The following is a 144,179-nucleotide window of genomic DNA, read 5'->3' on the forward strand; positions in this document are numbered from 1 at the left end:
ATCCTGTTTGTGACGCCAAGTTGAATCGCCCCCAGACACAGGGCCACGAGTTCTCGGTACCGGGCCTCTCTGGTTCGGTGCTGAGGCTGTCACGGTGGCTAGACCCGGCCCGCGACCCTGCTAAGGGGCGTCCAATAAAGGTGGTACAGTCTGTCAGGGGTTCGTGACGCCACCTGTGGTGTTCGGTCAGGGTAACCGACGCTGCTGTGGGGTCCGCTGGGGTGATGGAATGGCAGCTGGATGGTATAACTTCCCACAGGTGAAGTATGTCCCCAGGGCTTCCCAGTAGTGTAGGTGGCAATGGTGTGAGGTGCAGGCAATAATGAGGACACAAGGTTGCAGTCTCTTTACCTCTTTACTGAAGGCTTCAGGATCCTCAATCCAGAGTACGTTTAACAGGGCTATCAGAGACCGGCCGGTCCGATGGGCACATCCAGAGATTCCTTCGCAGATGGAAATCGTTGCCTACCACTAGCGCTTGTGTGTTGTAGTCTTACCCTGCTGAGCATTCAGAATAGTCCTCACAACTGCTGTTCTCGTTCGTTCGTTCTCTACAGCGCTCTCTTTCTCTTTAGTTCCAGATGTTACTAGTTTCTCGTCCCCCAGGTATATTTTGGCTAGGACGCACCCGTATGACGGGAAGGCTTGGAGGTCTTCCGGGACCCTAGAGACGCCCCTCTCCCAATGTTGCCCCCTATGTCTTCTTAGGAAATTTAAGGTAGACAGCCAACCTATAATTAACTGTCCGGCGGAGTTTGAAGTAAGGCCTGAAGTCAGTTACTCCTACAGTGTTCCGGCCACCGACTACGCGCCTCAGTAAGATGTTGCCTCTGTCTCTTGGCACGACTCCTACTGGCTCTCCTTTGTGCTTGATCTCGTTTACACTGTTCCACAATATCCTTCCCTTCGTGTCTCTTTCGTAGGATACCGCCGCAGGGTGTGCAGGTGCGGTTCCGTTACGTTCTGTTCGCTAGGCACCTGCCAGGTTCCCACGCCTGACAGGGACCCCCCTGTGCCTTCTCCCTGCAACACCCCCTGCCACGGGATGTTGCCTGAATCCAACCCAGTCAGCTTCTGACTAACTTCCTCCCCAGCCCCTAGTTTTACCAGTGTGAGGAGTGGCCCAATAAATAAAGCCTTTTTCTCCCCCTAGTGGCCGGAGTGTGAAGTGTAATGTGTGCTGGTGATACCTGGTCAGGAGAACTCCTTAGTGCCATCAGACGTACCGCCACTCATCTTAGCGGCAGAGTGCCATACTGCAACGACCAGGTCTCTGGGGTGCTGCAGGGGGGGGGGGCGCGCCATTTTTCCGTTCGCCGCAGGCAGCACAGAGGCTAGGTTCACCCCTGATCCCACTCCTGGCTTTGGATTACAAATACTGAGGTAAAATACTGACCGAATACTGAACGTGTGAACGAGGTCTGAGGGCAGGTTCACATGACCATATAAAAATAATTCAGAGTTTCATGTAGAAAATGTTGACAATTTTTTCTCACTTGTCATCTGTGTATCCATTTTTGTACGCCAGCTATCAATCATTTACAGGACCTTACTGTCTAATACTATGATACTGTATCTGCTTTACTGTGGCTCCTCCATGTTATTCGGTTTTTTCTGCACCCATAGAATAGGTGAGTCTCATCTGAGTTATGGAGGAAGCTGGAGCATAGTGCGACTTTTCTTTTTCCACACACAGATTCGGTTATGTGAACGAGCCCTTAGACCCATCCCTAAATCTGCACATAGTTCATGTCTGATGCCCAGAATGATGTTCAGTCTTTTTATTATGTCGCAACGTAAATACCTGCATGGAAAGCTGAATTAGGAACAATCATTCATGTATATAGTAGATAATGTCCCCTCTCCTCCAGAGCGCGCGGCTTCTGTCACACTGGTCACGGTGTGTACTGTGACAGCGCCTCACAGCCGGCAACACGAAGAGATCCTGGTGACCGCGGCACACGTCCACCAGAGGGCGCTGTGTCTCGGTGAGGGGGAGAGTCAGCTGATATAAGAGGTCATGTGACACGGCGCAGCCGAGCAGACAGCGCTGAGGACATGGCGTGCACACAGACAGTGCTGCTCCTCACCTGCCTGTGCTCGGCAGCCAGCAATGCTTTCACACATAGGAGGTTTCAGAGCGGAGCTGAAGTGCTGGTGACGGTGCAGGATCGCTGGTTCACACAAAGGCTGGATCACTTCAATGGGGCTGACACCAGAGTCTGGGAGCAGGCAAGTTACAGAGACTCGTGGGCTTATCTGCTGTAGAGACCATGTTATAGACCGAACCCCGTGCCACAGAGTGCGGCGAGCCCCCGTGCCACAGAGTGCGGCGAGCCCCCGTGCCACAGAGTGCGGCGAGCCCCCGTGCCACAGAGTGCGGCGAGCCCCCGTGCCACAGAGTGCGGCGAGCCCCCGTGCCACAGAGTGCGGCGAGCCCCCGTGCCACAGAGTGCGGCGAGCCCCCGTGCCACAGAGTGCGGCGAGCCCCCGTGCCACAGAGTGCGGCGAGCCCCCGTGCCACAGAGTGCGGCGAGCCCCCGTGCCACAGAGTGCGGCGAGCCCCCGTGCCACAGAGTGCGGCGAGCCCCCGTGCCACAGAGTGCGGCGAGCCCCCGTGCCACAGAGTGCGGCGAGCCCCCGTGCCACAGAGTGCGGCGAGCCCCCGTGCCACAGAGTGCGGCGAGCCCCCGTGCCACAGAGTGCGGCGAGCCCCCGTGCCACAGAGTGCGGCGAGCCCCCGTGCCACAGAGTGCGGCGAGCCCCCGTGCCACAGAGTGCGGCGAGCCCCCGTGCCACAGAGTGCGGCGAGCCCCCGTGCCACAGAGTGCGGCGAGCCCCCGTGCCACAGAGTGCGGCGAGCCCCCGTGCCACAGAGTGCGGCGAGCCCCCGTGCCACAGAGTGCGGCGAGCCCCCGTGCCACAGAGTGCGGCGAGCCCCCGTGCCACAGAGTGCGGCGAGCCCCCGTGCCACAGAGTGCGGCGAGCCCCCGTGCCACAGAGTGCGGCGAGCCCCCGTGCCACAGAGTGCGGCGAGCCCCCGTGCCACAGAGTGCGGCGAGCCCCCGTGCCACAGAGTGCGGCGAGCCCCCGTGCCACAGAGTGCGGCGAGCCCCCGTGCCACAGAGTGCGGCGAGCCCCCGTGCCACAGAGTGCGGCGAGCCCCCGTGCCACAGAGTGCGGCGAGCCCCCGTGCCACAGAGTGCGGCGAGCCCCCGTGCCACAGAGTGCGGCGAGCCCCCGTGCCACAGAGTGCGGCGAGCCCCCGTGCCACAGAGTGCGGCGAGCCCCCGTGCCACAGAGTGCGGCGAGCCCCCGTGCCACAGAGTGCGGCGAGCCCCCGTGCCACAGAGTGCGGCGAGCCCCCGTGCCACAGAGTGCGGCGAGCCCCCGTGCCACAGAGTGCGGCGAGCCCCCGTGCCACAGAGTGCGGCGAGCCCCCCTGTCATAGAATGCGCCGAGCCCCGCCATAGAATGCACTGAGCCATAGAAGCCGAGCCCCTTGCCTTACGATTCTCTCAGCCCCGCGCCGTAGGATGCGCCGAACCCCTCGCCTTAGTATTTTCCGAGCCCCGCGCCTTCGTATCCGCCGAGCCCCGCGCCTTCGTATCCGCCGAGCCCCGCGCCTTCGTATCCGCCGAGCCCCGCGCCTTCGTATCCGCCGAGCCCCGCGCCTTCGTATCCGCCGAGCCCCGCGCCTTCGTATCCGCCGAGCCCCGCGCCTTCGGATCTGCTGTGTAATAATGTTTGGCTAGAAAGTCACTAGAATGATGGTGCTCTGCACTGATTCGTAACACACAGCTCATGGGATCGTGCAGACAACTCTGTTTTTTGGTCCAGGTGCGATCTGACAACACGTCGTTTCGCGTTCACACCAATGTTGTTTTATGCGGCCCGCCATATGTCAAGGTTTTTATCCTTTGTCCGTGGGAGAAATCACAACATATACTATTTTCATCTGTAAATTGGATTGCGCTCAGCCATTCAAGTTAGTGAGTTCATGTAAAAATTGGCGCTGCACTTGAATGACATCCAAGTACGGTGTGCTTTTCTCGGACTGACAGAATGGAGAAGATGGGGAATATTTTTTATTTTCTCAACTGAGAAAATCAGATCACTTTCTGAAGAGAGTGTGAAACCGTATACTGTAACTGGACCGATTCTCTCGGATGAGTGGAAATGCATTTGTGTGACCTAGCCAAAAAAGAGGGGCTGATGTCTGTGCTAGTCATAGACTGGTCTCCGCTCTCACCACTTCAGGGAGGACGGCGCCATGTATTTCCTTGAGGCTGTCTGGTCGGGAGAGCCATGGCTAGTCCGTGCCCAGACCGATTTGCCTGGACGTCTGCGTTCTCCCTAAATGGCCGCGTTCGAATCTCGGCTTCAGGAAAATGGCCGCCGCGATGTCCATCTGCGCACGCGCGGGATCCCGCGGCCATTTTCCTGAAGCCCCGGGAAGCAGGAGACTCCATCTGCGCACGCGTGGCCTCAGGAAGATGGCCACGCCCACCGAGAAACCGCTGAATAGCGGCGAGCGCGCTCTTTTTCTACAGCTGTGCAGTGCATTCGGCACTTGCGCATGCGAGAAGCACTACGCCACCAACGGGAACATAAGCAAGATGTGGGGGAGAAACAGCTCTGTGAGCACGCCCATCCGACCTGACCAGCCTGATTGACAGGCGAAAAAGGCCACTTTTGTAAGGTATTTCGGCAGCATAGGTAGGGAATCAGGGGACAAAAAATACCCTATTGTAAAGCACAGCTCAGGCCCTATTTAACGGTATTTTTATCTCCTACTGAAAAAACAGGGTGACAGGTTCCCTTTAAAATGGTATAATTTCTGGGGGTTTCCCAATTCATGAGACCCCTAAAGTCACTTCAAACGTGGATAGGTCCCTAAAAAAAAAAAAATAAATAAATAAAAATAAATAAATTTTGTAAATTTCCATGAAAAATTACTGCTACCTTTTTAAACCTCCTAAAACGCTAACAAAATAAAAGAACATTTTACCAATGGTACTGATGTAAAGCCGACATGTGGGAAATGTTGTTTGTTAATGTTTTGCTGTGGTATGACTATCTGGATTAAGCCGGGGACACACACAACGTATAAAAAAACGGTCCTTTTTTGACGGACAAGAATCGCACAAATGTTACCAAAACAGTGATCCGTGTGCAGTGCGAGGATGCGATTTTCTCGCATCAAATGATCCGTGTGACATCCGTATGGCGAGATTTTCTCACACACTTGTAAAATGAGCAAATAATGGCTGAGCCTTTCCTGTCACATGCCCAATGCCTGAGAATTTCTCGCAGGTCACACTGATGGTCCGTGTGCTGTGCTATTTTTTTCTCGCCCCCATAGACTTTCATTGGCGATTCTCGGCCGAGATACGCTGACAATCGCAGCATGCTGCGATTTCACTCGGATGCTGAATACGGCCGAGAAAATATTGGATGATAGGAGCTGCCCCATAGATTAACATTGGGACGAGCGCTATGCGATTTTCTATCGCATTGCACTCGTCCATATTACGGTCTAGTGTGACCCCGGCCTTAAAGGGATAATCATTCAAAGTTTGAAAATTGCTTTACCCCCATGACAGCACCACGGAGAGAGGGATCCGCCCTCAGGGACAGGAAACCTACAGGTGAAACAGGAGGTACCTCTCTCCCACATCAGTTCGGTTTCCTTCCCTGATGGGGAACCTGCAGCATCGGCTGGCAGAATTAGTGATATGCAGGCTCTATCAGCATACCCGCCTCTGACCCAGATATTAGATGATACAGTAGTCCTTAGGACGATCCATCCTACCTTCCTAAAGTGGCGTCACGGTTTCGTAATCTCAGGAAGATCTCTTTACCCTCTTTCTGTCCAAACCCCAGAAATAGGAAGGAAGAACTCCTACACACACTAGATGTTAAAAGATGCTTAACCCAATATCTAGCAGCCACGAGGGAGTGTAGGAGGGATAGGTCTCTGTGTGCTTTCAGGGTCCAAACAAAGTACATAAAGCATCGAAGGCCACGTTGGCGAAATGTGGGTAAGGGATGCCATCATCCTGTCATACTCTTCGTGTAATGAAGCCATTCCAGAGGGAGTCAGAGCTCATTCGACCAGATCGGTGGCCACCTCCTGGGCAGAGCGAGCGGAAGCTTCAATTGAGCAGATATGTAGAGCAGCCACTTGGTCTTCTCCCTCTACATTTTTCAAACGCTGCCAACTAGACCTGACTTCTTCAGACCTCACTTTTGGCAGAAGGGTCCTGGAGGCAGTGGTCCCCACCTAATATACATTCTATGAAATTCTCTACGTGGTGCCGTCATGGGGGTAAGAGAATATCATAGTTACTTACCGATACCGGTATTTCTCTGATCCCATGACGGCACCCGTATATTCCCTCCCTTCACGTGTGGTTGTGCACACTAAGTTTAGTCATTAATATTTAGTCACGCGGTGCCTCTGATAAGCCTAAAATTAAAATATTTTTTTTTGAATAACCATTTAAAGTTACAGCTCAAGTTCTGATAAGGCTCTGTAAACCAACTGATGTGGGAGAGAGGTACCGCCTTTTTCACCTGTAGGTTTCCTGTCCCTGAAGGTGGATCCCGCTCTTCGTGGTGGCATCATGGGATCAGAGAAATACCGTTATCGGTAAGTAACTACAATATTTTTTGCATTTTTCTCAAATTTCTGATATTTTTTATAAATAAACACAAAACATATTGACCTAAATTTACCATTATCATAAAGTATAATGCGTCACAAAAAAAAAAACGTTCCAGAAGTTATTACCACATAAAGTGACACTGGTCAGATTTAAAAATTTATCTCCGTCACTAATTGGTTAAATCCTTTTGTTCAGAATAGATCCTATAAATAATACAGACTGAGGTTATGGCCGCTTCATGGATATGCGATGGAGGGCAGGATACGCATGATGCGGCCTTTTATTTCTAACAAGGATATTAAACCCTGTGAGTGAGGCTGGCCTCACACTCAGCGTTGAAAAATACGGTCCGTATATTACGGCCGTAATACGCTGAAAAGTCCCCAAAATAGTGGTCCGTAGCTCCTCCATAGGCAGGGTGTTTCAGCGTTTTTTGCGCATGGCATCCTCCGTATGGCATCCGTACTGCGTGTTTTTCTCGCAGGCTTGCAAAACCAACATACGGCTATACAAGGGATCCATGTGTAAAAAAAACCCAAAACAAAACATATATACTGTGTATGTATATATGTGTATGCATATATGTGTGTGTGTGTGTGTGTGTGTGTGTGTGTGTATATATATATATATATATATATATATATATATATATATATATATATATATATATATATATATACACACTTTAAAGCCGGTAATTCAATTGCCGGCTTTTGCTGTCTCCTTCCTAAAACCCGACATGATATGAGACATGGTTTACATACAGTAAATCATCTCATATCACCTTTTTTTTTTTTTTTTGCATATTCCACACTACTAATGTTAGTAGTGTGTGTATGCAAAATTTGGCCGTTCTAGCTATTAAATTAAAGGGTTAAATGGCGGAAAAAATTGGCGTGGACTCCCGCGCAATTTTCTCCACCAGAGTAGTAAAGCCAGTGACTGAGGGCAGATATTAATAGCCTGGAGAGGGTCCACGGTTATTGGCCCCCCCCCGGCTAAAAACATCTGCCCCCAGCCACCCCAGAAAAGGCACATCTGGAAGATGCGCCTATTCTGGCACTTGGCCACTCTCTTCCCATTCCCGTGTAGCGGTGGGATATGGGGTAATGAAGGGTTAATGCCACCTTGCTATTGTAAGGTGACATTAAGCCAAATTAATAATGGAGAGGCGTCAATTATGACACCTATCCATTATTAATCCAATACTAGTAAAGGGTTAAAAAATACACAAACACATTATTAAAAATTATTTTAATGAAATAAAAACACAGGTTGTTGTAATAATTTATTCTACGCTCAATCCAATCACTGAAGACCCTCGATCTGTAACAAAAAAAAAACCCAACAATATCCATACCTTCCGAAGATCTGTAACGTCCAACGATGTAAATACATCTGAAGGGGTTAAAATATTTTGCAGCAAGGAGCTCTGCTAATGCAGCGCTGCTCCTTGCTGCAAAATCCCGGGGAATGAAGGTAAAGTAGGTCAATGACCTATATTTACCTTCATTTGCGGTGGGGCGCCCTCTGCTGGTTGTTCCTAGATCGTGGGAACTTTCCTAGAAAGCTCCCAGGCTCGCGTTCATAAGAGGCGCCCTCTGCTGGTTGTCCTCATATCAATATATATCTATTCTATGTGTACACATTTATTCTACCTATTCTAATGTAAGCGGTCAGTGTGATTTTACTGTACACCGCACTGAATTGCCGGCTTTTCTCTCTAACAGCGCTGCGTATTTCTCGCAAGTCACACTGCTGGTCCGTGTGTAATCCGTATTTTTCTGGCTTCCATAGACTTTCATTGGCTTTTTTTTGCGCAATACGGTGACAAACGCAGCATGCTGCGATTTTCTACGGCCGTAGAAAGCCGTATAATACTGATCAGTAAAATACGGCAGATAGGAGCAGGGGCATAGAGAATAATTGTGCTGTTTGTTTTGCGAGTTTTACGGACGTATTTTCTGCGCTCATACGTCCGTAAAACTCGCAAGTGTGAGGCCGGCCTGACTGCTGCACATTTCCATGGTTAATATGGCAGGTACCTCGCAACAAAGTATTTACAGCACAACACCGGCATAAAGCACTTTGCATAGTTGCAATTTTTGGGTAATGTGGACTTGAGCCCATGGCCAAACTGCCCCATTATAATGTTTTAGGTGCCACGATCGGGGGCCCTAATTCCCGAGCTGGGAGCTTTCCCGGAGCTCCGATGCCTGCAATACAGAGCGTCAGGGCAGCTCCAGGCGCCTCGCCTGTGACGTTACCTCAGCATGTGCGCGAGGGAGGATGTGTGAGATATATAATGGGATAATATGCCTGTAGATTGGCTTCTAGGGGGCTCATCCTGCTCTAGGGGGGTGTTGGCATTCTTGACTGTGATCAATATTAATTGATACAATTAGTAATTATTAATATGGAGCAGCTTTAATTTCAGCCAATCGGTACAGTCTTTCTCATGGCCCCTCAGGAGAATTAATTTCCCACCTCTGCTGTATTATGTGTAGTACTATGTTGTGTATAGTGCTATGCAGAGGGGAGTCTTCTGTAAATCTGCACCAGAGTACCTGTGTGAATCACGTGAACATCAGGGTCCGAGGGGCCCCACGCCTTCTAAAGTCCCCGGGGCCCTGGCTTCTCTGTATCCGCCCCTGAGTATTGCACTCCTTCTCCATGTTTTTATCATTTGTTTGTTTGTTTGTTTGTTTATACAGCTTGTACCGTGTTTGCTGTGTTCTTACGCAAACTTGACTAAAATGAAAAGCTGACAGAAGCACCAGACATCTCCTTGTGAGACATCCGCCTTGTGATTTACTTCCTCTTTAACAACAAAACTTAAATGATTAACCATTTCTAACCTTAGGCTGCTTTTACACTTGCCTTGATTTTGCGGCCCCAATGGGTTTCGATGGGGCCGCAATAATTTCATAGTGCACCGTATGGCCATATTTACGGCTGTGAAAAAATATCGAGCTTTTTTTTTTTTTTTTTACATTTGAAGCCCTATTCTTAGGATAGTGCATCAATGTCTGATTCTGTTGGGGTCCAGCGCTCAGCAACCCGCCAATCAGTTGCTATCAGTGGCATCACCGGCCAGCTGGAAGTTCTTACTTGCGGAGCTTCCCCATCTACCAGGGTACTGCACATCCACTTCCTACCAGTAGACAACCAAGCTCCGCAAGTAAGTACTTTTGGTCGGCAGCCACTTCCACCGATAGCAGCTGAGGGCCGGAACCCAGCTGATCAGACATTGATGCTCCGTCCTGAAAATAGGGCATCGGTGTAAAAGTGGTGAACAACCTCTTTCATGGGAGGGCTTCTTTAAATAACCACTATTCGTCACTAGCTTTATCTGCCCAGCTTTTCATGGTCTCCTGAACAAGTGATGGTCTTTTGCTCCATAGGCGCATGACACAAACAGTCTGCATTGTTTGAAAATGAACTGTTAATTGAAGCATGGACAAGTCCACTAAACATACAGTTGTGGCCAAAAGTATTGACACCCCTACAATTCTGTCAGATAATACTCAGTTTCTTCCTGAAAATGATTGCAATCACAAATTCTTTGGTATTATCTTCATTTAATTTGTCTTAAATGAAAAAACACAAAAGAGAATGAAGCAAAAAGCAAAACATTGATCATTTCACACAATTTTTTTGGGTCATTGTCCTGCTGGAAGACCCATGACCTCTGAGGGAGACCCAGCTTTCTCACACTGGGCCCTACATTATGCTGCAAATTTTGTTTGTAGTCTTTAGACTTCATAATGCCTTGCACACGTTCAAGCAGTCCAATGCCAAAGGCAGCAAAGCAACCCCAAAACATCAGGGAACCTCCGCCATGTTTGACTATAGGGACCGTGTTCTTTTCTTTGAATGCCTCTTTTTTTTTTTTTTTTTTTTTTCTCCTGTAAACGCTATGTTGATGCCTTTGCCCAAAAACCTCTACTTTTGTCTCATCTGACCAGAGAACATTCTTCCAAAACATTTTAGGCTTTTTCAGATAAGTTTTGGCAAACTCCAGCCTGGCTTTATGTCTCGGGGTAAGAAGTGGGGTCTTCCTGGGTCTCCTACCATACAGTTCCTTTTCATTCAGACGCCGACAGATAGTACGGGTTGACACTGTTGTACCCTCGGACTGCAGAGCAGCTTGAACTTGTTTGGATGTTAGTCTAGGTTCTTTATCCAACATCCGCACAATCTTGCGTTGAAACGTCTTGTCAATTTTTCTTTTCCGTCCACATCTAGGGAGGTTAGCCACAGTGCCATGGGCTTTAAACTTCTTGATGACACTGCGCACGGTAGACACAGGAACATTCAGGTCTTTGGAGATGGACTTGTAACCTTGAGATTGCTCATACTTCCTCAGAATTTGGGATGTGCACCCAGCAGCCACTGCTGGTTTTGGTCCTCCCCCGGCTGCTTCCCATGAGCTTTTTAGGAATGCGTCCGCTTTCTTGTCCATGGGATCCTTCAGGACCCCCAGGTCCTCGAATGGAAGGGCATTTTTTATTTTTTATTTTTATTTTTTTAACGTTTTGGCGATAGCGACGTCTAGCTTGCGAGCTTTTTCCCCAAAAAGAGCAGGGCTGGTCATCAAAGGGGTATTTCCTCTTTGGTGCGAGTAGGGCTTTCCTTATAGGTTTTTTTCTACTCTCTTAATCAAAGCTAGGATTTTCTCATTAAAGGGAACCTGTCACCTGAATTTGGCGGGACCGGTTTTCGGTCATATGCCTTGCCAAGATTGCCTTGCGCAGGCGTGTACTACGGAGGACAGAGAATGAACTTCAATCCAATATTGCGGCCAGCATGCAGCCAGCGGGTAAGGAAAGGGTGAATCAAACACCCGAAAACTCCGCCCATATGTCTGAAAACCGGTCCTGCCAAATTCAGGTGACAGGTTCCCTTTAAGCGGAAAGGCCCTCCTTTTTTTTTTTTTTTGCTCAAGACCCCCGAACATAATGTCTGTACCGATTTCTTGGGATGAGGGTCCGTTAGCCCCATAGTGTTCCTAACTGCTTTAACAAGGCTATCCGTCTCTTCTATGGGAAAGCAGCTACGACCCCCGGTGAAGAGGAAGAATTAGAAGTATTTGAGTCCCCGACTTCGCTATCCGTGTCACTGGACTCAGGTGTTGGGGATCTGTGCCTGGTTTTCCTTTGCTTTTCCCCTCCTTGTAGGGATCTAAATGTGTCCTCCACCTGGTTTTTTTTTTTTAATCAGGGTTTTGGAGGTCTGTGGCGAACCCGGAAAGCCCCTCACCGTCTGCTGAACGCATGAACTGCAGTGTCTCTTTTCCCAGGTGGAGGGGAGATCCTCCCTACAGAGGGCACATAGTTTTGCCTAAGCCCTTCTTCCCCTAAGAAAAAAAAAGATATAGGCCCTTATTAACCTCTAACACTCACGAAGATTACTCACCACCTGTCGGACCCATAAGTACCGGCTGGGGATGTTCTTTATCTGGCATTGGCTTATCCCTTGTACCGGACTCTTTGCTGTGTAGTGATCCTAAGCGTCCTTTACCGGTAGCTTCCTGGTGTCCTTTTTGAAGCCTCAGTTTTTGCTGCTGCTGTGACGGCGGCTGCCGGGAAGACCTGGATAGGGGTGATTCCTCCAGATCGCTCATGATAGCAGGGGGACGCTGGTCGAGCTCCATAGGAATCGTTCCACTTGGGGCTGGCTCTCCAAGTAGTGGTCACTTGTCCCCCTCGCCGTTTAAGTTCCTGCGCATGCACGGTGCCTAGTTTCCCAGGCATGCATTGCGCCAAATCGCGCTCGTGTTCTCGCGCATGCGCAGTGCCGCCGAAAACATAATTATGGCGGGACTGCCCACACAATGGCACCAGGCGTGAAATGCTTGTTCCCGGAGCCCCCGGTAGCTCCAGCCAAAGCAGACTGATGCCAGGGACCAGGGAGGCAGCACCGGCACTACCTCCTCCTCCAAGGGACCCCCCCGGGATGCTGCTGCTGTATTTTTATTTTCCTTCTTACCGGGAGAGGTGGCCGCGATTCTCCTTGCCACCTCTCCTCGCACACCCTAGAGGCTCGCTTAACCCAGCGGTGGCGCCTCGGGTATCCACACCAGACGAGGCAGGGGGACCCCCGCTGCCTGAATCGGACTGATCGCCCCGGAATTCACACGACGAGGTAAGTTTCAAAATCAATCTTCCAGATAGCAGAAAAGAACCTAAAGTCTTTGACAGGCCTTCACATAAAGGGGGTGGACAATCGCAAAGCAGACTTTTGAGTCAATCTCGCCTAAAACAAGGGGAATGGGAACTAAACCCGTCCGTATTCAACCAAATCTCAGAGAGGTGGGAAGTGCCACACATAGACCTCTTTGCGAATGATCTGAACAAAAAAGTAGACACATTTTGCTCCATAACACCACTGGGGAACCCAGTAGCATTAGACTCATTCCTGATTCCTTGGAACCACCAGCTGGCTTATGCTTTTCCCCCAATAGCTCTAGTGCCAGCCGTTCTGAAGAAAATTCGGGAGGACAGAGCTCGCGTAGTCTTAATAGCTCCATTCTGGCCAAAAAGGGCATGGTTTTCCTTGATGAGGAGAATGTCCATCTCAGACCCTTGGGTACTTCTGAATATTCCGGATCTCCTCTTCCAGGGACCAGTACAACATCCGCAGGTTGCAAGTTTACACTTGACAGCCTGGAATTTGAAAGGCAGCTATTAGAACATAGGTTTTCTACTTTGTAGTAGAGTAGATATCAGCCCTGGTGAAAATCCCCTATTACAACTAAACAATACGGTAAAATCTGGAAAAAGTTCCTTTTGTCCTCAGGCACCATAATACGTGAAGAGGTTCCCCTGAATGCAATACTAGAATTCCTGCAAAAGGGGTTGGAGATAGGTCTGGCCACGAGTACCCTAAAAGTCTATATAGCAGCTTTAGGGGCGCTATTTAATTGCGACTTGGCAGGGAATCGTTGGATTTCCAGGTTTGTTAGAGCAGCAGGGAGGTCAAGATCTCTGGCCTTGCGCAGCACCCCTCAGTGGGATCTAAATCTAGTCCTGACAGCTCTGACTGACTAAATCTCCCTTCGAACCCTTGATGTCCCATTAAAGATGCGATCTCTTAAAACTTCACTATTGGTCACCCTCACCTCAGCACGCAGGGTTAGTGACATTGAAGCCTTGTCTGTCAACCCCCTTTCACTCAAATCCTGGATTATAGAGTAATTCTTAAAACTGATCGAGCCTACCTCCCAAAAGTAGCTTCTCGATTCCATAGAGCACAGGAGATATCCCTTCCATCCTTTTGCCCTAACCCCAAAACCAAGCAGGAAGAATCATTACACACATTGGATGTTAGATGCTTGATCCATTCTATGGGTTGAACTAGATGGACTTAACCCCTCTGTGACCTTAGACTTACTATCCCGTCGAGGTGCCCTGGGCTTATCTGACCCTGGACGGGATAGTACGTCATAGCCGATCGGCCGCGCTCACGGGGGGAGCGCGGCCGATCGCGGCCGGGTGTCAGCTGCTTATCGCAGCTGACATCCGGCACTATGTGCCAGGAGCGGTCACGGACCGCCCCCGGCACATTAACCCCTGGCACACCGCGATCAAAGATGATCGTGATGTGCCGGCGGTGCAGGGAAGCACCGCGCAGGGAGGGGGCTCCCTGCGGGCTTCCCTGAGACCCCCGGAGCAACGCGATGTGATCGCGTTGCTGCGAGGGTCTCACCTCCCTCCCTGCTCCCTCCAGCCCCGGATCCAAGATGGCCGCGGATCCGGGTCCTGCAGGGAGGGAGGTGGCTTCACAGAGCCTGCTCAGAGCAGGCACTGTGAAGGCTGCAGCGCTGCATGTCAGATCAGTGATCTGACAGAGTACTGTGCAAACTGTCAGATCACTGATCTGTGATGTCCCCCCCTGGGACAAAGTAAAAAAGTAAAAAAAAATTTTTCCAAATGTGTAAAAAAATAAAAAAAAATATTCCAAAATAATGAAAAAAAAAAAAAAAATATTATTCCCATAAATACATTTCTTCATCTAAATAAAAAAAAAAACCCAATAAAAGTACACATATTTAGTATCGCCGCGTCCGTAACGACCCGACCTATAAAACTGTCCCACTAGTTAACCCCTTCAGTAAACACCGTAAGAAAAAAGAGGCAAAAAACAACGCTTTATTATCATACCGCCGAACAAAAAGTGGAATAACACGCGATCAAAAGGACAGATATAAATAACCATGGTACCGCTGAAAGCGTCATATTGTCCCGCAAAAAACGAGCCGCCATACAGCATCATCAGCAAAAAAATAAAAAAGTTATAGTCCTGAGAATAAAGCGATGCAAAAATAATTATTTTTTCTGTAAAATAGTTATTATCGTATAAAAGCGCCAAACCATAAAAAAATGATATGAATGAGGTGTCGCTGTAATCGTACTGACCCGAAGAATAAAACTGATTTATCAATTTTACCAAACGCGGGACGGTATAAACGCCTCCCCCAATAGAAATTCATGAATAGCTGGCTTTTGGTCATTCTTCCTCACAAAAATCGGAATAAAAAGCGATCAAAAAATGTCACGTGCCCAAAAATGTTTTCAATAAAAACGTCAACTCGTCCCGCAAAAAACAAGACCTCACATGACTCTGTGGACCAAAATATGGAAAAATTATAGCTCTCAAAATGTGGTATTGCAAAAAATATTTTTTGCAATAAAAAGGGTCTTTCAGTGTGTGACGGCTGCCAATCATAAAAATCCGCTAAAAAACTCGCTATAAAAGTAAATCAAACCCCCCTTCATCACCCCCTTAGTTAGGGAAAAATAAAAAAAAATGTATTTATTTCCATTTTCCCGCTAGGGCTAGGGTTAGGGTTAGGGTTAGGGTTGGGGCTACAGTTAGGGTTGGGGCTAAAGTTAGGGTTAGGGTTTAGATTACATTTACAGTTGGGAATAGGGTTGGGATTAGGGTTAGGGGTGTGTCAGGGTTAGAGGTGTGGTTAGGGTTACCGTTGGAATTAGGGTTAGGGGTGTGTTTAGATTAGGGTTTCAGTTATAATTGGGGGGTTTCCACTGTTTCGGCACATCAGGGGCTCTCCAAACACGACATGGCGTCCGATCTCAATTCCAGCCAATTCTGCGTTGAAAAAGTAAAACAGTGCTCCTTCCCTTCCGAGCTCTCCTGTGTGCCCAAACAGGGGTTTACCCTCACATATGGGGTATCAGCGTACTCAGGACAAATTGGACAACAACTTTTGTGGACCAATTTCTCCTGTTACCCTTGGGAAAATACAAAACTGGGGGCTAAAAAATAATTTTTGTGGGAAAACAAAAAGATTTTTTATTTTCACGGCTCTGTTATAAACTGTAGTGAAACACTTGGGGGTTCAAAGTTCTCACAACACATCTAGATAAGTTCATTGAGGGGTCTAGTTTCCAATATGGGGTCACTTGTGGGGGGTTTCTACTGTTTAGGTACATTAGGGGCTCTGCAAACGCAATGTGACGCCTGCAGACCATTCCATCTAAGTCTGCATTCCAAATGGCGCTCCTTCCCTTCCGAGCCCTCCCATGCGCCCAAACGGTGGTTCCCCCCCACATATGGGGTATCAGCGTACTCAGGACAAATTGGACAACAACTATTGGGGTCCAATTTCTCCTGTTACCCTAGGGAAAATACAAAACTGGGGGCTAAAAAATAATTTTTGTGGGAAAGAAATTTTGTTTTATTTTTATGGCTCTGCATTATAAACTTCTGTGAAGCCCTTGGTGGGTCAAAGTGCTCACCACACATCCAGATAAGTTCCTTAGGGGGTCTACTTTCCAAAATGGTGTCACTTGTGGGGGGTTTCAATGTTTAGGCACATCAGTGGCTCTCCAAACGCAACATGGCGTCCCATCTCAATTCCTGTCAATTTTGCATTGAAAAGTCAAACGGCGCTCCTTCCCTTCCGAGCTCTCCCATGCGCCCAAACAGTGGTTTACTGCCACATATGGGGTATCAGCGTACTCAGGACAAATTGGACAACAACTTTTGAGGTCCAATTTCTTCTCTTACCCTTGGAAAAATAATAAATTGGGGGCAAAAATATAATTTTTGTGAAAAAATATGATTTTTTATTTTTACGGTTCTGCATTATAAACTTCTGTGAAGCACTTGGTGGGTCAAAGTGCTCACCACACCTCTAGATAAGTTCCTTAGGGGGTCTACTTTCCAAAATGGTGTCACTTGTGGGGGGTTTCAATGTTTAGGCACATCAGTGGCTCTCCAAACGCAACATGGCGTCCCATCTCAATTCCTGTCAATTTTGCATTGAAAAGTCAAACGGCGCTCCTTCCCTTCCGAGCTCTCCCATGCGCCCAAACAGTGGTTTACTGCCACATATGGGGTATCAGCGTACTCAGGACAAATTGGACAACAACTTTTGGGGTCCATTTTCTCCTGTTACCCTTGGTAAAATAAAACAAATTGGAGCTGAAGTAAATTTTTTGTGTAAAAAAGTTAAATGTTCATTTTTATTTAAACATTCCAAAAATTCCTATTAAACACCTGAAGGGTTAATAAACTTCTTGAATGTGGTTTTGAGCACCTTGAGGGGTGCAGTTTTTAGAATGGTGTCACACTTGGGCATTTTCTATCATATAGACCCCTCAAAATGACTTCAAATGAGACGTGGTCCCTAAAAAAAAATGGTGTTGTAAAAATGAGAAATTGCTGGTCAACTTTTAACCCTTATAACTCCCTAACAAAAAAAAAATTGGTTCCAAAATTATGCTGATGTAAAGGAGACATGTGGGAAATGTTACTTATTAAGTATTTTGTGTGACATATCTCTGTGATTTAATTGCATAAAAATTCAAAGTTTGAAATTTTCAAAATTTTCGCCAAATTTCAGTTTTTTTCACAAATAAACGCAGGTACTATCAAAGAAATTTTACCACTATCATGAAGTACAATATGTCACGAGAAAACAATGTCAGAATCACCGGGATCCGTTGAAGCGTTCCAGAGTTATAACCTCATAAAGGGACAGTGGTCAGAATTGTAAAAATTGGCCTGGTCATTGACGTGCAAACCACCCTTGGGGGTAAAGGGGTTAAAGTCTTCCTTCAACCTTAATAACTGTAACTGTGTAACTACATAGAAGCCACCAGGGAGTGTAGGGAGGATGGATCTCTTTTTGTCTGTTTCCATGGTCCCCGTAAGGGTAAAAAAGCTTCAAAAAGCACTCTAGCAAGATGGATCAGACGCCATCAGCCTGTCATACTCTTCAAGTGGGGTACCAGTCCCGGGAGAAATCAGAGCACACTCAACGAGAGCGGTAGCGACCTCCTGGGCAGAAAGGGCCGGCGCTTCAATTGAACAGATATTTAGAGCTGCTACCTGGTCTTCACCCTCGACATTCTATAAGCACTATAGTTTTTTCTCTTCCTCAGATCTCGCCTTTGGGAAAAGGGTGCTGGAAGCGGTGGTCCCTCCCTAATGTACAGTCTCTGCAATTCTCTCCGTGGTGCCGTCATGGGGGACAGAGAAAAATATAGTTACGTACTGATAACTGTATTTCTCGGAGCCCATGACAGCACCCGTACATTCCCTCCCTTCACGTTAATTCAGCGTTATCGGAAGACTTAACCGAGATACCGCGTTGCTATTTACTTAAGTATTAGTACAAGGATATTCTATCAGTGTGCACACCCACACGTGAAGGGAGGGAATGTATGGGTGCCGTCATGGGCTCCAAGAAATACCGTTATCGGTAAGTAACTATTTTTTTGCTCTCATCTGACCATAGTACCTTCCTCCATACATTTGGGAAGTCTTCCAGATGTCGTTTGGCAAACTCAAAACAAGCCTTACAATTTTTGATTGTAAGTAAAAGCGTGTTTTTTTTTTTTGTTTTTTTTTCTGCCCACTCTATAAAGGCAACCCCTGGAGTGTATGGATAATTGTGGTCGTATGGACAGATACACCAGTCTCTGCTTGGGAACTCTGCAGATCCTTCAGGGTTACCTTTTGACCTCTGTGCTGCCTCTATGATTAATGCCCTACCTATCGAGGCTGAGAGTTTTTGTGGGTGGCCCTCTCTTGGAAGGTTTGTTGTTACCATGTTCTTTCCATTTGATGGTGCTCTGAGGGATCATCAGATATTGTGATTTATTTTTTTTTAAATTTTATATAACCTCTCCATGCCTTGTACTTCTCAACATCTTTGACCTGACTTGTTTTTAGATCTCCTTGGTCTTCATGGTGGTGTTTGGTTAGTGGTGCCTCTTTCTTAATGATGTTGCAGCCTCTGTGGCATTTCAGAAAAGGTGTGAATATTCTGACAGTCTGTGTGACTCTTAGATTGCACACTAAGCATGTGACTCTAATAAAGGTAATTGCTTGCACCAGAAATTTTTAGGGGCTTCATCGCAAAAGGTGTGAATACACATGCATATGCCAATTTTTATTTTTTTGATCCCATGAATTATATTTATGCCAGTAATTTTTCTCACTTCACCAACTTAAATCATTTAGTGATTGGATTACAAAAATATTTAAAAACTGGTTGTACTGTAACAAAATGGATAAAAAGGCAAGGTAGTGAATACTTTCGCAAGCCACTGTATATATCTGGGAAACACCAGAGAAAAGGCACTATGTATGAGACAGTGATCATCAGAGATAAAAAGTAAAGATTTTTTTTTTTTTTTATTATTATTGTAAATTTAAAAACATGACACACAAGCACTCTACTGGGGAGTAGACAATATGTCATAAGTCAAATCCTCACTTGGGTCACACGGGAATATAGAAAGGCATGGGGAGTAGCCAGCTAGACCACAGGCCAACTAAGTAATGTACTGGCCCAAATAGTCCTCCATGTGGTGATATGTGCCACTGGAGGCCAGTGTGCAATTAAGAAGAGTAATACAAAGTACAAACATGTAAAACAGAGCAACAAAGGCAATGAGATGAGCCAATATAATACCATATAATCAGAAATAATCACATGTATTCTAAGCCAAAATGTTGCACAAAGGATCAAATGGTCACCCATCCTGTCTCATGTTGCTGGAGAAAAAAAGGTTCAAATGAGAACCGACATGAAAAACAAAAGGTTACCCATGCCTGTGACCCAAAGGTTAAGTAAGGCAGGGCTCCCCAACCTGTAGCTCGGGAGCCACATGTGGCTCGCGGTCCCATGAATTGTGGCTCGCGACTGTCTGCCAGCTTGATGCATTAGGTCCAGGTCTAGCAAACATGTATAAAGAGCACATCTCAAAATGGTGAATTTTGTGAGTAGCCCTGCACAGAATTGCAGATCTGAATGCACATTTACTGGTCTTAGGGGTTTAGAGATGTTTTAGGTAAGGTACGCTGGAGGTTTGTACTACCTGTTAGAAGAGGTGCTCAAAGCTGGATGTGACAGTGTGTTGGGAGAATACCCTTGGATCCCAGTGTACTGCTCTGGAGTGATTTATGTGGAAAAGCTTTGGTTATCATTATACCTCTAATGGGGGCTTTGGTTGACACTATGAAGGAGGTGGGAGCTGAATGTGGCTCGCAACCCTCTCTCTACGCTGAATGTGGCTCTCAAGGTCAGAAAGGTTGGGGACCACTGGGTTAAGGAATCAGCCCAAAGCCCAGGTTCCACTGTATTTTTGATGAGCAGTCAAAACTGACAGCTGGGGGCTGCAAGGCTGGCTATCAAGAATAGAGGGAAATCATACTGGGTTTTCTTTTAACCCCTTTACCCCCAAGGGTGGTTTGCATGTTAATGACCGGGCCAATTTTTACAATTCTGACCACTGTCCCTTTGAGGTTATAACTCTGGAACGCTTCAATGGATCCCAGTGATTCTGACATTGTTTTCTCGTGACATTGTACTTCATGATAGTGGTAACATTTCTTTGATATTACCTGCGTTTATTTGTGAAAAAAAAAATGGAAATTTTGGCGCAAATTTTGAAAATTTCGCAATTTTTCAACTTTGAATTTTTATGCAATTAAATCACAGAGATGTCACAAAATACTTAATAAGTAACATTTCCCACGTGTCTACTTTACATCAGCACAATTTTGGAACCAAAATTTTTTTTTTTGTTAGGGAGTTATAAGGGTTAAAAGTTGATCAGCAATTTCTCTTTTTTACAACACCATTTTTTTTTTTTTTAGGGACCACATCTCATTTGAAGTCATTTTGAGGGGTCTATATGATAGAAAATACCCAAGTGTGACACAATTCTAAACTGCACCCCTCAAGGTGCTCAAAACCATATTCAAGAAGTTTATTAACCCTTCTGGTGCTTCACAGGAATTTTTGGAATGTTTAAATAAAAATGAACATTTAACTTTTTTTCACACAAAATTTAATTCAGCTCCAATTTTTTATTTTACCAAGGGTAACAGGAGAAAATGGACCCTAAACATTGTTGTACAATTTGTCCTGAGTACGCTGATACCCCATATGTGGGGGTAAACCACTGTTTGGGCGCATGGGAGAGCTCGGAAGGGAAGGAGCGCCTTTTGACTTTTCAATGCAAAATTGACAGGAATTGAGATGGGACGCCATGTTGCGCCACTAATGTGCCTAAACATTGAAACCCCCCACAAGTTACACCATTTTGGAAAGTAGACCCCCTAAGGAACTTATGTAGATGTGTGGTGAGCACTTTCACCCACCAAGGGCTTCACAGAAGTTTATAATGTAGAGCCGTAAAAATAAAACAATTTTTTTCCCACAAAAATTATTTTTTAGCCCCCAGTTTTGTATTTTCCCAAGAGAAATTGGACCCCAAAAGTTGTTGTCCAATTTGTCCTGAGTATGCTGATACCCCATATGTTGGGGTAAACCCCTGTTTGGGCACACGGGAGAGCTCGGAAGGGAAGGAGCACTGTTTTACTTTTTCAACGCAGAATTGGCTGGAATTGAGATCGGACGCCTTGTCGCGTTTGGAGAGCTCCTGATGTGCCTAAACAGTGGAAACCCCCCAATTATAACTGAAACCCTAATCCCAACAATGACCCTAACCACACATCTAACCCTGACACACCCCTAACCCTAATCCCAACCCTATTCCCAACCGTAAATGTAATCTAAACCCTAACCCTAACTTTAGCCCTAGCCCTAATGGGAAAATGGAAATAAATACATTTTTTTTTAAATTTTTCCCTAAGGGGGGTTTGATTTACTTTTATAGCGGGTTTTTTAGTGGATGTTTGATTGGCAGCCGTCACACACTGAAAGACACTTTTTATTGCAAAAAATATTTTATGCATTACCATATTTTGAGAGCTATAATTTTTCCATATTTTGGTCCACAGAGTCATGTGAGGTCTTGTTTTTTGCGGGACGAGTTGACGTTTTTATTGGTAACATTCTCGGGCACGTGACATTTTTTGATAGCTTTTTATTCCAATTTTTGTGAGGCAGAATGACCAAAAACCAGCTATTCATGAATTTCTTTTGGGGGAGGCGTTTATACCGTTCCGCGTTTGGTAAAATTGATAAAGCCGTTTTATTCTTCGGGTCAGTACGATTACAGCGATACCTCATTTATATCATTTTTTTATGTTTTGGCGCTTTTATACGATAAAAACTATTTTATAGAAAAAATAATTATTTTTGCATCGCTTTATTCTCAGGACTATAACTTTTTTATTTTTTTGCTGATGATGCTGTATGGCGGCTCGTTTTTTTGCGGGACAAGATGACATTTTCAGCGGTACCATGGTTATTTATATCTGTCTTTTTGATCGCGTGTTATTCCACTTTTTGTTCGGCGGTATGATTATAAAGCGTTGTTTTTTGCCTCGTTTTTTTTTTTCTTGCGGTGTTTACTGAAGGGGTTAACATGTGGGCCAGTTTTATAGGTCGGGTCGTTACGGACGCAGCGATACTAAATATGGGTACTTTTATTGTTTTTTATTTTTTACTTGGATAAAGAAATGTATTTATGGGAATAATTTTTTTTTTTTTTTTTCATTATTTAGGAATATTTTTTTTTTTTTTTTTTTACACATTTGGAAATTTTTTTTTTTACTTTGTCCCGGGGGGACATCACAGATCGATGATCTGACAGTTTGCATAGCATTCTGTCAGATCACCGATCTGACTTAGTGCTGCAGGCTTACCCAGCGCCTGCTCTGAGCAGGCACTTGGTAAGCCACCTCCCTCCCTGCAGGACCCGGATGCCGCGACCATTTTGGATCTGGGCCTGGCGCAGGGAGGGAGGGAGGTAGGGAGACCCTCGCAGCAATGCCATCGCATTGCTGCGGGGGGCTAAGGGAAGCCTGCAGGGAGCCCCCTCCCTGCGCGATGCTTCCCTGCTGGGGGTTAATGTGCCGGGGGCGGTCAGTGACTGCTCCTGGCACATAGTGCCGGATGTCAGCTGCGATAGGCAGCTGACACCCGGCCGCGCTCCCCCCATGAGCGCTGCCTATCGCATATGACGTACTATCCCGTCGGTGGGCATACGGGCCCACCCCACCTCGACGGGATAGTACGTCATATGGCAGAAAGGGGTTAATTTAAAAAAAGTGGTTGTCCCCACCCCCACTTTTTTTTTTTTTTTTTTTTGACAACCATCCTTGCTAAAGCAAACAGCAAGGGGCTGGTATTCTATGGCTGGTAAGGGGCCATGGATATTGACCCCAGCCGAAAAATAACAACCCAGAGTCACCCAGAAAAGGCACATCTATTAGCACATCGGGCGCTTTGCCCTACTCTTCACACTTGCCCTGTAGCAGTGGCAAGTGGGGTTCATATTTATGGGGTTGAAGTCACCATTGGTATTGTCTGGTGACATCAAGCCCACGGACTAGTAATGTAGAGGCCTCTCCAAGACACCTAATCCATTACTAATCCTATAGTTGTATTGAAAATAAAAACACAGCCAGAATAAAGTCTTTATTTGAAATAAAAACAAAACACACTTTCTTTATTTAAAAAGTTTTATACCCACCTAATGCCCGCCTATTCCACTGAAGCCCTCGTCTCCTGTAATAATAAAACAAATAATAAAAACAAACATATCCCTCACCTGTCCATCATTCTTTCCCACTCCATAATCCATGTCTGTGGAATAAACAGTTTCAACCTGGACGGTGCCAAGATACCATCCAAGCTGAGGACCACTGAGAGAATGAGCCGCATTAGTGACATCATCGAGCTTACAGTAGGTCACTGAGGCTGCATTCCCAGTCGGGCCCCTGAACTGCGGTGACCTCAGCACCTTGAGAAGAAGTCTGTGAGCTCACCAGCCACTGCCTGCTTTCACTGGTATTAGTGGCAGCAGATGTACACTGATGGGAGGAATAGTCCCATCAGCTGCCGCCTGCTCTCACTTATCAGTCGAATGTAACTCTTAACGTTCTCACTTTGTAGCGCTGATCGCAGCACGGTGCTGGAGAACAGCACAAACAAAACTGCTGCTATCCAGGTGCCGGTATGTGTGGTACTGATGCAGCACATGTATGCCACAAATAATATACACGGACCCTGATATCTCCAGTTCTGTCTTTTTCCGGTACCAAAAATGAGGACGTGTGAAAGAGCCCTAATGTGGTATTGCCCTCGTATTGCAGATGTCTGGAAAGAGGTCCTAGAGCTATTCCCAACAAGATCATACAATCCCCTGTTCCAATCTGCCCTATGGTGTTTATTATGAATCCTCATTCTGCAGTGCAGCATGATCACATGTTTACTGTGTATATAATTATGATTGAGGTCATTCTGATAATCTCCCCCCCCCCCCCCCCAAAAAAAAAAAAAAAGTTTCCTTCTCCAAGATGGCAACTATTTAATAACATTTTTAATGAGGGTTGTACACTAGATCAACATTGTAAAAAGATGATGGCCTAATAAAATCCTTAATTTTCCAATTCTGTAGCAATTAGATTGTATAATAACAGCGATTTGGCTGCAGTAACTGTTTTGGAAACTGGTCCGTATACACTTTTTGTACAAGAAATGTATAAAATCTAAAAAGAATTGTCGGTAACATAAGGTACAAGGCATTTAGTAAACATGGTAAATCACCCAAACAATTGTGGAATTGCACTTTTTTTTTTTTTTTTTTTTTTTTCTGCAATTTTATCACACTTGGCGTTTTTTTTTTTCTTGTTTCCCAGTACACTATATGGTACTGGAAAACAGTATGCATGTAGCATTATGAGAAAATGCCGTAAATATTTCCTTTGTCCCTTTGTCTTTACCACTATTGTATCCCCCTTATAACTGCTTGTACCGGTGATGATTTCTGAATATTCTAGTAATGTAGTTTATTCATTGAGTAACTGTTAATAAGTTTCCATTACCTCCACAGAGGTATTATATGAATGACTCCTTTACCAAGAGCGCTGGTCCTGTGTTCCTGATGATTGGAGGAGAGGGTGCCGCTAATCCAGCATGGATGACACAGGGAACGTGGATGGCGTATGCTGAGAAGATGGGGGCCCTCTGTCTACTACTGGAACACCGATTCTATGGCAAAAGTCACCCCACTAAGTATGATTGATCTATGCATTACCTTGTTTTTATTAAATATGTTTTTTAAAAAAACATGATTTTTCAATTTAACGAACTAGGCTAAAAGAATGACAAAGTAAGAAAAGAAGAAAAAAAAATATATATAATATTGGCTCTGATTTATGCTGAACGTGGATTGGGCAGCATGAATCGACTTACGGATTCCCTTTTTAGTCAATGGCATTGACAGGGATTCAATTTTTAATGTATTATGAAAACTACTACACTTTCTATTAGTGATAACTAGAGTTGAGCGACTTTTACTTTTTCCGGATCAAGTCGGGTTTTGCGAAACCTGACTTTGTCAAGTCGGGTGAAATCGGCCGATTATTGCGAAAAGTCGGGGGCCGACTGAAACACGAAACCCAATGCATATCAATGGGGAATCAAAGTCGGCAGTGAGTGGAGGACAGGAAAACGCCAACAGTGCCCATTTTAATGCCAAAAACATCAATTCTTATTTCTTAAGCTTGTCAATCTTAATTTACTTTATAATAATAGTTAGGCATTGAAAACTGGGGGTCATTTGGCTAAAGTTGTGGGGGGGTAGGGCTGGCTCAAGATTTTCGTGGGCCCAGGAAACGCGGAATACATCACGGCGGTGGAGCAGGGAGAGGTAAGTATTTCAACTTTGCAAGTGCTGTGATCCTGAGCAAGCAGGGGGGGGGGGCACTCATTGGCACTGGCACAGGGCCCCTCATAGTACAGCGGTGTCTTTGACGGCGGGTGGCGCCTCCCACTGGCAGAGACACTTTTGTGTACTATGAGGAGCCCTGTGCCAGTGATATTGCCAACGAGTATGCCCCCCCCACCTGATGAAGGAACCTGCACTTTCATCTGCACCTTCCTCTTTGTCCCCGTGTAAGGTGGTATAGTATGCGGGAAGGGGAACCTGACTTTCAGCAAGGTCAGATTCTGGCTGTGTAGAGTGCAAGGGGAATGTAGTGGTCTGGGTCAATGTACCAGCAGAGTCATCTAGCACTGGCTGGGCAATGGACAGGGTGAGGAGGAAACAGATATAGGCCCAAATAATAAAGTAGGCTAAATGCAGTTCAAGATTGGTAACAGGACTAAACAGGTGGCATAGCTAGGTACAGGGGTGGGCTCCTCTGCTGAGTAGCAGACAGTGGTAGTTGATGCAAAGTATTAACTGGTCTAAATGGAGGCCAGGGCCCCTGTATATTTTAACTATCATCTATCATTTCAACAAATTTGTATTGGCAGTGCAGTGCCATTGAATGATTTAACAGCACAGACTACACAGTGGTGGAGCAGGGAGAGGTAAGTATTGCAAATGGTAGAGCACTGTTCGAGCTGGGGGGGAACACTCTCTCGTGGGCGGCGGTATTGGCACAGGGCCCCTCATATTACGACGGTGTGTCTGACGTTGGTTGTGCACCACCACCGTCAGACACTTCATTGTACTATGAGGGACCCTGTGCCAGTGCCGTCGCCCAAGAGTGGGCCCACCCACCTGTCCAGGCAAGCGGCACTCACACGGGTGCTTGCGCCAGGTGGTGACCACGGCCCTGTGGGGAGAGTCAGCCCATGTAGGGAGGTATAAAAATGTCCTATGGTGGACATTCAGCAGCTGCAAATGGAGGAATTGGAGAAGTCAGTAAGAGGAGGCCAAAAGCAAGACATTTTTCAGGCAAGCTACGTGTCAGCAGGGGAAGGTGGGGCAAAATAATTTGAAATCTATGATTGGTTCATTTTAATAAAGGTTAGATCATTCGGCTTTAACCCCTTCATGACCGGGGGATTTTTCGTTTTTCCGTGTTCGTTTTTCGCTCCCCTCCTTCCCAGAGCCATAACTTTTTTATTTTTCCGTCAATTTGGCCATGTGAGGGCTTATTTTTTGCGGGACGAGTTGTACTTTTGAACGACATCATTGGTTTTAGCATGTCGTGTACTAGAAAACGGGAAAAAAATTCCAAGTGCGGTGAAATTGCCAAAAAAGTGCAATCCCACATTGGTTTTTTGTTTGGCTTTTTTGCTAGGTTCACTAAATGCTAAAAATGACCTGCCATTATGATTCTCCAGGTCATTACGAGTTCATAGATAAAAAATAACCTAGTCATGTTTGGTGTCTAAGTGGTGAAAAAAAATTCCAAACTTTGCTAAAAAAAAAAAAAAAAAAAAAAAAATTGCGCCATTTTCCGATACTCGTAGCGTCTCCATTTTTCGTGATCTGGGGTCGGTTGAGGGCTTATTTTTTGCGTGCCGAGATGACGTTTTTAATGATAGCATTTCGGTGCAGATACGTTCTTTTGATCGCCCGTTATTGCATTTTAATGCAATGTCGCGGCGACCAAAAAAACGTAATTCTGGCGTTTCGAGTTTTTTTCCCGCTACGCTGTTTAGCGATCAGGTTAATACTTTTTTTTTATTTGATAGATCGGGCAATTCTGAGCGCGGCGATACCAAATATGCGTAGATTTGATATTTTTTTTTATTGATTTATTTTGATTGGGGCGAAAGGGGGGTGATTTAAACTTTTGTTTTTTTTATTTTTTTCACATTTTTTTAAACTTTTTTTTTAAACTTTTGCCATGCTTCAATAGCCTCCATGGGAGGCTAGAAGCAGGCACAGCACGATCGGCTCTGCTACATAGCAGCGATCTGCTGATCGCTGCTATGTAGCAGAATTGCACGTGTGCTGTGAGCGCCGACCACAGGGTGGCGCTCACAGCGACGGGCAATCAGTAACCATAGAGGTCTCAAGGACCTCTATGGCTACAATGGAGACGCATCGCCGACCCCCGGACATGTGACGGGGGTCGGCGATGACGTCATTTCCGGCCGCCCGGCCGGAAGCGGTAGTTAAATGCCGCTGTCTGCGTTTGACAGCGGCATTTAACTAGTTAATAGGTGCGGGCAGATCGCGATTCTGCCCGCGCCTATTACGGGCACATGTCAGCTGTTCAAAACAGCTGACATGTCCCGGCTTTGGTGCGGGCTCACCGCGGAGCCCTGCATCAAAGCAGGGGAGCCGGCATCGGACGGTATAGTACGTCCGATGCCGGTAAGGGGTTAAAAGCCATTTTCCTACTCCCAGATAAGGGAGCCTTTGAGGCCTTGTGTAGTCAGATGATGACGCTGGCTCAACACCTCCAGCCTTTTGCCACTACCACCAGATGCACCACCACCATCAGTACCTGCTGGCAACCCCCACCCACGGGCTCTTCCACCAGACTTCCTCATTTTTTGGAAAATCTAACCAAAATAACATCCGTTATATGGTACTGTAAAACAAGGTAGAAGGTGTATATAAACTTGTTGAGAATTTAAATCTCCCTTTTTGGGGGGAGGGAGACTGAACACTCAGGCCCAGTGCATATAACAACGCAATCAAAGTGGCAGAAAGTGGCTGGCTGACATACGACAAACTAACAGGACTGAAGTATATCCACTTTGTGATAATTTGAATCTCACTTTTTTTGGGGGGGGGACTGAACCAAAACTCAGGCCCAGTGTATAAAACAACATAATATAAATGGCAGAAAGTGGCTGGAAGAGATATGAAAAAATACAAGGACTGTGGTACAATTTCAGTCTCCCTACAATGATCTCAGGAAAAGTATGGCAACAATAAAAAGGACTGCTGCACACAAAAGTGTGGACAAATAAACAAGATAGCTGTGCAGAAAGGAGCAACAGGATTTTTGCTTTTAAAAAAGCAGTTGGTTTGCACAGCAGCGTGCAAACAGCAATGCAGCTATCAGGGAGCCTTTATAAGGCGGCCTAATAAGCTACAGAGCTGATGCACAAAAATCTAGCCTCCACTGTCCCTGCAAAAAAATGGTGGTGTTGGACAGTGGAAATCGCTACAGCACAAGCAGTTTGGGGGTTAATCTTTCCTCCCTAACTATATCCCTTCTTCTTCTGAAGCTGCAGCAACCTCTCCCTATGCTAAGATCGGCAGAAGTAAGATGGCGGTCGGCGTGCACGCCCCTTTATAGCCCCTGTGACGCTGCAGAAAGCAAGCCAATCACTGTCATGCCCTTCTCTAAGGTGGTGGGGACCGAGACCTATGTCATCACGCTGCCCACACTCTGCATCCTCCTTCATTGGCTGAGAAATGGCGCTGAAAGCATCATACGAAACGCGACTTTTGCGTGCAGATCGCCGACCTCATGGCCGATCCCACACTAGGGTCGGGTTTCATGAAAGTCGGCGATTTTTGAATTTGTCCAATCCGTTTCACTCAACCCTAGTGATAACGTTTCTACCATTTTAAAATCCACTTTATATAATTCATTACAAAGTTTATCTAGAATACATTAGAAGACGCCTTTCCTAGGCTGCGTGGATGATTGCAGAATGTTCTCTATTGGCACTTCAGTTATTTTTATAATATTTTGTCTGCTCTTATCCTTAGTGCCCGTCGTATTGCGGCCAATTAATGACATTCAACATGCTGAAGATACTGTATGTGATTGGTGCTCAGTCCTGGAAATCTGCTTTTGGTGGCAATGAATGTTTCAATTGTAGCATTATCTTTCATTTTGATAATTTTACATAGATCTGCATGCCTTTTTTTTTTTTTTTTGTCGTCTTCTGGGGCCTCACCAGATCGACCAAACTGATGCCTGGACATCACCATTAGTGGTGCAAGATCATTCAAGCTCTTTATAACATTATATTAACTACAAAATGAGTTTAAGGGTTATTCCCAAGATTCTTCTCAGGCTCTGTTTATTCTGAAGTTGCCGTTGGATCCGTCCTGGTGTAGTTCCACTACTCAGTGAGTTGGGTCTCCCACAGATGACTGCCAGCATATCTCTGCTGTGCGTCCATCATGCTCGTATGGTATAGTCCATTTTTAGAACACTCTATTCTTTGATGTATTGTATGTTCCTGTACTTAAGTCTGTGAGACTTATTTTATCTTCTATTTACATCAACATAGCTGCATGTAAAAAAAAAGCAAACATCAATTGATCTGTTAGTGGGTTAACATCAGAGATCAATAGTTTTCTGCTCAACAGAGCTTGTAATAACCAGGCTGAGACTAGAAAAGCTGATCTTTTTGATGACTGTTGCTGACAGATCAGTGATGTGAAACTGCAAATGCTACTTTGATGCATATGGAAGAAGATGGTCATTTGCCATATGCATCAACAGAGTAGCGATTGTCGTTTTGCCTGATTGATCTGTCATTAACAGATCTCAAGTGCAGTTCAGCTCTGCAGTGCCTAGTGTGGTAGATCCATATGATTAAAATTCACTGCACACTCTAATATTTGGATGATGCAAGAAAAACATATTTTTTCGATATTCGAGTCGGTGAAAAGAGGGGGGAAAAAAGAGCAAATCGCAGGAAAAATTGATAATATTACTGAGCGACTATATTCGACTGTAGACGTTTTGACCTGTCCAGGCCTTATTCATTACGTCGTTGTATGGTGCTGGAGGTAGAGCTGTGTTTCTATATGGGGACAGTCGCCAGAATTACGAGAATATGCGCGGAGACCTCTATAGTCCTCAGTTTCCTGTAGTAGCTGTGGTGTGCTGTGCAGAGATGGTGGCGGTGCTCCTGCGCTTTGCCTCTGGTTGTAAGCGCTTGCATATCTCCCCTCCACCACTTTATCACACTAGTTCCAAGCTGCCTTGTGCACGACTGTTGATCTTTGCTGGAAAAAGTTAACAGATCAATAATGTCTGAATACACCTGCTGCAATGTAAACAGCAGAATATAAAATAGGGCTGAGACTACGGTACAGGACCATAGAGTGCACAGACGAATACTGTATTCTGAACATACGGTACGATAGCTTGTGCCAACTATCTGTGGTGATGGCAGCTCAGCGTGGTATAGCAGGACGGTGCTGTAAAACCTGTGATATTTTACACATTCATCAGTTAGCCGGCTTCCAGCACAGCCATCAATTTGGAAAGGTGAAGCAAGTCAGGAGCACACAGGAACAAACGTATAAGAAAAATATGGATGTTGTGCTTCAGCTATATGTTACTATAAGTATACAGTATCTGTGAAAAATAATGCGATTTGTGGGAATAACCATTTAATCATGTCGCTAAACTACAGATTTCTGCCTCCAGAAAAAGTAATCCATCTGTGAATACTGACTCCCCAGCAACAACTGCACCTAGTTTTGAGATTCCATCCTAATTCCTTGAGTACACTTTCTTCTTCCTCTAGGGACATGAGTGTGGAGAGTTTGCACTACTTGAGCAGTCAGCAAGCCTTGGCCGATCTTGCCCACTTCCAGTCAATAATGAGTGAGAAGCTGGGATTAAGGGACCGGAAATGGATTGTGTTTGGCGGTTCCTATCCTGGATGTCTGGCAGCATGGTATCGCTTAAAGTACCCTCACTTGGCCCATGCGGCTGTGGCTAGCAGCGCACCTGTTAAAGCTGTTCTGAATTTTTCAGGTAAGCGTGAGCGAATGTGACTTTTTTTTTTTTTTCTTTTTGTGACATGCATCTTTAACCCCTTCCATAAATGAGCTGTACATATACTGCCCTGTGGGAGCTGCGTTCCCGCAGAGAGCATTATATGTATGGCGGCATGATGTGGTGGCCTCACGTTGAGTGCCGCGGCGATCGCATGCGGGCGTCAGCTGTGAGAGATCGGACACCCTGCAGTAACGCCCACAATTATATATATATATATATATATATATATATATATATATATATATATATATATATATACACATATATATATATATATATACACATATATATATATATATACACATATACATATATATATACACATATACATATACATATACACATATACATATATATATACACATATACATATACACATATACATATACATATATATACATACAGTGGGGCAAAAAAGTATTTAGTCAGTCAGCAATAGTGCAAGTTCCACCACTTAAAAAGATGAGAGGCGTCTGTAATTTACATCATAGGTAGACCTCAACTATGGGAGACAAACTGAGAAAAAAAAATCCAGAAAATCACATTGTCTGTTTTTTTATCATTTTATTTGCATATTATGGTGGAAAATAAGTATTTGGTCAGAAACAAACAATCAAGATTTCTGGCTCTCACAGACCTGTAACTTCTTCTTTAAGAGTCTCCTCTTTCCTCCACTCATTACCTGTAGTAATGGCACCTGTTTAAACTTGTTATCAGTATAAAAAGACACCTGTGCACACCCTCAAACAGTGTGACTCCAAACTCCACTATGGTGAAGACCAAAGAGCTGTCAAAGGACACCAGAAACAAAATTGTAGCCCTGCACCAGGCTGGGAAGACTAAATCTGCAATAGCCAACCAGCTTGGAGTGAAGAAATCAACAGTGGGAGCAATAATTAGAAAATGGAAGACATACAAGACCACTGATAATCTCCCTCGATCTGGGGCTCCACGCAAAATCCCACCCCGTGGGGTCAGAATGATCACAAGAACGGTGAGCAAAAATCCCAGAACCATGCGGGGGGACCTAGTGAATGAACTGCAGAGAGCTGGGACCAATGTAACAAGGCCTACCATAAGTAACACACTACGCCACCATGGACTCAGATCCTGCAGTGCCAGACGTTTCCCACTAATTAAGCCAGTACATGTCCGGGGCCGTCTGAAGTTTGCTAGAGAGCATTTGGATGATCCAGAGGAGTTTTGGGAGAATGTCCTATGGTCTGATGAAACCAAACTGGAACTGTTTGGTAGAAACACAACATGTCGTGTTTGGAGGAAAAAGAATACTGAGTTGCATCCATCAAATACCATACCTACTGTAAAGCATGGTGGTGGAAACATCATGCTTTGGGGCTGTTTCTCTGCAAAGGGGCCAGGACGACTGATCCGGGTACATGAAAGAATGAATGGGGCCATGTATCGTGAGATTTTGAGTGCAAACCTCCTTCCATCAGCAAGGGCATTGAAGATGAAACGTGGCTGGGTCTTTCAACATGACAATGATCCAAAGCACACCGCCAGGGCAACAAAGGAGTGGCTTCGTAAGAAGCATTTCAAGGTCCTGGAGTGGCCTAGCCAGTCTCCAGATCTCAACCCTATAGAAAACCTTTGGAGGGAGTTGAAAGTCCGTGTTGCCAAGCGAAAAGCCAAAAACATCACTGCTCTAGAGGAGATCTGCATGGAGGAATGGGCCAACATACCAACAACAGTGTGTGGCAACCTTGTGAAGACTTATAGAAAACGTTTGACCTCTGTCATTGCCAACAAAGGATATATTACAAAGTATTGAGATGAAATTTTGTTTCTGACCAAATACTTATTTTCCACCATAATATGCAAATAAAATGTTAAAAAAACAGACAATGCTGACTGACTAAATACTTTTTTGCCCCACTGTGTGTGTGTGTATATATATATATATATATATATATATATATATATATATATATATATATATGTATATATGTATATATATATATATATATATATATATATATATATATATATATATATATATATATATATATTTATATATTATATATATTATATATATATTATATATATATATTTTATATATATATTTTATATATATATTTTATATATATATTTTATATATATATTTTATATATATATTTTATATATATATATATATATATATATATATATATATATATATATATATATATATATATATATATATCAAGCAGGTGACATACAAATAGTGGCATAAAAAATATATATATATAACAAAATTTATTAGAAAGAAAAATACATAATATGCCACTAAAAAACACTAGATTATTGTATGATATCTGCTATATATATGCACATAGCACAGAAAAAATGATAATGAATTTATAAAAATATATATGTATACTCTTTATAAGATATATAATTTACTCCAAGGAAGTCCTCATAAAATACATAATAAATATCAGTAATCATAATAAAAAGAGGGGGCATAAATAGGTATTATATATAATATTTAATAATTAGTTGCTAAAGAAAACAAAGTGCTATTGTGCAAGCCTGGTAAGTACAAACAAAGCCGTCATATAGCCCATGTTTTTAGAGAAAAAAGTGCCATGCGCCATGTGCAAATTATAGCCTAGCATTACACCAGATAGTACCAATAAATAAGGTGCAGTCACTTGCTAAATGACAACATACCCAGGTGTTGGAGACCAGCTCAGCCCGACGCGCGTTTCGCCTTGGCTTTGACAAGGGAGAATAAAAGATAACTCGTCACATTACAATTTATAGTGTGGACGCCCAATCAGCACTTGAATCCGGCAGGAAGTAACGTAAAAAGTGCGGGACTAGCATTACCATGCATGGTAACGCCACTGCCATGTCCGCATCAGATGAGGCGTCTCCTTGGAGCGCCCCAGCTGACCGGAAATGACGGCGGCCTAGGAGATACAAGGGACGCGTCTCCAAGGAGTGCGTCACCCAACCGGAAGTAACAACGGCCAGAGTAAACTGAGGGACGCAACTACTCCGGGCGTCCCACAAAACCGGAAGTAATGGTAACCTAGGGAGCACAAGGGACGCATCACCAAGGAGTGCATCATACCACCGGAAGTGACAGCAGCCAACACAGGATCATAGTACAAAAACACATCTACCCAAAGTGCTCCATATAACCAGAGCGGACAATGGTCTAAGACACACAGGACGCATTAATAAAGGGAGTGTGTCACTTGACCAAAGTCATATAAGTGCTGAGAAAAACTCATGACAAATCCAAAGGAAAATATACCACTGAAGGAAAAGAATATGTGAGTGAAAACACAAAAATATGAAACAATAAAGTGCCTATTAAACTGCATATATCTCAGTATACCTAATCAGACCCGCATAAATGTACATAGAAATGCATGCATGTACATGTATGCGAAATCTGTAACAAGAATATGTATGTATATAAAACAGAAGTAATTAATGTGAGGATAAGGCTAGTGATTGACAAGCAAGTAATGAACAGCTACATAATATGAAACCTCAAATTGCCACTCCAACAAATAGTGTAATCTAATATATAATTGCCTAGAATACTACTTCCTGCAATTTGTGCCAACTTCCTGTCCGGAGCTAATGTCCGGAGCTAATGTCCGGAGCTAATGTCCGGAGCTAATGTCCGGAGCTAATGTCCGGAGCTAATGTCCGGAGATAAGTGACGTCAACAGTGTCCAGTGTCTGATTGGTTGCCGCCTGCTGCGAGCGACCAATCAGAAACGTGCCGTACTGTGACACACTCCGCCCGCCATTTTGGTGTGATTTTTGAATTTTTACCTCACAGCAAGTTTCTACTGCGTGGAGGCGGGCCCAGTGACGTTGCTCTTCAAGCTCCTGCCGAATTTCGTCAAAAAAATGATAATACCATTTACCAAAACTATATATATTTAGTTGTGAAGTGGTTCAGTGACATTTTCACACCAATTTTGAACTTTTGTTTGGTGTTTTCTCCATATACTGCCTATTATTTTTGTTCTTTCTTACTATTATTTATGAATTGTATTATTCTTACATTTGAATAAATAAAGTATATATGGATTCTAGACTCCCGATTCTTTAGAATCGGGCTGCCATCTAGTTCTATATATAAAAGAATATATACATAAAGTTTTTTTGTTTTTTTTTTCTATTAAGTTTTTTTTGTGTAAAAGCGCCAAAAGATAAAATAAATAAAGGATGTATAATCTGACCCAAAGAATAAAGCTGCCTTACCAATTTTAACACATGTGGAATGGTATAAAAACAAACAAAAAAACAATTTCTGAATTGCTGGTTTTTGTTCATTCTGTCTCCCAAAAATCAGAATAGAAAGCAATCAAAAAATGTCATGTGCCCAAAAATTGTACCAATAAAAACGTCAGCTTGTCCAGCAAGAAACAAGATCTCGCATGACTCTGTGGGCCAAAATATGGAAAAATTATAGCTCTCAAAATGTTGTGATGAAAAAACTGTTTTTCGCATTAAAAAGCCTATTTTAGTGTGTAACAGCAGTCATGCATAAAAACCCGATATAAATCTGGTATCGCTGTAATCGCACCGACCCGAAGAATAAAGTCACTGTGTAAATCTCTGAAATATGTGATTCAGATGTGAACTCCCGCAGAAAATTCCCTATAATGAGGCAGATGGAGACATACTGGACGCTGTCTGACCTGTCTATCTTTTTAGGACTGCATAAAAGTGTAGTCGGCCACAGTGTTCTGCATTTCTGAAAAAGACACCGCTGAACAGAGGCCAGACAGTCCAGAGTAATTCTGCTGCCTTATTATAGTGAATGCATCCCTCGGGGGTTTTGTTTGAATCATGTCACTCAGATTTAGATAGAAACCCCAAGCTAAGTGGCCCCGTAGAGCGCCGGATAAATGTGATCACAAACGTTATCAGATCTGTCACCTGTTAACGAAAATATAGGGGGCTTCCACATTACTGGTAGTACAAAGGGTCTGGAAAAGCTAAATGGCTCCTCGCTCCCCAAAAGTAATAAAGCAAATTATCCCATCCCAAATCCAAATGCCCCCTCCCTTCTGAGCCCCAGTGCCTAAACCACATTTATCGCTCCCGTTTGGCAGTTCTGTAGTGATGAGAACCTGCCTAATTTACAGATGTGTGTGTGTCTCCAGAAGCATGAGCTGGGCATAATGTACTGCTACGGCCAAGCAGGGGAGAACGGATGACAGCCGGCTTCAGCACCACACGCAGGGCGACAGCGCTTACTGTAGTGCTGCTTCCTGGCGGCCGTCCATGTGGTCCTGATGTGGCACTCTGCTGCCTCACGTGTGCCACAAGGATGTACCACATGAGCACACTGATATCTCCGTTACCAATTTTTCCAGTACTGGAAATATCTGGACGTGTGAAACCGGCCTTAGGCAGCATGTGTGTCAAAATGATGTGGTCAGCTGCCATTGTGGGGCAGGAGGTGGAGTGCAGGGGGAAGTGCGGTGTGTGTGTGTTTTCATTTATATATTTAAAAAAAAAATAAAATCTTGCTTTCTCTATGCTCCAGTTCTATCCATGTGCCAAATTTTATGCCAAATTTCCTGTGCAGCTGAGATTCAATGGTGCACTTCTCATAGCAGAAGCCATGTGGCAGCTGAGCTCTTGTTAATAATTGCTGGTTATATAGCGGAGTTCTGACCAGGCCAAAATTTTAAGTGTCTGTGACAGATGTGTCCTTGCATTTTGCTCAGTGAAACAAGTAGCTGTTGGTACAGGGACCTGTATATTGGAAGCTTTATCAACAATACGGTATGTTCATAATTTGGACAAGAACAGTCCATTAAATAAAAGTAGATGAAACTTTACTCATGAGCTGTATAAAACATGTCAAAATAGCAGCAGGTGTATGGCTTTATGGTTTTGCTGTCCCCTATGCAACGAAATGAGCCAGGGCATAAGTTGGTATACATGCAACGTATTAGAGCATGTTCACACTGGACACTTAACAGACAAAGAAACAAAATGAGCATATCCTCTACTGTAAGTAAATAGTAATAGTACATATAAATAGCATAATGAACTTGGGGAAACCATTTTTGATCTAAAAGGTGTAAAGGTAATCCCACCAGCACCAAGGTATACCCCAACATGTGATCTAGACAATTTGCTTCTCTTGATACATAGTAGTAATGTTTACCTTTTTTTTTTTTTTTTTTTTTTCTGCCGCATCACACTGTTGACTCATGTGCAGCCTGTGATCTATTAGTATACCCAAGTCTTTTTTACATTGTGCTGTTGCTTCATTCTTTACCTCCCATTCTGTAGATGTAATCTATTTTTTTTTCCCAGATGTAGAATCTTGCATTTCTTCTTGTTGAATACCATTGTTAGTCGTTGCCCATTGTTCAAACTTTAGATCGTTCCGAATCCTTTCTGTCTTCTCTAGTGTTAGCTATCTCTCCTAGCTTTGCATTGTCAGCAGATTTGATCAGTTTACCTTATCTAGATCATCTTAAAAAAATGTTGAACCACACAGGGGCCAGGTCAGAGCCTTGCGGTACCCCATTTGAAACACTCTTCCAATTGGAGGTGCAACCATTTATTTTCGCTCTTTTAGTACGATCACTGAGCCAGTTATGAATCCACCTAACCGTAGCCTTGTCAATCCCATACTCATTTTTTTCAATAAGGATAGTATGAGATACTTTATCAAATGCTTTTCTGAAGTCAAAATATACTATATCTACCATATTTCTGATCCACCCAGTGACTCCATCATAGAAGGAAATTGGATTAGTCTGGCACGATTTGTTTGCTACCAGACCATTTTTGCTCTAGTTAATTACTGTATTCTTACCAAAGTACTTGCATACATGCTGTTTAATAATTTGTTCAAATATCTTTCCTGGTATAGAATTAAGGCTCACTGGCCTGTAAGGGTATGTGCCCCTGAAAAGTAATTGCTGTGGGTTGCGCAGCGTCCAGATGTTACAGCATAGTGGATGGGGATTTCAAGAAATCCCATGCCCACTATACATCCAGAGACTACCGCGGATCACCCGCGGAAACAGACATGTGGTGTGTCTTTCCAGACCGCAGCATGTCTGTTTATTCACCTGCGTTCAATAGACAGCAGTTCTTTGGAAGCAGCGGACATGTGCTTTCCTTTAATGATTATAGGCATTTGCCCTTCTCCAATCTTCTGGTACTTCACCTGTTCGCCAACATTTTTCAAAGATTTTGGCTAGTGGTTCTGCAGTTTCCTCTAACTTTCAGTACCTAGGATGTAATTCATCTGGACCAGAGGATGGATGAGAAGACTACCGGCGCTTCCACCCAGTTCCTTGACTTTCTGGCCTAGGTCTTCAAAGTTGCTGCACATAGTTTCCAGGTCCATATTTGCTGTCATTTGTTACTATGTGTATTAGTAGCCCTGTGTAAGTTGTTTGTAGCACTGAAGAGTCTTGATTACCTATCAGACACATCTTTGATTTGGGCACCTGGAAGACTGCACACTTCTCTTGAGGTAATATCTGATTGGCAGATAGCAGTTTCTGTTCCTCTCTATAGGTAATCCCCCACGACCACCACTCTCATTTTCTTCACCACAGTGCTTCTTTTTCTCATTCAAAAGGCTTCTGATTTATTACTGGGATGTTCTTTGTGTGCAAAGCACACTTTTGATGTACAACTTCATACTTGTCCTTCATGCGAGCCTGGTAGCGTTTCTCCAATGGTATAGGTGCTGACTGCCTCGTGATCCTCATACTACTTTGGGTCACATGCTTCCATTTCTCTTCTTCTGCAGGTGCTTCTCTTCAAACATTCTGACTAGTTATTTCTACTGTCTTTGCTAGAGTTGAGCGAATATGTTCGGGTTCCCTCTTATTCGGCAAGCTACAGCGCTATCCGAGTAAGCTGCAGAGGGAACCCGGCTTCCTGGATTGCACCGGCCGATCAGCGGATCAGCACCACAGCTGCATGTGTCACGGCTGTGTCAGTCACGAAATATGCATGGAGAGCTCAACAAACAGGTGCTACAAGTGCTATGGCTTGCCGAATAAGAGGGAACGCGAGTATATTCGTTAATCTCTAGCATCTGCAAGAACACTGAAAAGTTGTTATTGCAACATTCTGAAGACCATCTTCTGATGATATCTTCCCTTTAACACTGACCAGCATAGTTCGGTTAAAAAAAAAAAAAAAGTGCCAACTAGTGATGAGCGAGTCTGCACGTTACTCTAGTTTCTCCAGGCATGCTCGGGTGGTCTCCCGAGTATTTCGGCGTGCTCGGAAATTGTCGACTGCAGCTGCATGATTTGCGGCTGCTAGACACCTTGAATACATGTGGGGATTCCCTAACAAACAGGCGATCTCCACATCTGATCAAGCTGTCTAGCAGCTGCAAATCGTGCAGCTGTGTCAACATAAACTAAATCTCCGAGCACGCCAAAATCCTCAGAGAAACTTGAGTAGCGAGCATACACTCTAAACTAGTGTCAACCATATGCTCTGTTCAAATCTCTTATTGATCCTGCATCTGAGATATACCGTAAGTCAGTAGGAATGCTGTATATTCTAATCGAAGGCTGCAGAAATCCTACAAAAAAAAAAAAAGTACAGTAAAATGTCTCCTGAAGGGGAAAAAACACAACAAAAAAACTACTACTGGAACAAACCCATTCTTCTGTCAGATTATGGGTGTATGTGGACTTTTGGAGGCACTTGCAGTGATTTACTCCAATGTGCACCACTGATGTGTTTGTTAAAAATCAACATACCGTATATACTAGAGTATGAGCCGACCCGTGTATAAGCCGACCCCCCCCCCTAATTTTGCCACAAAAAACTGGGAAACTTATTGACTCGAGTATAAGCCTAGGGTAGGAAATGCAGCAGCTATCGGTGAATTTCAAAAATAAAAATACATGCTCCATAGCGTTCATTATTGCCCCATAAGATGCTCCATATAAAGCTTGTTATGAACTGGTGATTTAGAACCACAATGGACCTGGTGGTTAAGAGCACTGAAAATGACCTGATAGTTACTAATAACATAGGACGAGCTCTGAGACGTGGGAACTCTGCTGACCGCAATCCCTAATCCTATCACACCACACTAGAGGTAGCCGTGGAGCGCTCCTGACCAGACCTAGGCGCCTCGGGCACAGCCTGAGAAACTAGCTAGCCCTGAAGACAGAAAAATAAGCCTACCTTGCCTCAGAGAAATTCCCCAAAGGAAAAGGCAGCCCCCCACATATAATGACTGTGAGTAAAGATGAAAATACAAACACAGAGATGAAATAGATTTTAGCAAAGTGAGGCCCGACTTACTGAATAGACCGAGGATAGGAAAGATAGCTTTGCGGTCAGCACAAAAACCTACAAACAACCACGCAGAGGGCGCAAAAAGACCCTCCGCACTGACTAACGGTACGGAGGTGCTTCCTCTGCGTCCCAGAGCTTCCAGCAAGCAAAACAAACCAATATAGCAAGCTGGACAGAAAAATAGCAAACAAAAGTAACACAAGCAGAACTTGGCTTATGCAGGACAGACAGACCACAAGAACGATCCAGGAGAGAACTAGACCAATACTGGAACATTGACTGGAGGCCAGGAACAAAGAACTAGGTGGAGTTAAATAGAGCAGCACCTAACGACTTAACCTCGTCACCTGAGGAAGGAAACTCAGAAGCCGCAGCCCCACTCACATCCACCAAAGGAAGCTCATGGACAGAACCAGCCGAAGTACCACTCATGACCACAGGAGGGAGCCTGACCACAGAATTCACAACAAAAGCTGTGCCATATATAATGCTCCATACTGTTCATTATTGCCCCATAGATGTGCCATATAAAGCTGTGCCATATAGTGCTCTGCACCATTCATTCTTGCCCCATAGCTGTGCCATATAGTGCTCTGCACCATTCATTATTTCCCCATAGCTGCCATATAGTGCTCTGCACCGTTCATTCTTGCCCCATAGCTGTGTCATATAGTGCTCTGCACCGTTCATTATTGCCCCATAGCTGCCATATAGTGCTCTGCGCCGTTCATTATTGCCCCATAGCTGTGCCATATAGTGCTCTGCACCGTTCATTCTTGCCCCATAGCTGTGTCATATAGTGCTCTGCACCGTTCATTATTGCCCCATAGCTGCCATATAGTGCTCTGCGCCGTTCATTATTGCCCCATAGCTGTGCCATATAGTGCTCTGCACCGTTCATTCTTGCCCCATAGCTGTGTCATATAGTGCTCTGCACCGTTCATTATTGCCCCATAGCTGCCATATAGTGCTCTGCGCCGTTCATTATTGCCCCATAGCTGTGCCATATAGTGCTCTGCACCGTTCATTATTGCCCCATAGCTGTGCCATATAGTGCTCTGCGCCGTTCAGTATTGCCCCATAGCTGCCATATAGTGCTCTGCGCCGTTCAGTATTGCCCCATAGCTGCCATATAGTGCTCTGCGCTGTTCAGTATTGCCCCATAGCTGCCATATAGTGCTCTGCGCCGTTCAGTATTGCCCCATAGCTGCCATAGTGCTCTGCGCCGTTCAGTATTGCCCCATAGCTGCCATATAGTGCTCTGCGCCGTTCAGTATTGCCCCATAGCTGCCATATAGTGCTCTGCGCCGTTCAGTATTGCCCCATAGCTGTGCCATAGAAAGCTCTGCCATTGCTGCTGCTGCTGCAATAAAAAAAAAACACATACTCACCTTTCTTGCTTGCAGCTCCCGGCGTCTGGTCCCAGCGTCTCTCCGCACTGACTGATCAGGCAGAGGGCGCCGCGCACACTATATGCGTCATCGCGCCCTCTGACCTGCACAGTCAGAGCGCAGAGACGCCGGGAAGATGGAGCGGCGGCTGGAACGGGGACAGGTGAATATGACATGCTTACCTGCTCCCGGCGTCCGCCTCCCTCTGCCTGTCACACGGTCTTCGGTGCTGCAGCTCTTCCTGTCACCGGCACCGCTGATTAGAGAAATGAATATGTGGCTCCACCCCTATGGGAGGTGGAGCTGCGTATTCATTTCTCTAATGAGCGGTCCCACGTGACCGCTGACAGGAAGAGCTGCAGCACCGAAGACCGTGTGACAGGCAGGGGCAGCGTCAGGACCGCACGGACTAGGTAAGTATGCCTCAGCGCCCTCTCCCCCTCACCCGCCGACCCCACCGCTACCGTGACTCGAGTATAAGCTGAGAGGGGCACTTTCAGCCCAAAATTTTGGGTTGAAAATCTCGGCTTATACTCGAGTATATACGGTACCTTTTACCATGCCTAAAATAACAAATCTCCAGAGAACACTCATTAGCATTAAAACAATGGTTTTCTGTTATGAAGAACATTGGTTTGTTTAATTTAAAGATTAAAGGGATTATCTATAGCTTTTCTGGTTTTAATTGCCTTATATTAGTAGAATAGATCAGGATATAATGTTCGTGACTAGTGGATATTTTCCTTGTAAAGTAAAACTCCTCAAGGGTTTGGAGATATTTTACATAGTGAAGGAAATAAGTTGTTGATACACTGCCGATTCTGCAAGTTTTTCCACCTACAAATAATGTAGGGTCCTGTGCTTTTTTTTTTTTTTTTTTTTTTTTTTTTTTTACCTTGAGTACACTTCTGTGAGACTCTAAAAATAAAAAACCGAAAATCACATTGTATGATTTTGGGGTTTTTTTATATACAGAAGTTGCATTTTATTGCATAAAATAAGTACCGTATTTTTCGGACTATAAGATGCATCGGACCATAAGATGCACCTAGGATTTGTTTTAGAGGAGGAAATTTAGAAAAAAAATTAAAGCAAAAAAGGTCAATTCTGTACTCTAATATCCCCTATCCTTGTATATATGGTCCCCTCATCCCCATTCTGATACACATAGCCCCTCATTCCTAACCTGGTATGCATGGCCCCCTCATCCTTACTCTGGTATGATTTGGCACCATCCCGGTCCTGGTATTATTGGCTCCATCCTGTTCCTGGTTTGCTTGGTCCCATCCTTTTTTTCTTTTATAATTGGCCCCATTCTGTTCCTGGCCCCATCAAGAAAGATTAAAAAAAAAAAACCCAAACAAATAAAAAAATCATTACTCGCCTACACGGCGCTCCCTTGCAGCATCCTGCTCCGGTGCGAGCAGCTGCTTAATGCTTGTAAGCAGTGCATGACAGGGACGTCATGCGCTGTTGACAAGCAGAGCACAGCTGCTAGAATACTCATCGGGACTGTTCAACTCTTCAGTAGCGTGCAGTGTCAGCCAGCAGCTTCCTACTGGGGCCGGCGGTCACGTGTGCGAATACTTAAGAGAATTGAACATTGCAATGTGTTTCTTTTTTTTTTTAATGCTTTCCTGATGGGGCCAATTATAAATGAAACCGGATGGGACCGATCATAATAGGAACAGGATGGGGCCATTTATACCAGGATGCCAGAAAAATGAATATTCTTTGCCCTCCACGCCCATGGGCGTGGAATGCAGTGCATGTTCATTTCTATTTAGCAACGGGCACAGGAGTTAGCTGGAGCCACAGTCTCCAGCCTCCTGTGACCCAGGGCTCTGCCAAAACCGCTCCCGCACCTCCCCACCACAGCCTGACCCTATACATCCGGAAGAAAATGGTATTTGATACAATAGAAAAACAGAATTTAACATTTCGTACAAAAACCTTTGTTACATTTAGAGGCCAGATGTTTCCTATAGTTGTTAAACAAGTTTGCACGCACTGCAGCAGGAATTTTAGCCCTCGTCTCCGTACAGCTCTTCTTCAGATCTTTCAAATTTCGGGGCTGTCGCTGACCAACATTGCATTTTAGCCCCCTCCAAAAATATTCTATCTGGTTCAGTTCTGGAGACTAGTTAGGCCACTCCAGGACCTTGAAATGCTTTTTACGGAGCCACTTCTTAATTGCTCTGGCTGTGTGTTTCTGGTCATTGTCGGATTGGAAGACCCGGCCACAACCCATCTTCAATGGTCTTACTAAAGGAAGGAGGTTGTTGGCCAAAATCTGACCCCATCCATCCTCACTTCAGTACCATGCAGTTATCCTACCCTCTTTGTAGAAAAGCACCCCCAAAGTATGGTGTTACACCCCCCCCCCTTCCAATCATGCTTCACAGTTGGGATGGTGTTCTTGGGTTCTGCTCCTCCTTCTTCCTCCAAACCTGGCGGGTGAAGTTGGTGGCAAAAAGTTCTATTTCTCATCTGTTTTTTAAGGGGTATTTTACATGAATATATTTGCAGAATCAAGCTTTGAGTATTTCAGAAGGATTGAGAGTTTCTGCTAAAAAAAAAAAAAAAAAAAAAAAAAAAAAAATGAATACATCCAAACTTAAACTGAGTTTTTGCATAGAAACTCAAATCCTCCTCCTGATCTCAAAACTAAATTTTGAGTTTCAATTTTAACATTAAGCACTGCATGGATTGCCACATGATCAAGTCAACCATCAGTACATGAAAAAAATCGCCAAGCTTAGAACAGTGATCAGTTGCAGTTTCAGGTCCACCCGATATACAGGTGCTTCTCCCAAAGTTACAATGTTTGTAGTGACCCCATTTCAAGTGTTTTTCAGTTAATGTTGATGATTATGTCTTACAGCCAATGAAAACCCATAAGTAATTATCTCGGTAAATTAGAATAATTAACAAAAAACTCCTGCAAAGGCTTTCTAAGACTTTCAAAAAGGTCCCTTAGTCTGTTTCAGTAGGCTTCACAACATGGGGAAGACTGCTGATTTGACAGATGTCCAGAAGGCGGTCATTGACACACTCCACAAGGAGGGTAAGCCACAAAAGGTCATTCCTAAAGCTACTGTATCCAAGCATATTAATGGAAGGTTGAGTGAAGGGAAAAAATATAACACCAACTTGAAAAATGGTTTTAAAATCCGAAATGTTGGCCTACTAAAATGTATGTTCAGTAAATGCACTCACTACTTGGTCGGGGCTCCTTTTGCATCAATCAATTACAGGCATGGAGCCGATCAGCCTGTGGCACTGCTGAGGTGTTATGGAAGCCCAGGTTGCTTTGATAGCAGCCTTCAGCTCGTCTGCATTGTTGGGTCTGGTGTCTCATCTTCCTCTTGATAATACCCCATAGATTCTCTATAAGGTTAAGGTCAGGCGAGTTTGCTGGCCAATCAAGCACAGTGATACTGTTATTTATTTTTTTAACCAGGTATTGCTACTTTTGGCAGTGTGGACACATGCCAAGTCCTGCTGGAGAATTAAATTTCCATCTCCAAAAAGCTTGTCAGCAGAGGGAAGCATGAAGTGCTCTAAAATTTCCTGGTAGACTGCTGCGCTGACTTTGGTCTTGATAAAACACAGTGGATCTACACCAGCAGATGACATGGCTCCCCAAACAATCACTTATTTTGGAAACTTCACACTAGGCCTCAAGAAGCTTGGACTGTGTGCCTCTCCACTCTTCCTCCAGACTCTGGGACCTTGATTTCCAAACGAAATGCAAATGTACTTTCCTTGTGGAGTGTGTCAATGACTGCCTTCTGGACATCTGTCAAGTCAGCAGCCTTCCAAATGATTGTGGAGCCTACTTAGACTAAGGCCGGTTTCACACGTCCGTTTATTTCCGGTACCGAAAAAAAGGTACCGGAGATGTCAGTGTGGCAACCGTGTGCCGCATCAGTACCATACAGACAGCTGCCAGGGAAGAAGCACTACAGTAAGCGCTGTTACCTGGTGGCAGGTGCTGAAATCGTCTCTCATCATTCTCTCCTGCTCTGCCAGCGAGCAGAGAAGGATGAGCGTTATATTAAAGTCTGAATGACTTTAAGCAGGTGAGGGCTTTTGGGACGGTTACCCCCATCATCCGACTGCCGCTAATAGAAGTGACATTAGGTGCCGATGATCGGGGTATTCCACAGCCGCCGGCTGCCATCATTCGGAAATAAATGAATGAAAACCCCAACGTGGGTTCTCCCCTATTTCATTGAACCAACCAGAAAAAAACTCACAGCTGGGGGCTTCTGCAAGGTTGGTTATCAAGAATACAAGGGTCCCCACGCTGTCTAATTATTGAAATAATTAAAAAAAACAAACAAAAAAAAAGCGTGGGGTCCCCCCCTCCATTTTTTTGACAACCAGCCTTGCTAAAGCTCACTGCTGGGGGCTGCTATTCTCAGGCTGCTAAGGGGCCATTGATATAAGCCCCCCCAGCCTAAAATCAGCAGCCTGCAGCTGCCCAGAAAAGGCGCATCTATTGCACCTTTTCTGCTCTTCCCACTTGCCCTATAGCGGTGGCAATTGGTGGTAATATTTGTGGGGTCATTAAGCCCACGGCTTAGTAATGGAGAGGTGTCTATATAAGATTTCTCTCCATTACTAATCCTATAGTTTTGTTAAAATAAAGACATTGCCAGAATAAAGTGCTTTATTTGAAAAAATTACACACTCCTTTTTATGTTCAAAATTAAACCATACTTACTGCAACACCTCATTCCCCAAAGTGCTCAATCTCCTGTAATAAAAGTAAAATAATAAAACAACAATATGCCGTACCTGTCCGTCCCACGCTGTAATCCATGTCTGGGGGCGAAATAGTTTTCAGCCAGGACAGTGCTAAGATGCGACCATCCCGGTTGAAAACCACTGGTGAATGAGATGCTGACGTGTTGAACCGAGGTGACCTCTGGACCGTGGGAAAAAGCCGGTGATGTCACCGCTCGTGAATGATGCTGCGCTCATCATTCTCCTCTGCTCGCTGGCTGAGCAGGGGAAAATGATGACAGACAACTTCAGCACCAGCCACCGGGGAACAGCACTTATAGTAGCGTTTCTTCCCCGGTGCTGATGCATGTCACATGGAGGACATCAATGTGTGTTCTCCGTGTGCATGTGTGCGAGACGTTTTTCCATCCGTGCTGACAGTATGAAACAGATATGTCAGCTTGTTTTGCCCATGGACACACGTGGAAGCGCACTGACCCATTCATTTGAATGGGTGTACATGTCTCTGGTACGTGTGAAAACTGTCACCACACATACTGGTGACATGGACGTGTGAAAGGGGCCTAAGGGACTTTTTTAAATGCTTAGGAAGCCTTTGTAGGCATTTTTGGTTAATGATTCTAATTTACTGATTATAATGACGTTTGGGTTTTCATTGGCTGTAAGCCATAATCCACAACATTAAGGCTGCCGTCGCACTAGCAGTATTTGGTCAGTATTTTACACATTTGTAAGCCAAAACCAGGAGTGGGTGATAAATACAGAAGTGGTGCATGTGTTTCTATTATATTTTTCCTCTAATTGTTCCGCTCCTGGTTTTGGCTACAAATACTGATGTAAAATACTGACCAAATACTGCTAGTGTGATGGGAGCCTAACAGAAATAAACACTTGAAATAGATCACTTTTTGTAATGACTATATATAATGTTTCACTTTTTGTCTTGAAAGAAGTGAAATTAACTTCTTGATGATATTCTAATTTTGTGAGAAGCACCTGTACACGAGTATTACGTAAACCTGGAACTCCTAGTATGCCTTTAGCAATGGTAAGGAGATATTAGAGATGTTACTAGCCATCATTATACTGTGAGCCATATAGGAAAGACAGTACGGATGAGATGCAGGAAGGATCGCAAATGGTGAACATGCTCTGAAAAGGTGTTATACAAGGGAATAAAAGGACTAGAAATAGGAAAAACCCAATGTGGCTAAACAAAGAAGTAAGACAGGCAATTAACAGTAAAAAGAAAGCATTTGCACTACTAAAGCAGGATGGCACCATTGAAGCTCTAAAAAACTATAGGGAGAAAAATACTTTATCTAAAAAACTAATTAAAGCTGCCAAAAAGGAAACAGAGAAGCACATTGCTAAGGAGAGTAAAACTAATCCCAAACTGTTCTTCAACTATATCAATAGTAAAAGAATAAAAATTGAAAATGTAGGCCCCTTAAAAAATAGTGAGGAAAGAATGGTTGTAGATGACGAGGAAAAAGCTAACATATTAAACACCTTCTTCTCCACGGTATTCACGGTGGAAAATGAAATGCTAGGTGAAATCCCAAGAAACAATGAAAACCCTATATTAAGGGTCACCAATCTAACCCAAGAAGAGGTGCGAAACCGGCTAAATAAGATTAAAATAGATAAATCTCCGGGTCCGGATGGCATACACCCACGAGTACTAAGAGAACTAAGTAATGTAATAGATAAACCATTATTTCTTATTTTTAGTGACTCTATAGCGACAGGGTCTGTTCCGCAGGACTGGCGCATAGCAAATGTGGTGCCAATATTCAAAAAGGGCTCTAAAAGTGAACCTGGAAATTATAGGCCAGTAAGTCTAACCTCTATTGTTGGTAAAATATTTGAAGGGTTTCTGAGGGATGTTATTCTAGATTATCTCAATGAGAATAACTGTTTAACTCCATATCAGCATGGGTTTATGAGAAATCGCTCCTGTCAAACCAATCTAATCAGTTTTTATGAAGAGGTAAGCTATAGACTGGACCACGGTGAGTCATTGGACGTGGTATATCTCGATTTTTCCAAAGCGTTTGATACCGTGCCGCACAAGAGGTTGGTACACAAAATGAGAATGCTTGGTCTGGGGGAAAATGTGTGTAAATGGGTTAGTAACTGGCTTAGTGATAGAAAGCAGAGGGTGGTTATAAATGGTATAGTCTCTAACTGGGTCGCTGTGACCAGTGGGGTACCGCAGGGGTCAGTATTGGGACCTGTTCTCTTCAACATATTCATTAATGATCTGGTAGAAGGTTTACACAGTAAAATATCGATATTTGCAGATGATACAAAACTATGTAAAGCAGTTAATACAAGAGAAGATAGTATTCTGCTACAGATGGATCTGGATAAGTTGGAAACTTGGGCTGAAAGGTGGCAGATGAGGTTTAACAATGATAAATGTAAGGTTATACACATGGGAAGAGGGAATCAATATCACCATTACACACTGAACGGGAAACCACTGGGTAAATCTGACAGGGAGAAGGACTTGGGGATCCTAGTTAATGATAAACTTACCTGGAGCAGCCAGTGCCAGGCAGCAGCTGCCAAGGCAAACAGGATCATGGGGTGCATTAAAAGAGGTCTGGATACACATGATGAGAGCATTATACTGCCTCTGTACAAATCCCTAGTTAGACCGCACATGGAGTACTGTGTCCAGTTTTGGGCACCGGTGCTCAGGAAGGATATAATGGAACTAGAGAGAGTACAAAGGAGGGCAACAAAATTAATAAAGGGGATGGGAGAACTACAATACCCAGATAGATTAGCGAAATTAGGATTATTTAGTCTAGAAAAAAGACGACTGAGGGGCGATCTAATAACCATGTATAAGTATATAAGGGGACAATACAAATATCTCGCTGAGGATCTGTTTATACCAAGGAAGGTGACGGGCACAAGGGGGCATTCTTTGCGTCTGGAGGAGAGAAGGTTTTTCCACCAACATAGAAGAGGATTCTTTACTGTTAGGGCAGTGAGAATCTGGAATTGCTTGCCTGAGGAGGTGGTGATGGCGAACTCAGTCGAGGGGTTCAAGAGAGGCCTGGATGTCTTCCTGGAGCAGAACAATATTGTATCATACAATTATTAGGTTCTGTAGAAGGACGTAGATCTGGGTATTTATTATGATGGAATATAGGCTGAACTGGATGGACAAATGTCTTTTTTCGGCCTTACTAACTATGTTACTATGTTACTATGTTACAAGTATGCTTGTGATCTAACCGGGTGTCTTCGGCGTGCTTGCAAAATATGTTTGTGTCTCCATTCCTGCTTGTCTTGCGGCTGTTCGACAGCCACAACACTTGCAGAAATACTGCTAGTGTGATGGCAGCCTTAAGGTACTGTCACATTAAGCGACCCTGCAGCGATCTAGACAACGATGCCGATCGCTGCAGCGTCGCTGTTTGGTCGCTGGAGAGCTGTCACACAGACAGCTCTCCAGCGACCAACGATGCCGAAGTCCCTGGGTAACCAGGGTAAACATCGGGTTACTAAGCGCAGGGCCGCGCTTAGTAACCCAATGTTTACCCTGGTTACCATAGTAAATGTCAAAAAAAAAAACACTACATACTTACATTCCGGTGTCTGGTCACGTCCGGCCGTAAAGCAAAACACAGCGGTGTTCTTGTAAACAGAATTTTTTTTTTTTTATCCCTTAACTGTGCACATTGCTGCTAGCCATTCGGGGCGCAGGAAACACCCACAATGTCCTGACACAATGGCTTGTCACTGGCTGCTGAAATCACATGTCAATCTCCATATAAATTGTGGACATTTTGTTTTAGCGCCATTTTGACACCGTAACAGCGCAGAGGCTGCTTCTGATGATGGCGCTGTTAACAGCAAGATTTCAGCTAGGTAGGCGGTTGTATGTCAGTCAGATAGTGTAGCTAGCTACTGTTCAGTGTGGCTGTTAAATTTACCTTCCAGCACTTGTTTTCTTTTTTGGACTTGAGGTCCACAGACAAAGCCAGCAGGGCACATGTCTTACAAGTACACTGCTTCTATTGTTCTCCATGCACTCGTATAGCATTCTAATTAATATTTTTTTCACTAGCTAAATGTGAAACAGCCTGCTGTATCCCACCTTGTCATATAGTGCTGTGGTGATATAAAACTGTCTGCAGACCTAAGGCACATTATAATAAATGTTTTTTTCTGTTGCAAAAAGTTAGACAACCTGCCGTTTCACACTGTCATTTGATTGGGTTGAAATTAAGCTGTAGAAGCCTGATCCAGAGGCCACAAAAAAAAAATCTTCTGTTCCTAGTGTCATACAGTAGAGGACCTGACTTTCAAATTGTTTGTAGCATAAAACAATCATCCACACTCAAACAATTCTTTTTTCTGTGACTAACATTATACAGCACACCATATTTCAACTTGGAATTTAATGTCGCTGAAATTCAGCTGTTTGCAGAGGTGGTGCATTTTTTAAAATCTAATTTGTTGTTGCTAATATTGTGCTCCTACTACACTATCTGAGCAACATGACTGGGGAAAAAGTGAGGCTGTGGTGGAAGGGGAGTTAGACTTGGTGGTAATGGTGAAAGCACTAGTGAAGCAATGTCACGTCCTAGGCCAGTGTTCCCCAACTCCGGTCCTCAAGAGCCACCAACAGGTCATGTTTTCAGGATTTCCTTAGTATTGCCTAGGTGATGGAATTGTTGCCTGTCTAGATGATGGTATTCCCACGTGGGCAATACTAGGGAAATCCTGAAAACATGACCTGTTGGTTGCTCTTGAGGACCGAACTTGGGGAACACTGTCCTAGGCAATGACAACTTATGTTACTGAACAGGCTACACCACTACCTTTCTTTTGGCAGCCGCACAGCAGTGCGCCTTGTCGATAATGCCTAGAAAGCGCATGTACTCGAGTGGATGGCAAGTGCAGCTTCAAGTGGGCTCTCCTCCACCTCACCATCGCACCCAGTACAGTCCACAGGTGTGGTACCCAAATTCCCCTTGCTTCCCCCCCACATCCCAACTTATCCAACTGTTCAACTAGACAGCATCCTGACCCTCTTCATCAGACTAGTCCCTGGGGGAAGGTGATTCTGATGAGACGCGGATATCTGAGGCTCACGCGGACTGTACTGTGCTGTCAGGGCAAGAAGAGGTGGAGGGTGACTCCAAGGGTGAGGAATGTGATAACACAGAGAAAGATGTGTTACTGTAGATCCCAGTTGGTGTGAACTTAGAAGTGCACATCTGAATAGGTCATCTGAGGAGCAAGACAAAAAGGTTACGTTGCGCTGTACGTTGCAGACACGTAGTGATACAGCCATCATGACAAGCAATGCATCCTCAGCCACAACTGTGCCTGTGACCAGCAGCGTCCGTGGGTCTGCAGCTCGCAAGGGTTTCCTAGCCTGGGCCTTTTTTTGACACTGCAAAGAACTCACCAACTCACGTAATTTGCCAACTTTGCAAAAAAAAAAAAACTTAGTAGAGGTAAAAAGTGCAATCATTTCACTACTACATGTGTGAACCTTCACATGCGCAATCAACATGCTTTACTGTGGGAATCTCACTGCTCATAAATGCGGACCTCAACAACAATCGGCCGCCCCATCAATCGCTTCTGCCTCCCCTTCCCTTCCTTCCCCTCTGTCTCCCCTCTCTCTCCCCAGCCACTAACACCACATGGGCTTGAACTTCATTTTAGAGCCTGACATACGAGTGCCTTCTTGCTGCACTATCTGCAACATAATCCCCTTATAGTTATGATTAAGAATAATGCTGACAACAGGGTTGCCACTTTTAGATCCATGTTATAAAACCAAATTTTGCCAGATGATTCCTGCCCTAGAAAGGGACCCGAGAATGCTGGAGTGTCGAAACGTTCTTTTGTACAATCTTAAGAGACCTTTTCCCCAAGACAGAAGTGAAGCACACAGTTAGCATTGCAGCTCTACACTTCCAACCTCCGGCATATCAATTCGTCAACCCCAAAACATTAGCAGCAGCAGCAGTGGTAGCGGGAAAAAGCTATTTGAGTCCTTTGACCCTTTTTTTTTTTTTTTTTTTTTTGACCAACTCTTGCACCATCACAGCAGAGTCCAAGTCTTACACGGGGAGAACGAATGGAGAGGAGTATCTAGAACTGAATATCCATACAATCAGGGAGGGTTTGGACCCTTTCACATTTTGGTCTTCCAAAATGGATGAGTGGCCTGAGCTCGCCTCACACGCCTTGGAGGTTTTATCATGCCTGGCAGCCAGTGTTCTCTTAGAACGTGTCTTCAGCGCTGCTGTGTCCTGATAAATAAGCGCAGCTGGCTGTCCCCTGAAAGTGTAGACTGCCTGTGAAGAAACTAGAGTATATCTTAATCACCCAAACGACTGTTTTTGTAGACCAAGAAGAATTTACTTTTTATCTGTGTATTAGCTTGTGGATTTGTTTGTCTGGTGGGTCAAAAAGACACTTGCAAACTGATATACTATTTAACCTACTGTGTTAGTCTGTAATAGTGACTTGTACATTGTGTTTTTCTTTGTTGTGTGCTGATGTACAAATTGTGTATTGTATTCTGTAACCAGTTTGTTGACTTCGAAGGTAGATGGGGAAACGCTGTGAGGGGGACTGAAGGACACTGAAGTAATTCTAAGGGTATGTGCACATGTTGCGGATTTGGCCCTGCGGATCCGCAGCAGTTTTCCATGCGGTGTACAATACCATGTTAACCTATGGAAAACCAAATTCGCAGTGCCCATGCTGCGGAAAATTCTGTGCAGAAACGCAGCGATTTATTTTCTGCAGCATGTCAATTCTTTGTGTGGATTCCGCAGCATTTTACACCAGTTTCATTATAGGATTCCGCAGGTGCAAAAACGCAGGCGAAATCCGCACAAACTCTGTAGAAAACCGAGGTAAAACGCAGGTAATTTTACCTGCGGATTCTGCAGAATCCGCGCGGAAAAATCCACAATGGAATCCCCAACGTGTGCACATGCCCTAAAAATAATTTACAGGCTTTAGGTATAAAAAGACTCAAAGCAGATCTCATGAACACAGATCTACCAGCCGTACATTCTGCAAAACAACGAACGAGAGAGAGGACTGCAGCCAATTCATCATGGTACCATCCGGAGGGACACAGATCTATGATTCTATAGGAAACAACATGGGGATTTTTGGCTCTGGTTGGAAGGACACAGATCTGATCCAGCTACCATCTCTGAACCATGAATATGTTTGGAGAAAGCCAAGTTTTGGGACCTGCTGGTCGCCTGGTTCCATGGAGGTGATCGGATAAGCCAGGTGGTGACTCTCGTGTCAAGTGGCTTTGGACCTTGTACGGACTTTATGGACTGTTCTTGGTCATCTCCCTGCTCTTGTCAATATCTCTTCTCTGTGTGTGTATCACAGGTGGAATAGCGACTCTGGGAGCTCTGACGTAACATCTACTATTATCCCGGCGAGTCAGCGGAAGGATGAGACCCCGTAATGTGCACCATCTTGGGGGTTCTTGCTGGGATTGTTCTGCTTGCAATTGGGTGTTGTGGTTCAGTAAAGTATTGCCACACTGTTTTACCCTCACCCTGTGTTGTCTGTGTAGTGGTCTGCCCATGGGGAGATAGAGCGGGCATTCAGTGCTATTAGTCCTGGTCCCTGCAGTCTTTTTAAAGGCAGCCGGGCCAGCGGACTGACATCTTTAGTGTGGCTTCTGTGCCTGATGTGGTTGCTGCTGCTGATGTTAGCACAAATTTGTGGGAATATGAACAGTCATGGTTGGTCTACGTCTGCTGGGTTAGCTGTAGTGGAAGATGTCTATCCCAGTTATACTATTTCTGTTCTTGTGACAGTTATTCCACTTTGGTGGTGTCAGGCACTCATTTGTTTTAAATGTGAACACTCCTGGTTGGGTGTCTATCTGCTGGATTGGGTGTAGTGGAAAACCTATCGGTCCCTATTCTACTATTTTTACTGTGGTGAAATTGATGCCACTTTGGTGGTGTCTGCCAATTTTGGAAATGTGAACATTTGTGGTTGGGTCTCCTTCATGCATGTTGCCTGTAACAGTAGGCCTCCAGCACAGTCAGGCCTCCACCTCCTTGGACCCCACTACCCATGTTGCTATCCTTACATTTTTGTGAGAATGGTAGTCTACAAAACTGATATCTGTGCCACCTGAGTGTGGCGCAGCATGAAAGCAGGTAAACGTGTTGCATGTGGTATCAGGGCTCCCAGTAAAGGGTGGCCTACACCGATCCCTCATCCACCTCATCTTACTGTGAAGTTCAATTGAAAGCTGTAAATGCTGTCCTAGACGCCGATACCTCATACCTGTCTGATTGCTGCAGTTCCATGCTAAAATCTGAACTGTGGCTGAATTGAGTCCACTTTCCTGGTTTCTGTCACTCATTTGAGTTTTGTCAGCATTTGGGGCTGTTATGAGGTGTGCATGCTTTTGTTTTTGCCTCCCATTGAGCTGAATGGCATTTGGTTATGTTCAGTGACTATTCCAAATTCGGCGAACATAATCCGAACCGAACATTGAAAAATTCGCTCATCTCTAATACCTCCAATTGATCTGTTATTCGATCATGCCCTCCTATAAGGAATAGCCAATGTAAGCGGAATCTCTTAGGTCTTTTAGGACTCCCTAGATGAAGACATACTACCAGTGTAGCGTGATCTGACACTATCTTAGGAGAATATTCAGTTGTTCTCAAGTGTGAGAAATTGGCATTTTTCCCAAATACATGGTCTATTCTAGATAAGCATTGAGTGGCTGGTGTAACAGGAGAATTCTTTAAGTGGATGCTGCTGCCTCCACAAATCAGTCCAGCCCATCTTGGTTATGAAAGTATGCAAAGCAAGTGGTGTCTTAATTAATAGGCCGAGAATGTGCAGTGTTCATTCTATCCAAACGTACATTGAGAACCATATTAAAATCTCCCATGCATAACCTTTTGGCGTCCGGATACTGTGATACAAAAATCACTGCCTGTTGGAGTATATCCATCTTGGCTGGTGGTGGGTTGTATATATTAAGTAGTACATAGGGAACCATATTTATATATGCGTATATTAAAAAAAAAAAAAAAAAGAATCTGCACAATCTTTCTTAAAGTTGTGGTTTGTAAAATGAAAACTGAATTTTATCTAAGTTTGTCATATTTATTTTCACTTTTGCTTTGTAGAATACCTGGAAGTTGTACAGGCTTCTCTGTCAAGAAATCACTCTGATTGCCCTGGATTAATTAAATTGGCCTCGGATACCTTGCTGGAGCTCCTGGATTACAAGGAGAACTATGCAAAAATTACCAAAGATTTCTAGTAAGTTGGTCACAACTTAAACCCTGTGTGCAGTTCTTGCATGGTGTGATCTTTTATGTAGGTTACTGTTCCAAAATACCAAAATGACCATCTTTGTAAGTCTGTTTTTGAAGGTACACAAGAACAGTGGCATGGTCTCAAGCCTTAATTTGTCTGGAAATAATGATTCCATCAAATTTCCAGACTCCCCCCTCAAAGCATAATAAGAACTTGAAAGGGGTTGACGCGTACACGTTACCTCACATGTAAAAGGGTTTTTCCCACGAACCAAGTACATGTTAATTAATAGATCTTAGAATTGAAAGAAGTTGTACTATTTGGCTGTTTAATAATATTAAAAAAAAAATTGTGCATTAATGTGCCCCTGTGTAATTGATGTGTCTGACTGTACCGGAACATCGTCTGATCATATCACATCTCCTGGATAGGGGAGGAAACAAAAAAAGTATATACAGTCAGGACAGATTCTTCTGGAGGCATTACAGATTTTTATTCGGGCAGGGAAATGTTCTTCCTTACAAAAACCAGCAACTGTGATCCCCGGCTGTCCTGTCTTTATTCTCTCTCTTGCTTCCTCTTCTGCCCAGGAGATGTGGTATGATCAGACCATGTTCCTGCACAGTACAGAGCAGGAGCACATTTATAAGATTCTTGACACAGGAACATTTTCATATTTATTTTTTTAACATATCCTATTATGGAACTAATTCTTGTTCCAAGATCTATTCATTTAAAGTGTACTTTGTGGGACAACCCATTTAATAATAATAATACTAATCTTTATTTTTATATAGCGCTAACATATTCCGCAGCGCTTTACAGTTTTGCACACATTATCGTCGCTGTCCCCGTTGGGGCTCACAATCCAAATTCCCTATCAGTATGTCTTTGGAATGTGGGAGGAAACCGGAGTACCCGGAGAAAACCCACGCAAACACAGGGAGAACTCTTTGCAGATGTTGTCCTTAGTGGGGTTTGAACCCAGGACTCCAGCGCTGCAAGGCTGCTGTGCTATCCACTGCGCCACCGTGCTGCCCCATTTAACCTGTCCTGTTCACGTAGCTTCCTAGCTGATCTGCTCCGTCCAGTTTTCCAGCACTCACCTGTAGGCCTCTGATCACGTGTGCGATCTAATCATTGTGGGATGTGCATCAGTGAGCGAACGATCGGGCATGAATATGCACCAACAGGACAGGGAAGGGAATAGAATATATTTTCGTTCCCATAGCACTGAAAAAAAAAAGTTGCAAATTCATCATGTGTAGTGACTTATTAAACATGTATGCTATGCAGCAAAATCTGCATGTGCGGATGTGTCACCAGGTTTGGCTGATACGAGTTACGGTGTGTGTGTATATGTATATATGTATATATATATATATATATATATATATATATATATATATAATATAGTGGGGCAAAAAAGTATTTAGTCAGTCAGCAATAGTGCAAGTTCCACCACTTAAAAAGATGAGAGGCATCTGTAATTTACATCATAGGTAGACCTCAACTATGGGAGACAAACTGAGAAAAAAAATCCAGAAAATCACATTGTCTATTTTTTTATCATTTTTTTTGCATATTATGGTGGAAAATAAGTATTTGGTCAGAAACAAACAATCAAGATTTCTGGCTCTCACAGACCTGTAACTTCTTCTTTAAGAGTCTCCTCTTTCCTCCACTCATTACCTGTAGTAATGGCACCTGTTTAAACTTGTTATCAGTATAAAAAGACACCTGTGCACACCCTCAAACAGTCTGACTCCAAACTCCACTATGGTGAAGACCAAAGAGCTGTCAAAGGACACCAGAAACAAAATTGTAGCCCTGCACCAGGCTGGGAAGACTGAATCTGCAATAGCCAACCAGCTTGGAGTGAAGAAATCAACAGTGGGAGCAATAATTAGAAAATGGAAGACATACAAGACCACTCATAATCTCCCTCGATCTGGGGCTCCACGCAAAATCCCACCCCGTGGGGTCAGAATGATCACAAGAACGGTGAGCAAAAATCCCAGAACCACGCAGGGGGACCTAGTGAATGAACTGCAGAGAGCTGGGACCAATGTAACAAGGCCTACCATAAGTAACACACTACGCCACCATGGACTCAGATCCTGCAGTGCCAGACGTGTCCCACTGCTTAAGCCAGTACATGTCCGGGCCCGTCTGAAGTTTGCTAGAGAGCATTTGGATGATCCAGAGGAGTTTTGGGAGAATGTCCTATGGTCTGATGAAACCAAACTGGAACTGTTTGGTAGAAACACAACTTGGCGTGTTTGGAGGAATAAGAATACTGAGTTGCATCCATCAAACACCATACCTACTGTAAAGCATGGTGGTGGAAACATCATGCTTTGTGGCTGTTTCTCTGCAAAGGGGCCAGGACGACTGATCCGGGTACATGAAAGAATGAATGGGGCCATGTATCGTGAGATTTTGAGTGCAAATCTCCTTCCATCAGCAAGGGCATTGAAGATGAAATGTGGCTGGGTCTTTCAACATGACAATGATCCAAAGCACACCGCCAGGGCAACGAAGGAGTGGCTTCGTAAGAAGTATTTCAAGGTCCTGGAGTGGCCTAGCCAGTCTCCAGATCTCAACCCTATAGAAAACCTTTGGAGGGAGTTGAAAGTCCGTGTTGCCAAGCGAAAAGCCAAAAACATCACTGCTCTAGAGGAGATCTGCATGGAGGAATGGGCCAACATACCAACAACAGTGTGTGGCAACCTTGTGAAGACTTACAGAAAACGTTTGACCTCTGTCGTTGCCAACAAAGGATATATTACAAAGTATTGAGATGAAATTTTGTTTCTGACCAAATACTTATTTTCCACCATAATATGCAAATAAAATGTTAAAAAAACAGACAATGTGATTTTCTGGATTTTTTTTTCTCAGTTTGTCTCCCATAGTTGAGGTCTACCTATGATGTAAATTACAGACGCCTCTCATCTTTTTAAGTGGTGGAACTTGCACTATTGCTGACTGACTAAATACTTTTTTGCCCCACTGTATATATATATATATATATATATATATATATATATATATATATATATATATATAGCTCGTTCTTATTCTACAGTAGTGTGACCCCAGCCTCACTCCAAACATTGGGGCTACTCATGAAAAGCCATAACACAACCGTTTTTAAAGGGAGCGAGAGAGACACACGCTGGGCCGACAGAAATATTCCACCTAGAGTTCTGCAAGCATCTTCTCCAAGTCCATCGGAGCACATCAAATAGTGCCTGCCGAGCAGAGCTGGGCAGATTCCCACTACACATCGCAATAAAGAAGGCACTGTCATTCAAGGCTCATCTACAAAGTAGCAGTCCCAGCTCCTACCATCACAAAGCCTTCCTACACCAGGAAGCCTCAGGAACCCCCCAAGAAAAAGTACCCAAAGCCAGTCTGACCAAGCCATCAACCTCCATGGCCTGACAAAAGGTGAAATCCAGAAGATGGTACACAAAGTCAAAGAGGAATATCTCAGCATCTGGAGGAACAACATAAACAAATCCAAGAAACTGACAATATACCGGAATCTACAGAGGGTGTACAAACTGGCCCCATATCTAGAAAAACTAGAAAACCCCAAAGATCGACAGATCCTGAGCCGGTACAGACTGGGCGCCCACAGCCTACTCATCGAATCCGGGCGGCACCGACAGAACTACAAGCCCCGAGAGAGCAGACTCTGCCAGCAGTGCCCCCAGGAGGCCGTGGAGGATGAGGCCCACTTCCTGCTGAGGTGCCCCAAATGCTCTACAGCGAGGGACACTCACTTCAAGAGACTGTCTGATCTCCTCCCAGACTTCACCTCCAAGGAGGAGGAAGAGAAACTGCCGATAATACTGGGGGAAGAGGAAAGTGCAGCGGCCATCGCAGCGGAATATGTCAGTGCCTGCCACAGACTAAGAGGAGCCTGATATGTCATGGACTCCCGTACACCAACACTGGACATATCCCTATCCCCCCGACTGGAGAGCCTGATATGTCATGGACTCCTATACCCCACCCTGGAAACCTCCCCTATCCTCTAAAAGGAATCTGATATACCCTGGACCTCTATATACCTCCCTCCCCCACCCCCGTATTTTTACCATATGCTTTGGCAATGCTAACATGTACTTGGTCCTGCCAATAAAGCTCAATTGAATAGACAGAGACACTAGTCCGGTGGTTGGTCTTTCATCTGAACTTCTTCTGTTTCTAAACATGGCTCTCTAGGGGTGATTGACCATCTGCATAACTGTTCTGCTGTAACAAGTATTGTATGCCAGGTGTCAGTCACTTCCAGGAAAGTGTGATTAGAAGATCTAAGGTAGGATTGGTCCATAGAGAAGAGTCCTGCCTCACTAGCCTATGCAAAGCTTCAGGATAGAAGTACATTCTTCAGATTGCAGCATTAGAAATCCATATTAAATCCATATTAAACACCTTTTGGGGCAGTCATGGGTCCTGACTGGTTTCTCTGTAAATAAGTCAAAAACCCCAGAAACAGAAACAAAATGAACATATACCCTGCTGTTAGTAAATGAGTAAAGGCAATAGTTCATATAAATAGGGTACTTCATAAAGACATCAGCTGACATGTGACCCTAACAGCCGCTGATGGAATCGGGATCCACCCACAGCTGTTAACATGTTAAATGCCGCTGTCGATCTGACAGCAGCATGTAACATGCCAGCGCTGGAAGTGCGTTGCAAATCTTGCCCATCGACATCTGTCACATGATTGCTGGTTGCCGATGGGTTGGCATGACAACCTGGGGTCTGCAGGAGACCCCTTTGGTTGTCATTGCTGGATTGCTATGAACCTCGCTCTGTGGCCAGCGCTCATAGCAGATGAGCAATTTAGCTACACAAAGCAGTGTTGTGTATAGCACAGGCGATCGGATGATCACAGCTTCTAAGTCTCCCATGGAGCCTATTTAAGCCAGTGAAAAGTTAAACATTTTTACTTTAAAAAATAATTACCCTCCCCCCCCCCCCCCCCCCCCAAAAAAAAAAAAAAAATTAAAAAATTGGTATCCGTGTTCAAAAACGCCCAATCTATCAATATATAAAGAGTAATTCTGGTCAGTAAAAGGCGTAACGAGAAATAAAATCAAACTGACAGAATTATATTTTTGGTTGCCACAACATTTCAGCAGGCCATCAAATCATCAGGGCTACACTAGTGATGAGCGAATATACTCGTTACTGGAGATTTCTCGAGCACGCTCGGGGATCCTACAAGTATTTTTTGGTGATCGGAGTTTTTCAGCGCGGCAGCTGAATGATTTACATCTGATAGCCAGCATAAGTACATGTGGGGGTTGTCTGGTTGCCAGGGAATCCCCACATGTACTTATGCTGGCTAACAGATGTAAATCATTCAGGTGCGGCAAGAAAAACTAAATCTCCGAGCACCAAAAAATACTCGGAGGAAATCTAGTGATGAGCGAATATACTCATTACTCGAGTCATGGCTCAGTGGATAGCATTGCAGCCTTGCAGCGCTGGAGTCCTGGGTTCTAATCCCACCTTGGATAACATCTGCAATGAGTTTGTATGTTCTCCCCGTGTTTGCGTGGGTTTCTTCAGGGTTCTCCGGTTTCCTCCCACATTCCAAAGACATACTGATGGGGAATTTTAGTTTGTGAGCCCCAACAGGGACAGTGATGATGATGTATGCAAACTGTAAAGATCTGCAGAAATATGTTAGCGCTATATAAAAATAAAGATTATTATAATCTACACCAAAAATGGTATCCCAAAAAAAATTGGCAGCTTGGCACGCAAAAAATAAGCCCTCACTCAGTCCCAGATCCTAAAAAAGTGGTGAAGCTACAGGACTCGGGAGGCGGGGGGGGGGGAGGGGGGTTTGGGATGGTTTAAAATGAGGCTTTTTTTTTTTTATACAATCTGACGTTTACTAAGTACCCCATGTTATTTCTATGCACTATTGATTTTACTTAAAGCAGGGTGTTTGTTTTGTTTCTGTTTTGGGATTTGTCTGTTTTAATGGCTTATGTGAACATGCTTCTATTTTGCATACATGCCAACTTGTGCTCCAGGACAATTTTTTTTTTTGTGTAAGCAAAAGTAGCTTGTTGCATTAAGTTACAGGGGAGGGGGGAAATATATATATATATATATATATATATATATATATATATATATATATATATATATATATATATATATATATATATATATATATATATATATATATATATATATATATATATCTTTCTAACTTCTTCATTTTTTTAATTTTTTTCCAAGTTTATGTCAATTTCTGGTTATACGATCGAAAATGGACATGGCGTTCTTGCTAGAAACTATTGCTGAATATATAATGGATGTAGTTCAATATAACAATGACAATCGAGAGTTTGAGGTGAGTTTATTCCCAGTTGCTGCCTGCACTATATTATAAATATATGCTAATTTAGTATTCTGCTTATGAACCCACTGCTGCCATGTATTGCAGATCAGGTTATGTAAATTTAGTTTTTCCTAAATCAGTTCTGTTCTTTATATTTCTTACTGATAAAAAATGTGTTGGGGACATGACCTCACCTGTTGGACATGATTTTGTGGCAATACTAATACGAAGAATGTACGTCCGCATGGACAGGGTCCTCGCCCCTCTGTACCAGTCTATCATTGTAAATTTGTTTACTGTAATCAATATCTATAATCCTGTATGTAACCCCCTTCTCATGTACAGCACCATTGAAGTAATGGTGCTATATAAATAAATAATAATAAAAATAGAGTATGCTAGGTTCTCCTAGTTCAGCCTTCTCACTGACTGCACAGTTTTATGGTAAGTGACAAGACCTGTCCATCAGTCACCTCCAACTGAAATGCAGTGTTATTTTTGGAGGAGACTGATGGGCAGGTCTGGTCATATGCTCCTCCATCAGGGCGTCTTTTGAGAACAGGAACACACTGCAGCGTTTAGGGAATGCTACATTATCAGTCACCACTTTATAAATGAGGAGAACCTGTAAGGCTAGGGTCGCATAACAATCTTCTCTCCATTTGAGAAAATTAGTCCAATGAGTTTGATCAGCTTCTCCACCTTTCTAGCACTTGTACGAATTATACAGTCATCTACATGAGGCCTAGAACTGAAAATTTAGTAAGCGCCCCAAAGTACTGTCTTCAATAATGTGTTTTTTTTTTTTTTTTTGTTAACAAGAGACTGACCATGGTTTCATTATTTTAAAGATATGAGTATTCCTCTAACTACTGTGTCGTAGATGGATCACACAGGCTTTGGGGTCATTTAGTAGTTCATGACCAAGTTGTCGACTACAGGCCCCAGCCATAATGCTAACGTTACTCCTGTTGGCTTGTCTGCTCTCCACCTTTCACTCCCTTCTAGTACATTTGTTAATATGTTTATATTGTGGATGATATTTCAGGGCGTAGTACCACAACTAGAGCCAGGAAATAATTCTAACCAGTTTCATAAGGTTAATTTAATCCTACTTATGGCTTGAACTAGGATTTATTCTGTTTTAGGAAGTTTAATTAAACTTTCAGTTTTTGGAAGGGCTCTAAATGGAAGAGTGTATGCCAAAAATGTTTTCCCTATGAAGTCCTTTAGTTTCTTAAAAGAACACATGAGCATAGTGGAGCACCCTACCAGGGCCGTGGGGTACTTGTCATCGGGTCCTGTCTCTCTTAAGGGGGATGTCATGGCAGCTGCAACCCGGTCCGTGGCCCTGGGCATCCAATCAAAGGGGAAAGGTCTTTAAAGGGATATTGTAAATGAGTCTGTCGTGACGCCACCTGTGGTGTTCGGTCAATAGCGGGACCGACGCTGCGTTAAAGGGGTCCTCTGGGGGATGTTGTCACAGCAATGATGGTAACGTTTCCCACAGGTGAAGTGGGGTCCCCAGAGGTCCTGACGTGTGACGATGTTGGTGTAGGCTGGTAAAATGAGTAAAGGACACAAGTTGTAAGTCTTTACCTGGTTTACTGTAGTTAGCAGGCCACAGTCCAGGGTACCAGGCACGGGTGATGGTATGGCCTGGCCGGCTTGGAGGCAATGGAATATTCCCTTTTTCCAGTCGAGGTCCGTGGGCCTTTCCAACTAGCGCTTGCTGTATATGAAGTCCCTGCTGCCTGAAGCTTTCTGCAGAGTCCTCTATTCCCCCTGTCCTGAGACAGGTACCTGCATGATGGGCAGCTTGAGCCTTTTTATAGGGACTCTTATCATGCTGCAGGCTCCTCAGGTGCTGCTTCATCTCAGGTGTGATGTGGGCTAATCCCATAAAGTTCTCAGCCCTCCGGTTCTGCCAAGTGTCCTACAGTTCCACTAAAGCCTCGGGTACCTGGTACTGCGCTTCAGGTCTGAGGGTGCCCGGTCACAGTTCCCCTCTGAGCCCTGTAACTCTTCTTTGCTCCTTTCCTCTGAAGCTCCACCACATACAACCCCTCGGGTTATCTGTCCTTTCAGAGGCTGCAGCTCCCTCGTGGCTGCCAGGCCTCTGTCTGCTCTCTGACTTCCTTCTCCTTTGGTGTCTCTATCAGACTGGCTAACTCCTCCTCCAGACCAGGACATATCCATATTTGAGGGAAGCTCCCCTGAATCTGGGTCCTGAGCTCCCCCTCTCCCTCCTGGTCTGAATTTGAAATATGTTGCATGCGGGTGCCTTACCTGGTGAAGAGAACTCCATTGCCTCTGAGCATGATATTACCCTCCCCGAAGGGAAAGCAACATCACTGTAACATCCGGTTACCTGGGGTGTTACAATAGCAGAAAGAAAATAACCGGAGTCTGTACTGACCTAAAAGTAAGTTGGCTGGTCAATTACACATCAGACTATAATACACTGCTCAAAAAAATAAAGGGAACACTTAAAAACAGAATATAACTCCAAATAAATCAAACTTCTGTGAAATCAAACTGTCCACTTAGGAATCAACACTGTTTGACAATCAATTTCACATGCTGTTGTGCAAATGGAATAGACAACAGATGGAAATTATTGGCAATTATCAAGACACACACAATAAAGGAGTGGTTCTGCAGGTGGGGATCACAGACCACATCTCAGTACCAGTATCAGTACAGACCAAAAGTTTTGGCACCCCTTCTGATTTTAAAGATTTTTCTGTATTTTCATGACTATGAAAATTGTACATTCACACTGAATGCATCAAAACTATGAATTAACACATGTGGAATTATATACTTAACAAAAAAGTGTGAAACAGAAATTATGTCTTCTATTCTAGGTTCTTCAAAGTAGCCATCTTTTGCTTTGACTGCTTTGCACACTCTTGGCATTCTCTTGATGAGCTTCAAGAGGTAGTCATCAGGAATGGTCTTCCAACATTCTTGAAGGAGTTCCCAGAGATGCTTAGCACTTGTTGGCCCTTTTGCCTTCACTCTGCGGTCCAGCTCACCCAAAACCATCTCGATTGAGTTCAGGTCTGGTGACTGTGGAGGCCAGGTCATCTGGCGTAGCACCCCATCACTCTCCTTCTTGGTCAAATAGCCCTTACACAGCCTGGAGGTGTGTTTGGGGTCATTGTCCTGTTGAAAAAAAAATGATGGTCTAACTAAACGCAAACCGGATGGAATAGCATGCCGCTGCAAAATGCTGTGGTAGCCATGCTGGTTCAGTATGCCTTCAATTTTGAATAAATCCCCAATAGTGTCACCAGCAAAGCACCCCCACACAATCACACCTCCTCCATGCTTCACGGTGGGAACCAGGCATGTAGAGTCCATTCTTTTCACCTTTTCTGCTTCGCACAAAGACACGGTGGTTGGATCCAAAGATCTCAAATTTAGACTCCTCAGACCAAAGCACAGATTTCCACTGGTCTAATGTCCATTCTTTGTGTTCTTTAGCCCAAACAAGTCTCTTCTGTTTGTTGCCTGTCCTTAGCAGTGGTTTCCTAGCAGCCATTTTACCATGAAGGCCTGCTGCAGAAAGTCTCCTCTTAACAGTTGTTGTAGAGATGTGTCTGCTGCTAGAATTCTGTGTGGCATTGACCTGGTCTCTAATCTGAGCTGCCCGTTAACCTGCAATCTCTGAGGCTGGCGACTCGGATAAACTTATCCTCCGAAGCAGAGGTGACTCTTGGTCTTCCTTTCCTGGGGCGGTCCTCATGTGAGCCAGTTTCTTTGTAGCGCTTGATGGTTTTTACCACTGCACTTCGGGACACTTTAAAAGTTTGCCCAATTTTTCGGACTGACTGACCTTCATTTCTTAAAGTAATGATAGCCACTCGTTTTTCTTTACTTAGCTGCTTTTTTTCTTGCCATAATACAAGTTTTAACAGTCTATTCAGTAGGACTATCAGCTGTGTATCCACCAGACTTCTGCACAACGCAACTGATGATCCCAACCCCATTTATAAGGCAAGAAATCCCACTTATTAAACCTGACAGGGCACACCTGTGAAGTGAAAATCATGCCCGGTGACTACCTCTTGAAGCTCATCAAGAGAATGCCAAAAGTGTGCAGGTGGTTCACACTTTTTTTAAGTGTATAATTCCACATGTGTTAATTCATAGTTTTGATGTACAATTTTCATAGTCCTGAAAATACAGAAAAATCTTTAAATGAGAAGGTGTCCAAACTTTTGGTCTGTACTGTGTGTGTATGTATGTATGTATGTAAATATACATACATGCATACATACATACATACATACATACATACTCACTCACTCACTCACTCACTCACTCACTCACGTATAAGCCGAGATTTTTGGGCTGGAAGTGCCCCTCTTTGCTTATACTCGCGTCATGGTCGGCGGGTGAGGGGGAGAGAGGACTGTCACATACTCACCTGGCCCTGTCCCATGGTTTCCGGGTGCCGCAGCTCTTCCTCTGTTCAGCGGTCACGTGGTACCGCTCATTAATGAATATGGACTCCACTCCCATAAGAGTGAAGCCGCATATTCATTCCTGTAATGAGCGGTACCAGTGACCGCTGACAGAGGAAGACCTCAAAAGAACAAGAAAACCACCATAGAGAATGCACACCACTATTGAATAAATATAAAAGGTAAACTTTTATTGACACACTGTTTAAAAACAATTAAAAACCAAAGACCAACCTACACATCCCACGCATGTGAATAACCCCACAATAGTACAGGTATATGGCACAATATTGCATGTGAATGTATAAACGTAATTACGACATTAAACGTCAAACCATTGTATGACCATAATAATGCCACATACCTCAACCATAATAATCCCTGCACACCCCTGATAATAGCAAGAAGATCCTAAATGTAGGATAATGAGGAAAAAACCTCTCAGAGCAATAATATGCAAAAATAACCACAGGGAAGCAAAAGGTACGTCAAAAGGACACAATGCGTCAATTGCCCATGATCAGAGCTAAAGTGCCCGTGGGCCTGCTGAAATAAGCTATCTACCTGAGTCCACGTAAAGGGAATAACCCCCAAAGTGATCACAGCACTAATGCTGAAGGAACTAGGAGCGGTGAAGTGGACTGCTGACATGTGCAGATAGAGCCAAGGCGTGCAGTTCCCGAGGAGAGAAGAACCAGGAGGAGGGGAGCGGGGAAAGCATGGGAGGCAGGAGCCCAACGCGTATCGCCGTTGCACGGACGGCTTCGTCAGGGAAAGTGAGGTATGTCAAAACCCAAGTATAAATACCTTATAATCCTCGCATCAGTGAGCGCAGGTGTGTGAGCCTGGTTAGCCGGCGAAAAACCGGAACCGGAGGTGATGTAAGACACAAAAACTAAGGGCAGACGTCTCTGCCCATGCAATCCAATGCGCATGCACCAGACATAGTCAGTGCGGTGCATTGGAAAGAAAATTGACCACCAGAGGGCGCATGCATAGAATGAAAAGTGACTCAAAACAGACCAAGCTAATAGATGAAGGCAGCCGAAAAGTAAGATTACAGCAGGAGCAAAGAATAACGCTATGGAACTTAGGAAAACTGCACATATTCAATAATAATACATACAATAAACCAAAATAAATAAATGGACACCCATAAATCAATGAAGAAAATAACATAAAATAAATAAATACAAAAAATGGATGAATAAATAAAGAAAACTAAATAATAAAAAACAAATAATGAAAAAATAAATAAATAAATACATTAAAATAAATTAAATAAATAAAATAAACGGTCAAAGAATATTATTATAATGCTCCTGAATATCAATGCCGCAAACAGAGTATAACCACATAACAAGATCCAGAGTGTAATAGAAGGCAAAGTCCGCTGCTGACTGGAAAATGGTTTATTGGCGTAATAGGCCACAAAATCTTCGCAACCATTGGTACATTAAGCCGATCCGGACACAATGCATGGACCCATATTGAGAGAAGACGTATAAAATCCGGTCCATTCCGATAATATTGCCGTGATCACAAGAGCCATGATGTCAAAAAGGAAGTTCCAAATCCAATGGGTCCACAGCATCTGCTGTGAATCTGTGTCCAAAGTACATAGTTCTACCAGCCGTGGTATAAACTTGATGACCTGAGGGAAGTATAAGATCAGTGAAATTCAAAAAGAAGCAGGTAAGTTACCCAAGAAATCCCGTAAATAGGAGATCCTCATTCATGCCATCCGGCACTGAGGAGTGTAACAAGAAGATCCACCTTGCTTCAATTTGTAAAAGTTTTTGAGCCAGTGAACCACCTCTGTCCGAGCACCTAATGTGCTCAAACCCACAACCCTCGTATTTAGGCACCTACCTCCATGGTGAGTCAAATAGTGGGAGGCGACTGAGGTCAGAGTTTTGCCTTTCCGAGAGTCCACCAGAGCCGTATTAATTGTGGAAAAATGCTTTTGAATACGACGACGTAGCTCTTGCGTTGTCTGACCTACATAGACAAGTGGGCATGGACACACAATCGCATAGGTTACATTAGTTGTCTTACAATTAATGTATGCCTTAAGTCTATGCTCCAATGAGTCAAAAGGATTGCAGAAATTCTCTTACAGGGTGCATATATTGGCAAATATTACAATTCCCGCAGGGAAAAGAACCCCTCAGAGACACACACCGATTAAGCCTAACAGGTCTAGCGTAATGACTCCTGGGGAGAATGTCTTTGAGGTTTGGTGCCCTCCTGGCCGTAATGAGCGGGCACTCACTGACAACCTTGGATGTCTGTAGGTCTGTCGTAAGCACACCCCAATGTTTTTGTAAGATCTGTCTCACCTGGGGCCAATGGGTATTATAACCCGTAATAAATCGAACATGATTGTCAGGCATCTTCCTCTTGGGTTCCAATAAAGACCCCTGTGACTGCAGCTTGGCTCTCTGATACGCCCTTGAGATGCATTTCTTGGGATACATCCTTCTTCCAAATCTGGAGGTAAGATCACCAGCCTCTCTACGAAAATCATCATCATGCGTGCAATTCCTCCTCGCCCTTAAGAACTGACCAATCGGCTCCCCGTTTTTGGTGTGTAAGGGTACCGTCACACAGTGCCATTTTGATCGCTACGACGGTACGATTCGTGACGTTCCAGCGATATCCATACGATATCGCTGTGTCTGACACGCAGCAGCGATCAGGGATCCTGCTGAGAATCGTACGTCGTAGCAGATCGTTTGGAACATTCTTTCGTCGTTGGATCTCCCGCTGTCATCGCTAGATCGGTGTGTGTGACACCGATCTAGCGATGTGTTCGCTTGTAACCAGGGTAAACATCGGGTTACTAAGTGCAGGGCCGCGCTTAGTAACCCAATGTTTACCCTGGTTACCAGCGTAAATGTAAAAAAAAACAAACAGTACATACTTACATTCCGGTGTCCGTCAGGTCCCTTGCCGTCTGCTTCCCGCACTCACTGATTGCCGGCCGTAAAGTGAAAGCAGAGCACAGCGGTGACGTCACCGCTGTGCTGTGCTTTCACTTTACGGCCGGCAGTCAGTGAGTGCGGGAAGCAGACGGCAAGGGACAGACACCGGAATGTAAGTATGTACTGTTTGTTTTTTTTTACGCTGGTAACCAGGGTAAACATCGGGTTACTAAGCGCGGTCCTGCGCTTAGTAACCCGATGTTTACCCTGGTTACCCGGGGACCTCGGCATCATTGGTTGCTGGAGAGCTGTCTGTGACAGCTCTCCAGCGACCACACTACGACTTACCAACGATCACGGCCAGGTCGTATCGCTGGTCGTGATCGTTGGTAAATCACTTCGACCTCACATCTGTCATTTTCTGATCACTCCACTATTTTTCCTCACTCCTCTCATTTTGCACTCACACCTTTTCTTTTTCACCTCATCACTTCAGTATATACATGTTTGTCATCTCCCTTATATATAGTATACATCTGTATGTCATCTCCTGTATATAGTATATACCTGTGTCATCTCCTCCTGTATTAGACCTCGTTCACACGTTATTTGCTCAGTATTTTTACCTCAGTATTTGTAAGCTAAATTGGCAGCCTGATAAATCCCCAGCCAACAGGAAGCCCTCCCCCTGGCAGTATATATTAGCTCACACATACACATAATAGACAGGTCATGTGACTGACAGCTGCCGTATTTCCTATATGGTGCAATTGTTGTAGTTTGTCTGCTTATTAATCAGATTTTTATTTTTGAAGGATAATACCAGACTTGTGTGTGTTTTAGGGCGAGTTTCGTTTGTCAAGTTGTGTGTGTTGAGTTGCGTGTGGCGACATGCATGTAGCGACTTTTGTGAGATGAGTTTTGTGTAGCAACATGCGTGTAGCAACTTTTTGTGTGTCGAGTTACATGTGACAGGTTAGTGTAGCAAGTTGTGTGCAGCAAGTTTTGCGCATGGCGAGTTTTGCGCGTTGCGAGTATTGTGTGGTGCCTTTTGAGTATGTGCAAGTTTTGTGTGAGGCAACTTTTGCATGTGTTGCAACTTTTGTGCATGTGGCAATTTTTCCGCGTGTGCAAGTTTTGCGTGTGGCGAGTTTTTCATGAGGAGAATTTTGCACTTGTGGCGAGTTTTGCAAGAGCCTAGTTTTTGCATGTGGCGAGTTCTGCGCGTGGCGAGTTTTGAGTGGCGACTTTTGTGTTTTGACTTTTATGTGGCGAGGTTGGTGTATTTGTGGTGAAATGTGTGCTGAGGGTAATATGTGTTCAAGCACGTGGTAGTGTGTGGCGCATTTTGTGTGTGTTCATATCCCCGTGTGTATGGAGTATCCCATGTCGAGGCCCCACCTTAGCAACTGTACGGTATATACTCTTTGGCGCCATCGCTCTCATTCTTTAAGTCCCCCTTGTTCACATCTGGCAGCTGTCAATTTGCCTCCTACACTTTTCCTTTCATTTTTTCCCATTATGTAGATAGGGGCAAAATTGTTTGGTGAATTGGAACGCGCGGGGTTAAAATTTCGCCTCACAACATAGCCTATGACGCTCTCGGGGTCCAGACGTGTGACTGTGCAAAATTTTGTGGCTGTAGCTGCAACGGTGCAGATGCCAATCCTGGACACACACACACACACACACACACACACACACACACACACACACACACACACACACACACACACACACACACACACACACACACACACACACACACACACACATTCAGCTTTATATAGTACTAGATGGCAGCCCGATTCTAAAGAATCGGGAGTCTAGAATCCATATATACTTTATTTATTCAAATGTAAGAATAATACAATTAATAAATAATAGTAAGAAAGAACAAAAATAATAGGCAGTATATGGAGAAAACACCAAACAAAAGTTCAAAATTGGTGTGAAAATGTCACTGAACCACTTCACAACTAAATATATATAGTTTTGGTAAATGGTATTATCATTTTTTTTGACGAAATTCGGCAGGAGCTTGAAGAGCAACGTCACTGGGCCCGCCTCCACGCAGTAGAAACTTGCTGTGAGGTAAAAATTCAAAAATCACACCAAAATGGCGGGCGGAGTGTGTCACAGTACGGCATGTTTCTGATTGGTCGCTCGCAGCAGGCGGCAACCAATCAGACACTGGACACTGTTGACGTCACTTATCTCCGGACATTAGCTCCGGACATTAGCTCCGGACATTAGCTCCGGACATTAGCTCCGCACATTAGCTCCGGACATTAGCTCCGGACATTAGCTCCGGACAAAGCCACGGAAGTTGGCACAAATTGCAGGAAGTAGTATTCTAGGCAATTAATCTCCGGACATTAGCTCCGGACATTAGCTCCGGACATTAGCTCCGGACAAAGCCACGGAAGTTGGCACAAATTGCAGGAAGTAGTATTCTAGGCAATTATATATTAGATATATCTAATATATAATTGCCTAGAATACTACTTCCTGCAATTTGTGCCAACTTCCGGAGCTAATGTCCGGAGCTAATGTCCGGAGCTAAGTGACGTCAACAGTGTCCAGTGTCTGGTCGCTCGCAGCAGGCGGCAACCAATCAATCAGAAACGTGCCGTACTGTGACACACTCCGCCCGCCATTTTGGTGTGATTTTTGAATTTTTACCTCACAGCAAGTTTCTACTGCGTGGAGGCGGGCCCAGTGACGTTGCTCTTCAAGCTCCTGCCGAATTTCGTCAAAAAAATGATAATACCATTTACCAAAACTATATATATTTAGTTGTGAAGTGGTTCAGTGACATTTTCACACCAATTTTGAACTTTTGTTTGGTGTTTTCTCCATATACTGCCTATTATTTTTGTTCTTTCTTACTATTATTTATTAATTGTATTATTCTTACATTTGAATAAATAAAGTATATATGGATTCTAGACTCCCGATTCTTTAGAATCGGGCTGCCATCTAGTATATATATAATATTACACACCACCTCCCTAATTTTGCCACAAAAAAAAAAATGGGAAAACTTAATGACTAGGGTGGGAAATGCAGCAGCTACCGGTAAATGACAAAAGTAAAAATAGATACCAATAAAAGTAAAATTAATTGAGACATCAGTAGGTTAAGTGTTTTTGAATATCCATATTGAATCACCATATAATGCTCCATAAAGTTTATGATGGCCCCATACGATGCTCCATACAGACACTTGCCCCTTATAATGCTGCACAAACTTTATGGCCCCATAAGATGCCCCATACAGACACTAGACCCATTTGCTGTTGCTACTATAAAAAAAAAAAAAAATAAATCACATACTCACCTCTCGTCGCTCAGGCCCCTGGCACTTTCCGTATTAACCTGACTTCGTTCCGGCGCCGCTCCATCATCAGCGTCTTCTGCCCTGACGTTCAGGCAGAGGGTGCGCACTAACCACGTCATCACGCCCTCTGACCTGAAATTTCCAAGCAATACGTTTTTGTATTTTTTAGTGAACTGATCTGCATTAGTCCTCAGATCCCAGTTATCCTTCTTGTTAAAATTGGTCACGGGTTATGTTAGACAGCCGCAGGGGCTCTAACATATTATCTGAGCACGTCCAAGATACTTGGATAATACGTTTTCCGAGCACGTTCGCTCATCGCTAGTCAAGAGTTTATCAGCATTTCTTCCCCTTTTCTAAGGTAACTTATAAAAATAAGCTTTTAAGGGACCTATTCAGTTTTGAAGCTTATATATTGGCAAAACCCCACAATGTAATGGCATTTCAAAAACTGCAGCCCCTCAATATATTCAAAACTAGTCTTTACAGTAATTAACAAAATGGAATAAAAAAAAAGAATTTAAATTACTTTTACACAAAAATTGGCTAACAAAATAGCAATGGGCATATTGGCAGCCCTTAGGGGGTTAAATAATTTTAAGTAGTGTTTTTTTTTTTTCTCTAAGCCACAGCTGAAAATTCACGGAGTACAAACCCCGCTCACACTGGTATGGTGGATAAATGTATGGAGTTTCCAGATAGTGAACCAGTGGAGCTTGGGTTTCTGACTTTAGAGACCCTCCAGCAACTGTGCCAGATACAGTAATGGGGCATGTGCTATAAAATTGTTGGTCCAGTGATATTTGTAAAAAATGAACAGAAGTTTATCTGAAAAATACTATTCCTGCTCTCATATGACATGTTCTCTAGTTGCTAATGACTTAATTAGATTCCACATTACTATTAATTATTCTACGTGACGTCTGTTTTATTTTAAATGTTGACCTTCTTGTTGCAACGTTTGAGTGTTAATTTCCTAAATCTTGGGACATCTCTATTCTCCTCCTTTGACATTTATATTGATCAGATGTTTGATATTAGCTCGTTTCCAGAGTGAACATTGTGGTTTTCGTTTCCTTCCAACTGTGTATCCCAGCATAAAAAGAAAATGTTTTCCCATGTTAGAGAGAGGAAGAAGCCAAATTTGTACTGTCCTTGTTTGTCTTGGAACGGATGGTGTGTACAATGATGTGCAGACTCCTAAAATCCGCACAGGCGGAAGATTAAAGCGTTTAACTTTTTAATAATGATCTTCTCTTAACCTTGCAGCTTTCTGTCCCAATGTTTTCTCAGGGAAAAAAAAAACCACATCCTTTTCCAATATTTTAATTTAAATACATTTTTTTGTCTAAGTGGATCTGTCATGATAAAGTGGTACTTGTATGTAAAGGGTGCTATATTTTCATGATGCATCCGCAGAGCTGCTATACTTCATCACTGATCAGGCAGATTACAGCTGACCTATGCATATGTATTGGTGGTATTTAGGAGACTGAAACTGGTTGATGTAAAAAAAAAGGAAGTTTTTAAACACTTGAGCTCCAAAAATTGGCTTCTCAGCACAAATGTTTTTCAGTATGTTCTCTTTGTAGGAAAGATGGACTTCAGTTAACAATCCGGTACAACCAATATGACTGTTCTTCCTTGTGTCACTGTTTAATAATTGGCCTTCGCTTGAAACCGAAAAAATGTTTAAATAATGAGGACCATATTTGACGTTCATGCAGCCCTAGGCACTTTAGACTAGGTCTCCCGAACTCGCCGATATTGACATATTCGGCTGACAGTCTAATGTGCTGGAGGGCCCCTAAAAGTTAATTGTTTGAGATGAGGATCAGACGTGGCATGTCCAATTTCAGGCTGCAGGTCTTTTTCCTCTCAAAGCGTTAAGTTTCTGCCAGAGATTTCTATCCGTAGCTTTCATCTAGAGAATACCGGAGCGCTCAGCAGCACGAAGTATGGGGAGAGTTGGGCGAGACAGCTGCCAGCCCAACCAACTATCATTCAGCTATCTAAGTTATATGAGTAAGGCCACCAGACACTTGTTCAGCTGATAGTTTGTATTCAACAGAGAGCACACTCGCCATAAGATCTATTGTCAAGCCTTAACTAATAATTACTAGTGATGAGCGAGTATACTCGTTGCTCAGGTGGTCTCCGAGTATTTGTAACTGCTCGGAGATTTAGTTTTCGTTGCCTCAGCTGCATGATTTACAGCTGATGGACAGCTTGAATACATGTGGGGATTCCCTAGCAACCAGGCAACCCCCACATGTACTCAGGCTGGCTAGGAGCCGAAAATCATGCCGCTGCATGAACAAAAACGAAATCTCCGAGCAGTTACAAATACTCGGAGACCACCCGAGCAACGAGTACACTCACCCATCACTAATAATTACCACATTTACATTACTACCAGACCAGAACCACCATCAGTACATGCATACATCACCAAAACCATTCTTTACGTGAATACATGACCAGAATTGCCATCCATACAGGAACACTGCAACAGAACTATCACCAATACGCGCATGCAGCACCAAGATTAATACAATTAATTGCAATATCGGGTTAACCCCACATACAATTGTATTGCATGAACCTGCAGTATGTATTTAACAATGGTAAAGAGATGATGCAAGTTGTTGTTGTTGTTAACCATCATCCAACCATTAGTAACGAGTACCTTTTGGACATAAATGCTAGCACGATTACATATTTAAATAGTAACCACTTTTTGGAGATGCCTTCTGTTTTAGGCACTTTTATTCTAAGAAGACTGGGAAACTGGGTCCTGAGACTCGCACCAATTGCTAAAAAGACCTCAGAAGTGCCCAACTCGGATGAAAGGAGCATCCATAAAGACCATGGCCATGTTCACATGTTTTGTATTTTACACCAGTATTTGTAAGCCAAAACCGAGAGTGTACAAAAAATACAGAAGTGGTGACATGTTTCTGTTAGTTTTCCTGGTTTTGGCTTACAAATACTGATGTAATATACTGACCAAATACTGAATGTGTGTACATGGCCTATGACTACACCCGTATTCCTGTGTGTGTGCTCTCCTGAGTTGTATACTTCTAAGGCTGCCGTCACACTATCAGTATTTGGTCAGTATTTTACCTCAGTATCTGTAAGCCAAAACCAGGAGTGGGTGATAAATGCAGAAGTGGTGCATATGTTTCTATTATACTTTTCCTCTAATTGTTCCACTCCTGGTTTTGGCTACAAATACTGATATAAAATACTGACCAAATACTGCTAGTGTGACGGCAGCCTAAGAAGTCATTTTGAGTGATTGGAAGGGCTCTGGACCTGGTCTTCCACGGATCTTTAGTAATGGTGCATTTACACTAACTAATTGGTTCCTGATTATTGGCCTATCTAAACATGCATCATCAAAGTGTTCATTCATCGGGTGTAATCATTTTTAAGCTTGTTTAAAAAGCTGAGCATGTGAAAACAGAACATGTACTATTGCGAACAATCGTTCTTGTACAGTTATCCTCTCTAATTTCTTAACATTTTTGGATACAAATTTCACCCATGCTGTGCCCTAAATGAGCACTTTGCTGTGCCCCTGAATAAATGGTTGCTCCTAAGGCTACGTTCACACAAGCGCATTAAAATTTGTTTGTGTTTTTAGTTTTTTTTTATTCATTAGTAATCTGCATTCAATCTGTTTTTGTGTGGTTTTGTCCATTTTTAATAGCTGCTGATGTCTAAAGTTTCCAATGACCCCCCACACCCCTACACATTGTCACTCTTGCAATACATGGCCTCCACACTATCAGCGCCTATAAAACACTGCCTCCCCACCATTCTCCCCTTGTATACTATGGTCCCCACAACGTCCTCCTTATGAACTACAACCACAGCGCCCTTTATGAATTCTACCCATCATACTATAAGGTGCCCAGGGTGGTAGTCATGGATGAGGGTCTGTCTTCTCAAATAATGGCACCTCCTAAATAAATAGGGTCACAATTCGTGTGTGTGTGTCACACTCGCAGTTCGACCAAGATCTCCTATCTCTAGCCTTCTGGATCCTCAAACAGCCGCACAAAAATCAGGGGACACCTGCTATTTATCAACCAGTTCAACTTTACTTAACAGTCCAAGTTCAATTCATGACAAAGCACAGTACGTTTTCATGTTATCAGCCTGAACTATCCCTTCGCATACTCGCTTCTTTGGCTCATGGAACCTTTTGTTTGGCTCTGCAGAATTCCCAAGAACCCCGTCTTCCTCACTTGTTTCCCTGTCCGGCCTACATTTGTTGGTAGGGAATAAGGCACTCTTACTAGTGCCTAGTTTGGCCTTGTTAAAGGAATGTCTGAAGACAGTTGCTGACATACTCATAATGCTAGGCCAATACGTATTTCTCGTGCCTCTGGTATTTCTCGTGCCTCTGCCCTTGAATTCCCACTAACAAGATCTCTAGCTGTTCTAATCAGGAAGTGCTTGCTACCCCCTCTCCATGCTGGGCTGGTTCCAAGCAAATTAACTGTATCCTAACCTGTACACTACTTTCTGCAACTAATGACCACCACTGCATATTTTCCTTCCTTAATCTAATCTCTAAGACATGTGCTAAATCCTGTGTCCTAAATCTAACGCTATACTTTTACCCTTCGCCACGACAGCACCCACTTTGAGAGAGGGACCCGCCCATAGGAACAGGAAACCTACAGAGATAAAAAGGGCGGTCCCCCTCTCCTCCTCAGTTGGTTTCCTGTTCCTATCGGAAATCCCTGGAATACCTACAGATGGAGGTGGTTGGAGCACCTCCGCCTTTGTTTCTCCTACCTGAGCCTATGCACCCGCCTGTGTGGTTCTTTCGGTGACAGCAGGGGCTGCGGCATCAGAAGCAGCGGCGGGGGAGCCACTGCATGCAGCCTCCCCCCTCGTCTGAGTGCAGGTTCCGGGCAGGTTCCGGGCGTGGAAGTCCGGCCTACGGAGGGAGCGTGTGCATGGGGGCCGGTTCCGGATGTTCTAGGAGCGGCGCCGACCCTGAACGCGCAAGTAAGTCTGCGCTGCTTCATTGAACCGGAAGTAGTTGGAGCACTTCCGGTTCGCGGTGGGCGGCGCGCTGCTGAGGACCGCGCGATTCAAATGTGAAGCCGGGACGCAGAGCCGATGCTCATTATGTCGTTCCCGGCAGATAGCGAGCTTCCACTGGTAGTGGAACGCGACAGCGCTGATAAAAGCAGCGCTAAAAGTTCTAAATCTTCAGCAAAAAAGAGTGGTCGATCCATGGATGGATCTGACACTCACAGAAGTAAGCAAAGGAGTGCGGATACAGCGCTACTCAGACCCCGCACAGCGTCTCCTCCTCCAAGACCGGTATGATAATGGAAATGAAAGCTTCACTGGGTGAGTGTTACTTTCCTCTACCTATAAGCTGATCCCTTCCTTCTCTAATCTCCCCTAGGCTAAGAAGACCATTAAGTCTAAACATTAAGAGTGTGCTCTATGCACGCAGCCCTTACCCGACACATATCCTAAAAGGCTGTGTCAGTCCTGTGTAAACCAAACCTTACAGGATGAGGCAGCTGTTACGACCACCAGTATTAGAGCCATAATACGGCAAGAAATAGTCTCTGGGATCAGAGTCATTAAGAAAGCATGATAATAAACGCCTGTCTCCTGACCCCAGTTCAGAATCTGAAGAGGGCTTAATTCATTCATCCAACACCTCAGGATCATCTCATAGTTCCTCTGAAGATGAAGGTGGAGCATGTTTTCCCGTTGAAAGCATTGACAACCTTATAAAATCCATTAGAAATACTATGGGGTGCCCAGACACTAAAGGAGCCAAATCTGCTGAAGATATTATGTTTGCAGGTCTGGGTCATAAAAAGAGACGAGCGTTTCCAGTAGTCTCTGCCATCAAGGACCTGGTAAAGAAAGAATGGGACAAACAGGGGAAGGGGTTTCTCCCGTCCTCTTCTAAGAGGCGTTACCCCTTTAGTGATGAGGACTTAGCAGTATGGTCCAAAGTCCCAAAAGTTGATGCAGCTGTAGCATCCACCTCGAAACAGTCATCTCTTCCGGTGGAGGATGCAGGAATCCTACTAGATCCCTTAGACCGCAAAACAGAGGCTCTCCTGAAAAGATCCTGGGAGACGAATACAGGAGCTTTCAAACCGGCCATATCAGGCACGTGCACAGCCAGGTCCCTATCAGTCTGGGTAGACCAACTGGAGCAACAAGTAAAAGGCAAGGTCTCGAGATAAAATCCTCCAAGCCTTGCCACTGATTAAAAGTGCCACGGCATTCTTAGCTGACGCTTCAGCGGACTCCCTCCGTTTAGCAGCGAGGTCAGCAGGTCTGGTCAATGCAGCTCGGCGTGCCCTTTGGCTCAAAGGGTGGAAGGGAGATGCTCAGTCAAAAACTAGACTATGTTCAATCCCATGCCAGGGTGAGTTCTTGTTCGGAAAGGTCCTAGATGACCTACTTAACAAAGCTGGAGAGAGAAGGAAAGGCTTCCCTAAACAGTTTCTTCCTTCTTACAGGAGAGCGTTTAGAAGACGGCCATTTAACAGGAGGAGGCCGTATGAGCCACAAAAAGATCGCTGGGAATCAAGACACCAAGCCGAAAGGTGCCGTATATAGTAACCCCGAAACATCTAGGCGGGGGCGATACTATCAGTAATGAAATCCCAGTTGGTGGCAGACTGAAGTTTTTTTTATCATAAATGGGAAGAGATAACATCAAATCAGTGGATTCTCCGTCTAATAAAAACTGGACTAAGACTAGATTTCTGTAAATTACCACAGGATAACTTTGTAGTAACATCATTAAAAGCGCCGGAACAACAAGAAGCGCTTCAGTTAGAAATTCTAAGCCTTTTGGCTAAGAATGTTCTCATCGAAGTACCATACAGTCAGAAAGGGAGGGGATTTTATTCCCCTTTATTTCTGGTTCCAAAACCAGATGGTACTTTTCGTACTATAATTATTCTAAAAAAATTAAATTCTTTTTTGCATGATCATACCTTTAAGATGGAGTCAATAAGATCAACCATAAAACTTTTGTTTCCTAGGTGCTTTATGGCAGGGCTGGACCTAAAGGATGCATATTATCATCTTCCAATCCATGCAGACCACCAACAATATCTCAGGGTGGCAATAAACCTACAAGGCCGGGTCCATCACTTCCAGTTTACGGCCATGCCATTCGGCCTTTCTATGGCTCCTCGAATTTTCACAAAGGTTATGCTAGAGGTGATGGCCTATCTACGTCATCAGGACACACTAATTGTGCCCTATTTAGATGATTTCCTGATAATTGGTAATTCAGCATCTCAGTGTGAAGAACGCTTGTCTAATACCATTTCATCGTTACAGGCTCTAGGTTGGATTGTAAACTTCAAAAAATCAAGGCTGCATCCAGAGACTCTTCAGTCCTTCCTAGGACTACTCTTGGACTCTGTAAGTCAAAAATGTCTTTTACCAGAGGTCAAAAAAACAATCATAATTTCAAAAGTCGTCGAAGCAAGATCTAGTCCTCGTATGTCCCTTAGAGATGCCATGTCTCTCCTGGGTTCTCTCCTCCTGCATTCCTGCGGTTCAATGGGCCCAATACCATACTAGGGCTTTACAACACCAGATACTCCATGCCCAGTCATTTTTCCAGGAGCATCTAAATACAAAAATTACCTTATCTAATGAGGTGCTTCAATCACTACTTTGGTGGTTGAATAAAGACCATTTGTCCAGAGGAGTCTTATGGACAATTAGGTCCTCTAAATTACTCACTACTGACGCAGGCCCAGAGGGATGGGGAGCCCATCTGGATCAAAATATAGCCCAAGGTCGCTGGAATTCTTTTGAGATTCAACAGTCTTCCAACTGGAAAGAACTAAATGCAGTATATTATGCTTTGAAATTTTTTTCTTCCCCAGCTTCGTGGTTCTCATGTCAAGATCCGATCGGACAACACAACTGTCGTCGCATATTTAAATCGGCAAGGCGGAACGCGATCAGGAAGTCTGATGTGTTCAGCGGCAGAAATATTCGATCTAGCAGAACCCAATTTCCTTTCTCTCATGGCTGTCCATATCAGAGGAATAGAAAACTTAAGGGCCGACTTCCTAAGTCGTCACATGCTCCGCCAGGGAGAATGGATCCTCAATCATCGCGTATTCAAAAACATAGTGGACATATGGGGCCTTCCGCAGATAGATTTGTTTGCAACCAGGAGCAACAGGCAGGTACCAATGTTTGCATCCCTGAATCCGGCAGATCGTCCAGATATAATAGACTCACTCCAGTATCCTTGGAGTTACGATCTGGCCTACGCTTTCCCACCAATGATGCTAATTCCATTGGTGGTCAAGAAAATAAGAGAAGAGAAATCGAGGGTGATTTTGATAGCCCCATTTTGGCCGAAGAGGCCCTGGTTCTCCTGTCTTCGAGCGATGTCAGTTTGCGAACCATGGATTCTGCCAATGACACCAGACCTACTGTCCCAAGGTCCATTCTACCATCCACAAGTGAAGGGCCTCCACCTCACGGCGTGGAACTTGAGAGGCAGATATTGACTTTGAGAGGGTTCTCTCAAAAACTAATCAACACACTACTGTTAAGCAGAAAAAAATCTACGACTATAATATACAGTAGAATATGGAGAAAATTCCTTGACTTCTATACGAAACCTTTTTCCAGCAAGGTTCCTATTAAGGCCATCCTTGAATTTTTACAAAGAGGCCATGAGCTGGGGTTATCAGTCAATACTTTGAGAGTTCAGGTATCTGCCCTGGGAGCCCTTTATAGCGCTAATATTGCTGGTAATAAATGGGTTAAAAGATTTATTAGAGCATGTGAAAGAGGTACACCAGTACATGTCCCACGTTTACCTCCTTGGGATTTGAATTTAGTCCTAGACGCCTTAACAGGACCTCCCTTTGAGCCCTTGCATTCTATCCCTCTAAAAAATATTACATACAAGGTAGCCTTATTAATAGCCTTGACCTCTGCCAGAAGAGTGGGAGATATCCAGGCTCTTTCCATAGATCCTCCGTTCCTAATGACATATCAGGACAGAGTGGTTCTCAAACCCGATCCTTCATATCTCCCTAAAGTAGCTACAAAATACCATAGATCCCAAGAAATTTTTCTACCTTCCTTTTATGATAATCCAACAAATTCAGAGGAGGAGATGCTACATATGTTGGATGTTAAAAGAGCGGTCCTGAGCTACATAGAGAGAACCCAGTCCTACAGACAGAGTAGGGCTCTGTTGGTCTCTTTTCAGGGTCATCGAAAAGGCTACGGGGTCACAAAAGCTACCTTGTCTCGATGGATCAAAGCTGCCATCTGTCTTGCATACTTGTCAAAAGGCAAAGATCCTCCAGAGGGAGTAAAGGCGCATTCAGCTCGAGCTGTATCACCCTCGTGGGCGGAGAATAAAGACATCTCCATCGAGCTTATATGTAAGGCCGCAACCTGGTCGTCGCCTTCAACATTCTATAAACACTATAGACTTGATCTGTCTTCCACCTCTGACTTGGCATTCGGGAGAGCCGTCCTTAGTACGGTAATCCCACCCAGGTGAAGGTTCTCTGAAAGTCTCTCAAAGTGGGTGCTGTCGTGGCGAAGGGTAAAAAACCGGATTACGTACCGGTAATGATCTTTTAATGAGCCACGACAGCACCCTGTCACTTCCCACCCTTGTAGATATGTATGTTTATTAATACTAAAATATTCGCATGGGTGATTATAGATATGATAAGATATACCTGTAATTAAGGATGTACACTAATTTAACAACGGCGGTTCCTCTCGTACTCTGAAAAACAACTGAGGAGGAGAGGGGGACCGCCCTTTTTATCTCTGTAGGTTTCCTGTTCCTATGGGCGGGTCCCTCTCTCAAAGTGGGTGCTGTCGTGGCTCATTAAAAGAGCATTACCGGTACGTAATCCGGCTTTTTCCCTATACACCACTACACCTTACTAACGTTATACGTTGGTTACATTATATTATATGAACTGCATACATTAGTGCTTATAAGATTCTCTGCATTTTCATACTAAATTACTCCATAGAAATACAGCGAAATCACAATTTTCAACACATTTAATAAACCTCTTTTTGGAAGACACATAATAGTGTCACTCTTACAATACCATTCTCCCTTCAAAACTATGGGCTCCACAAGGTCCCCACTTCACACTCTATCTCCATACTGTTCCCTCACAGTATCGCTCACTTTATATCCTGAACCTTTACCCCCTCCACCCTCCTGTAACGGTTTATTGTAAGGCTTTGTGCACACGTTGCGTTTTTTTCGCAGTTTTTCCCGATAAAAAAACGCATACAATAAGCATCCCATCATTTAGAATGAATTCTGCATGTTTTGTGCACATGATGCGTTTTTTTCCACGAAAAAACGCATCGCGATAAAAACCGCAGCATGTTCATTAATTTTGCAGTTTTTTTTTTTTCGGATTTCCCACTACAAAATGCATTGGGAAGTGTCCGGAAAAAAACGTGTCACAACCACGTCAAAAACGCTGCAAAAAACGCATGCGGTTTTCTTGCGGATTTCTTGCAGAAAATGTCCGGTTTTTCTCAGGAATTTTCTGCGAGAAATCCTGAACGTGTGCACATAGCCTAAAAGTCCCTTGTATTTTCAGCTCAATGGAGTATTTGTGATACTTATTCTCTTCTGTTCGAGCTCTGCCGTTTCCATAAAAGATACCGCTTCATTGGATGTAGTGAGACGTAATACTACTGCACGTGCCCGTCCAGCAAAACGTCCTCTATTACACAATAGGGTCATTTATTTTTGAAAATTGGCCGATTTTCCTAAATGTGGTTTTGTTGTGGAATAGACTCTTTGCTGCACAGACAAGTGTTATGAGTTACTTGTCTAATCGGTCATGCACCATGTTTTCCACTCTACTCCTTTAGGAAATGCACCTAGCGTATAGGTTACTATTGTAAAATTTAAAAAATTGCTTTCATTTATGCGATTTGCTTGCAGGCTGCACACTACCTTCATTTCAACATGCGTCAGAGTAGAAGATTTGTATTACTGCAGCTCTTCACTTCCTCCCTATTGACGTCTGTTATTGCAGCAGAGAATTTTAAAAACTACTTCTAGACTAGATTCTTTAGGATTTTTTTATCTTAGTTCAATAGATGATTTTAAATATAACCATTGCATAGTATTTTATTGGTAGATATATCTAAAACAATGTTTTAAAAAGTACAATCTTTCTTTTTCTTTCTTTTTCTTTCTTTTTCTTTCTTTTTCTTTCTTTTTCTTTCTTTTTCTTTCTTTTTCTTTCTTTTTCTGCCTATTGCATTGTAAAACAGGTCAAGTTTCTCTTCTTCAAGATTATAGGCTTTATTGATCAAAGCTTTTGCTATTTATATGGAACTTGTCATGTCCCGACTCCCGAACACTATGACCAGATATGTGCTGGATAATCTACAGGTTAACAGCGTTGCAATGCTATTTTGCCGACTCAATGAAAGTGTAGCTACTATGAGAAAATGAGCTTTATTCCTTCCAGCGGCTTTCCGTCACAGGTGTGAACGGAGCATCTAATCAGTCTCACTGAATGCAATGCAGAGCGAACTGAATCATTATGCTGGGACGCATTTACAGCCTCTGACTGTGTACAGAGCAGTGACTGAAGGCATGCCTCTATATGACTGAAAGCCACCAGCTCCTGGGAGGAATGGCCATTTTCTCCCAGTAGCCGGGCTTTCAGTTAGGTGGCTGAACAACATTGTATTGCAATTAACATGCAGATTAATCCAAGTGTAAGGACTTGGACTGTATATCTGTTTCTAGTTGCTGTTTGCCCTCAGTTCAGTTACTTTTGCCCTTACCTAAGATGGAGTCATTGGCCTCACGGGGGCCATCTTGTTTCCTGTCAGATTTTCCATGTTCCTGTCTGTGGTGTATTTAAGGGAGCTCTGAATATATACTCATTGCTTGAGTATCTTGTTCCTGACTTGTGATCAAGCTGGAAGAACTGCTATCTTGCTGGTTTCTTCGTTACTTTGGGATACCCCATCTGTCTCCGGTTCTACATCTCTTCATTGCAAAGACTTGTTTCCCTGGATCTGCTCTGCACCCGTCTCTGCTGCTGGACTGCTCCCTGCTAGGAGGCCTAGCCTGGTCTCCAGGTCTCTGGATCTCACATACTTGGACTTCCACGGTCTGTACACGTGCTTACTGCCTATCCAGCTCTGTCTGCTACTAACCTGCTGTGTCATAGCTGTTTACCTGCATATCATTATAAATATTCTTGAACTCTTAACCTATTGACTCTCGGCCTCTTTTCTGACCCATGATACTGATCTCCACTGCACTTAGCACTAAGTTTATTACATAATACTCAAGCCCAAAAAAAAAAATGGAGATCTCTGGGTCAGATTCTATGGGGGTGCGAATGAAAAAACTTTGCTCATTTGTCTCTGGACTTCATGTGGAGCTGCAGGCTATAAAAACTAAACTTGGGACATTAGAATCGCAAACTAATCACAATGCGAATGTAGCTGATACGTCTATTCAGGCCTTAGCGTCTCGACTTTCAAATGTGGAGATTACAGCTGCAAACATGGTATCTGCTCCAATCCCGGCTCCTGGTCCAGCTTTTCCTAAACTCCCACCATTCAGGTTTGGTGGTGAAAGAGAGAAATTTCGGGGGTTTTTGAATCAATGTCAGCTGTATTTCTCTGCACGTGCAGCCCAGTTTGCAACTGATCGGGATAAAGTATTGACTATAATTATGTTGCTAACAAACAAAGCATTAGCCTGGGCTAATCCACTGATTGAGACTAATGATGTGTGCTTGAATTCCCTGAAAGACTTTACTGCAGCAGTGTGTCAGATGTTTGACCCTAATCGGAGTATCACAGCTGAAACCGCATTACTGACACTACGTCAGGGGAAGCGTCCTGTTGTGGAATACGCAATGGAGTTTCGGAAATGGGTGCTGGATACAACATGGTGCGATTCAGCGAAATATGCAGTGTTCAGGAGAGGTTTATCTGCTTCCATCAAAGATGAACTAGCTCGAGGTGAATCACCTACTAACTTGGCTGACTTTATACATCATTGCATTCGGATTGATATTCGTCTTACCGAACGTCGCCAAGAAAAATGGGCCGATGCTAATCGTAATAACTTTATGCCTTTTCCATCCACCAAGGAAACGCTGACTAAGACTTTATCTCAGACAGAGCTGGAACCTATGCAGATTGACGCAGTACGGAGGAAACCCATCGATGCACGTAAAGAATATCGCTTTAAAGAGAATTTATGTTTTTACTGCGGTAAATCGGGTCATTATATTTCAGAGTGCCCCGGGAAAAATCGCAAGTCCGCAGCTGCGGTTACTGGACTTGATTTTTCGGATTTATCTTCAGTGTGTTCTCTTCCGCACAGACAGGAAATATCTGCTGAAAACTTTGATTTTCCTGATGACTCATCAGTAACATCATCACCTGTGGACATAGCTTTACTTTCCGTTAGTTCTACCACAGCGAGGAGGGATTCGCTCTGTTGCATTTCCATCAAAATTCAGGTGTGTTCCTGCTGGATCACCTGCTCCGCCATGATAGATTCTGGAGCTTGCAGCAATGTTATGGACATCTCTTTTGCTGAAAAACATGGCATTCGCTCACGAAAAAGAGACTCTCCGGTGTTTATGGAAACCGTGGACGGGTCTCCACTAATTTCTGGGCCTGTGAAACTTGAAACAGTCCCATTAAAGATCCGTATGGGCGCGGATCATTCTGAAAATATGTCCTTTTTGTTGATTTCTTCTCCCAATTTTCCTATTATTTTAGGTTTGCCTTGGTTGCGGCTGCGAAATCCGACTATCATTTGGACAACAAAAGAATTACAGTTTCCAAATGAATCAGCATTGTCTGGAGAGCTGGCTCCAGTGAAGACTGCAGTCACGGTCGACTCGACATTGCCGGTAGAGTATCGGGATTTTAGTGATGTGTGTGACAAAAAAAAATGCGGATAAATTACCGCCACATCGGCCTTATGACTGTCCCGTGGAATTATTGCCTGGTGCCGCAATTCCTTTCGGGAGTATTTATCCATTGTCTGGGCCAGAATTAAAAGCTCTCAAGGAATACATAGATGAAAACCTAGCTAAGGGGTTTATACGACCATCTTCCTCCCCAGCAGGTGCTCCAATCTTCTTTGTCAAAAAGAAAGATGGCTCACTCCGAGCATGCATTGATTACCGGGAGCTCAACAAAATCACAATCAAACTCTTATCCACTTCCACTAATTCCCGAATTACTTGAGAGAGTGCGACATGCCAAAATCTTCACAAAATTGGATCTTCGTGGAGCGTACAATCTAGTACGGATTCGTCCTGGCGATGAGTGGAAAACAGCTTTTCGGTCACGTTATGGGCATTTCGAGTATCTCGTTATGTCTTTCGGCCTTCGTAACGCACCGGCTACATTCCAGCATTTGGCGAATGATGTTTTCAGGGATATACTCGATATTTTTGTTGTGATTTATTTGGATGACATTTTGATTTTTTTCCAGCAATATCGAGGACCACCAGCGACACGTGAAAATGGTTTTGTATCGTCTACGGCAGAATCACTTATACATCAAACTGGAGAAATGTGAGTTTCACAAAACAGAAATTCAATTCTTGGGATATGTTATTTCTCCCTAGGGTCTCAGTATGGATGCAAGCAAGACCCAAGCCATTCAGGAGTGGCCAACTCCTAAGTCGGTGAAGGAAGTACAGCGATTCATCGGATTCGCCAATTTTTACAGACGCTTTATTAAAAATTTTTCAGCGATTGTTGCGCCCATAACTCAGTTAACCCAGAAGAAGACGCCGTTCGTCTGGTCTCCTCAAGCTCAAACAGCATTTTCTACGTTGAAATCTAGATTTACGACAGCTCCCATTCTTGTCCACCCTGATCCAGACAAGGCCTTCATAGTGGAAGTGGATGCCTCGGACTGTGCTGTAGGGGCCATACTTTCGCAAAGAACAGGTGAGAAAGATCTCTTGCATCCGTGTGCCTTTCTCTCGCAAAAATTGTCACCCGCAGAAAGGAATTATGACGTTGGCAATAAGGAACTGTTAGCCATCATAACCGCATTTAAGGAATGGAGACATCTGTTACAAGGAGCATCCCAACAGATTGTTATACTCACGGATCATCGGAATCTTGAATTCATGAGGTCGGCAAGATGTCTGAAACCTAGACAGGCTCGGTGGAATCTTTCTTAATCAATTTGATTTTGTCATTTCCTATAGGCCGGGCTCGCGTAATAAGAAGGCTGATGCACTATCCAGGATTCATTCAGATGAAGCAATTTCAGCTTCATCTTCAAGGACCATTCTATCTGAGAAAAACTTTGTAAGTGTCTTGCATAATCAGGATCTTCTAACTGAGATTAAGGAAGCTTATGCTGCAGATTCGCTTTTGAGTCAGCCACCCACTCAGGTAAATCTGACTTTCAAGAATGGACTTTGGTTTCAAGGACAGCGTTTGTATATCCCAGAAACAGTAAAACTGAGTGTGTTGAAATTAATGCATGACTCTAAGGTTGCCGGTCATAGGGGAGTTCAGAAGACTCAGGAATTTCTGTCTCGTTTTTTCTGGTGGCCGACTTTTCGGAAAGATGTTCTTCGGTATGTCTCATCATGTGAGGTATGTGCCAAGTCAAAAGTTCCTCGTTCTTCACCTACTGGACTGTTGCAACCTCTGCCTGTTCCATCCCGTCCCTGGGGCTCTATTTCAATGGATTTTATTGTGGAGTTGCCTTTGTCACAGGGAAAAACCACGATTCTTGTAGTAGTTGACCGGTTGACTAAAGCTGCTCATTTTATTCCCTGTGCTGGTGTCCCAACAGCTAAGCAAACAGCGGATCTTGTTGTGCAAAATGTTTTTCGTTTACACGGAGCTCCGGATGAAGTAATATCTGATCGTGGGGTTCAATTCACCTCACGGTTCTGGCAAAGCTTCTGTGCTGCTCTGGACATCAAAGTAAAATTATCATCTGCTTTTCATCCACAGTCTAACGGCCAAACAGAGCGAACCAACCAAACTTTGGAGCAGTATCTGCGTTGCTACGTGTGTCATCTTCAAGACGATTGGGTGAGTCTACTGCCATTGGCTGAGTTCACGTATAACAACTCTCAGAATGCTTCAACCAAATTATCTCCGTTCTTTGCTAACAAGGGATATCATCCCAGTATTCTCCCTCGACTCCCCATAGACATGTCTGTGCCTGCGGTTGCTGACCGCATTGCATCTTTACAGCAAAATTTGGACGTTCTAAAGAATACTTTAGTTTCAGCACAGGAAAGATTTAAAAAGGCAGCAGACAGATTCCGTAAGCCAGCACCAACATACAAGGTAGGAGACATGGTCTGGCTCTCAACAAAAAACTTGAAACTCAGAATTCCGACTTCCAAGTTGGGGCAAAAATATGTTGGCCCATATAAGATCAGCGGTATTGTGAGTCCTGTAGCCTGTCGACTCAAGTTGCCTAACTCTCTAAGAATTCATCCTGTTTTCCATGTTTCCCTGCTTAAACCAGCAGTGCCTAATTCTTTTCCTGGACGCACCTCTGCTCCTCCTGATCCAGTCCTCATTGACGGGCAAGAGGAATTCGTCGTGGAGAAAATCTTGGATTCACGGATTCATAGGAGACGTCTTCAGTATCTGGTGAAATGGCAGGGATACTCGACTGAAGAAAATTCCTGGGAACCTCTGGAGAACATCCATGCTCCCCATCTGATCAGAATGTTTCACAGCAGATACCCCAATAAGCCAGACTTGAGATCGTCCAGAGGACGTTTTTTAAGAAGGGAGTAATGTAAGGACTTGGACTGTATATCTGTTTCTAGTTGCTGTTTGCCCTCAGTTCAGTTACTTTTGCCCTTACCTAAGATGGAGTCATTGGCCTCACGGGGGCCATCTTGTTTCCTGTCAGATTTTCCATGTTCCTGTCTGTGGTGTATTTAAGGGAGCTCTGAATATATACTCATTGCTTGAGTATCTTGTTCCTGACTTGTGATCAAGCTGGAAGAACTGCTATCTTGCTGGTTTCTTCGTTACTTTGGGATACCCCATCTGTCTCCGGTTCTACATCTCTTCATTGCAAAGACTTGTTTCCCTGGATCTGCTCTGCACCCGTCTCTGCTGCTGGACTGCTCCCTGCTAGGAGGCCTAGCCTGGTCTCCAGGTCTCTGGATCTCACATACTTGGACTTCCACGGTCTGTACACGTGCTTACTGCCTATCCAGCTCTGTCTGCTACTAACCTGCTGTGTCATAGCTGTTTACCTGCATATCATTATAAATATTCTTGAACTCTTAACCTATTGACTCTCGGCCTCTTTTCTGACCCATGATACTGATCTCCACTGCACTTAGCACTAAGTTTATTACACCAAGATTTGAAGGCTAATTGTTTATGGAAACCTAAGTTTCACTTTAATTCCTTTTATTTTTAGCACTACCTATACTGTAAAATTTGTCCTGATGCTCCTCTCTATAATTCAGTGGGCCTGTGCATGGACTTGTAAGTCTCCAGTGCTATACTGGATGATACTTTCTTGCCCCTACTACCGATAACACATAAAGGAGCCCTGTTAAAATCTGCCGTATTCCCTACTCCGAATACCTGCCCTCTGTTATTCTAGTCCGTGCTCATAAAGTAGCGGAGAGGCACTGAGAAACTGACTACTGGCAATCCACCTAACAGGCATTGAATGGCAGCATGGGTGAAAAGTGAGACCCCTAAGGGCAGCAGTTTTGGAGAATAGATAGATAAATTTTTTTTTTAATTCATTTGTTTTTTGGGGACGTGGGAGAGATGATAAATATTTTTAACCCCTTAGTGATGGAGCCAATTTTTTGAAATCTGACCAGTGTCACTTTATGTGGTAACAACTCTGCAATGCTTCAACAAATCCCAGTGATTTTTTTCGTGACACATTATACTTTATGATAATTGTAAATTTAGGTCAATATGTTTTGTGTTTATTTAGAAAAAATATAAAACAATTGAGAAAAATGTTAAAAATTACCAATTTTCAAACTTTGAATGATTATCCCTTTAATCCAGATGGCCATACCTCAGCAAACCATTAATAAATAACATTTCCCACATGTCTGCTTTACATCAGCACCATTTGTAAAATGTTTTATTTTGTTAGCATTTTAGGAGGGTTAAAAATGTAGCAGCAATTTTTCATTTTTTTCAAGGAAATTTACAAAATTTATTTTTTTAGGGACTTATCCATGTTTGAAGTGACTTTAGGGGTCTCATATATTGGGAAACCCCCAAACGTGATACCATTTTAAAAACAGCACCTCCTGACATATTGAAAACTGCAGTCAGATGGTTTATTAACTCTTCAGGTGCTTTACAGGAATTAATGCAAAGTGGCATGATAGAGATATTTAGGTGGTAAAAATGCACATTTTCATTCCTAACTTCTGAACAGATTACTACAGCAATCAGACTCTAAGGCCGCGATTTGGTCATGAATTGCCATGGCAAACATCAGGACCACACAATCATGATCTGAGGGCACCAATTTGGTTAAATAGGAAGCCCCCATACTCTGTTAACCATTTATAATGATGTAGTCACTATTGACAGCAGCATCTAAGGGGTTAAACAGACGGTGCAAACACTGATCGTGGCTTACAGCAAGTTGTCAGTTATAGTGTACAGCCGACAGTTGCTGGATTGTCACCTGTATGGGGAGGCTATTCTTATATCTCAGGTCAGTTAAAAGATGTATTGGATGTCATTAAGGGGTTAAAATTGCAAATTTAATATTTGGGGTCATTAATAATTGGAGTCAGGAGGTAAGAAACTACAGAGGCCATTTCACTCCAGCCAAGCCTTCTTGCCTCTCTCCTCTCTGGTAATGACCCTTATTGGAAAACCGGAGTAATCTAACTACCTAATTGCTAGACCTGCCTGGCCTAGGATATGATCTGGACGTGCATGGCAGCACTTATGCTGTACCATTTCTAATTGCAATGCTGTAGTATTAATCATAGTTCTTGTTAAAAATTTTTTCTATTATTATTAAAAAATGTTACTATCTGGATGGCAGGGAACTTGGTTTGGCCTCATAATATTAATACAACCTAAAATGCATTGTAATCCCTTATTTACATAGTTAGTAAACTTGGAAAATCTATTATCCTATAGTATTTATCAAGAGGAAGAAAAAACCAAGTCCTATGAGGTAGATGTACAGTAAGTTGTCCTCAAGTTTTGGCTAAATGGGCTTCCGGACTCTAAAATAAATCTCTATCATTAAAGTATATTTTTTACAGATATGCAACTTCCAAATTGATGGAAAACATAATTAATTGTCCAGTAGTTAACCATTCACATCTGTGTTGGACCAATAGGAGCGTCCATAAGATCCATCTGTCATTACCTTTTGGTCTGTGTGTATGACAGAAACCACAAAAGTTAAATTTGCACATGTTTTCTTTCCTCTTGTAAGGGCGTGAAGAGTGGAAATATAACTATTCAGGTGGTGTGTGACGTTATGTCCAATGAAACCATTGGATCTCCGTATGACAGATACGTTGAAGTTATCCAGAACATTAGGAAAGCTCGAAAGGAAAAGTGCATTGAAGCAAGTTACCAGCAATTTGTGCATGACATGAGTGACATCCGCTGGAAAGGATCGGCTTCATCTGGAGGTAAGAAGTAGATATGTAACTATACCGTTTCTATAGGAATTCCTAAAATGTCTTTGGGAGCCAGAGTGATTCTGATATAACTCCTGCCCAGATCCTTCCTCTACTAGTCTGCAGGTTCATTATGACTGATGCTTATGATGGTGCTATATGTCCACAGTAACATAGAAATACATGGACGTAACATGGTTAGCAAGGCCGAAAAAAGACATTTGACCATCCAGTTCAGCCTATATTCCATCAGAATAAATCTAGATATCTACGTCCTTCTAAAGAACCTAATAACCTAATAACTGTAAGATACAATATTGTTACGCTCCAGGAAGACATCCAGGCCTCTCTTGAACCCCTCGACTGAGTTCGCCATCACCATCTCCTCAGGCAAGGAATTCCAGATTCTCACAGCCCTAACAGTAAAGAATCCTCTTTTATGTTGGTGGAAAAACCTTCTCTCCTCCAGATGAGGAGAATGTCTCCTTGTGACTGTCACCTTCCTTGGTATAAACAGATCCTCGGAGAGATAATTGTATTGTCCCCTTATATATTTATACATGGCTATTAGATCGCCCCTCAATCGTCTTCTTTCTAGACTAAATAAACCTAATTTTGCTAACCTCTCTGGGTATTTGTAGTTCCCCCATCCCCTTTATTAATTTTGTTGCCCTCCTTTTGTACTCGCTCTAGTTCCATTATATCCTTCCTGATCACCGGTGCCCAAAACTGTACAGCGTACTCTGTGTGGTCTAACCATGGATTTGTACAGAGGCAGTATAATGCTCTCATCATGTGTATCCAGACCTCTTTTAATGCACCCCATGATCCTGTTTGCCCTGGCAGTTGCTGCCTGGCACTGGCTGCTCCAGGTAAGTTTATCATTAACTAGGATCCCCAAGTCTTTCTCCGTGTCAGATTTACCCAGTGGTTTTCCGTTCAGTGTGTAATGGTGATATTGATTCCTTCTTCCCATGTGTATAACCTTACATTTATCATTGTTAAACCGCATCTGCCACCTTTCGGCCCAAGTATCCAACTTATCCAGATCCATCTGTAGCAGAATACGATCTTCTCTTGACTGCTTTACATAGTTTGTATTATCTGCAAATATCAATATTTTACTGTGTAAACCTTCTACCAGATCATTAATAAATATGTTAAAGAGAATACCGTATATACTCGAGTATTAGCCGAGACCCCTAACTTTGCCACAAAAAACTGGGAAAACTTAATGACTCGAGTATAAGCCTAAGGTGGAAAATGCAGCAGCTACCGGTAAATGTCAAAAGTAAAAAGATACCAATAAAAGTAAAATTAATTGAGACATCAATAGGTTAAGTGTTTTTGAATATCCATATTGAATCAGGAAACCCCCTATAATGCTCCATACAGTTCATGATGGGCCCCATAAGATGCTCCATATTAAAATATGCCCCATATAATGCTGCACAAATGTTGACTATGGCCCCATGAGATGCTCCATATAGATATTTGCCCCATATGCTGTTGCTGCGAGTAAAAAAATAAATAAATAAAATAAATGGCATACTCAACTCTTGTCGCCCAGGCCCCCAGCACTGGCAATATTCACCTGTCCTCGTTCCACCGCTGGGCTCAGTCTTCAGCGTCCTCTGCACTGATGTTCAGGCAGAGGGTGTGCACTAACCACGTCATCGCGCCCTCTGACCTGAGCGTTACAGCAGAGGACGCGGAAGACTGAGCCCGGTGGTGGAACTAGGAGAGGTGAATATTGCGCTATTCTGCTCACCCTCCCCATTATACTCACCTGCTCCCTGCGCAGTCCCTGGCAGCTTCCCTGATGGTCTTCTCCGGGCGCTGACTGCTTCTTCCAGCATTGAGCGGTCACCGGTACCGCTCATTACAGTAATGAATATGCGGCTCCACCCCTATGGGAGTGGAGTCGCGTCCATATTAATTGCTGTAATGAGCGGTACCACGTGACTGCTCAATGCTGCAAGAAGCTGTCAGCGCCCGGAGACCATCGGAGATGCAGGGACCTCGCCAGGAGCAGGTGAGTATATCACAGCCGCCGTTCCCCCTCCCCCGCCGACCCCCCTGGGACAATGACTCGAGTATAAGCAGAGAGCGGCACTTTCAGCCTAAATAAATGGGCTGAAAATCTCGGCTTATACTTGAGTATATACAGAAGGTCCCAACACCAACTCCTGCGATATCCCACTGGTCACAGCGACCCAGTTAGAGAATATACCATTTATAACCACCCTCTGCTTTCTATCACTAAGCCAGTTACTTAGTGATGTCATATTCTTTGAGAGCCAATGAAAACAATGTGAGCTTGTATAAATTTGTGCAAGGTATTTTGAAGTTGCCCTATCTGTTTGACTGAAATTGCCATCACATGTTTCCCATGCACCTTTTTAAGTAAAAATGTTTAACATTAGCCAGCAGAAAGTAAAATGTATTGCCCTATAAATTCTGTGCTTATACAGGACTGTGCAAACTTTATTAGGCAGGTATGGAGAAAAGACTACAAAGTAAGAATGCTTAAAAAAAATACTGTTAGTATTTAACATTTTGTTAAATGATAAAAATATAGTAAGAATAAAGAAATTTATATCAAATCGTTATTTGGCAATTATCTCGTTACCGTAAAACCACATCAATTATTTAAAGTTCACTTTCACACAGTTTTAGGATGAATTCGACAAAGGATGTTGTTCCAAACATCTTGAATAACGAACCACAAATTATGTGAACATATCCTTTGTATCTTCATATAATCCCAGACAGACTTGATTATGAGATCAGAGTTCTATGGGGCCACATAATTTCCAGGACGCATTGTGCTTCTTTTCTCTGAAGATGGCTATTAACCCCTTCCTGACCGGAGGTATTTTTGGTTTTTGTTCGTTTTTTGCTACCCTTCTTCCAAGATGCATAACTTTTTTTAAATTATTTTTTCCGTGAATATGGCCATGTGAGGGCTTGTTTTTTGCAGGACGAGTTGTACTTTTGAACTGCATCATTGGTTTTAACATATCGTGTCCTGGAAAATGGGAAAAAATTCCAAGTGCGGTGAAATTAAAAAAAAAAGTGCAAACCCACAGTTGTGTTTTTGTTTTGCTTTTATACTAGGTTCACTAAATGCTAAAAATGACCTGCAACTATGATTCTCCAGATCATTAAGAGTTCATAGAGACCAAACATGTCTAGGTTCTTTGCGATCTAAGTGGTGAAAAAAATTCTAAATTTTCTTTAAAAAAAAAAAAAAAATATTGCACCATTTTCTGATATACGTAGTGTCTCCATTTTTCGTGATCTCTGGTTGGGTGAAGGCTTTTTTTTTTTTTCCCCGCGCCAGGCAGAAGTTTTTAATGATACCATTTTGGTTCAGACACAATGTTTTGGTCTCCCGTTATTGCATCTTAATGCAATGTCGCGGCGACCAAAAAAAGTAATTTTGGCGTTTTGACTTTTTTTTCTCGCTACACCGTTTAGCGATAAGTTAATTATTTTTTTTATTGATCGGGCAATTCTGAACTCGACGATAATATATATATATATATATATATATATATATATATATATATATATATATATATATCCTATGTAATTGTCTATAATCTATATCTATCGTATGTACAGTTAGGGCCAGAAATATTTGGACAGTGACAAAAGTTTTGTTATTTTAGCGGTTTACAAAAACATGTTCAGAAATACAATTATATATATAATATGGGCTGAAAGTGCACACTCCCAGCTGCAATATGATAGTTTCCACATCCAAATCGGAGAAAGGGTTTAGGAATCATAGCTCTGTAATGCATAGCGTCCTCTTTTTCAAGGGACCAAAAGTAATTGGACAATGGACTCTAAGGGCTGCAATTAACTCTGAAGGCGTCTCCCTCGTTAACCTGTAATCAATGAAGTAGTTAAAAGGTCAGGGGTGGATTCCAGGTGTGTGGTTTTGCATTTGGAAGCTGTTGCTGTGAGCAGACAACATGCGGTCAAAGGAACTCTCAATTGAGGTGAAGCAGAACATCCTGAGGCTGAAAAAAAAGAAAAAAATCCATCAGAGAGATAGCAGACATGCTTGGAGTATCAAAATCAACAGTTGGGTACATTCTGAGAAAAAAGGAATTGACTGGTGAGCTTGGGAACTCAAAAAGGCCTGGGCGTCCACGGATGACAACAGTGGTGGATGATCGCCGCATACTTAATTTGGTGAAGAAGAACCCGTTCACAACATCAACTGAAGTCCAGAACACTCTCAGTGAAGTAGGTGTATCTGTCTCTAAGTCAACAGTAAAGAGAAGACTCCATGACAGTAAATACAAAGGGTTCACATCTAGATGCAAACCATTCATCAATACCAAAAATAGACAGGCCAGAGTTAAATTTGCAGAAAAACACCTCAAGAAGCCAGCTCAGTTCTGGAAAAGTATTCTATGGACAGATGAGACAAAGATCAACCTGTACCAGAATGATGGGAAGAAAAAAGTTTGGAGAAGAAAGGGAACGGCACATGATCCAAGGCACACCACATCCTCTGTAAAACATGGTGGAGGCAACATGATGGCATGGGCATGCATGGCTTTCAATGGCACTGGGTCACTTGAGTTTATTGATGACATAAGAGCAGACAAGAGTAGCCGGATGAATTCTGAAGTGTACCGGGATATACTTTCAGCCCAGATTCAGCCAAATGCTGCAAAGTTGATTGGACGGCGCTTCATAGTACAGATGGACAATGACCCCAAGCATACAGCCAAAGCTACCCAGGAGTTCATGAGTGCCAAAAAGTGGAACATTCTGCAATGGCCAAGTCAATCTCCAGATCTAAACCCAATTGAGCATGCATTTCACTTGCTCAAATCCAGACTTAAGACGGAAAGACCCACAAACAAGCAAGACCTGAAGGCTGCGGCTGTAAAGGCCCTGCAAAGCATTAAGAAGGAGGAAACCCAGCGTTTGGTGATGTCCATGGGTTCCAGTCTTAAGGCAGTGATTGCCTCCAAAGGATTTGCAACAAAATATTGAAAATTAAAAATATTTTGTTTGGGTTATGTTTATTTGTCCAATTACTTTTGACCTCCTAAAATGTGGAGTGTTTGTAAAGAAATGTGTACAATTCCTACATTTTCTATCAGATATTTTTGTTCAACCCTTCAAATTAAACGTTACAATCTGCACTTGAATTCTGTTGTAGAGGTTTCATTTCAAATCCAATGTGGTGGCATGCAGAGCCCAACTCTCGAAAATTGTGTCACTGTCCAAATATTTCTGGCCCTAACTGTAATTGTCTAAGGGTCACTTCCGTCATTCTGTCCTTCTGTCTTTGTCTGTCACGGATATTCATTGGTCGCGGCCTCTGTCTGTCATGGAATCCAAGTCGCTGATTGGTCTCGCCAGCTACCTGTCATGGCTTCAGCGACGGCCACAGGGCTGGGCAATATACTACGTGGCTGGGCAATATACTACGTGGCTGGGCAATATACTACGTGGCTGGGAGATATACTACGTGGCTGGGCAATATACTACGTGGCTGGGCAATATACTACGTGGCTGGGCAATATACTACGTGGCTGGGCAATATACTACGTGGCTGGGCAATATACTACGTGACTGGGCAATATACTACGTGGCTCTGCGCTGTATACTATGTCGCTGTGCAATATACTACGTGGACATGCATATTCCAGAATACCCGATGCGTTAGAATCGGGCCACCATCTAATATATATATATATATATCACCAAAAGTTTGGACACACTGTTTCATTTAAAGATTTTTCTGTATTTTCTTGATTATAAAATTGTAAATTCACACTGAAGGCATCAAAACTATGAATTAACACGTGGAATTATATACTTAACAAAAAAGTGTGAAACTGAAAATGTCTTATATTCTAGGTTCTTCAAAGTAGCCACCTTTTGCTTTGATGACTGCTTTGAACACTCTTGGCATTCTTTTGATGAGCTTCAAGAAGTAGTCACCAGAAATGGTCTTCTAACAATCTTGAAGGAGTTCCCAGAGATGCTTAGCACTTGTTGGCCCTTTTGCCTTCACTCTGCAGTCCAGCTCACCCCAAACCATCTCGATTGGGTTCAGGTCTGTTGACTGTGGAGGCCAGGTCATCTGGCGTAGCACCCCATCACTCTCCTTCTTCGTCAAATAGCCCTTACACAGCCTGAAGGTGTGTTTGGGGTCATTGTCCTGTTGAAAAATAAATGATGGTCCAACTAAACGCAAACCGGATGGAATAGCATGCCGCTGCAAGATGCTGTGGTAGCCAAGCTGGTTCACTATGCCTTCAACTTTGAATAAATCCCCAACAGTGTCACCAGCAAAGCACCCCCACACCATCACACCTCCTCCTCCATGCTTCACGGTGGGAACCAGGCATGTAGAGTTCATCTGTTCATCTTTTCCGCGTCACACAAAGACATGGTGGTTAGAACCAAAGATCTCAAATTTGGACTCATTAGACCAGTGGAAATCTGTGCTTTGGTCTGATGTCCATTCCTTGTGTTCTTTAGCCAAAACAAGTCTCTTCTGCTTGTTGCCTTCCTTAGCAGTGGTTTCCTAGCAGCTATTTTACCATGAAGGCCTGCTGCACAATGTCTCCTCTTAAGGGCTTGTTTCACTGGCGAGAAACACGTCCGTGTCTCGCATGTGAAAACCAAGCTCTGGCGCCAGCACTTGGGAGCGGAGCGTGCGGCTCCATGTGTTGCTATGCGGCCACACGCTCCGCTCTGGAGTGCCGGCGCCAGAGCTTGGTTTTCACATGCGAGACACGGACGTGTTTCTCGCAAGTGGAAACAAGCCCTAACAGTTGTTATAGAGAGGTGTCTGCTGCTAGAACTGTGGCGTTGACCTGGTTTCTAATCTGAGCTACTGTTATCCTGCGATTTCTGAGGCTGGTGAGTCGGATAAATGTATCCTCAGAAGCAGAGGTGACTCTCGGTCTTCCTTTCCTTGGGCCGTCCTCACGTGAGCCAGTTTCTTTGTAGCGCTTTATGGTTTTTGCAACTGCACTTGGGGACACTTTCAAAGTTTTCCCAATTTTTCGGACTGACTGACCTTCATTTCTTAAAGTAATGATGGCCATTCGTTTTTCTTTACTTAGCTGCTTTTTTCTTGCCATAATACAAATTCTAACAGTCTATTCAGTAGGACTATCAGCTGTGTATCCACCAGACTTCTGCTCAACACAACTGATGGTCCCAACCCCATCTATAAGGCAAGAAATCCCACTTATTAAACCTGACAGGGCACACCTGTGAAGTGAAAACCATTTCCGGTGACTACCTCTTGAAGCTCATAAAGAGTGTGCAAAGCAGTCATCAAAGCAAAAGGTGGCTACTTTGAAGAATCTAGAATATAAAACACATTTTCAGTTGTTTCATACTTTTTTAAGTATATAATTCCACGTGTGTTAATTCATAGTTTTGATGCCTTCAGTGTGAATTTACAATTTTCATAGTCATGAAAATACAGAAAAATCTTTAAATGAGAAGCTGTGTCCAAACTTTTGGTCTGTACTGTGTGTGTGTGTATATAATAAATATATATATATATATATCTCTATCACACACACATATACTAGATGGTGGCCCGATTCTAACGCATCGGTTATTCTAGAATACGTATAGTAGTGTATAACACAGCCACGTAGTATATAGCACAGAGACGTGGTATATTAGCCGAGAATTTCAGCCCATTTTATGGGGGCTGAAGTTGCCCCTCTCGGCTTATACTCGAGTCATTCCCAGGGGTCCGCTGGGGAAGGGGGAGAGGCAGCTGTGTAATAATACTCACCTGCTCGTGGCACGGACCCTGCAGGTCCCTGGTTCCCCGGCGCCGGCAGCTTCTTCCTGTAGTAAGTGGTCACATGGTACCGCTCATTACAGTAATTAATATGGACACGACTCCACTCCCATAGGGGTGGAGCCGCATATTCATTACTGTATTGAGCGGTACCATGTGACTGCTCACTACAGGAAGAAGCTGCCGGCGCCGGGGAACAGATGTGCAGGGATCGCACCGGGAGCAGGTGAGTATAACGCAGTGTGCGATATTCACCTGTTCCCCGATGCACCGCCGGCCGCTGCTCCTTCTTCCACGTCCTCTGCAGTGACGCTCAGGTCAGAGGGTGCGATGACGCAATTCGTGCTCGCCGTCTCTGCCTGGACAGTCAGTGCAGAGGACGGGGAAGACACACAGCGGCGCTCATCGGTGGAAAGGAGGATAGGTGAATATAGCAAGTGTCGGGGGCCTGAGAGGTGACTGTCAATTTTTAATTTTTTTTAATCGCAGCAACAGCATATGGGGCAAATGTCTGTATGGAGCATCTCATGTGGCCATGTGTAGCATTATATGGGGCAAATGTCTGTATGGGGCCATGTGCAGCATTATATGGGGCAAATAGCTGTATGGGGCCATGTGCAGCATTATATGGGGCAAATATCTCTATGGAGCATCTTATGGGGCCATAATCAGCATTTGTGGAGCATTATACAGGGCAGATGTGTCTATAGAGCATCTTATGGGGCCATAATCAGCATTTGTGGAGCATCATATGGGGCAAATGTCTGTATGGAGCATCTTATGGGGCCATAATCCACATTAGTGCAGCAGCATTGTATGGGGCGTATTTTGTATTTAGCATCTTATGGGGCCCCTGATTCAATATGGATATTCAAAAACACTTCACTTCAAAAACACTGATGTCTCAATTAATTTTACTTTTATTGGCACCTATTTTTATTTTTGAAATTTTACCAGTAGCTGCTGCATCTTCCACCCTAGGGGCTTATGCTTGAGTATATACGGTTGTGTATATATATATATATAATCTATATCTATCTATCCATAACCTGATCGGCTCTGCTGCTTGCAGGCGATAATGATCAGATCGCCTGCATGTAGCAGAAAATCTCACTGGCTACGAGTGCCGACCACCGGGGTGGCACTTAAAGCAATCTGGTAGTGACAACCATAGAGGTCTCCAGGAGACCTCTGGTTGTCATGCCAACCCATCGGTGACCCTCGATCATGATCAGATCAGCTGTCATGTGCCGGAAAAGGTGCGGGCTTGTAAGAGACCGTGCCGTGGATACCTTTTCTGTGCTGGCTCCGGAACTGTAGGGGCTGTCTCCTTTTGTCTGGGGAAAGCTTAAGAGACCGGACCAATCATTGCAGGTGGAAGCAGGGAGTGTGGCTTGGGGTTTACAGACTGAGTGCGCGCGTAAATGGGCAGACTTGGCAGGAAGAAACAGCGTGCAGCAGGGGACGTGAGTGTTCTGGCCCTTGAGCATCAGTATAGCACAGGCCCGTGCTCGAGCTTCCCTGCCACCACCGACAGACTGTGAGGAAGGACGTGCAGTGTACCCGTTGGTGACCACAAAGCGCGGTGTTGAGCATTCCGGGCTAGTGAGTACTGCGTGGTGCTGCCAGAGAGTGACCGAGTGCAGGACTGTCATCTGGGCCCTGATTGATCAGTGTATGTCTGCCGGATCCCGTCGGGCTCAGACAGTGCCGTGGTCCACACTCCTTCGGCCACATCAGTACATGGACTAAGGGGCTCAGCGGAATTTACCGGAGACCAACCGCTGCCGCAAGAAGACAGATCGTTACTTCCAGGACCATATTGGACAAGTGTTGACCTCCAGACTCATTTTACTGGAGTCCTTTCTCAAATCTACCTGTTAACTTTATACCACTATAATCTCTATTAGTGAAAGACATTTTATTCAATGTTTATATTGATGATTGATTAATGTAGAAATAAAAAATATTTTGTATTTACTTCAGAGACAGACTTGTTGACTCAATTTGTTCAAATTTGTTCTATGTATATCTATTGGAGTTTTCTGCCGTTTTTGTGGCAGTTTTGAGGTGGCCATTTGGCCTTGTGATATGGTGTATATTTGGAGTTGCTTTGATTTAACTGTTTACAGGTTTCCACTGGTTGCTGCAAGTTCTAAGCTGGTGTGCATTTTCTGCTTTCAAGGGGAAATGAGCTTGATGTGTCTTTCATATGCTGTGCTCTGTTTCCTTGGCTGACCACTGCATCTACCGGCCTCGACTGTGTACATTTTTATTTATTTAGATTCAAGATGAGCTGTTAAAAAAAAATATAGTCTCCTTTCCGATCTTTCCCTGGAAGAGACCTTACTGATGCAGTATAATTGCTTTGTTCCTTGTTGTGCTCAGTCTTGCCATGTTGTATGACATGTGACCTCAAACGGTCTTCCATAATGTCACCTTTTTGTAGCAATGTTTGGCTGTTCCTTACCCAGTTTTTTTAGGCCTCCTGAGCAACTGTTCCTCTTTTAGTTAGACGTTATTCACTAAGTGAGAATTATGATTATAACGTGTTTTGTATAATTTGTTATAATTACACCAAATATTGATTTGATTTTTATTTGCATCTGTTTTGCTAATTAACTTTCTAATTTGTTAATTGATAAAAAATAAACTAAAATATTGTTTTTGTTTTATAAATCATATTTACTGTGCTACATGTTCTCCATTTCCCCCCCCCCCCCCCCCAGGCCTCCCTGACACTTTTTCACTGTGTGTTTTATTTCATTTATTTATTTTTATAATTTTAGATTATTAGAAATGGAAGGAAAAAAAAGAGATTTTCCACTAATGCCATTATATTCCAGCATGGGGCAATGGGACAACTTTCCCTTGTTTAATTTCTGTGTTGCATGTGTGCCCGTTTTCTGCTAAATATATAAAGCATGGAGAACATTGGATAGGGCTGTATAAAGGATCCCTCAGACTTATATTATTGTCATTGGTTTCCATCCTCTGAGACCCTCTAATTCTTGCACAGTGGCGCTGCATAAATATCAGGGCTAAACTTTGCATCCTTCTGCTAATAGGCAAGAGAATGAGTCTGAATATGACTGTTTTAATGGCCCATGCCATCTTTTTGGCTTATCTTTCTAAATGTCATTTTGTTTGCTTCTTTTACTTTCACATGCTTTTGACCGTTACATACAACCACCTCAGTGAGCTGTAGCCTTGGATCCATGACCTACTTTCCGCTTTTGTAGAACATGTACAGACAGGTTTATTTTCTCATGAGAATTAAAGATTACAAGTTGTATCCCTCGGTAGATTTGGATGGAAGCAGTAGCACACAGCTGAAAATTAAAGCCACAGTTTCGTCCTAATACAGTATATGGGAACCGCCATGTGGTTGTCATTATCAATGTTATTTCAGTTGCACTAAAAGGAAGTATTAGCTGCCAAAAATACACTATAGAGGAAAGTTCTCATGCATCTGAGTTTTACACTGCTGCATGTGGCACTCCAGTATAGTACTATTACAATATATCCAAGACTTTCTTCTCTCTTTTAGGTAGACAATGGATGTACCAGACGTGCACAGAATTTGGATATTTTCAATCTTCAGATTCAGTTTCTCAACCATTTTCTGGTTTTCCTTTAAGGTAACATTTATTGTGACTTGTCCTTAAGTATCTTGTGCTTAAAATAAAAACATTCTAACGTGCATGAGGCAAGAATGGATTTTTTGGTTAAAGGGGTTGCCCACTACTAGGACTACCTCTCTCATTCCTCATGTTTGTCCCCGTTTTAAAATGAAAAAACTAACAAAACACTAATACTTCCCTCTCATGCCATCCCAACATTGTCGGTACTCGTGTTCCCGGGGCTCATGTGAGATTTGCGTCTTGTGAGCCCTGAACTCAATCAGCGCTGACTCCACTATTCCCATCTTCAGACATATTGAACATCAACAGGAAGCCAGGGCTGTGGCTTCTCAGACATCCTCTTGATGATAGATTTTCTCCAAAGACTGGGATAGTGACGCCAGTGCTGATTGGGGTTGTCCTGTCTAAAACAACTAGTCTACACTCACTCTGTGACTGCATACTGGTGAATCCTCACAGCGCATGTGCTGTGAGGATTTTCCAGTGTCCCTATCTGGAATGGCGGGCCTGTGCCCTTCAAGTATGCGATGTGTACTCCCAGGCAGAATCTTACTAGACTGTTTCTGGTGTAGTAAATGCAAGTATATTGTGTGAGATTGGATTCTGGCTGAGAATTTGCATATCATATACTTGGTCACGCAGTGCGCACTGTGAGGATTCATAGTGACTGCAGACTTCACCTTTTAGACCTAATAACCACTATAAATGCTGACCATATTTTAAGATTTCTCCCCCCAAAAAACACAGACACACACACACACACACACACACACACACACACACACGATCTGCGAGGACTGTAAACCTGCAGAATATAACGGGCGGTACCTCTCCCTCATATCAGTTGGTTTCCTGTCCTTGATGGGTGAACCTTCAGTGGGGCATACCTGAAGTCAGAAGACAAATGTAGTTTTCAGGCCTGGCCAGACTGATCCAGGCAGTGGGGGGATGCCCCTTCCTCTGCTGGTCCAGAATTATGAATTGCTACTGCTGGGTTCAGGGGGCCACCATGGGTGTGTGGAGGAGCACAACCGCAACATCACACTCATGGTGCCGGCATCCTGTTCTGTGCATGTACGGGGTCACGTGACCATAAGTGGTTCCTGACAATGAAGCTGGCAAACACTGGGGGAGACATAACACAGGCTGCTTCTGACTTTAAAAAGGCAGTTGTAACACCAAGAAGGCGTTTTATACAGCTTCTGGCTGTCCCTTCTGAGATTGAGGTATCTAAGGAGCCAGAGGAACAACTGCAACAGCAGCAAAGGCTCCAGCATAGTGGACTAATCTCAGATCTCCTCTGGAGTTCGATCAGCTGATATGATCCCTCCTTCAAATCCGATACTCCTTGTTGCGTCTAATTGGTAAGAAGTGATCTTCATGAAAGTTCACTTTGTAGTATTGTCATTTAGGTAAGAAAATGCATTCCAGAGGCCAAGTGCAAGACTTGTGCACTCTGGTGAAGAGTTGCCCGTTACCTGGGTTAAAAACTCTGCCAGTCAAGCGTATAGCAGATTTTATGTGGAAAAAAAAAAGTTTGCCTCCGAGCTAAGATCCATAATTAAAGCGGATGTCAAAATACTTTTAAATCCCTGTCCCGGTGGGGTAGCCATAAAAAGCATAAGTCTAAAACCTGGTGCCCAGAATCGGAGAGTAGTTTGGAAGAGGAATGTGAACAGAGGGACACAGTTTCATATGATTCATCTTCATCGTCCTCAGAGGAGGATATGGGTGAACGCCACTTCTTTCCAGTGGAAGAAACGGCTAGAGCAGAAAGTCTGTTATTCCCGCTTAATGAGAATCTAGTCTCTCGTTTAAAAGAATGGGGGAAAAAAATCCTTCAATCCTATTCTTCTAGAGGAAATATACCTTTGACGATCCAGCCTCTTCATCCTAGGACAAAGTTCCAAAATTAGATGTAGCTATTGCCAGAGCCTCTGAAAAGTTTGCCCTACCCTTTGATGAAGGTTCCTGGGAATCTTCGGGTGGGTGGCTGAAGCCTGCGGTAGCAGCAACCTGCACGGCAAGATCATTAACGATTTGGCTAGATCAGTTAGAGAAACTGCTCCGGGTCAATATATGTAGGGATACCGTGTTGGATTCCATTCCTTTTAATGTGAGGGGCAGCGGCATTCATAGTTACATAGGTTGAAAAAGACCTAGGTCCATAAAGTTCAACCTTTCTCCACCAATTGTATATATTGTCACTTATTTAACTATAACCTGCAATGTTGTGTATTAAGGAATTCATCCAGCCCTTTTTTTAAGTCGTTAGTATCTGCCATTACTACTTGTGGTAGGGCATTCCACAGTCTCAGGCAGCTAAATAGGAAAGGGTTCTTTACAGTTAGAGCAGTCAGTCTCTTTTCTTCCACCCTTATTGTGTCCCCCTAGTTTTGTACTGGCCACGCATACATTTATACATGTAAATGAGATTTCCTCTGAGGCTTCTATTTTTCGAAGCTAAACAAGCCCAACTTTTTCAACCTTTTTATCATATGAGAGGCCTCCATCCCTTGTAATAATCTAGTTTCCAGTCTTTGAACTGATTCTAACTTCTGAATATCCTTTTTTAAAATGTGTAGCTCAAAACTGGATCCTGTATTCTAGATGTGGCCTCACCATTACCTCTGTAAAGGGGTAGTAATACATTAGGATTATGGGATTTTCTTTTTATAAATTGTAAAATCTTTTTTGCTTTTGTGACTGCTGTTTGACATTCCTTGTGGATGCTTCTGTAAATTCGTTAAGTCTAACAGCCTGGTCGGCAGCTTTTTCTATTGCGGCCGTAAGCCCTCTGTATGCAGATCTCCTGGCCAATATTTTTAGCTCTACTCTTCTCCGTTCCTTTTGAGGGTGAATTTTTGTTTGGGCCAACATTGGATGATATCCTTGAAAAGGCAGGCAATGGCTAGAAGGGATTCTCAACTTCTCTGTCCCTTCATATAATAAGTCCTTTCGGACCAGAATATTTAATCAGAAGATACCCCCTCCCCCCACTAAGATCAGGACAAGTGGGGAGGTTAGAAAAAAGAAGAGCCCCTTCCTATGACAATAGGACGCTTTCCAGGTTATTTTTTTTTTTTTCCCCCAGGTGGGGGAGGAGACTCTCTCTTCCTCCCTGCCTGGGAAATTATTTCCAGCAGCTCCTGGATATTGGCTTAATAAAGACAGGCCTAAAATTGGTGGTTCACACAGTTCCCCATCCAAACTTCGTGACTCCACTGCGGATCTCACCAGAACAACTAGCCCTAGAGTCCGAAGTTCTAGACCTAGTAAGCAAAACAGTACTTCATGAGGTCCCCTTCCAGGAAAAAGGAAAAGTATTTTACTTCCATTTGTTTCTGATAAGAAAGCCAGATGGGACCTTCAGAACCATAATCGACCTGAAAAAGTTGAACAAGTTCTTGAGGATCCAAACGTTCAAAATGGAATCCATAAAGATTCGTAAAAGTCCAGGCTGCTTTGATTGTCCTAGACCGGAGACCTGAGGGATGCATACTATCATGTTCCCATAGAGGGATTACCAAAGGTTTCTCAGAATAGCGATCTCCGTAAATGGGATAATTGGACACTTTCAGTACTTACCCCTTCCATTCAGCCTGGCAATAATCCCTTGAGTATTTACCAAATTAATTATGGAAGCCATGGCACATTTGAGGGAGAAAGGCGTCCTGATTATTCCTAATTTAGACAAGTTCCTGGTAATAGGCAGCTCAGTCCAGCACTGCAAAACTAAGCTGGAAGGGGGTCATGACTTCCTTATCAAACTTGGGATGGCTCTTTGACAGTGTTTCTTGGTTAGACTTAAAGGGAGCCTGTCACCACTTTTCTGTCCTGCCAGCTAAAACTATTATTTTATTCAGTCTCCGCTATGCATTCCCTAAATACTTATGTAACCCCGACTCCCCATGTATCACCTATAAAAACCTTTTATATTTCTCCCACAATGTATGCTAATAGGGTCTATCCACTCTGATGGGCGTGGCTTTGGTTCACTCACTCCACTCGTCTGCTGTTGCATGCAGTCCTTGAAGTGGATGATGCAGTTCACTGTGAGAGATCGCGAGTGTGGCTCATCCAGGATGCGAGCTGTGGCAAGAAGGCTTGCTGTCTATGAGCGTAGTGTCCAGTGGCTGGAGGCACTACCAGGAGACAGGCCAGTACACCAGGAGACATGGAGGGGGCCGTAGGAGGGCAGCAACCCAGCAGCAGGACCACTACCTCCAGCCTTTGACAGAAAAGTAGTGACCGGTTCCCTTTAAAAAAAAAAAAAATACATGAGTTCCTCAGACTCATATTGGCAGGTATGTTGCCTTCCAGTGCGAGGTATCACGGGAATGGAGATCCCCCTCCATGATCCAAAGGGAAAGCCGTGTCCCTTCTGGGTTCCCTGGCCTCTTGTATCATAGTGGTACTATGGGCCCAGATGCACACCAGGGACCTGCAGTGAGACATTTTGGGAAGTGAGATTCCCCTGTGAGGTCATCTGGAAGGTCAGTTGACTCTGTTCAAGAACTACTCATTTCCTGGGTTGGTGGCTAAAAGTAGAAAAGCTGGCCAGAGGAGTTCTGTGGGTGAACACGATTACTTGTGTGATGACCACAGATGAAAGCCCCAGGGGTTGGGGCTCATCTAAAAGACAAAATGGCTATGGGAGTTTGGACTGGCGATCAAAAAGTTGTTTCATCAACTATGCAGAAGTGTTTGGCAGTGGAGCGAGCTTGTTGGAACTCTTACGTTCCCTTCAGGGCCACCATTTAAGGGTATTTTCAGACCACCAAGTGGTGGTAGCTTATCTGAATCGGTAACTGGATTTCTCAGAGCCCATGACAGCACCCCAATATTCCTTCCCAATACGTGTTGGTGAGCGCACTTTTTTGTTTGTGCGTAGATCACGGTGTTTTACTAAGTATTATGATTCTGATGTTAGTATTGTTATAATAACCTAGGAGGAGGTGCTATGTAAGTGAACTGATGCAAGGGAGAAGAACCTCCCTTATAATTCTGTAGATTTCCTGTCCTTAAAGGGCAGATCCCCTGTCTCCGTGGTGCTGTCATGGGCTTCGAAATCTTGTTACCGGTAAGTAACTGTCTTTTTCTCAGTCAAGATTTTGTTCTAATAATGGCCACATAATGGAACCATAATAATTCATGGGGTCCCTGTACTTCTGTTTGGATCTTTTTTTTGCGTGTTTTTTTTTTTTTACATTAATTCTGTTTTGACATTCCACGGTTATTTTTTGTGCTTTGAAATTGACAAATGATGGTATGGACGTAGCCTTAATTAAAATATATATAATGAAATGTAATTTTTCCTCTAGAATATTAGTAATTTAAAAGGAAATGTTTTACCTTTAGAAAAAAAAAAGTTTTGACAGTTCTCCCAACCACTGACACATGCAAATTTGAACAGCACCGACATCTTGGCCTATGCTTGTTGTGATCTCCCAGAGTAATAAAACCAAGATGTTTCAGGTCAAGGTTCCTCTCTGTTATGTGCTAATAACTACTGGCACCTCTCTTAACCGGAGGCATTTCAAAATCATTGCACAAGAATTCATCCCATTTTTTTCAAACAGATCCATACTTCAACCTTTATTTTATTATTCGAAAGGGCACGCAATTTGTTTGTGGAAACACCCCACCTGCCTAGACTTATACATCTTGAGATGTTTAAAAACTAGATAATTCGGCAATGAGACGGACAATGAGCATCCACTTTCTTGTTCTTCCTCCTATTAAATAAGTTATACTCATTATACTATTAGATGAACACCAGTAAGGATTTTAATGTTCAAAGGAATTTTTATTGTAATCTCATAAAGACTCCAAGTTCTCCAGGAAACAATATACTTCACATATTTGACTATCACAATGATCTTCTATTTACAGCTCTACTTCGGAGAAACCGTATTACTTATACGAGTATATTATTGGTGTTTCAAAATTGCTTGAAAACAGTCACATGTTTTGAGCAATCTTTTGGTAAATAACTCCATAGTGTATTTTAAAGATAGGGTGTTCATTATTGTTAATATCTCTTGTCTTTTTACTACATGTCTACTCATACTATATGTATGTGTCCATAATTAATATAACCCAAAATTAAGGTGTCCTTTTTGATGGATGAACACAAAAAAAAATTTTGAGATGTCTATATGAGAAAATTGCATTTGTTTTCAAACTACAAGGGTATGTGAGCTGTTTATCACAGGAGGGGACATGGTTGGACTTGGCACAAGGCAGCTAGTCACAGCAATGAGTGTCCTAGTGATAAAACCTTCATTACAAGTAAGCAGCACACAACCTGATAAGTGACATGTTGTTGAAATCAGTCTTTTGACTCCTACCTCATGCTTTGCTCAGATTAGATGCTGACAGACCTGCCAACAGATTTCCTTTAACGTGTGCACATACTCTTCGGCCACACTCGCACGTTCAGTATTTGGTCAGTATTTTAAATCTGTATTTGTAAGCCAAAATCATCAGAGAAGTATAATAGAAACACATGCACCACTTCTGTATTTTTGACACATTTTTGGTTTTGCCTTTATAAATACTGATATTCAGTATTTGGTTGTTATTTTACATGTGAATTTGGCCTTACACTTGAAATCATGAAAATTACATTTTCTTGTGTTTTTTTTTTTTTTTTTTTTTTGTCACGGAAATCTAAAAAAGCCTATAAACTATTCACTAGAAATAGTGGTGAGTACTTGTCATAAACTGTTCAGTGAAGGGCATCCTGTAACCTGGCGCCAGGGTCAAGGGCCATCAAAACTAATTTCAGCTGGTTGATGAGGGAGGCAAGCTAGTCAGTCTGGTCTATAACCACAGAAGACTTTCTGTAGCGTAAATTGCTAAAAAAAAATATGTAATGCTGTGGGCAATCCTCTGCTGTGAGTAAATTGGATCCTGGCATTCATGTGGATGTCACGGACAACCTGCAACACTGCACACTATCATTTTCTTTGATCCAATCCTCAACAAAAAGTTTATGCTGTTGACTTGGCCTTCAAATTCACAATTGTGCTAAAAACACAAGCCCTACCCATAAGGGTCCTATTTTGCAACTTGCAGGGTTTTAAGGCTCTTCTGGGAATATCAAAGGACATATTCTGAGATTTTCTGTAGTCTAGATGGGTCTGAACTGTTTTGAAAGGATAAGGGAGGCCAGCACAATGTTAGGCATGTATTTTCAATGTTCTCCTTGATCAGTATATACTGATTACTGAGTATACTCAGTATATACTGAGTGAAAGTCAAAACCAGAAGCTGCAAGCCACCAAAAGGTACAGGTATACATATATTTATTAGGAAAATCACATTAAAATCAGATTGAGCATGATACATATAAACATAGTGCATACAAATGGAGGGGACATGAAGGTAGGCAAGGCATGGGTTTGGGGTCAAAAATAGAACCTGGGAAAGCTGGGTAGATAAATATTGCAAATGCATGCAGGTAACACTAAGTGAAAGCCTAAGTAGCTACTAGTAAGGTACACCTGTATGTCAGTAGCATAAAAAGCCATATCACGTATCTAGCTGCTTATCCATGGTAGGTCCTGACCACCCCAGCCCCCTTGTGGCCCCTGACGTGCATTTTGCGTGCTTGCTTTCTCAGAGGGGAGTAGGTTATGGGATTATGGTGTTTTTTGCTCATTCTCTTTCCTATGGTTGAGTCATGAACTCTGACCTTAACTGAGGCAAGTGAGGCCTGTAGTTCTATGGATGTTGCTGTGGGGTCTTTGTGACCTCTTGGATGAGCCGTGGCTGCGCTCTTGGGGTAATATTGGTCGGCTGGCCATTCCTGATAAGGTTCACCACTGTTCCATGTTTTTGCCATTTGTGGATAATGGCTCGCACTGTGATTTGCTTGTGAGTCCCAAAGCTTGAAAAATTGCTTTATATCTTTCTCCAGACTGATAGAGCTCAATTATTGTTTTTCAGTTGTTCCAGAATTTCTTTGGATTGCAGCGCAATGTCTAGCTTTTGAGGATATTTTGGTCTACTTCACTTTGTCAGACAGGTCCTATTTAAGTGATTTCTTGATTGAGAACAGGTGTGGCAGCAATCAGACCTGGGTGTGGTTTTGTAATTTGAACTTCCTTTCCCAAAGATGTGATTTTATGTTTGGATTGGGGGGGCATTCACTTTTTCACACAAGGCCCTGTAGGTTTGGGTTTCTTTCTCTCTTAATAAAGACCTTCATTTAAAAACAGCATTTTGTGCTTATTTGTGTTGTCTCTGTATAAATAAGTTTGTTTGATCTGAAACATTTAAGTGTGATAAACATGCAAAATATTAGGAAATTGGGAAGGGATACAGTTCTGTGAAAACATAAGGCAAGTACTGTGTCCAAAACTTGTGTGGCATTGGCATGGATACATAAACCAGTGTCAGATTGCTTTGGTTATTGAGGTGTAAAAAAGTTAATGTTGTTGGAATTAAATTTGTTTGTGGGGGTTTGGATTTTTTGGAACTGAAAAATAAATTGCTGATTTTTTTATTTTTATTTTTTTAAATCTACTAGTGAATTTCATAATATAAAATTATATATAATTTTCAACTTCTTGGCAATGGATAAAATGCCACTCAACGGTGAACATTCAATTTAAAAGGTTAAGGGTGGTTTCACATTTGCGTTTTTTTTTTTTTGGCGTTTTTGCGGTAAAAAACGCAAAAAAAAGCATGCGTTTTTTTTCCCCTATACTTAACATTAAAAACGCATGCGTTTTTTTGCATGCGTTTTTGCCACGCATGCGTTTTTTCTCTGCATGCGTTTTGTTGCAGAAATGCAACGTAGTAATTTTAGCGGCGTTTTTTGCCGCGTTTTTAAGCACATGCGTTTTAATAGAAAAACACAAGAATACACACTTATAAGCCATCCCCAAGCCCTAACACAAGCCCTAACACAAGCCCTAACACAAGCCCTAACACAAGCCCGGGTTAGAGTTTGTTTTACAGTTTGTTTTACGGTTTGGGTTAGGGTTAGGATCCCTAGGGTTAGGGTTAACCCTAACCCTAAGTAGTTATGTTTATAGTGAGTTTTCTAGTTGATTTTGATGATTGGCAGCTGTCACACACTTCTCATCATGCGTTTCAAAAACGCAAATGCAGGAAAAAACGCGTTTAAACGCAAAAAACGCATGCGCTTAAAAAAAGCTGCGTTTAAACGCGTTTTTGCACCAAATTCGTTTGCGTTTAAAACGCTGCGTTTTAAAACGCAAGTGTGAAACCAGCCTAACCGAGAAGGCTTCAATACATACTGTAATATAACAGAATTGTTTTTTTCTCAAACTTGTTCCTAAAAAAACCTTTTTGTGATTATGTTCACTTTTTGCAGTTACCATGTCCAGCAATGTACTGATGTTTATGGGAAGGACTTTAATTTACCGACTGTCGTTGGTGCAATTCAGCAAACAAATGAAAATTACGGAGGTCTCAATGTCCAAAGTAGCAGAATAATTTTTCCAAATGGCTTGATTGACCCATGGCATGCACTGGGGATTAACTCAAATCTTAGCAGCGATCTTCTGGCCTTTCCAATGCAAGGTAATTGTTTCTTTCTAATTTCTTGCTAAATTCCTTATCATTGAAATTCATGAAGTACACGACGCCTCAGTTCTCATCACAACTTTCTCCTGCCCTTGGGAAAAACTGAGACTGTAATTGTTTCATTTTAACTTTTTAGAAATCTCACTTTAATTAATACATTTTCTTTTTTTTCCGTTCATGTCTGTGAAGCTTGTTAGTGGCTTGGCCACTAAGGGGCCAGACTACTAAACCTGCATTGGAATATTGTGTTTGATAGAGGGGAGACCTCCATCTGTAAGGGTAAATGCACAGAAGTGGGTTTCCTAATCCGTATCCACACAGATTACATTAAGATTTTGTTAAGAAATTCACCCTATGCATTGTAAGAGTGAAGACTGCAATGACATGCCACAAATTGTAAAAATGGCTAAGCATGTCCATTTATATACAGAAAATCTCTGTAACGTGTAGAGGAGAGCTAAAATATTAAGTGGTGAGCGAGCGTGCTTGGATAAGGTGTTATCCCAGTGTGCTCAAGTCCTAATGGAGTATCTTCAGCGTTCTCGAATACTATGTTTGAGTCCCCGCGGCTGCCTGTCTCTCGGCTGTTAGACAGCCGCAACACATGCAGGGATTCCCTAACAAATCACTAATCCTTAACTAAGCTTGTTCTGCAATAGTCTGGAATTTCAGCATTCAAAGCTGCTCTGAAAATACTCTCCATCTACTTTTGCCTTAAACCAGTGTTCCCCAACTCTGGTCCTCAAGAGCCACCAACGGGCCATGTTTTCAGAATTTCCTTAGTATAGTCAAAGTCATAATTGCGTTACCTGGAAAGGCAAGAATTCCATCACCTTGGCAATACTAAGGAAATCCTGAATGCATCACCCGTTGGTGGCTCTTGAGGACCGGAGTTGGGGAGCACTGCCTTAGACTATAGACTTTTTTTTTTTTTTAATGCAATTTATTGAATTCATTCTGAAGCCAGCAATAGATGTGCAGGCAGAGGCTGTAGAAGGCTAAAGATACCAGATAGCTTTTTATGTTCTGGTTTTTCCCTTTATGGATAGATTTTGCTTTAATATCATCTTTTGTGATTTTTTTTTTTCAGTAAAATTATCCTTTTTATGACCCTACTAAGAATATCCCTATCAGACACTAGTAGTGTGCTCTTTTGTTTTTTAGCTACTACTGACATAGTAACTCTGTTGTGCCATCTTTCCTGCATTCGTGCCTGCAATGCACTCCAGAAAAAAGAATACAAATTTATCTTCCTCTAATCCCGTTGTCATTACAAATTAGGACTTTTTCTTCTCTGTTCAGCAGCCACATTAAGGTACCTTCACACTGAGCAACTTCTGAACGATAGCGATCCGTGGCGTTGCAGCGTCCTGGATAGCGATCTCGTTGTGTTTGACACGCAGCAGCGATCAGGATCCTGCTGTGACATCGCTGGTCGGAGCTAGAAGGCCAGAACTTTATTTAGTCGCTGGATCCAGCGATGTCTTCACTGGTAACCAGGGTAAACATCGGGTTACTAAGCGCAGGGCCGCGCTTAGTAACCCGATATTTACCCTGGTTACCATTGTAAAAGTATAAAAAAAAACACAACATACTCACATACTCACTGACTGTGAGCGCCGGCCATAAAGCACAGCGGAGACGTCACCGCTGTGCTTTACGGCGGGCGCTCAGTCAGTGCGGGAAGCTGACGCCGGGGGACGTGACAGACACCGGAATGTGAGTATGTTGTTTTTTTTTACATTTACAATGGTACAGGGTAAACATCGGGTTACTAAGCGCGGCCCTGCGCTTGGTAACCCGATGTTTACCCTGGTTACCCGGGGACTTCGGCATCGTTGGTCACTGGAGAGCTGTCTGTGTGACAGCTCTCCAGCGACCACACAACGACTTACCAACGATCACGGCCAGGTCGTATCGCTGGTCGTGATTGTTGGTAAATCGTTTAGTGTAACGGTACCTTTAGTCACCACGCCACTGACCTAATTAATGCGCTATTCATGTCTCCTAGTCCTTCAGCTTGTGGCCTATGAGATCAAATGGTGGGGCAGAGCACCAATGGCCCTCTGCTCCACTGCAGTTTATATGTGCTGTGCACAATTAGGCAATTTTGTGTTTGATTTAATTTTATTATTGAACTACAATTTAGTCAGTCTATCCAAAAGTTTAAAGGCCCCTTCACATTAAGCGACGCTGCAGCGATACCGACAACGATCCGGATCGCTGCAGCGTCGCTGTTTGGTCGCTGGAGAGCTGTCACACAGACCGCTCTCCAGCGACCAACGATGCCGGTAACCAGGGTAAACATCGGGTTACTAAGCGCAGGGCCGCGCTTAGTAACCCGATGTTTACCCTGGTTACCATGCTAAAAGTAAAAAAAAACAAACACTAGATACTTACCTAACGCTGTCTGTCCTCCAGCGCTGCGCTCTGCTTCTCTGCTCTCCTCCTGTACTGGCTGGGAGCCGGAAAGCAGAGCGGTGACGTCACCGCTCTGCTTTCCGGCTCACAGACAGTACAGGAGGAGAGCAGAGCACAGCGCTGGAGGACAGACAGCGGTAGGTAAGTATCTAGTGTTTGTTTTTTTTTACTTTTAGCATGGTAACCAGGGTAAACATCGGGTTACTAAGCGCGGCCCTGCGCTTAGTTACCCGATGTTTACCCTGGTTACCAGTGAAGACATCGCTGGATCGGTGTCACACGCCGATCCAGCGATGTCTCCAGGGAGTCCAGCGACGAAATAAAGTTCTGGACTTTATTCAGCGACCAACGATCTCCCAGCAGGGGCCTGATCGTTGGTCGCTGTCACACATAACGATTTCATTAACGATATCGTTGCTACGTCAGAAATAGCAACGATATCGTTAACAATATCGTTATGTGTGAAGGTACCTTAAGAAACCTGAATATCTTAGAAAGCAAAAGTGAGTTTTTTGTCTCTTAGAAAATTGGGTGCAAAACTATTGGGCAACTAAATTAAATTTTTTTTTTCATCTCCATTTTGTTTACTTTCATCAGTAAAGGTGCGAATAAAAACCAAACCACGCCAAATACTAAATACATTTTATATAAAAAAAAAAAAAAAAATCAGTGCCTAATGTAACCGCCATTCTTACCAATAAGTCAAGAGCATGGAATCTGTCAGTTTTGTAATTTGTTGATTTATACTGTTTGGGCAGCACCAACCACAACCCCCCAGGCACTGATCAGAGATATGTACGGTTTTCCTTCATCATAAATCTCTCATTTAAGAAGGACCTACAAGGCCTTAGGTCAGGTGCCGACTTCAGGGAGGCGCACGGTGCATGATCGGAAGTCTTCTTCACTTCCGATCATGCGCCTCTCTGAAGTTGGGATGCGTGCAACCGGCTTCAGAGGATCAATGCAGTAAAGGACAGAAGCTGACGGCAATCTCGAGGTATGTATAGTGCTGGCGATGACGTCTGCGCTTGTAAGACATGTTAAGTGGGCTTACTAGTCTGAGGGCACTAACGCCCCATCAACTGGTCAGAGGCCTCATTTATATATCAAAATGGACTTTCAAAATACTTTTCTAAAGATCTGTTTGTGTGTAGTGTAATACCAGGACTGTAATGTAATTTAATACCATGATATTTAGCTATGCAGACACAACTGATGGTGGTTCTGGGGGTACGTGGGACCTGACCGGTTCCTTTTTTTAAATACTCGCTTGTCTTATTGTGCATGAAGTGTAACTGAAATGCTAGCAGTCAGGGGTATATTTCCTCATCAATGAGTTCATTAAGTCCATTTAATGATTTAGTTTTTACTATAGAAATTACTCCCGGTAATATTCCCCAATCTATTCTAGTTGCATACAGTACCCAGATTTTTGCTTTATTGTTACAGATGCTGCTCACTGTGCAGACATGTATCCGTCCCGCCCTGAAGAGCCTACAGCGTTACCTTCAGTAAGAAGACAGATATTTGAGCATCTCATGAAATGGTTACAGTTATAAACCATTGTTTTTGAAGTGTTCGGCCTGTTACGTCCTTGAAAATGAATGTTAAGATTTTTTTGTGTGCTTCAAATTTGTTGATCTGATTAGCAAAACTACAACTTGCCACATACCCTGCCAATCCTTTCCATGCTGGGAGCTGTAGTTTATCTACATCTGGAGAGCCACAGGTTGCCTTGGAGTATACAGCATATCATGGTATTGGAATGTCTGGAACATTCTGGAGACCCGGCAGATGGCGTTCAAATTTGTAGATAATTTCTGTGTCAATATGACCACACAGCTTGTGGCTTTATTTCACTGTTTGTATAAACTCCTTGATTTTTGATCTGGCGCAAATCTTGTTTAGCTAGCCCACCAATAAAGTTGCTATTTATTTTTGCAAAATAACTTGTATTGTGCTTTTCCATCCTCTGTCTATCCACGTGTTTTTTTTTTGTTTTGTTTTTTTTTATTCTTATTTTTAATTTTATGGTCCTTTTCCATTCTTAATATGAGAAAACGTTTTGTTTTCCACAGATTAGAAAATGTCACTAAATTAGGATTACTTAGAAGATTCCTGTTAGACCATGGTTGCATTCAGAGTGTACTATATTCTTATGCCCCTTACACTTGGCAATAGTCCCACTTTCTTTTTTTTTTTTTCATATGCCTCTGCTCAATATTACTGTCCTAATTTGTCTCAGCTGGCAGCGACTTATCTTCCCTGTGCACAAAACGGTCACGTGTTTGAATTAAATCTCCCCAATCCCCATCTTCCCTGAGATCATCATCCAGGCAGAGTCAGGAGGCCAACGTACACATCATATGGTTGGCTGGTCACACTGAAATTAATCAGTTTGATCAAAGGGGTTGTCCGGTCCAAATCTTTAAGTCTGCAGCCACTCTTGTGTGAATGCTGCTTTATGAATCCCCCCAGTGCCCACACTTGTATTAAGTGAGGCCGCATCCTCTAGTCGGCCATGCGCACTAGCCTGAAGTATGTTTAAGGCCCCTTTCAAACATCACTAATTGTGACCGATGGCAAAAAACTGATGAGCGAATATACTTGGAACTCGAGATTTCCCAAGCACGCTCGGGTGTCATCCAAGTATTTGTAAGTACTCGGAGATTTAGTTTTCTGCACCTCAGCTGACTGATTTACATCTGTTAGCCTGCCTGATTACATGTGGGGATTCCCTAGCAACCAGACAACCCCCACATGTACTTATGCTGGCTAACATATGTAAATCATTCAGCTGTGGTGCAGAAAACTAAATCTCCGAGTACTTACAAATACTCGGAGGACCCCTGAGCATGCTAGGGAAATCTTAAGTACCGAGTATACTCGGTCATCACTAGTCACAATCTGTTGGATCGACTGAGCCGTCACAGATTGTGAAAAACTTATGCGACGTATCCGTTTTTTTGACGGATCCGACTAGGGGGGCTGACTAATTAAATCCAAAAAAAGTGAAGCATGCGCAGTTAATTAAAAAAACAAACTAAATCCGTCACCGGATTCTGTTATTTGACCTATCCGGCGCCATAGGCTTCCATTCTAGCAAAGACACACGGCGATGGATCCGTCGCTGTCTGGTTTTTTTTTTTTTTAAGATGGAGACAAAAAAAGTTACTTTGTCCGTTGTCTCCAGCCGCCGGACAAACAATTTTCGATGGATCCTGCGAACGACGCATGAAACGTGAGGCCATCCGTCACAATCTGTCGCTAATACAAAGCCATCCACAACCTGTCTCCTCCATACATCTGTGACTTCGTCTCCCGGTACTTACCTACACGCAACCTCCAATACTCACAAGATCTCCTTCTCTACTCCCCTCTTATCTCCTCTTCCCACAATCGTATACAAGATTGCTCTCGCGTATCACCCCTATTCTGGAACCCTCTACCCCAACATATTAGACTCTCACCTACCATCGACACCTTCAAAAACAACCTGAAGACCCACCTCTTCCGGCTAGCCTACAACCTGCAGTAACCACTGATCGACCAAACCGCTGCATGACCAGGTTTACCCTCGCCTACTGTATTCTCACCCATCCCTTGTAGATTGTGAGCCTTCGCGGGCAGGGTCCTCTCTCCTCCTGTACCAGTTATGACTTGTATTGTTTAAGATTATTGTACTTGTTTTTATGTATACCCCTCCTTACATGTAAAGCGCCATGGAATAAATGGCGCTATAACAATAAATAATAATACAATAACAATACAATAATACTACAAACCCTATATTAAGGGTCACCAATCTAACCCAAAAAGAGGTTCGAAACCGGCTAAATAAGATTAAAATAGATAAATCTCCGGATCCGGATGGCATACACCCACGAGTACTAAGAGAACTAAGTAATGTAATAGATAAACCATTATTTCTTATTTTTAGGGACTCTATAGCGGCGGGGTCTGTTCCGCAGGACTGGCGCATAGCAAATGTGGTGCCAATATTCAAAAAGGGCTCTAAAAGTGAACCTGAAAATTATAGGCCAGTAAGTCTAACCTCTATTGTTGGTAAAATATTTGAAGGGCTTCTGAAGGATGTTATTCTGGATTATCTCAATGAGAATAACTGTTTAACTCCATATCAGCATGGGTTTATGAGAAATCGCTCCTGTCAAACCAATCTAATCAGTTTTTATGAAGAGGTAAGCTATAGGCTGGACCACGGTGAGTCATTGGACGTGGTATATCTCGATTTTTCCAAAGCATTTGATACCGTGCCGCACAAGAGGTTGGTACACAAAATGAGAATGCTTGGTCTGGCGGAAAATGTGTGTAAATGGGTTAGTAACTGGCTTAGTGATAGAAAGTAGAGGGTGGTTATAAATGGTATAGTCTCTAACTGGGTCGCTGTGACCAGTGGGGTACCGCAGGGGTCGGTATTGGGACCTGTTCTCTTCAACATATTCATTAATGATCTACTAGAAGGTTTACACAGTAAAATATCGATATTTGCAGATGATACAAAACTATGTAAAGCAGTTAATACAAGAGAAGATAGTATTCTGCTACAGATGGATCTGGATAAGTTGGAAACTTGGGCTGAAAGGTGGCAGATGAGGTTTAACAATGATAAATGTAAGGTTATACACATGGGAAGAAGCAATCAATATCACCATTACACACTGAACGGGAAACCACTGGGTAAATCTGACAGGGAGAAGGACTTGGGGATCCTAGTTAATGATAAACTTACCTGGAGCAGCCAGTGCCAGGCAGCAGCTGCCAAGGCAAACAGGATCATGGGGTGCATTAAAAGAGGTCTGGATACACATGATGAGAGCATTATACTGCCTCTGTACAAATCCCTAGTTAGACCGCACATGGAGTACCGTGTCCAGTTTTGGGCACCGGTGCTCAGGAAGGATATAATGGAACTAGAGAGTACAAAGGAGGGCAACAAAATTAATAAAGGGGATGGGAGAACTACAATACCCAGATAAATTAGCGAAATTAGGATTATTTAGTCTAGAAAAAAGACGACTGAGGGGCGATCTAATAACCATGTATAAGTATATAAGGGGACAATACAAATATCTCGCTTAGGATCTGTTTATACCAAGGAAGGTGACGGGCACAAGGGGGCATTCTTTGCGTCTGGAGAAGAGAAGGTTTTTCCACCAACATCGAAGAGGATTCTTTACTGTTAGGGCAGTGAGAATCTGGAATTGCTTGCCTGAGGAGGTGGTGATGGCGAACTTAGTCGAGGGGTTCAAGAGAGGCCTGGATGTCTTCCTGGAGCAGAACAATATTGTATCAAATATTAGGTTCTGTAGAAGGACGTAGATCTGGGGATTTATTATGATGGAATATAGGCTGAACTGGATGGACAAATGTCTTTTTTCGGCCTTACTAACTATGTTACTATGTTACTAAGTCTGAGAAAAAAACGGATCCGGCGGCATCAGTCGCAGGATCTGTTTTTTTTCAAAATTCGACAGATTGCGAATGATGGCAAAGAACTGATGTGTGAAAGGCGCCTAGTTCGTACATACAGTACCATCTGGTCCCCGCTCAGAAACTGGCGAATCCCTGCAGTCCTGAGGGGAATCAGAAGTCTGCAGTCACACCGAGTGACTGCAGACTTATAGAATTTGACCAGATATCCCCTTTTAACTTCAATCTAAAGTGTAAAGGGGCCTTTACGAATGAATTGGGGGATTTTCCTATCCAAATGGGGAAATTAAAAAGTTTGTCAAATGAGATTGAACACCTCACATCTCTATTCTAATGTGCATCCTGTACAGTGTACTGGGTAGAATCTTCTACAGGATGTATTTTTCTATGAGATCATTTATGCCTAAACATATCAGAAATTTCCCTTGAGGAGGCAGTTAGGACAAATATAAGTGGAGAGCGACAGTCGTGGGCAAGAGGAGCAGCCTCCATGCCCTGCCACTCTACATGAAAATGAGGGTCCTGGCTAAGTGTGTGTGCTGTTGTTACCTTGGTGTTTACGCCTCTCCAGACCACATGGTGCCATTATAGTTGTGAGGCCAGGACCAGATGGTACCGAGATGAGTGAGGGAGACCTAAAGTCCAAAAATAAACTTTTCTTTGCTGGACAATAACTTGATAAGGACTATGTACATCAGATAGTACGCACAATGCTTAATGGATTCTTCAATATGCAGAGATAGAGGCTTTCAAGTTACATGTGTTGATGCATTACTTTTTCCTAAGATTCACAACAGTCGAGCAAACCATCATGGGAAGCTTTGTAACCCCCGCCACCTCCGTGAGGACTGCACAGTCAAGGTATAATGCTATGGCCCCTCACTGCTAATCACCGTTCCCAGTTGCCCTGTGATGACACTACTGGCCGGGGTACATCTGTATGATAATACCTTCAAATTTCTCTTACTTCCCGTTTAATTGGGCCTTTTGCTCCCTCTGAGCAAATTTCTGTACCGTCTCAAAGGCTTCCCTGGCATGAACCTAGAACCACATTCTTCCCTTCATTCTCACCTAGGCTTTCTGCCTGAACTCCACTTTGCCGGTGTCTCTTCCCGTTCCTTAGGATGTACAATCTGATCTCAGGTCTTCCTTGTAGCTGACAAACGCCCGTTACATGCAGGTCTGTAAATAGACCTTAGGGCTATAGTTCTCACTTGCCAAACGCCATCTCACCCACTACCAGGAAGTTGTAGCCTGTATGCCAGTGTAGCTCCTCCCATCCTGGGCTAGTCCCAATTGTTAACCCTGTCTGTAACGAACTTAGTGCATGCAAATTACCAAGTACATAAAGCGACATCTAAAATAGTGCATTGCATTATATAACACCATCATGACTTCAATGGGCACAAGTGTCAACATTGGGTCACGTTCACACATTCAGTATTTAAAATCTTTATTTGTAAGCCAAAATCAGGAATGGAAGTATTGGGGAAAAGTATAAAAGAAACATGTCACCACTTCCACTTCTGCATTTTTAACCCACTCGTGGTTTTGGCTTACAAATACTGATGTAAAATACTGAACGTGGCCTAGGACTGTTTAAGGATTCTGCAAACTGAATTGCAAGTAGCTCATTTCTCATGGAGCTAAGAACTAACAGACAGGTATAGTAGCTTGCAAAAGTATTTACCCCCTTGAATTTTTACACATTTTGACCCATTACGACTAGTGATGGGCGAGTATGCTCGTTACTCGATATTTCCCGAGCATGCTGAGTGTTCTGAGTATTTTGACGGCCTGAATACATGTGGGGATTCCCTAACAAACAGGCAATCCCTGCATGTAATCAGGCTGTCCAGCAGCCACAAATCATGCAGCTGTGGCGACACAAATTAAATCTCCGAGCACGTCCAAATACTCGGAGAACACCCAAGCATGCTCTGGAAATCTCGAGTAACGAGCACACTCACTCATCACTAATTACAACCTGTTTAAATATTTTTGTAATCCGATTTTCATTCTATGCATCAGCACTAAATAGTCTGTTGGTGTCGTGAGAAAAATATAGGCATAAATTTAAATTTGAGCTACTATAACAAAATTGGCATGTGCACAGCGTCGGACTGGAGCACCTTGGGGCCCACCAGAGAAAATCATTCTTGTGGTCTACTATGTAGCTACGTAGAAATAAATACAAGGCCACCAATTGTGCAATAAAACAAGCTAATATCAGGATATAATATAAGGTAGTACACGTCATCTACTGCTTATCCGGCAATATTCCCTTTAATGGTACAATATCTGCTTGCTGTCATCTGCTTATCATCCTGCAACATTCCCTTTAATGGTATATAAGAGTTCCTGCTGAATATGTACTAAATCAATTTGTTGCATTGTACTCACTGCTGTGTATCCATGCTGTTGCCACAGGAGATGTTAACTGGTGCAAGGTGTTACAGCATATGGATGTAGCCAGGCCCAGAGCCTTTGATCATGTAACCTTCTTCGGTGTGTTGGAAAACTGCTAATTTATCCCAAATCAGGTCCCACAATCCCCTTCATCTGATCCTCTACTTAGACCTATAAATTTAGAAGCATTCCAGGGGGGCACGCGTCTCCCACTAGAAAAAGTATCACGGCAGCTAAAGTATCATGATGTGCAGTAATTTCAACAGCAGTTAGTCATGGCAGGAGTCAAGACCCCACACTATGTATCTGTCTCTTTTGGGTACAGTATGTCTGCTGAGTAAGCACTTATTACTTGTATCTCGCTTTTCTGTTAACCCATCTTACTCCTTCACCATGTTTACATATGCCCTTACAGTGTTTGCTCCACTAATCCTCACTCTCCTTCGCTATCCCCAGCACCCTCTAACCAAATAATCATCTCCCCTTCCCTCTTTCCTGCCCACCTGACCGCCTCTGCTGAGCTGCTCCTCAACCTCAAATCTGTCCTAATAAAACAAGCCACCCACTCTCCTTCTCCCTCCTGCTGTCTCTCTCTGCTTCTCCTCACTGCTGGTGACATATCTCCCAACCTCGGGCCCCGCAGCCCATACCTCCCATTACTACCCCCTCCTACCGCTCCCTGTTCCCTATCTAATATGAACTAGCGCAATCTTTCCAACATAAAACCCGTACCCCTGACGCCCACCCCCCTGCTCCCTCTCTGGAGCACTCTGGAATGCCCGCTCAATCTGCAATAAGCTTCATGACCTTTTTCTCTCACAAGCTTGCCTTGGCCTCACATAAACATGGCTAACACCCTCTGATACCGCCTCCCCTTCTGCGCTGGTACGGCGGCCTCTATTTCACCCACACTCCTCGCCCTGGCAACAGACACAGTGGAGGAGAGTGGGTCTTCTCCTTTCTTCTAACTGCACCTTTAACCCAATCCCACTTCTACCCTCCTTCATCCTCCCCTCCTTTGAAGTCCACTCTGTCCACATCTACTCTTCCTCCAACCTCCAAGTGACCGTCATATACCAACCTCAGGGCCCGGCCACCTCCTTTGACCAATTCGCCACCTGGCTTCTTCACTTTCTCTCTTTCATCATCATGGGTGACTACAAAATCCCCACTGATAACCTTCAATCAACAGCCTCCAAACTTCTGTCCCTTACTTCATCTTTTGGACTTACTCAGTGGTCCTCCGCAGCCACCCACACAGACCGACATACATTAGACCTGGTCTTCACCCATCTCTGCTCTCTATCTAACTTCACCACCTCCCCTCTCCCTCTACCTGACCACCATCTGCTCACTTTCTCATCCCTGTCCTTCTCACCGGTCACCCATGTCCAGCAACATGCGCACCCCCGCAGAAACCTTGCACACCAACACACTCTGACTCTATCCTACCACTGGCATCCATATCCTCAGTCCACGACACAGCGCCACTGCTTTCTACAATGCCACTCTCTCATCAGCTATTGACACGGTTGCCTCTCTCATTCATGGCACAGTGCGACGTATCAACGGACAACCCTGGCACAATAACACCACTAAAAAGCTGCGCCAAGTGTCTAGGGTTTTAAAATTATTAGATTTGCGCATAGGAAACCAGATGAAAACAATGTTGAATCCCTAGATAACGAAAAAACACACTAAATGAAATCTAAATAGAAGAAATATGTTTACTCTGGATAAATATTAAAGAGCTGTATAGTGTACATAAGAGGAGGATAGTAAAATATTTAAAATATACACCGTGGAGACAAAAGGATCCTGTATTATTCGATTGCAATATGCCCAAAAAGCCAAGAGAATTTGATTGATGATGCTATGAGAATAATAACATATAGTGCTAACCACCTGCGGAAAAAGTAAGCAGTAAGGGTTGTGTGATCAGGTATCTGGTGGATTATTGCAGCCACCTAAAATGAAACTTGCAAAGTTATTATACTGCGAGCCTGTAGGGTAAAAAAAAAAATAGAACGATAAAGGAGTAACAAGTTGTACAGAAGTCTATAAAAAAGGAGTCCGATTAGAGTGAATTAGAGAGGTTTTACTCTCCCTCCCATCATCTACCTTTAAACCAGGGAAACATGAGCTGCTCCCCATCTTACTGGCAGCCGCTAAACACTTGATCTCTACACATTGGAGGCAACCGACTCCTCTAACACTGAGAGAATGGACTCTTAAGGTGCACGATTTGTACCGCTTAGAAGAGCTCTCTAGTTGGGAAACACACCCATGAGAAATTTCAAACCTCTTGGCTTCCCTGGATTAAATTTTCATCCCCTCCTACCGGGCTCGGTTGATCTCCCCTCTGGAGCTCATCTTTGCCTCTGTTGGATCACGTTCCTCGACTCTTGATCCCTCCCCCTTCCCTCCCCTTCTGAGTGCGATGCCGTGGCCATGCCCTCAACCTTGCCCTCAGCCCTGCTTTTTAGCTACCGTATTTAACCTGACAAACCTTCTATTTGAGCCTCTCATCCTTCCTCATTCCTTAGCAGCAAAAATTGCTTACTAGAAGTCCTACCGTCACATCTTCTAGCCTTTTCTATATATCTACCTGGTAGTCGCTTAATTTCAAGGCTAATTTCCTATCCTAGACCTGAATAAGTTGTTTGTTATTATGCTCACTTGTTTTTCTTTCAGCCCTGCCTGTTACCATAGCATTTGTTCTTAAACACATTTAATCTCTGCTGTATTCAGTGCATAATCGAGGCCAGTTCGTGAGCATATGTTCTTTGATCTTTGTTTTGTTATTTGGAAAATTAAATAAAGAATTACAAAAAAAAAAGAATTTGGTAGAAGAGGCCCTGGCTGGTGGCAGAGCTTCTAGAGATTAAGGTGATGTGGCGCGTGTTAGTACAGATTAACCGGGTCGGAAATCTGTAACACGCCGCTGTTACCTTGTTAGGCGACACCACTTCTTCTCTCCTAGTGATGCGGGTGGCAAAGAAATTCAGGTGGCGTGTGGGAGCTCCGATCAGCCAGCTGCCTGTTACTGCCTCGCTGTGCTGTGTGCGATGGTCAGGGCAGGACCTGGAGTGACGTCATCAACAACATGGAGCCGCTGTGTTTGCCTGCTCGTCTGATACAGGGTGCAACAGGGACCATTCAATTCCTACGCGTTTTGGAAAGTACGCTTTCCTTCATCCTTAATTTTTTTTTTAAATTAAACGTTAATTAATATGCAAACTGCCTTTTCTGTGAAAAAGTGGACTTAACTCTATAGTGCCACCTGTTGGAAGTAGCGATCCTACAAGTCACAATCAACTCTTTAATGAGTCGTGCAATATGACTTAGGATAAAAGCCAAATCAATATCTCAATTCGCAGACACGGTGTTTCGGGCTCATTAATAAACATCGGCCTTGCTATTACATATCTACTAGATGGTGGCCCCATTCTAATGCATCGGGTATTCTAGAATATGTATGTAGTTTATTTATGAAGCAGTGCTTAAATCCTGCTGCAATATCGCTGAATGGTCGCGGCCAGCCCACACACAGAATATAATGTAGCCCCCTCATAGGGTATAGTGCAGCCTCCCCCATCCTCGCCGCTAGAATGTAACCCCACAGTCCTACAGTCTTATGGTCACCAGGACTCAGATATATAAAAAAAAACAATACCTCTCCTTCTTGTTCCCACTCTGATTATGGGTCCGGTATCAGCAGCTACACTGCCATCTGCCCGACACAGCGGGTACGCGATGAAGTGAGCTTATCGTGCACCCACAGTGTTAGAGGCAGAGGGGAATGTGGGAGAGGGAGCATGATCTGACGCTCTCGCCTCCATTGTTGTTTTCAACTGTATCTACGTCTATGATTCCAATACAGTTGATTGCGGTGCGCACTGGGGGGCAGCCCTGACACTGGGCCACCCTGCCTTACCGGCTTCATTGCGGCCGCATGGGCTGTGGAAGTGGGGGCCCTGGTCTGCCAGCCCTGATAGCAGGCAGTGTTAGCCGCAGCCTGTAGCTAACACTGCCTGCAATTAAAGTGAAATGAATATTCACTCTCCATGCCCATGAGGGTGTGAGGAAGAGTGAATAATTTCTCTTTAGCCGCAGCAGCCGGCTTGTGCCTCCTGTCACCCGCTGCTGCTCCACTGACACCGTGCGGGCCCACCCCCTTGACTCGCGGGCCGCATAGAAGCTGCTATTAGCGACACACCACTGGCTGGGGCCCCTGGAGCAGTAGGGGCTCTAGCCAGCCTCCGGTCCTGTATGACGCAGGTGTCAGTGCCTGGCTTCCCCCGTAGAATTCTCCAGTGAGCCAGTCCGACCCTGCACATGCATATATATAGTTACCCCCTTTTTGGTACGAAGCCCCTAAAAATTTCTGGTGCAAGGGATTACCTTTTAGAAGTCACATACATAGATTGTACACAGGTGGACTTCCGTTCACTGTGTCACATGGTCTGTCCGTATTTATACACCTTTTCTGAAAGGCCACAGGGGCTGCAACACCTATAAGCACCACTAACTAAACACCGTAAGGACTATGGAGAGCTCCAAACAAGTCAGGGTTGGGTTATATAAAAAAAAATATATATATATATATATATATATATATATATATATATATCCCAATCTCCGAGGATTTCTCCCTCACCAGAGCACCATTAAATGGGAAGCATATGGTACCACGACAAACTTGTCAAGAGAGGGTCGTTCACTAAAATTCTCAGAGACTAAAGGTAACCCTGAAGGAGCTGGGGAGTTCACAAGGAGAGAGTGGGCAGAAAAAAAAGCCTTTTACTTACAATTTGTAAGGCTGGGGTCACACTTGTGAGTGTAATGCGAGGAACTCGCATGAGTCTCTCTCATCAATACTCGGCACCGCCGCTGGATCTCTGGAATGGAACTTTCAGCTGCATAGAAACACATGCAGCCGCATGCTCCGGTCTTGAGTGTTGGTGGCAGTGCCAGGTATTGATGCAAGAGACTCGTGCGAGTTACAAGGGAACCTGTCACCTGAATTTGGTGAGACCGGTTTTCGGTCATATGGGCGGAGTTTTCGGGTGTTTGATTCACCCTTTTCTTATCCGCTGGCTGCATGCTGGCCGCAATATTGGATTGAAGTGGGCTGCCACTTACTATACATATGATTTTTTTACAGCATTGTGCATTCCTTTTGAACATTCTTGAATATGATTTTCTTAAAATAAATTATCTGTATATTTATGGCCCCAGTCAGCTAGTCAACTGAAATTTTTTTTTTACAACTTATGCTTAGAAGTTGTTTGAAGTGAACTATCCCAGTGAAATGTATCTCTCGATACATTAACAGCTGTTTGTTGCTGTGGCTCCATCACCGCAGTGTTGTGTAATTACTTCATAGACTGATGATTAATAGAGAGAGCTAAAAGCACAGAATTCACTACCCACCTAGACTACGGTAATTGGACACATTTATGACCGCTATTAAGTGCACAGCAGTATTGTGTATTTCTCAGAGTATCAGTCCTGTCTCTTTCCAGATTTCACTATCTTTCTGTGCAGAATAAATAGGTGACAAAGTAATTTGTAATTCTTTTTTATTGGCCTCAGCAGCCATGGATACACTTCATAGCTTCTTTCTTTTTACAGCACATTCTTAACACAATGTATTGGTTAATTTTTAGAATTAGAATCAATTTACTAATCTAGATTGTTTGAAACCTGCCTGTTGAGATCACAATTATTATTTAGTGAAGATAAGGAGATGGATCGTACTCACTGATCCTTTTAAAAGGAAGCTCTGCTCAGCGCTAAACGGCTGTCGTCAGCACTGGCTCACACACTCCTAGATCCACTCTTCTGGCCATGATGTTTTAATTGTCTGAATAAAGCATGGAATTTTAAAAGAATCGGTGAGTGCTATCCATCTTCTTATCTTCACGATATATTATGATGTTTTTTCTGGAGAAGCACCCGGAATCCTGAGGTCTAGCCTGCAATTGCTAATTACACCTGTGAAACAAAGATTCTGCTACAGAGCGGTGCTGTCTACCCCTTTTTGTCTTCAAACTGTGGATTCATACAATTATTATTTACCCTATGGCTGCATGAAACTAATGACTACGGGTGAAATCCCTAGGGTTGATGTTATGACTGATAAAAGGCTTGACATCAAGAAGGTAAAAAGCTCTCATAAATGATCTTCTCAACTTCCTCTGAAAGTCGTAGGAGTGACTGCTCCAGTAAAGAGGGAAATAGGAGAGGAAGGCAGGCCAGACAGGTGCTGGTAGTGGGGGACTCAATTATTAGGGGAACAGATAGGGCAATCTGTCACAAAGACAGGGATCATCGAACGGTGTGCTGCCTACCTGGCGCTCGAGTCCGACACATCACTGATCGGGTGGACAGATTACTGGGATGGGCTGGTGAGGCACCCAGCGGTCATGGTGCACATTGGCACAAATGACAAATTTAGAAGTAGGTGGAAGGTCCTTAAAAACGATTTCAGGGAATTAGGCTGCAAGTTGAAAGCAAGGACCTCCAACTTGGTATTTTCCAAAATACTGCCTGTACCACGTGCCACGCCAGAGAGGCAACGGGAGATTAGGGAGGTTAATAAGTGGCTCAAGAACTGGTGTAGGAAGGAGGGGTTTGGGTTCCTTCAGAACTGGGCCGACTTCTCAGTTGGCTACAGGTTCTACGCTAGGGACGGGCTGCACCTCAATTGGGAAGGTGCAGCTGTGCTGGGGAAGAAAATGGCTAGAAGGTTGGAGGAGTGTTTAAACTAGGGAATGGGGGGAGGGTATTCATTTTATAGGAGGGGAAGATAGTGCAGATAGAGACCTGGGCACAAATAAGGAAGTTGGGGGTGGCGGCAGCATGGGGGGTGGGGTTAAATCAATTAATAATTTAAGAAAGAATAGAGGTGCAGAGAGATACATAAAATGAATATACTAATGCCAGAAGCCTTGCCAACGAAATGGACGAATTTGAATTAATGGTGTTGGAGCATAATTATGACATGGTGGGGATATCTGAAACGTGGCTGGATGAGAGCCATGACTGGGCTGTTAACTTGCAGGGTTATAGTCTGTTCAGAAATGACCGAATGGATAAGCGAGGGGGAGGGGTGTGTCTATATATAAAATCATCCTTAAAACCCATCCTGCGTGATAATATAGGTGAATAATGAAAATGTAGAGTCCCTGTGGGTGGAGATAAGAGGAGGGGGAAAAAATAATAAATTACTGATAGGGGTTTGTTATAAGTCTACAAAAATAATGGAAGCAACAGAGAATATCCTCGTAAAGCAAAGAGATGAAGCTGCGACACAAGGGGAAGTCATTATTATGGGGGACTTCAACTACCCTGAAATAGATTGGGGAACAGAAACCTGCAGTTCCAGCAAAGACATGAGAGACAATTACCTTTGACAATTGGTTCAGGACCCAACACTTAGTCTATGTTTGGATGTGCCGGTCAGGTTTTTGAAATGCCAACAAGAAGGGGGGCACTGCTAGACCTAATATTAACCAGCAGGCCAGACCTCATATCTAATATAAGGGTTGGGGGTCACTTAGGGAATAGAGATCACAAAATAATAAGTTTTCATGTATCCTTTAATAAGATGTGTAGTAGAGGGGTTACAAGGACACTAAACTTCAGGAGGGCAAATTTCCAACAGATGAGAGATGATCTTAGTGCAATTAACTGGGATGATATCCTGAGACATAAAAATACACAAAGAAAATGGGAGACGTTTATTAGCATCCTGGATAGGACCTGTGCACAGTATATACCGTATGGGAATAAACATACTAGAAATAGGAGGAAACCAATGTGGCTAAATAGAGCTGTAAGGGGCGCAATACATGACAAAAAGAAAGCATTTAGAGAATTAAAGGAAGTAGGTAGTGATGAGGCATTGAATAAATACAGAAAATTAAATAAATTCTGTAAAAAGCAAATCAAGGCAGCAAAAACTGAGACAGAGAGACGCATTGCCAGGGAGAGTAAAAATAATCCCAAAATATTCTTTAACTACGTAAATAGTAAGAAACTAAAAAATGATAGTGTTGGCCCCCTTAAAAATAGTTTGGGTGAAAAGGTGGATGAGGAAAAAGCCAATATGCTAAATGACTTTTTTTCATCTGTATTTACACAAGAAAACCCCATGGCAGACAATATGATCAGTGATAATTCCCCATTAAGTGTCACCTGCTTAACCCAGCAGGAAGTATGTCGGCGTCGAAAAATCACTAAAATTGACAAATCTCCGGACTCGGATGGGATACACCCCTGAGTACTGCAGGAATTAAGTACAGTCATTGAAAGACCATTATTTTTAATCATTAAAGACTCCATAATAACAGGGTCTGTACCACAGGACTGGCGTATAGCAAATGTGGTGCCAATATTCAAAAAGGGGACAAAAACTGAACTCAGAAATTATTGGCCAGTAAGCTTAACCTCTATTGTGGGTAAAATCCTGGAGGGCATTCTAAGGGATGCTATGCTGGAGTATCTGAAGAGGAATAACCTCATGACCCAGTATCAGCACGGGTATACTAGGGACCGTGTTGTGAATTCTGTGGCAGTGCTCCCGCCTGTGGTCACAAGTGGTACTTCGGCTGATTCTCTCTGTGAGCTTTCGTTGGTGGAGGAGAGTGGTACTGCGGCTTCTGAGTTTCCTTCCTCAGGTGATGTGGTGAAGTCGTTAGGTGCTGCTCTATTTAACTCCACCTAGTGCTTTGATCCTGGCCTCCAGTCAATGTTCTAGTATTGGACCTGTTTCCTCCTGGATCGTTCCTGTGGCCTGCTGCTCTGCATAGCTAACTTCCGCTTTTGCTATTTTGTTTGCTGTTTTTTTCTGTCCAGCTTGCTTATTTTGTTTTTTCTTGCTTGCTGGAAGCTCTGGGACGCAGAGGGTGTACCTCCGTGCCGTTAGTTCGGTACGGAGGGTCTTTTTGCCCCCTTTGCGTGGTTGTTTGTAGGGTTTTGTGTTGACCGCAAAGTTACCTTTCCTATCCTCGCTCTGTTCAGAAAGTCGGGCCTCACTTTGCTAAATCTATTTCATCTCTACGTTTGTCTTTTCATCTTAACTCACAGTCATTATATGTGGGGGCTGCCTTTTCCTTTGGGGCATTTCTCTGAGGCAAGGTAGGCTTATTTTCTATCTTCAGGCTAGCTAGTTTCTCAGGCTGTGCCGAGTTGCATAGGGAGCGTTAGGCGCAATCCACGGCTGCCTCTAGTGTGGTTGGAGAGGATTAGGGATTGCGGTCAGCAGAGTTCCCACGTCTCAGAGCTCGTTCTATGTTTTTGGGTTATTGTCAGGTCACTGTATGTGCTCTGACTTCTATGTCCATTGTGGTACTGAATTACCAGATCATAACAGGACCGTTCATGTCAGACTAATATGATCAATTTCTATGAAGAGGTAAGTTCCGGACTGGACCAAGGGAACCCAGTGGACGTAGTGTAGTATGGACTTTTCAAAAGCTTTTGATACGGTGCCACACAAAAGGTTGATACATAAAATGAGAATAATGGGGATAGGTGAAAATATGTGTAAGTGGGTTGAGAGCTGGCTCAGGGATAGGAAACAAAGGGTGGTTATTAACCCCTTTCTGACATTAGACTTACTATCTCGTCGAGGTGGGGTGTGCCCCTATGACCACCGACGGGATAGTACATCATATGCGATAGGCAGCGCTCACGGGGGGAGCGCCGCCGATCACGGCCGGGTGTCAGCTGCCTATCGCAGCTGATATCCGGCACTATGTGCCAGGAGTGGTCACGGACTGCCCCAGGCACATTAACCCCCGGCACACCGCGATCAAAGATGATTGCGATGTGCCGGCGGTACAGGCAAGCATCGCGCAGGGAGGGGGCTCCCTGCAGGCTTCCCTGAGCCCCCTGCAGCAACGCGATGTGATCGCGTTCCTGCGAGGGTCTCTTACCTCCCTCCCTGCCTGCTCCAGCCCCGGATCCAAGATGGCCGCGGATCCCGATCCTGCAAGGAGGGAGGTGGCTTCACAGAGCCTGCTCAGAGCAGGCACTGTGAAGCCTGCAGTGCTGCATGTCAGATCGGTGATCTGACAGAGTGCTGTGCAAACTGTCAGATCATTGATCTGTGATGTCCCCCCCGGGACAAAATAAATAAAAAAATATAAAAAAAATATTCATAAATAATGAAAAAAAAAAAATATTCCCATAAATACTTTTCTTCATCTAAATTAAAAAAAAACAATAAAAGTACACATATTTAGTATCGCCGCGTCCATAACGACCCGACCTATAAAACTGGCCCACTAGTTAACCCCTTCAGTAAACACCGTAAGAAAAAAAAAGAGGCAAAAAACGCTTTATTATCATACCACCGAAGAAAAAATGGAATAACACGCGATCAAAAAGACAGATATAAATAAACATGGTACCGCTGAAAACGTCATTTTGTCCTGCAAAAAACGAGCCGCAATACAGCATCATCAGCAAAAAAATAAAAAAGTTATAGTCCTGAGAATAAAGCGATGCAAAAAGAATTATTTTTTCTGTAAAATAGTTTTTATCGTATAAAAGCGCCAAAACATAAAAAAATTATATAAATGTGGTGTCGCTGTAATCGTACTGACCCGAAGAATAAAACTTCATTATCAATTTTACCAAACGCGGAACGGTATAAACGCCTCCCCCAAAAGAAATTCATGAATAGCTGGTTTTTGGTCATTCTTCCTCACAAAAATCGGAATAAAAAGTGATCAAAAAATGTCACATGCCCGAAAATGTTACCAATAAAAACGTCAACTCGTCCCGCAAAAAACAAGACCTCACATGACTCTGTGGACCAAAATATGGAAAAGTTATAGCTCTCAAAATGTGGTAACGCAAAAAATATTTTTTGCAATAAAAAGCGTCTTTCAGAGTGTGACGGCTGCCAATCATAAAAATCCGCTAAAAAACTCGCTATAAAAGTAAATCAAACCCCCCTTCATCACCCCCTTAGTTAGGGAAAAATTAAAAAAATGTATTTATTTCCATTTTCCCATTAGGGTTAGGGCTAGGGTTAGGGTTAGGGCTAGGGTTGGGGCTACAGTTAGGGTTGGGGCTAAAGTTAGGGTTGGGGCTAAAGTTAGGGTTAGGGATTAGATTATATTTACAGTTGGGAATAGGGTTGGGATTAGGGTTAGGGGTGTGTCAGGGTTAGAGGTGTGGTTAGGGTTACCATTGGAATTAGGGTTAGGGGTGTGTTTGGATTAGGGTTTCAGTTATAATTGGGGGGTTTCCACTGTTAAGGCACATCAGGGGCTCTCCAAACACGACATGGCGTCCGATCTCAATTCCAGCCAATTCTGCGTTGAAAAAGTAAAACAGTGCTCCTTCCCTTCCGAGCTCTCCCGTGTGCCCAAACAGGGGTTTACCCCAACATATGGGGTCTCAGCGTACTCAGGACAAATAGGACAACAACTTTAGGGGTCCAATTTAATACAAAACTGGGGGCTAAAAAATAATTTTTGTGGGAAAAAAAAGATTTTTTATTTTCACGGCTCTGCGTTATAAACTGTAGTGAAACACTTGGGGGTTCAAAGTTCTCACAACACATCTAGATAAGTTCCCTGGGGGGGTCTAGTTTCCAATATGGGGTCACTTGTGGGGGGTTTCTACTGTTTAGGTACATTAGGGGCCCTGCAAACGCAATGTGACGCCTGCAGACTATTCCATCTAAGTCTGCATTCCAAACGGCACTCCTTCCCTTCCGAGCCCTCCCATGCGCCCAAACGGTGGTTCCCCCCAAATATGGGGTATCAGCGTACTCAGGACAAATTGGAAAACAACATTTGGGGTCCAATTTCTCCTGTTAGCCTTGGGAAAATACAAAACTGGGGGCTAAAAAATAATTTTTGTGGGAAAAAATTTTTGTTTTATTTTTACGGCTCTGCATTATAAACTTCTGTGAAGCCCTTGGTGGGTCAAAGTGCTCACCACACATCTAGATAAGTTCCTTAGGGGGTCTACTTTCCAAAATGGTTTCACTTGTGGGGGGTTTCTACTGTTTAGGTACATTAGGGGCTCTGCAAACGCAATGTGACACCTGCAGACCATTCCATCCAAGTCTGCATTCCAAATGGCGCTCCTTCCCTTCCGAGCCCTCCCATGCGCCCATACAGTGGTTCCCCCCACATATTGTGTATAATCGCACTCAGGACAAATTGGGCAACAAATTTTGGGGTCCAATTTCTCCTGTTACCCTCAGGAAAATACAAAACTGGGGGCTAAAAAAATAATTTTTGTGGGAAAAAAATTTTGTTTTATTTTTACGGCTCTGCATTATAAACTTCTGTGAAGCCCTTGGTGGGTCAAAGCGCTCAAAACACATCTAGATTAGTTCCTTAGGGGGTCTACTTTCGAAAATGGTGTCACTTGGGGGTTTCAATGTTTAGGCACATCAGTGGCTCTCTAAACGCAACATGACGTCCCATCTCAATTCCTCTCAATTTTGCATTGAAAAGTCAAACGGCGCTCCTTCTCTTCCGAGCTCTCCCATGCGCCCAAACAGTGGTTTACCCCCACATATGGGGTATCAGCGTACTCAGGACAAATTGTACAACAACTTTTGGGGTCCAATTTCTTCTCTTACCCTTGGGAAAATAAAAAATTGGGGGCGAAAAGATAATTTTTGTGAAAAAATATGATTTTTTATTTTTACGGTTCTGCATTATAAATTTCTGTGAAGCACTTGGTGGGTCAAAGTGCTCACCACACCTCTAGATAAGTTCCTTAGGGGGTCTACTTTCCAAAATGGTGTCACTTGTGGGGGGTTTCAATGTTTAGGCACATCAGTGGCTCTCCAAACGCAACATGGCGTCCCATCTCAATTACTGTCAATTTTGCATTGAAAAGTCAAACGGCGCTCCTTCCTGTTATGGACCTGGTGGTTAGGAGCACCCGAAAAGACCTGATGGTCAAACTAACAAAGGACAAGCTCTGGGAAGTGGGAGCTCTGCTGACCGCAACCCCTAATCCTATCACACACACTAGAAATAGCCGTGGAGCGTTCCTGACTCTCCCTAGACGCCTCTTCACAGCCTAAGAGCTAACTAGCCCTAGAGATAGAAAATAAAGCCTACCTTGCCTCAGAGAAATTCCCCAAAGGTAAAGGAAGCCGCCCACATATATTGACTGTGAGTTAAGATGAAAGTCACAAACACAGAAATGAAACAGGTTTCAGCAAAGGTAGGCCAGACTTACTAAACAGACTGAGGATAGGAAAGGTATCTTTGCGGTCAGCACAAAAAACTACAAAAAGACCACGCAGAGTGTGCAAAAAGACCTCCGCACCGACTCACGGTGCGGAGGTGCCACTCTGCATCCCAGAGCTTCCAGCTAGCAAGGCAAAATCATGATAGCAAGCTGGACAAGAAAACAATGAAGAAATAATAAACTAGCAGGGACTTAGCTTCTGCTGGAGTAGACAGGTCACCAGAAAGATCCAAGACCGAACTGAACCAGTACAAGAACATTGATAGCTGGCATAGAGTAACGATCTGAGTGGAGTTAAATAGAGCAGCCAGCCAAAGAATAAACTAAATCACCTGTGGAAGGAACCTCAGAAGCAGCAGCTCCACTCACAGCCACCAGAGGGAGTCCATGGACAGAACTCGCCGAAGTACCATTCATGACTACAGGAGGGAGTTCGATAACAGAATTCACAACAGTACCCCCCCCCTTGAGGAGGGGTCACCGAACCCTCCCCAGAGCCCCCAGGTCGATTAGGACGAGCCAAATGAAAGGCACGAACTAGATCGGCAGCATGAACATCAGAGACAAAAACCCAGGAATTATCATCCTGACCATAACCCTTCTACTTGACCAGGTACTGGAGTTTCCGTCTCGAAATACGAGAATCCAAAATCTTCTCCACCACGTACTCCAACTCCCCCTCGACCAACACCGGGGCAGGAGGATCAACGGAGGGAACCACAGGTGCCACGTATCTCCTCAACAACGACCTATGGAACACATTATGGATGGCAAAAGAAGCTGGAAGGGCCAAACCAAATGACACAGGATTGAGAACTTCAGAAATCTTATACGGACCAATGAAACGAGGCTTAAACTTAGGAGAGGAAACCTTCATAGGAACATAACGAGACGACAACCAGACCAAATCCCCAACACGAAGTCGGGGACCAACACAGCGCCGGCGGTTAGCGAAACGTTGAGCCTTCTCCTGGGACAATGTCAAATTGTCCACCACATGAGTCCAAATCTGCTGCAACCTGTCCACCACAGTATCCACACCAGGACAGTCCAAAGGCTCAACCTGCCCTGAAAAGAAACGAGGATGAAAACCAGAATTACAGAAAAATGGCGAAACCAAAGTAGCCGAGCTGGCCCGATTATTAAGGGCGAACTCGGCCAAAGGCAAGAAGGACACCCAATCATCCTGATCAGCAGAAACAAAGCATCTCAGATATGTTTCCAAAGTCTGATTAGTTCGTTTGGCTTGGCCATTTGTCTGAGGATGGAAAGCCGAAGAAAAAGACAAATCAATGCCCATCCTAGCACAAAAGGACCGCCAAAACCTCGAAACAAACTGGGAACCTCTGTCCGAGACGATGTTCTCCGGAATGCCATGCAAACGAACCACTTGCTGGAAAAACAATGGCACCAAATCAGAGGAAGAAGGCAATTTAGACAAGGGTACCAAGTGGACCATCTTAGAGAAGCGATCACAAACCACCCAAATGACCGACATCCTCTGAGAGACAGGGAGATCTGAAATAAAATCCATGGAAATATGCGTCCAGGGCCTCTTCGGGACTGGCAAGGGCAAAAGCAACCCACTGGCACAAGAACAGCAGGGCTTAGCCTGAGCACAAGTCCCACAGGACTGCACAAAAGAACGCACATCCCGTGACAAAGAAGGCCACCAAAAGGATCTAGCCACCAAATCTCTGGTACCAAAGATTCCAGGATGACCAGCCAACACCGAACAATGAACCTCAGAGATAACTCTACTAGTCCATCTATCAGGGACAAACAGTTTCTCCGCTGGACAACGGTCAGGTCTATCAGCCTGAAACTTCTGCAGCACCCACCGCAAATCAGGAGAGATGGCAGACAAAATTACCCCCTCTTTGAGAATACCCGCCGGCTCAGGAACACCCGGAGAGTCAGGCACAGAACTCCTTGACAGGGCATCAGCCTTCACAGTCTTAGAGCCCGGAAGGTACGAAACCACAAAATCAAAACGGGAGAAAAACAGCGACCATCGAGCCTGTCTAGGATTCAACCGTTTGGCAGACTCGAGATAAGTCAAATTCTTGTGATCCGTCAAAACCACCACGCGATGCTTGGCTCCTTCAAGCCAATGTCGCCACTCCTCGAATGCCCACTTCATGGCCAACAACTCTCGATTGCCAACATCATAATTCCGCTCAGCAGGCGAGAACTTTCTAGAAAAGAAGGCACATGGTTTCATCACCGAGCCATCAGAACTTCTTTGCGACAAAACAGCCCCTGCTCCAATCTCAGAAGCATCAACCTCGACCTGAAACGGGAGCAAAACATCTGGCTGACACAACACAGGGGCAGAAGAAAAACGACGCTTCAACTCCTGAAAAGCCTCTACAGCCGCAGAGGACCAATTGACCACATCAGCACCTTTCTTGGTCAAATCAGTCAACGGTTTAGCAACACTAGAAAAATTAGCGATGAAGCGACGGTAAAAATTAGCAAAGCCCAGGAACTTCTGCAGGCTCTTCACAGATGTCGGCTGAGTCCAATCATAAATGGCCTGAACTTTAACAGGGTCCATCTCGATAATAGAAGGGGAAAAAATGAAACCCAAAAATGAAACCTTCTGAACTCCAAAGAGACACTTTCACCCCTTCACAAACAAGGAATTCGCACGAAGGACCTGGAACACCATTCTGACCTGCTTTACATGAGACTCCCAATCATCCGAAAAGACCAAAATATCATCCAAATATACAGTCATGAATCTATCCCGGTACTCTCGGAAGATGTCATGCATAAAGGACTGAAATACAGATGGAGCATTGGAAAGCCCGAATGGCATAACCAGGTACTCAAAATGGCCCTCGGGCGTATTTTAATGCTGTTTTCCATTCATCGCCCTGTTTAATACGCACAAGATTATACGCCCCTCGAAGATCTATCTTGGTGAACCAACTAGCCCCCTTAATCCGAGCAAAGAAATCAGACAGCAGCGGCAAAGGGTACTGAAATTTGACTGTGATCTTATTAAGAAGGCGGTAATCAATACAAGGTCTCAAAGAACCATCCTTCTTGGCCACAAAAAAGAACCCTGCTCCCAACGGTGATGACGACGGGCGAATATGACCTTTCTCCAAGGATTCCTTTATATAACTCCACATAGCGGCGTGCTCTGGCACAGATAAATTGAACAGTCGGCCCTTAGGAAACTTACTACCAGGAATCAAATTAATAGCACAATCGCAATCCCTATGGGGAGGTAGGGCACTGGATTTGGGCTCATCAAATACATCCTGGTAATCCAACAAAAATTCAGGGACTTCAGAAGGAGTTGAAGGCGAAATTGACAACAATGGAACATCACCATGTACCCCCTGACAACCCCAGCTGGACACAGACATAGATTTCCAATCCAAAACTGTATTATGGACCTGTAGCCATGGCAACCCCAAAACGACCACATCATGCAGATTATGCAACACCAAAAAGCGAATATCCTCCTGATGTGCAGGAGCCATGCACATGGTCAATTGAGTCCAATACTGAGGCTTATTCTTGGCCAAAGGCGTAGCATCAATTCCTCTCAATGGAATAGGATACTGCAAAGGCTCCAAGAAAAAACCACAGCGCCTGGCAAACTCCAAGTCCATCAAATTCAGGGCAGCGCCTGAATCCACAAATGCCATAACAGAATAGGACGACAAAGAGCAAATCAGAGTAACGGACAAAAGAAATTTAGACTGTACCGTACCAATGATGGCAGACCTAGCGAACCGCTTAGTGCGCTTAGGACAATCGGAGATAGCATGAGTGAAATCACCACAGTAAAAACACAGCCCATTCCGACGTCTGTGTTCTTGCCGTTCAGCTCTGGTCAAAGTCCTATCACATTGCATAGGCTCAGGCCTATGCTCAGAGAATACCGCCAAATGGTGCACAGCTTTGCGCTCCCGCAAGCGCCGATCGATCTGAATGGCCAAGGACATAGACTCATTCAGACCAGCAGGCGTGGGAAATCCCACCATGACATCCTTAAGGGTTTCAGAAAGACCCTTTCTGAAAATTGCCGCCAGGGCACACTCATTCCACTGAGTAAGCACAGACCACTTTCTAAACTTCTGACAATATACCTCCGCCTCATCCTGACCCTGACGCAAAGCCAGCAAGATTTTCTCTGCCTGATCCACTGAATTTGGTTCATCATAAAGCAATCCAAGCGCCAGAAAAAACGCATCTACATCACGCAATGCAGGATCTCCTGGCGCAAGGGAAAATGCCGAGTCTTGAGGGTCACCACGCAACAAAGAAATAATGATTTTTACTTGTTGAACGGGGTCACCAGAGGAGCGGGGTTTCAAAGCAAGAAACAGTTTACAATTATTTTTGAAATTCAGGAACCTAGATCTATCCCCAGAAAACTAATCAGGAATAGGAATTCTAGGCTCTAACATCGGATTCTGAACCACAAAATCTTGAATGTTTTGTACCCTTGCATTGAGTTGATCCACACAAGAGGACAGACCTTGAATGTCCATATCTACACCTGTGTCCTGAGCCACCCAGAGGTTAAGGGGAAAAGAAAGACAAAACACGCTGCAGAGAAAAAAAAATGGTCTCAGAACTTCTCTTTTCCCTCTATTGAGATGCATTAATAATTTGGGCCAGCTGTACTGTTAAAGACCTGGTGGTTAGGAGCACCCGAAAAGACTTGATGGTCAAACTAACAAAGGACAAGCTCTGGGAAGTGGGAGCTCTGCTGACCGCAACCCCTAATCCTATCACACACACTAGAAATAGCCGTGGAGCGTTCCTGATTCTCCCTAGACGCCTCTTCACAGCCTAAGAGCTAACTAGCCCTAGAGATAGAAAATAAAGCCTACCTTGCCTCAGAGAAATTCCCCAAAGGTAAAGGAAGCCCCCCACATATATTGACTGTGAGTTAAGATGAAAGTCACAAACACAGAAATGAAACAGGTTTCAGCAAAGGTAGGCCAGACTTACTAAACAGACTGAGGATAGGAAAGGTATCTTTGCGGTCAGCACAAAAAACTACAAAAAGACCACGCAGAGTGTGCAAAAAGACCTCCGCACCGACTCACGGTGCGGAGGTGCCACTCTGCATCCCAGAGCTTCCAGCTAGCAAGGCAAAATCATGATAGCAAGCTGGACAAGAAAACAATGAACAAATAATAAACTAGCAGGGACTTAGCTTCTGCTGGAGTAGACAGGTCACCAGAAAGATCCAAGACCGAACTGAACCAGTACAAGAACATTGACAGCTGGCTTAGAGTAACGATCTGAGTGGAGTTAAATAGAGCAGCCAGCCAAAGAATAAACTAAATCACCTGTGGAAGGAACCTCAGAAGCAGCAGCTCCACTCACAGCCACCAGAGGGAGTCCATGGACAGAACTCGCCGAAGTACCATTCATGACCACAGGAGGGAGTTCGATAACAGAATTTACAACACCTTCCCTTCCGAGCTCTCCCATGCACCAAAACAGTGGTTTACCCCCACATATGGGGTATCAGCGTACTCAGGACAAATTGTACAACTTTTGGGGTCCATTTTCTCCTGTTACCCTTGGTAAAGTAAAACAAATTGGAGCTGAAGTAAATTTTTTGTTAAAAAAAGTTAAATGTTCATTTTTATTTAAACATTCCAAAAATTCCTGTGAAGCACCAGAAGGGTTAATAAACTTCTTGAATATGGTTTTGAGCACCATGAGGGGTGCAGTTTTTAGAATGGTGTCACACTTGGGTATTTTCTATCATATAGACCCCTCAAAATGACTTCAAATGAGATGTGGTCCCTAAAAAAAAATGGTGTTGTAAAAATGAGAAATTGCTGGTCAACTTTTAACCCTTATAACTCCCTAACGAAAAAAAAGTGTCAGTTCCAAAATTGAGCTGATGTAAAGTAGACATGTGAGAAATGTTACTTATTAAGTATTTTGTGTGACATATCTCTGTGATTTAATTGCATAAAAATTCAAAGTTGGAAAATTGCGAAATTTTCATAATTTTCGCCAAATTTCCGTTTTTTTCACAAGTAAACGCAGTTACTATCAAAGAATTTTTACCACTATCATGAAGTACAATATGTCACGAGAAAACAATGTCATTATCGCTGGGATCCGTTGAAGCGTTCCAGAGTTATAACCTCATAAAGGGACAGTGGTCAGAATTGTAAAAATTGGCCCGGTCATTAACGTGCAAACCACCCTTGGGGGTAAAGGGGTTAATGGAGCACACTCGGACTGGGTAGCGGTTAGCAGTGTGGTACCACAGGGGTCAGTATTGGGCCCTCTTCTTTTTCACATATTTATTAATGATCTTGTATGGGGCATACAGAGTGGAATTTCAATATTTGCAGATGACACTAAACTCTGCAGGGTAATCAATACAGAGGAGGACAATTTTATATTACAGGATGATTCATGTAAACTATAAGCTTGGGCTGATAAATGGCAAATGAGCTTTAATG

The 144,179-nt window shown here is 43.6% G+C and overlaps 1 protein-coding gene across 1 annotated transcript; it reads left to right on the forward strand.

Annotated features, from left to right (window-relative positions):
- Positions 1-2,027: 2,027 nt before the first annotated feature.
- Positions 2,028-118,556, forward strand: LOC138638398 (putative serine protease K12H4.7). The gene is made up of 9 exons (XM_069727646.1): positions 2,028-2,232; positions 24,962-25,143; positions 31,327-31,559; positions 56,203-56,338; positions 62,618-62,732; positions 92,973-93,174; positions 104,529-104,619; positions 113,975-114,183; positions 118,057-118,556. The coding sequence occupies exons 1-9, from the start codon at positions 2,059-2,061 to the stop codon at positions 118,164-118,166; spliced, it is 1,452 nt and encodes a 483-aa protein (XP_069583747.1). The 5' UTR covers positions 2,028-2,058; the 3' UTR covers positions 118,167-118,556.
- Positions 118,557-144,179: the final 25,623 nt, after the last annotated feature.

The sequence above is a fragment of the Ranitomeya imitator genome, chromosome 5, assembly GCF_032444005.1.
Source record: "Ranitomeya imitator isolate aRanImi1 chromosome 5, aRanImi1.pri, whole genome shotgun sequence".
NCBI classification, from domain to species: domain Eukaryota; kingdom Metazoa; phylum Chordata; class Amphibia; order Anura; family Dendrobatidae; genus Ranitomeya; species Ranitomeya imitator.

Coding starts and splice junctions, on each gene's coding strand:
- LOC138638398 (XM_069727646.1), top strand. CDS start 2,059: ATGGCGTGCACACAGACAGTGCTGCTCCTCACCTGCCTGTGCTCGGCA. Junction 56,339..62,617: donor AAAATTACCAAAGATTTCTA/GTAAGTTGGTCA, acceptor TTTTTTTCCAAG/TTTATGTCAATTTCTGGTTA. Junction 104,620..113,974: donor TTTTCTGGTTTTCCTTTAAG/GTAACATTTATT, acceptor CACTTTTTGCAG/TTACCATGTCCAGCAATGTA.